Here is a 144179-nt window from a genome sequence, read left to right as displayed (position 1 = left end):
CATGTTAGGGTCTTTCCCATCTGTGCTGAAGTCCCTGTCCTCTCCTCTCCTCTCTTCTCTCCCATGTGTCTCCTGTGCTCTGCAGCTATGCCACCATCTACACCATGTTCCCAGTGTTCTCCCTGGTGCTGGACCAGGACGTGAAGCCGGAGATGGCTCTGCTCTACCCAGAGCTCTACAAGGACCTCACCAAGGTCGGCCAAGTGACCATCTGGTCATTCTTTTGGAGACGAGAGAGCATGTTAAGAGTTCTCCGTAGTTCAGCTGCCATCTTTCAAAGTCACAAATAGAATGTTTTTTCTATACTTTTAAATCACTAACCTCATGATTTAAGTTCCTTATGCACTGTCTGTCTGTTTGGTTATTTGTTTTGGGGATATTTTTACTAATATTTTTACTTTCTCTGACCAACAGGGTCGCTCCTTGTCTTTCAAGACATTCCTTATTTGGGTGTTGATAAGTGTGTACCAAGGTGAGAAATACTTCCTATGGAAACAGAGACAGCCTGTCTGTTTTAAAGCCATTAATGAGAAAGTGCACTGTTTCAATGAAGTGTTGATGGTATATCTATATTCAGATTTTTTATTTCACTGCCACTCATTTTCTCATACCACATATTTTCCAATGACCATGAAGTTTTAATAGCAATACACATTTTTACAAGTCTGTTTTAGGCAACACACTACAGATTTATTGAAATATTTCAATTATTACAAAAAGCACTGACCCAGGTGGACCGAGGTACCTGTGGCCACTACATTTGTGTTTCTCACTGTCCAGAGGCAACATAGGCAAAGCAGCAGGAACTGCCTGTCACACAGGTGTGTGCCACGCGTCCATCTGTTTTACCAGACAAAGCAACCGCACCCTCTGTCCACCTCACTCCAAACCATTATACAATGTGGTGATATTATAAATCATGACGAGGTTAGGGTATTGAGCAGAAGTTTTTCTAGATATGGTGTAAACCAAGGGTCCTAGAACCCACCTGGCTTGCACCTCTTCTACTTATGCCTGGTCTAAGCACACTTTAGTAAGGTTAGTGGCTTTTAAGCAGCTAAATAGGCCGTGCTTGGCCAATCAACAGTATAGTGTGATGAATTCCATCCAAATGGCATATGGTGTGCAGAGAGGCATCAGGAGCAGAGCAGAACATCTGATATAAGCAATACTGTCAGGACACTAGATCACATCACTCTGGTCTGCTCTAGATTATTATCAGATCTATAGTTTTCAAAGAAAGCACCCTTAAGTCTGTGTTTTATCCCAGCATGGTTGATGTTTACATTTACATTTATTAATGTAGTAGATCCTTTTAACCAAAGTGACTTACAAAATGAGAGGGGAGGGCTACAGAGGAGACCTTAGGGGACCGAGCTGCAGAGGAGACCTTGGGTGACAGTAACTACGACAACAATAAATACTACCATGCAGTTTATGCTTTATCCAGTGCATTCCCGAGCAATGGTCACTGAGAGATACCCGGAGGTACCACCACACTGGTTGACCCCTGACCCTGACCTTTTGTGCTCCTCTTCTCCAGGGGGCATCCTAATGTACGGGGCGCTGCTGCTGTTCGAGTCGGAGTTTGTGCATGTGGTGGCCATCTCGTTCACAGCGCTGGTGCTAACCGAGCTGCTGATGGTGGCGCTCACTGTGCGCACGTGGCACTGGCTCATGGTGGTGGCCGAGTTCTTCAGCCTGGGCTGCTACCTGGCCTCGCTCGCCTTCCTCAACGAGTACTTCGGTAAGGGCACCGCACCTCGACCACCTCGACCTCCGTGGAGGAAGACTCCTATTCTAGAAGTAAAAATAGGGTGCACAGTACATTTTATTGTAGTGGTAATCTTCCTAGGGTTAGTCAAGTTAGGAGAAGCTTGATGTAGGCACGTTATTCATGATTAGGGGATTCAAAGGGAGTGTATTCTCCTTTGGTAGTATTGCTCCCTCATACATGTTGAGCAGATCCATACATGTGGTTCTGCTGTGTGCACTATGCCAGGTTTCTGAGGATGCCTCAAATCTCTGCGTAGCTGTGCTCTGTACTCACAACGGCTTGCTTTTCTCTTTCTGCTTCTCTCTTCCTGCTTTTACTCCACTCCTCCTCCCCCTCTGGCCTGTGCCATCGCTTTGTTTTGGTTTTTCGTTTCATTTCTCCCTCCTTTGTTTGCTCTCTTGCTCTCACTCTCACTCACTTTTTCACTCTGTTGATTTTGCCTTTGTCTGACCTCTCTCTATCTCTCTCTCTCACATTACTTCTTCGGTTACATACACTACCCCTCCACACACTCTCTCTTGCCCTCTCTCTCTCTCTTGTCCTCTCTCTCTCTCTCTCTCTCTCTCTCTCTCTCTTTTTGGGACAGGCATAGGCAGAGTGTCTCTCGGAGCGTTTCTGGGTAGGTTTGCCACTTTGGGCGAGGGTTGTCACTCCTCCTTTCTCTCCTCCTCCTCCTCCTCTCTCTCTCCTTCATCCATCGGTCTGCTCCTCTCAAACTCCTGCCGCATCTCTATGAGCAGATCTCCAACTCCAGTGTGACCCATGCCAGTCTTTCTCCTTGGACCCACGATCAGTGCACCCTCTCGTTGCACCCTTTCCTCGCACATCCAGAGGGCAGAGATACTGATCTCAGATCATGTTTCTGTCCTCAGTCCATCCTGACTAACCCATTGTGTCAAGATTGCTCATTCTCCAGGAAACATTCCATCTGAGTGCATGTCTACATGCCCCCAAGAAACTCTTCTTCCACCTTTCGAGAATGCCGTCGTGACCCATTCCTCAAAGCATTGTGTGGACTCTGCTGTGTGTGATAGTGTGATGTATTGTGATTTTTTTATTTTGGAAAGACCAATACCAGTACTGTCCATCTGGTGTCGTATCACACCATGTACTACCTTTGGTGTTTTTCCCTTAGTGTTATAAAAAGGTGAGAACTGCACGTACTCACCTTGTCAACAGTCACCCCGACAGGTCAGCCAATGAACCAACATCAGTATCATCCTAAACACCTTAACCACTCAAAGATATGGACTGAAGGGTCTGAATTTCTTTATCCAATGTCAGACTATTCATCATTCTCCACTTTGATATCTTCTGGTCTATATGGTCCACCTTTCAATGTATATCTTCAGTGTATATTGAAACTGATCTTATAAGGTCTGTATAATAAGTGCTCTGAACTTGTGGTATGGTCGCTATCAATGAAAACGCAACCTTACCAATATAGTATATTAGCATGTTGCATCTGTATGCAAAGTGACCACCAGTCCAGTGCCTCAGCCCCTAATTACCAAGTACCAACTCATTTAAGCAAATAGAAGTATAATCAGTATCATCAATTTTAGAATATTGTAATCGTTCAGCAATGATAGGATATGTAGTCTTTATTTAGTCGTTACTAACGAGTGATATGATGGCGGAAAAGCAATGGGTGGGTGATGGTGTAAGTCCCCTAAATCATTGCTACGGGTCTCTTTCTCCGCAGCCATTGCCAATGCACTTGAGATATTTCGTTGTTGCACTGACCATTGTATGTTTAATCTCCCTCATCTTCATTATCTAACCATTTCTCTGTGCATCTCTATGTATATCTCTCTATCTCTTTATCTCTCTCTCTCTCTCCTCAGACTTGGGCTTCATCACTACCAAGGCCTTCCTGTGGAAAGTGTCGGCCATCACGGTGGTGAGCTGTCTGCCCCTGTACATCGTCAAGTATCTCAAGAGGAAATTCTCTCCCCCCAGCTACTCCAAGCTGTCTTCATGAGAGCGCCTCCTCTTTAAGCACAAGACCAGACATTTGTTATGGCACATACGTACATATATATACACTTTACTGGCACAGAACATGGGGGAATGATATTTATGGTGGCAAAAAGAAGAGTGGACATCATGATTTGATAAACTTGAAAAGACTGAAAGACTGAAGCACTTGCGGCAGAGATGGAGGGAGACATAAAGAAAAGGAAAAGACAGCTGGAAGACAATGTGAAGTGTGATGTCAATGGCCTTCGTTCATTGGAATGCCTACCTGCTAAATTTGTCCTCCTTCGCTATTAGTCATGGACACTCCAATATTTTTTTTCCCTTTTTTTGTATGTGCAACTTGAATCTGTTTTGCCGTGTGTCTGAGTTTTCGGTGTACGTTTTGATCTACCTGACGCTTTTTCTATAACCTGGAAAACTATGGCAGTATGCAGACTTAACTCTTGCCCTGTGCTGGCTCTAACAAAGAACTTCAAGCTTTGTTCCCCCCACCAGCTTTAGCGGGAGAGCGAAGCGTCTAACACCTGCAGTCTCTTTAGGACAGGATATAGCTGAGGAAATATTTTTGTTCTCCTAGCAGTGTCCTCTGCTCGCTAACTGGTCAGCTTTGCAGCCCTGCACACCAGCTGATACTTTTCCGAACTCCCAAGTACTCTGCAAGCCACCAGGAGCAGTCGTTTGATTTTTTTTTTTTTTTTTTTCACGTTTTATTTGTTCCGGGAACAATGTTATTTCTGCCTTGGATTTCCATTGGTTTTAGTTGTATACTAGAAAAGAAGACATGCTGTATAGTTTTGCCATGACTCATCACTCCTTTTTTACTTCAGTCATTCCCCTCAGACAATGACTTCTTGACCCCTTGGCAATTTTTATGAATGTGATTTAACGGACAGTCTGTACAGTTGTGCAGTTATACTGGTTTGTACCATATAAGTACAGCAATGACACGCGCCTCTTTTTTTCGATCAGTGTTTAGCCTTCTGCTTTGTAGCGATTTAATTTCAAAACAATCATCAACGAAATCACATCATTTCAAGTTGGATGGATGAGGCAAATGTCATGCCTTGGCTCAACATAAAATGGTTTATCCTCAAAACATGTGCCACTGGTGTTACATCGTATTTCTAGCTTATTTGAACTGTAGTCATCTTTGGTTGCTAACAGAACCACATAATGTAAGTCTGCCAGGCTGGGAACAGTATGCAGACATCAGTATTTTGTTAGGATGAGTTTTATCATTCACACCCTTGTCTGTCTATGCTACTGTTTGTGAGAGTGTATTAATGTGACAAAATGAACGTAAAAAATAGTTGACTCTTATTTGTATGGGTTGATTATGTGTTTTTTGTGTATGTATGTGTGCATGTGAATGTGTGTGTGTTTTATGTAGACGTGCCATTCATTTCAGTCACATTTCAGTTGCACTAAGGCTGATTGCTCTGATTTTCAAATGGAAGCACAGTAGATATGTCTGCATTTATGACATGTCAACAATGTTTTGATTTATTTTTTGTCATTTTCACATCACTGAATGATTCAATCAATCACACACAATCTGCTGGAGCAAAACAGATGTTTACCCTGGGAGTGTTCAGCTTCATATGGCAACTATGATTCTGTGCAAGATCATTGTTTTTTTTTATTATTATTATTTTTTTATGTGAGCTCGCATTCCATGTCTACTGCTTTTTTTAAAATGTCAAACATTTCTGTCCATGTTTATTAATATATGATTAATAAAAGAGCAATAACTTTATATAGCACTCAAAGTGGAGGTTATTTTAAGACATTTAATTTGTGCTCTTTTCTCCTATTGCGCAGCAGAGACAATTTATTCTCTATCTTCCCTTAGATTCACTATTTGACCACTAGGTGGAGACTTGAGGCATGCAAACGCAGTAAGTCAAAGCAGCACGCAGTTCACACTGTACTCTTCCAGTTTCTTATATTTCAGTTAATGTATTTTCTATTTCAGTATTCAAGTACAGAAAGCAACTTAAAATATGGTCAGTTCTGCAAGTAGGACACAGGTACTCCACTGCTTGGTTTGATGGTGTCTCCCAGTAGTTGAATTGTTTCCTTTTCTCAAAAATGAATATAGAGATGTATTACATGGTGATTTCTACTGTGTGTTTGTTGTAAAATGCATGCAGATTATGGAAAAAAATCTGTTATCAATTTAAAAAAAAAAAAACACACTCCGTGTGCACGAACAGGAAATGTTTATATGGTGGGTGGACCCCCGCACTGAATGTGATGGTCCGATGGCCATAAAATGCCAGTGAACAGAATAAGAAAAAACACCCTTTCATCTCATCTACGCTTCCAGGCGACAACGAGCGGAATTCCCTTCTCTGTACAGCAAGGGCCTTTCCGACCAATTGGCTGACCACCCTCCCAGTAGAATCTCTCCACATGGAATCTCAGGTATAATTAAACTCAAACATACTTTTAAGGGGGGGGGGGGGGGGAGGAGTTCACCTCACATCTGTTAATCAGCTACCAACAATTACCAATGATCAATGCCAGTTTTCTCATGGATGATATTCTATGCCTTGTACTTGATTTAATGTTTAGTATGACAGTTTAAGATCAGAGAGAAATTGCATTATAGCTGGCAGTAATGCATGACGGCAACAAAACAAGAGTTTATACAACAAACTCCACACTAGTCTTGCAACCTTTTTTGGTTTCCTACAGTCACAGCTGTCTGGATAACTAATGATGGTAATTTTGATACCATAGATTTAATAGAGACCCAGTCAGACCAATAGTATGAAAAATCAGGAACAGAGTTTATTTACAATGATGCGCATCAAGGGAGAGACAGCATGACTTCACCTAAAGATCCATCAGCTGCTCTAACTAGCATTAACTAACATTAAACCATATATTGGAATATTGGACATAATGTTCTATTTCACTTTCTTTCACTAATGAGGCAGAACTTGAATTTGATAACATCAAACACAATCAAAGCATTACCTTTGTATTGTTTTTGGCCTTGTGAAAGTCAAATGAGCTGAATTGATTATGCCTAGAGAACTGGGCAGGGAAGTCCTGTGTTCACAGGTTATTACTGAAGAAATCCCTGACTGAGTGTGAGATGATGGAGAGTAAACAAAATGAGTTGTGGAGTGGGACATCCAACAGCTGGACTAGTCAGCCATCTCAACACAGTAGAGAGTGCACCACTAACACCATGAATACTGGGTAAAGAGGAACAAATGTAAACTCTTTTTGCCTAAATGTTATTCTTCTTGCCTGATTTATTTTTTTAGGGGCAGCCGTGGCCTACTGGTTAGCGCTTCGGACTTGTAACCGGAGGGTTGCCGGTTCGAACCCCGACCAGTAGGCACGGCTGAAGTGCCCTTGAGCAAGGCACCTAACCTCACTGCTCCCCAAGCGCCGCTGTTGTTGCAGGCAGCTCACTGCGCCGGGATTAGTGTGTGCTTCACTGTGTGCTGAGTGTGTTTCACTAATTCACGGATTGGGATAAATGCAGAGACCAAATTTCCCTTACGGGATCAAAAGAGTTTATATACATACATACATACATACTTATACTAATACTTATTTTATTAAGGCAAGATCTACTATGCTGTTCCTGGTCTCTTATGAATATGGCAGATATTCTTCAAATACACAAGCACATTTCCAAACCTCCGCATTGTATCTCACGTCAACTTTACCCCCATTAACATTGCCTTTCCTCCCTCCCTCACTCTTAAGGAGGGCTGCCCATTTAAGTTGCTTAAATAAAAATTGCCAAGTGTACCAAGGGCTAGACATGACTCTCCATTCTCTCTCTCTCCCGAGACCCTTCTCTTACTTCACTCTCTCTCTCTCTCTCTCTCTCTCTCTCTCTCTCTCTCTCGCTCTCATTTGCCAGCGCAGCTCTCGCTCCACCCCACCCCTCTATCCTCAAATCCCTGCCCATGCTGGCTCCGTGCCCGTGCTGGCACCCTGCCCCCGTCGCCTGGCAACAGTCATACACAACAGGAAACAAGAGTGGCTTATTCCCTCGGTGTGCCACTGTAAAAGGAGTACATTGATGCGAGAGACAGGAAGTCCATGTGCTGTGGAGAGGTGTTTGTGTCTGTGTTTGTCGGACGCGCACGTGTTCGTGCGTTAAAGTGTGCATGAATATACATGTGTGAGGGGGGTGTTTAGGGACGTATGACTGTTCCCCAAAGAAAGGCTCGGTGTATGTGTGTGTTCATGTACTCGTGTGTGCACATGTTACTGGGCATTGGGCTGGGACATTTGGTTTGAAATACAAACATGTAAACATGTTTTATTTCAATCTCTGTTCATAGTCCATTTATGATGTATTAGCTCCTGTGAGTTATACACAGTGCGTTCTTAACTGAAAATGTGATCAGCTATGCACTCTGTCATACAGCATCCGCCTGACAGACAACAGATTTGTTTGATATAATCAGACAAAAATAATTCCAATAACAAAAGATGGCATTCACCATTCAGATCAACCTTTTTTGCTCTACCCTTCCCCCGCACCCTTTTTTTGAAACATATTCCGGAAATGTTAAAGCATTTGCTACCGTGATTTTTTTTCTTTTTCTTTCTTTCCGGTTGATCCTAAAGCGGAGTGGCAGGCCAGGGTTTGGGGTGCAGGGCCTCGGAAAGAAAAGCGAGCCAAGGTCTTTTCCACTCTCAGCACAGCGGCCTTCCGACCTGCGTCATACCAGAGAGGCTAACCCACAAACCCAACAGTTGGGTGGGATGGGGGGCGGGGGGGGCGAAAGAGCTTTCCAGCTACATGACATAAGAGACCCCCCTGACTTGTGCCTCTATCCACCCAGCCACCCACGCACACACAGATGGAGCAACTAATACTTTGTGTGTGTTGTGGAAAAGAGAGAGGCAGCTTTTGGGGGTAACGCGCACAGCATGCGTAGGCTACTAGATTGGCTACAAACATTCATTCCAGAAGTTTTTATTTTGTTTTGTTTCATTTCACACACTTAAAGGCAAAGGCACGGCCTATAATCAATGTTTTATTCCTTTGAACGCTCACAATTCTGTAATTGAAGTCTTCCATTACTATACACCGAAGAAATGTCTAGAAACCCAGTAAGCTCATGAGAAGTTACAGTGCCTTGCACAGTAAGTCACTAGAGGCTCCACTCAAACCTGGAAACTTCCATTGCCAGATGACCCCTCCACCTCTTTAACCGCTGGCACACTTACACCTGTAAAAGTATTTTTACAAAAAATACAAATGGTCAAATCCTATTTTGAATTTGGACATTTGTCTGATTACTCAATGTGTTTTATTTCAAAATAATTGGGGCAGTCACACATACATTTTTGAAGGAGTGCAGATTATTTGGCAGTTCACATTATAATTGCTTGTAGGCCCGCCCCACCCCACCCTCTATGTCCATGCAAAGCAATACATGTAAAATCTTGCTGTCACATGGTCTGTTGCAGACCATGTGACAGCAAGATTTTACAAGTATTGCTTTGCACCTGCAGTGTAGCATTGTGAGTGCTCCAGGTGATGTCTGGACCTCTGGGAGTCATCAGTATTAATCGTGTGACTATTTCAATGTGGCAGGCAAAGTTGGGTTCATACTCCAAAGTTGCTGGATATATTTTTGGTTGCAGACATTCATTAACATCATAATACTGGAAGGGCATTTTGGGGAGTTATTTGTTTCACATGATATATTCTCTGACTCTCTCGGTCTGTCTGTGTGTGTGTGTGTGTGTGTGTGTGTGTGTGTGTGTGTGTGTGTGTGTGTGTGTGTGTGTGTGTGTGTGTGTGTGTGTGTGTGTGAGAGAGAGAGCGAGAGATTGTGTGTTAGAGAGAATGTGTCTGATTTACTGCCCATAGTGAATGAGTCTGCTGTACAGAAGCCTTATACAAAACATAAGCACTTTCACTGTTTCTCACCATGCTGAGATAGACCCCTCCACGGGCATTTTAATACACTTCCAGCTTGGTCATAAAAAAGAAACTGACATGTCTGGGAGTAGGCTTAAATCACTATTATGCATCAACACTTTCTCTTAAGGCATATGGATGGTTTGGGTCACCAGGAGGACTGCTGAACGTGCAATAATACTATCCCAATAAGTGCAGCCTGAAGTCCACTATGTATTCGAACATAAGTAATTTCCCTTGTAAAGATTCTGCTGGTATGATTGGACCTTACATGGAAACTAAACACACTCAAAATACAATAATTAGCAGTTCCCTGCCTCTGAATTTACCATTGCACTGTGCAAAATATTTCTCTATTGACCAACACTCATCAGATTGGCTGACGTTTTACTCATCCTGTTGGATAATAACCTTATCACATCAAAACATTTTCTGTGGACTTAACACCAGTCTTTAGGGCAACACCCCCCAGATATTTCATTACTCTCTGTAGCCAGCCTGTCTGTCCTCTCAACCCATTTTGTGAGTTTGGTGGAACCAGCCAAGTCGTGTTTCCGGGTCTCAAAACTAAATTAGCAACCAGAAAATAAAATAGACAGCCGAGATGGACACACGTCAGTCACCAACTGGCAGCTATTTATGAACGCATGTCTGCTGGTAGTCAGGGAGAGAAGAGAGAAAGTACAACGGGACACGCGGGCTCGGTTTCACATAACGGCAGCTAGGGCACCTCCCCGTTCCCAGCTCGGCCTTTCGCCTGCGGGTGAGAGATTTCCATGAGGTCAAAAGCATAAGTGGGACTCCATTAAAACTCGCGAGTCAGGAGGGGCTGGAGGTGGGTCTGTGATGAAACGAGCAGATAGCATTACGGGAACGTCGTCACTGCCAGGTGTAATGGCAGGCATGGAATCCTCAGTATTGGAGAGAGGGTTCCTGGCACTGCTGTGGCTTTTCTGTGCTACCCAGATCATTATGTGGGAGGAAACTGAAGAATGCGGGTTATTAGACCTCAGATAGACAAGGTGAAGTTACAAACACACAGCCTGTGTCCGTAAGTGTTTGGAAACTATTCTTAAGGTTTAAACAGGTTATTAGTATTGGCTTAAGCTTCTATATTGTAGCCCAGTGTTTTATAATAGTATCTCGCACAAGGCTCGTGCCAGTGCAACAGTTGCCAGTGGATTTTATTAGAATGGATGACACACTCGCAGTTTTGAGACTACTCGTTCGCCTGTCTTAAGGACACACGTTTTCTTCGTCAAATAATGGCCAACCTCCACTGAAATAAGTTTAGACCAGGCTGCCCTTCTCCTTCGCTGTTCTGCCAGCTCCCCAACTACTGCATCTACATCTGGATTCCCTCAACAGCAATTTCTCTCCGTCTGCTGGTCAGACACGCTCCAACGTCATTGCGCGCTGGGGCGGCACGGTCTCCCGGAGGTGTTTCCCGACTTTAAAAGAGCAGGAGACTTCTCTCTGCTCTAGCAGTGCGTCATTCAGACCCGGAGCGACTGTGAGCCCAAAAATAAAACAGTAATTTTTAGAAAGAAAAAAAAACACAGTTTGCTTCTTTCGGTTAACCTATTTAGGACGCCCATAGAAGATTTATCTTTTTTTACCACGAGTATCACCATAACTTACTGGGATTGCATTATACTTTTTTTTATAGTGAATTCAGAGTGAAAGCCGTCTGTCGACATTTCTGGGTCGCTGTCATCATACGGATGTAGGATAATATCGTGTCAGGATACATTGGCGTGAGTTTTGGAGAGCGTTTCTCAGACTGGACGGGGAATCTCAAAGGTGTATCCATAACCAGCTCGTCAATATGAAATCTGCCGAAGAAGGTAACCGTTATGTTATGTCATATAACCTGCCGTTTAGACTTTGGTGTTTGAAATGATAAAAACGCATGTGATAATAGTACTTGTGCAGTAGAGATTCTTAGAGTTGCCGCTTCTGACGTGGACCAGTCCTACTTTAGGCTACTGTAGACCATAACCCCCTAGAGCTCTTTGCCAATAGTTTATCCTAAAATGAGAGGTAGGCGGGGTTCTCATTCAGAAACCAGAGCAGATTGAGCGTCACGGTCACAAGTTTTAAACAGTTGACACAAGCAATATACAGTACAGTGCGCTGTGACCATCTGTGCTTTTATTTGGAAGAACTCATCTGGAGGACAGAATTGCATGGTGCTGTAGAGTTAGCTTGTCAGAATAGTCATTGTGGATTGTAAGCTTAGCATTTGCTTACAGTTGTAATGAAGGGACCCCACCCCACGAATTCTCACATTTTAAAGGTCTAATCAATTACAGAGGCCCTTATGGTTCTGAGAATAAAGTCCATGGTTGTCAGAGTCAAAATAAATTTACTACAGAAAAAAACTGAATAATAGTGGAGTTATATGGCTCATTGTGGTGAAATGTTTATGGACAAGGTCTATTTGGGTTTGTAAAAATGCCTTTTAACTATGCATAAAAAACAACTTGTAGCATTGCTTTTAAAAAGAAACTGTCCCATGGTTTTACAATGCACTCCAAATCCAAACAGTCATTAGCCATTACAATCAGATGAGAAGTGCTTCTTGCTCTCAGGACAGGACAGGACAGTCTTTTCCCCTGATGTCCCAAGCAACAACTCTTGCAGCAGTGTCATCAAGCACAGCCTCTGTTAACAGTCTGCTAATGAGAGTGTGTTTGCAAGTGCTTGTTGCCGTAGAATCCAGTTGGCTCCATGGACCGTTGTCTTCTTTTGTGGTTGGAGGGGCGAGTATTTTTACCTCAGTTATTTTTGGCCCATCTCACCTTGGGACTGGAGGTTTAGTTTATCAGCACAAGCTCTGTTTGGGGTGGAACTGAGATTAGTGTTTCTCCAGAGGGGGTGGGCTAGGTCCAATGTCTTGAGGAGAAGTGTGTAAATGTGTGTTGGTGTGCGTGTGCGTGCGTGTGTGTGTGCGCGTGTGCGCGTGTGTGCGTGTGTGTGTGTGTGTGTGTGCGCGTGCGCGCGTCAGCGCTAACCAAGAATGGGTTTGGAAAGCTCAGCATGAGTTCAGTCACGTGCGTCTTGTGTTACAGTGGAACTGATGTGGGTTGTCTGGTATGCTAGTGGTATGATTTCAGCTTGGACTCTCCTGATTGATGTAAGTGGTGGTGGTGGTGGTGACCTCCCAAGAGATGCATCTCTCTCTCTCTCTCTTCCCCAGACGCATACGGCTACCCTGCCAGTGGCAGCCTATCGCTCCCGGTCAGCAACCCGTACCTGTCCCCACAGTACCACAGTCCTCAAGGTGGTCCAGTTCTGTCTGTGGCCATCACACCTCCGTCCAGCTACGGGCACCAGGAGGACAAAGTGTCCCTGGGGTTCTACACGTCCGCCGGTATGCGTCCCAATAGCACCCCGGCACTGGAGAGCCCGCGGATCGAGATAACGCCTTATAGCCAGTTCTCTGAGGAAGAGGAGGAAGGCGGAAGTGGCGGTGGCACGCCGGCGGGCAACCGGATCATCTCCGTGGCAACGCTGACACTCCCCAACGCCGACGGCTACCGCGACCCGAGCTGCCTGAGCCCGGCAAGCAGCGTGTCGTCGCGGAGCTGCCACTCGGAGGCGTCGTCATACGAGTCGGGCCTGTCGTGCACCTACGACATGTCGCCGCAGAACTCGCCCTGGCAGTCGCCCTGCGTCTCCCCGAAGGGGGGCGGCTCGTCGTCGATGCACTCATGTACGCTGGCTGCGTCGCCCCAGCCCTCGCCCTCCGGCTCGCCCCGCACCTCCAGCCTCGGCGACGACGCCTGGGGCACCTCCCGTCCGGCCTCCTCCCCACAGCCCAGCTCCCCCTGTGGCAGCAAGCGGAAGTACAGCTTTGGCGGCGGTGGTGGTGGTGGAGGAGGAGGTGTTGGTGGTGGTGGTGGGGGGGCCTACAAGTACCCGTACTCCCCCAACCAGTCGCCCAACCCGTCCCCCCACACCTCCCCGCGCCTCAGCGTGGCCGAAGAGACGTGGCTGAGCAACACCAACCAGTACACCAACTCGGCCATCGTGGCGGCCATCAACGCCCTCTCCACAGACGGGGCGAGCGACCTCGGGGAGAGCCTCCCGCTGAAGACCCGCCGGACTGGCCTGGACCCCTGTCCATCCCTCAGCATGAAGGTGGAACCGAGGGGAGATGAGCTGGTGTCAGGAGAGTACAGCACGAGCGACTACGGCTCCCCGTCTCACATGCCCTTCAAGAAGGAGGGCTACAGCGGAGGCTTCCTGGACGTACCCCAGCACACCTACTCATGGTCAAAGCCAAAGACATATATTAGGTAGGGAGGAAACATATACATTTAGCTGCCCAGCATCCAATCTATACATTTATATTGGCATATTTATCCTTCAAAGTGATAATTACATTCTTTTGGTATCAGAGTATAATAATGTGTGATGATGACAATGTAAGAACTTTTATTGATTAATCTGACAAAATAATCAGTTGTCATAATCACTAAGAGGCCTCAGAGTTCATACATTCACTTTGATAAGACAAAGTTGTGAGTAAAGTGTAAGCCTTGTCTAATGAAATTCCTCTCTGTGATGTTCCCGAGAAGGTATCAGAGTGTCCACATGGCCCTTTTTTTCTGTGTCCAGCATGTTCTCAGCCATCCTCTCTGTGTTCCAGCCCGTCTTTGCCCGCTCTTGACTGGCAGCTGCCATCCAGCTCCGGCCCCTACAGCCTTCAGATTGACGTGCAGCCCAAGTCTCACCACCGCGCCCACTACGAGACCGAGGGCAGCAGAGGGGCAGTGAAGGCACTCGCAGGAGGCCATCCAGTTGTGCAGGTAACCCTATTGGGACCTAATTTCATTAACATGCAACAAGCAAAGTCTGCCTCCAGTTAGCTAAAGCTAATTTAACAACTTGGAAAAATAACTGGTCTAATTGTATGCCAGTAGCAAGCTCAAACATGGATGGGTCAGCGCAGTGCCCCCAGACACCACAGGATAGCTTTGGTTCATGTGTGGTGGATCTTGCTTGTTGCCAGTTGCCGGTCAATGAAATTAGAGTATAGTGTTTATATATTGCAAATATGCATTTCCTCTATTGTAAAATGATTGTAGCTTAAAGTAACTTTGATGAGATATTCTCCACCTCCTCCTTTTTGACAGTTCTGCCAGTGGTTTGCATGACTTTGGTGTACTTTAAACCATAAACCATATCACAGTGAGCATTTAATCCCATTCAGCAACATGTAATGCATATGAAATGCTTACATATTTTAAATGGTGGCTTTACCATGGTCTTATGAAAGAGTGAAGATGATCTCAGCTGCTATTCTGCATGTTAACTCTTTGAATGTGACTCCTTAGAGTGACTAAATGTGGTGGTGTCATTTCAATACACCCGCCACTCCCATATCTTAACATACTCCCTGGAGAACCGCGTCTGTCGTGCTCTGCGTTGTTTTTTGTTGTTGTCCCTGGTGCTTCTTACGTACTTTGTGTTTTTGTCGTGACTTGTGTGTTTTTTTGTGGGGGGGGGTTTCCCTCTCCGTGATACCACGCTGGTTCTTCCCAAAAGTGTTTTTGTGTGCAGTCCATGCAGTCATCTGCTGTTTACGCACGCAACACTTCGATTTCTTATTTGTGAGGTTTGTCAGTTCTTTTGTCAATTAGCAGTCATAAAAGAAGGGCAAGTAGAGTCACGAAACACCACTTGCAGGAAACTGGTGATCCCTTGACAATGCACACCATCTCCTCCTCATCCTTACACACACATCCTCCACTTCCACGTCTGATCGAAATCCTTAATGTCAATATTCTTCCAAGAGTATCAAAACAGAAAAAGCAGCTCACCTCTGGATTTAAAGATAGAGTGTACCTCATAACTGATGTAGAATTGAAGGAATTTATATATGAAAATTCATGCAAAGGACATTTGTGTTAGAATTAAGCTAACTGGGTATCCAGTAAAACAAAAGTGTCTACCAAATACCATAGCCATAACTATAGTAGCTAGCTATCAGACAGACTCTCCTTATGAGAGTCCTTATCAGACTCTCCTTGTGTTTGTAATTTGTACCTAATTTCCCCCTAATTCCCCCTTTAAGACCAGGACATTCCTGCCTGCCAGGTGTGTGAGTGCAGCACATTAATGAGAGGTGGCTAAGTGTAGCAAGTGTTAGCCTCACAGCCACTTCACTTACTGACTTTACTTACAGCAGTTTCATTCTTTTCTGACTTTTCAACTACATGGATTCATGCCCGTGAAATCAGAGCGATTTGCTGAAATTGCAAGTGATTCACTCCTCATTTTTTCACTGTCACATCTTTTTTTTTCTTCACTGAAAGTTTGCTTGACCTCGCGCCCCTCCTTTATGTTGGCCGCCAATGTCCAGCATCACAGGTATGTCTTCAAACCACCCTGCCTCGCTGACGCCTCAGTCCACTCTGCCAGACGCCAGTGACTCAGTGGTTTCCGTTTTGAAACTGACTCATGGAAGTTTACCATTTCAATTTGGGAGCCAAACAGGAGCTTGTCTGTGAGTGCGGAGGGCATAAGTCACCCTAGCCAAAAGTGGATTTAAGACAACAAGTCAGTGTCATTTGATGTGAGTGAGGCACTAACCACACATGTGGGGGGGTAGGCCTCACACATGCTCTGACAAAATCAAAGTCACTCCCTGAATGGTTTTGAAAAAATGCTACTGTCACAAATTCATGCTAAAGGAATTGAGAGTAATGATGCTGACTTGCCCACTTTTTTTAAACAAATAAAAAACAATGGCACACATTAGCCTCTCCTAGTGCCTCTGAAGCATCTTCGCAGTCAAGCATGGACATGTGTACATGTAACTTAATGAGGTGCTTATGATCCTAAACTATGGGATCTGCACATGTGCAGCTCCCAGCTTTTACTTTTTTTACTCCTCTGGAGCTCTGGAGCCTCCCCAACACCACCGCAGCTTCCGGCCGAGCTCACAGGCAAGCTTTTGTTCCGGAAAATTCCCAGTGCTCCTCTGACATCATCTGTCGGGGCTGCTGGACGGAGGCGCTCAGCCCGACCGCACACGTTTCTGGCAGACGAAGGAGCCGCGCTCCCTTTAGCCAGGCCCCAAACGGCACCAGCTCTCCTCCTGTTAACCGACAGATTACAGAGCACTCTCCTCCTCTAATCCCTTAGAGGCTCCCCTCTGCATTCAGGCCCCAGCACCACCACACCCTTTCCCCCTCAGAGTGGTCACGCATTTGTCCTGGAACAACTGCAATCCCCAATCCTATACGAGCGAGCAGTTTGTTGGTTTCCGCCCATAATTGAATATAATTATTAATTCAAGAAGGATTTTTCTGAAGGCATGACTTGCTGTCAGGCAACCAACCGCTCGAGTCCTGAAGAGGATGGACTCATCTTGCGCGCAGAATGCCTAACTGAATGCCCGTCTGAACCACAGCTATGCACCGTGCCCGGTGCGTCTGTGCTTTTTCTTTGACTGGGAAAATAAATCCTGCTCGGAGAAAGGCTGAACGCAAGACATGGTAACTTTTGCGACTGGAAAATATGATGTAATGGCTCAGTGGAGACACTTTTGGGTTTTTCTTTCTGGGGTTCCTGAAGAATTTGTTTGACGTTCTCTGTGCAGCTTAAGAAGAATGATCTGAGAAAGTTTTCTCGATCTTAGTGGCGTTATGTAAACTTAATTCTGTAAAAGAATTTCATTTCCCCAGAGTGTGTGCCAGTCAATGAATGGAAGTTTTTCCATTCCAGTGGATGTGTTTTTGTTTTTGAGCCCACAGAACAACTACCAAATTAAAACCCTTTTTGTAGATTATGTAAATACATCTGCAATATCAACACATTTATTAGATAAAATAAATGTCCATTTCCTTTTAGATGATTTAGATGATGCAAGAGCCCACCGACATGGTGGTTTCTCACAGTGCCCATCGAACGGAGAAATTATCTGCCAGTGTAACAGCAGCTCTGTTGTAGGGGGTGGTGTTGATGGGTAACAGCAGCTCAGTTGTAGGGGGTGGTGTTGATGGGTAACAGCAGCTCAGTTGTAGGGGGTGGTGTTGATGGGTAGTCTGACTGAAGGGCACCGAGTGCAGCGGAGTCTTGACATTCCTCTGCTGGGTGATAGTAGGATAGAGAGGGAGGGGAGCTCTCGCACTCACACTCTCGCTCGCACTCTCTCCCCTCTCTGTTGGATAGTATAGGAGCAGCTATGGCAGGCAGCCACACGTTGTTCCCATGTAAATATAGACCCATGTTGTCTTCTATGTACACAATGCCTCTTGTCGGTATGTCATAGAGATACAGGCTTCCAGTTGTTTTGGAAAATCCGTCGAATCTCTTAATCCTCCAGAGAAAAAAAAAAGACTCATTTGAAGGTCAACTTGCTTTCGTTCACTTTGGTTTAGGGCATTTTTCATTCATAATGACCACCACTGGTTACTGTGTTGTGTGGCTTTGAACATGTTTGATGTCGTGTCTCGGTCCCCAGCTGCATGGCTACATGGAGAGCGAGCCACTGACCCTCCAGCTGTTCATTGGGACTGCGGACGACCGGATGCTGCGGCCGCATGCTTTCTATCAGGTCCACCGCATCACGGGCAAGACTGTGTCAACGCCCAGCCATGAGGTGCTGCAGAACAGCACCAAGCTGCTGGAGATACCTCTGCTTCCAGAGAGCAACATGAAGGCTATGTGAGTTTGTGTGTGTGTGTGTGTGTGTGTGTGTGCGTGCGCGTGTGTGCATGTGTGTCTGTCTGTCTCTCCGACTACATACATGTGGACATCCACCGTACATCATACATAACTACAGTAGTATACATAACACCTTCACATGTATACATTTTTGAAAACTAAAACAAAACAAAAAAATTAAGTTTTCTTTTCGGCATGTAACATCTCCTTATAATGCAGACATGTAGACCCATAATAAATGACACAATACTGTAAGTTGTTTTGAAAAATACACTTCTCGCCTTTTCCCAGACCAATAACAGAGACATACCATAACATGCTACCACTTAATTGAGAATGTAGGGGGTTAAAATAAGGAAAGAGAATCAGTTTCACTATTTTACTACTTGTTACCCTTCTGCCAGCTCTCACGTCATGGGCTCTGTTCATAGAACAATAGAACAATTTTAAAGAACATTGGGTCATATGACCAGTCAGAGCTGACCGCTATTGGGTTCTCTTTTGAAGACGAGGGTGGGGTGCATGGGTAGAGTCACATCATATGACTGTGCTGTCTGACGACCGTTGGTCTGTGTGGTTTTGTCAGTTGTTTTAGCCGGGTGGGTTGACTGTGCACAGGAGCTCCAGAGCTCTGGTTACAGGGGGGCCCACGGATCCCCCAGAGTTTGTGGAGAGGCCACGAGTTCTGGACTCCACTCCAGGCAGTAGCAGCCTGCTACGCTCAGCAGTTTTTCCTCTCCACTTGCTCTGCATTTTTAATGGATGTAACACTTCGCTAAATGTTATATAACCATCGAACTTCTGTATTTGGTTTCCCCCCTGTTTTGGGAGAACATTCCAGTCTGTGTGAAGACTGCTGGAAGTTACTTGCATTAGTAATATATCCCAAAAGGTCCCTATATTAAACATGTATCCATTTTGCTTGGGTTTTGGGGATTCTGTTTCACCATTTTGTCGGGCGAGACGTTTGCGTAGATTTCAGCAGCACAATTTTGCTTAGCTCTTGACAGCCTGTAATTTATTCAAAGGGGCTTAAGTTTTCATTTTCAGAGCAGTTTCACTGTTTCTGAGGTTGGTCCAACACAAGCAGTGGAGGTTTGTGGGGTTGGTCGGTTTTATGGCGCATTCCAAGTGCTATAGATCTTCAGGTTTTGCCCGTGTTCAATATGAGGGACCCACGCTGTTCTCAGGCTCGCTTCAGAAAGGCTCCACTTCAAAAGTAAAGACACAGATTTGAAGTTACCAGTGTTAAACCCTGTTTCTAGTGTAAGAGGAAACCTCCCTAAGATAGAAAAATGTACTGTATGTTTTAAAAACTACTGTATTCATTGGAACACATAACTGAAAAATGAAAATAGATCAAATTGATAGCTATGTAAAAAGTGACATTAAAATGTATGACAGATGACTAGGTAGTGAATAAGTTACTCTACAATGTGGATGAGTAAACTTTGTGTCATTTTGGCTATTGCTCATTACTAAATTAGTAAGTTACTGAAGAAGTACTCATCACATACTGTAGCATCTATTCATATCCAGACTAAATGATACGTGTGCGCGCTCATCCATAATCTCCCCCATCAGAATCGACTGCGCTGGCATTCTCAAGCTGCGCAACTCGGACATCGAGCTTCGGAAGGGCGAGACGGACATCGGGCGAAAGAACACCCGCGTGAGGATGGTGTTCCGAGTGCACATTAGCCAGCCTAATGGAAGGACCATCTCCCTGCAGGCCGCCTCCAACCCCATCGAGTGCTGTAAGCAGACCTTTCAACGTGCCTTCGCCCGTCAGCATGACACTTCCAACTTGAAAAGTTTAGAGACTAGAGAACTAGAGAAAGATAGTGAATATTCAAAACTTACTCAAAACCTAACGAGAAAGTGAGAATTTGGGAAGCATGGAGAACATGCATTAGCCATATTTGACAAATACACAAAAGTTTGGATCAGCAATACAGTATATAATGTAATGATATGCACTAAGCTGTAGGTAATTCCAATACCTGTCTTCACTTCCAGATGTAGAAATAGATTTGTTTTTCTGTGAACTCAGGAACAAATAGTCTTGGTAGTTGAAAGGGCAGCTGCTTTATGCCATATATTTACATTGCAGTATTTACACTGCAGTCTGGCTGCAGTTCTACCTTAGAAAACATTTTGATAGGAAAAGGTGTTTATGAAGTAACTTTATGCTGACAAGAGATTATGAACTAGCCCATAAATGGTATGAACAGGGCTTGTCTGACACCAGTCAGCATGGACACAGTTGCACTTTTATGATCTAGAACAAAAATATATCATTTTCTAAAAGGGGCGTGTGTCTCCCCCTTTCAGGAAATTCTCCCTGCCTTGGGACAACTTGGCCCCCGGTATATCAGGGCATTACTGGGTCACTGCTTGTGTATTTATTTCTGTGAGAATTACACTTCTGACACTCAATAGCCAGACAATGTTTTAGCAGAACACCCTGAAGAGAAGACAATAAATAAATAACAGTTGAAGTTTCCATGTTTTAAAGCAGACATAAAATTGAACAGCAAAAACATGGCTAGAAATCAGTGTGTGTGGAATGGTCACATCTGACCCTTGTTATGGGGATTTTGTTTTCGCCTGACCAAAATCACCTCACGGTTAATCTTGTGAGCTTTCAAAGACAGTCACTAAATCACAGTAGTCACTACAGTGAGATTCCACTGAGAGAATTGTTCTACCACTAAGTCAAAAGAAAACTCACTGAACTCTGTCTGTTTACAATTGTACCAAAGAAATAAAGACAATTCATTTTGGTAGCAGGAAAATAATTTATCGCAAACATGGCCAATTAAAAGAAAGAAATGGGCAGAGCGCTCACTGTGGTATGACCTATTTCAGAGAGAGAAATAAAGAAAGAGAGAGACAGAGAGAGAGAGATAGAGAGAGGGAGGGAGAGAAAGAGAAAGAGAGTGTGTGAACAGGTGATGTCATGATTGGAGCAGCAGGACTGCATGGTGAATAGGTCATCTAGTCTTGTCAAAACTCTCTCAGCAAAACTCTCTCCCCCAAATACCACACAAGCTTTACTAATCAGTCACACATATTGGCCTTGTACATTATGTCTGCTTGGATCGAGTAAATGATTCCCCCACAGCAGTCGTAAATGAATCATCCCTTTAGTGTATGTGGACGTTCCTCTGCGTGATGCCATTTGTCATTCCTCCCCACAGCCCAGCGGTCAGCGCAGGAGCTTCCCTTGGTGGACAAGCAGAGCTTGGACAGCTGTGTGGCCCCAGGGGGGGAGAAGATGCTCCTGACCGGACACAACTTCCAGCCCGACTCCAAGGTTGTGTTTGTGGAGAACGCCCAAGGTAAGGGGAGGCTCGCACTGCCAGGCGAACGAAGGCAGCCCCTGAAATCTGGAAATTGTCAGAGAGGGTAGAGAGAGAGGAGAGAGAGAGAAAGAGAGTGTGTGTATGTGTGCGCCTGTGCATGCGTGTGTGTGTGCGTGCGTGCGTGCGTGTGTGTGTGTGTGTGTGTGTGTGTTTGTATGTGTGTGTGTGTGAGCCCAGGCACTCCCAAGGTTCCACACAGTGTGCTTTACCACATGTTTATGTGAGCATATGTGTTTGCTAAGGTTTAAAAGTAGGATTACTGACTTTATGTAAGAAGGAGCTTGACAAGTGTGTGGTGTATATGCATGTGCGTGTATGCATGCACATTTATGTGTGTGTGTATTTGTGTGTGTGCGCGTGCATGTCTGTGTGTGTGTGTGTGTGTGTGCGCGTGTGTGTGTGTGTGCGTGCATATGTGCGCACTCTGTCTCCCATCCAAAAAGAGAACCCCCCCCTCCCCTCCAGAGCCACTCCCTCCTTTTCCCTCTCCCCTCTCTCCCAGCCGTCAAAATATCCCTCGATCCGCCAGCAGTCCACATGTGGTCGGCATTAACTGCAGTATTTTTAACTCCACGGATTTACATTTGCCCAAGTTTCCATTGCCTGCACGGCCCAGGAATGGCTCCCAAACACAGAATCTGCCGTCTGTTGCAGACCCTGCCACTTGAGTGTTTGTTTAGATTTCTCTTTCTGTTTTTTCATAATCCTTTTTTCTTCTCTTTCTCTCTCTTTCTCTCTCTCTCTCTCTTTCTCTCTCTCTTTCTCTCTCTCTCTCTCTCTTTCTCTCTCTCTCTGGTATGGAAACAAGGAGTGCCTCTCCTTTCCCCAGATGTTTGGAGTGGAGGTTTACAAACAGCAGTTTCCTTGATTGGCTTAGAAAAAATATCTGGGCCCCGCACAGGCCAAGGCCGAACGGCGTAAACACATTTAATAGTGTACGGCGGAACACGTGGAACCGCCACAGGAAGGTCTCACATTGTTCCACCTGTAAGGGACGGAAGGGTGCCGTTGCTTATGAGTTTTAGAACAATCCAGAATCCGTTGTTGGAAATAGCCTAGTGGGTGTGAATATTAGGATGCTGGTGTTTCCCCGCATTAGACATTTAGTGAAATACATCTAATAGATTTAAATGAAATGTCTTAATATGAATAAGAACAAAAAAGCACAACATTGTTTACTTAATGAACAGCAACTGGTTAATTGATGAGCTGTCACCCCCTCTCCCATTTTTTTTTTTTAAAATGAGATGAAGAACTCATTCAGTCTTCTGTAGTTGTGCAGCTTATTTAAGTTTATGCAACTTGTCAAGTGTCGCATTTCACTGGTGGGTTGTAGCTACTGAGAGTTTGTTTACAAATGTGTGTAGCAGGTGGGAGTTACACATTGGTGGTGGTTAGTGAGGTTTCCCCTTCACTGTAATGCACTTTGGGTGTCTTGATAAAGCACTATATAAATGCAAGTTGTTGTTGTTGTTGTTGTTGTTGCTGCTGCTGCTGCTGCTGTTGTTGTTGTTGTTGTTGTTGTTGTTACAACACACTCATTGGTCAGAAAAAAAATGTAGGGTTTACATTTGGTCATAGAAACACACCAGTTCAGCACTCAAAAAGATGAGTATGTTATACCAGTTTCAACAGAGTTACTATAGGGCTCGTACAACCTTGTACAACTGCATTACCATGACAGCAAACCACAGAGCACTGGTGGAAGGCAAACTCTCCTTGGGGAGAGCTGGAGATAAGTGGACAGGCTTTAAGGCCCTGGGCTGCCTTGGACCGGGGCATCCCTGGGTGTGTGCACTTGTTTTTGATGAGGGTTTCCCTGCGTCTGGCACTCGCCTCAAATTCTTGGGCAATCCTGCGATGGAAACTCCCCCCTCTGCCTTCTCATTGGTTTCACAGAACATACACACACACACAAACAATCCAATCGCTGCTTTATAGATTAACCACTTATGGACCACATTCTTAAAGATTATTGTATTTACCAAACTTTTGGCTTTTTGTTTTGCTGTGTCGTATTTTGACATTTCACTTTAGATGCCAGGCAAGTTGGAAAATATGAGTTCAGCACTGAGGCAATACAAATGTATTGAAAATCCAGCAATTATGTTTTATTTTGGATTTTTTTTATTGTATGGAGCCTATTAAAATAATGTAATATAAATGGCCTGAAATACCTTCACAAAAACACAGTTAATCTTATGGAGTTTTTAATCAAACAAATACGGATAAGTATAAGTATATATACTCTTTTGATCCCGTGAGGGAAATTTGGTCTCTGCATTTATCCCAATCCGTGAATTAGCGAAGCACACAGTGAAGGATTTGGATTTGGATTTTGGATTTGGTACATTTATTTTCTTGAACATGTAGACATTAACAAATAAAATATTTAAGAATCAACATAGACATAGACAACAAAAATAAAAATGAAAAGTCACATTTTGTTCAAAAAAAAGGAGTAGAGGTATTTACATATATATATTTACAAACCTTTTTCTTATACTTGCACATTTAACAGACATACCTCCGATGTTTATTTATATTCACAAATAATATATATTACATTGAAGATTAAAATCACTCTCAGGATGTACTGTAGCAGGTTGAGAGAGAACACACAGAGGCACATTCAGAAAGAGACATCTTGGCTGGACAGTGGAATGGAAATGGCTCGAGACAGCATTCGAGGGTGATCCTTCACACTCTGTGGGCGTTGAGCTGAGGGGATGTTTATGTTATGCGGGGGGAAACGTTACCCTTGGATGATGAGTCACTCTGAAGGGATTCCCTCCTTTAGCTTCCAGAGGTCACAGGGTCACTCTTACACCATCTTGTAAAAAGCGCCTCCTTTAACATGGTCCAAACTGTATCCGTACTTTGTGTCCTAGGCAATTATTTATACATGACTTTTGTTGGTCATAGGAGGATTCTGTTTCCATATTGCCACTTTGAAATACTTTTCCGTCATAATATCATAGTAGACTCAAAATGTTTTTGGTTTTTCATTCGGATTACTGTTACTATGTTATTGTTGATGGGAGATATGTACGTGACTCAGAACATTCAGAAGGGAAATTAAATATGTGTGGAGGCGAGAGGAAGGAATGGAATCAGCGAAGCGCTGTGAGCTGAGCTGTGCTGGCTGTAACAGGGAGCGAAGTGGAGAAATACAGTATCTCTTTGAAATGAGAGAAAGAGAGGGGGAGAGATGAAGAACAGGCCAGAGAGCGAGAGAGAGAGAGAGAGATTGTTATTATTCTTCAGGGCCCCACAGAGAGGTCACGTGAAGGGCGCTGACAGCTGACGGCTGCCACCATTTCAGAGCACTACAACACAGCTGGCCTGGGCAGGTACACTCCAGAGAGAGGGAGAGAGAGAGAGGGAGAGAGATGTGAACCCAGACAGGCTTGGTTATTTTTGGCCTGGGGTCATGTCTGTGAGAGAACGCAAGTCCTCTAAGTGGTGATCAGGAGACAAGAGCCGGCTCTGTGGTGAACTGAGTCATATTGCCAGGGTAACAGATGAGTGGTGATTCACTTTGTGAGAAAGCACACTTCAGGTTTGTTTTTTCTTGTTGCCTTTGTTGATCTAGTGAATGATCACAAGGATGTGGATTTTGTTTATGTATTATTCTCTGTGTTATATTGCTTTGAATAAGCAGTGCTGATTTATTTCAATATGTAGAAATACAAAAGTTCAACCCTACACTTTAAAGTAAATTGTTGATTTCGGCACTTTGTGAATGACAAAATCACACTAGCATGAGCAAGAAATTAATCTTAGCACAAAAGTCCTGCCTGATATAACCAGATATAAACTTTATTTCAGTTTATTCCAACAAAAACTGAACTCAAAGCAACAGGCGGGCAGCGCTAGGCTATCAAAAAACAACATATGTTAGCATGTTTCTTTGAAGAAAATGTGGCATGTGGTATCGGGCTTAATGTACTTCAAACATGGCCGAAATCTGATAGGGCTGCGTGATTGTGACCGTGTAAAGACATGAAAGTGCTGGGCCTGCGTTGGACCCGGGTTCCATCTGTTCAGGAGACACGCCAGTTAGAGCAAAATTATGTTGCATCAAATTTTGTCCCAAAATTCCATTGGTGATGGTGGAAAAAAGTACTCCTTATCAAGTATTGCCTGCATACCTTTCCAAACAAGGTCTTCGACTGAAACCAACCACTGGAGTCCATTTGGGCACTGCAATTACATAGTAAATAGAGGGCACTGTACAATAAAGTGAGAAATAATTTGAGAAATACTTTTGCTGTAAACCCTGTGAGTATCAGGTTTAATTCCCCAATCTTCAGGCGAAATTCACAAGGTCAGCACATTGTTTTATGCCAAAGTCACTTCAAAGATTTAATTAAGCGTTTATAGAGAAAGATGGCCACAACTTAAGATGGGTTTTGTGGCTTGGCCTCTCTCTTTGCCTTTCACAACAGCGTCCCGTTTTCATAAACAAATTACAGAAACAATAACCCAATAATGTATTTCTCCCCAGAGATGGTTTAAGCAGAAAGCTAGAAGCAAACTAAAAACAATTATCCCTCAGCCTTAATATTAGGACAAGGAGATCGCATCCCTGTCCCCATGTCTTGCTTTTTTTTTCTCCTCCAGTCCTGGAAAAGATGCTGTGCTGTGCCTGTAAATTTGTTTCTGCTGTGATTACAGTGGCTTTGGGGGCCGTCTGTGTCTGTGTCTGTGTCTGTGTGTGTGTGTGTGTCTGTGTGTCTGTGTCTGTGTGTGTTTGTATGTTCCCGTGTGTGTTTTTTGGGTAGGTGGCATTTGACAACACTGGCGTGCGTCTGCCTCATCTGCGTGGCATGGCCAAGGACAAAAGAGTCCATTCATAGCAACGGCCTCTCTGCTACTAGTCAACCAGTGGTGTGTATGACTGTGTGTGTGTATACACTATTTGTGTGCTTTTGAGGATGTGAGTGTGCATATATATAGGTGTATATGTGTGTTTACACACGTGTGTGTGTGTGTGTGTGTGTGTGTGTGTGTGTGTGTGTGTGTGTGTGTGTGTGTGTGTGTGTGTGTGTGTGTGTGTGTGTGTGTGTGTGTGTGTGTGTGTGTGTGTGTGTGTGTGTGTGTGTGTGTGTGTGTGTGTGTGTTTATGCTTGGGCTCCATCCCCCTGCTGTTTCAGGCTGCAGCGGCCGCACCAGCCGAGCTCCGCTCTCTCTCCCCCGGTCCAATTAGACAAAACAAGGGAGCGTTTCATTCCCCCCTCAAAGCCAGGCACTGCCCCCACCCCACCGCCTGCCTCTCCATCTCAGCCTCTCTGCTTCCACCCTGCTCCACCCAAGGGTCCAGGGATGACAAACAGCAGTCGCAGTAGCCCCAGTTGACTTACCCCAACCCCACCAACCAACCAACCTCCCCCACCACCCCCATCCACCCTCACTCACACACACACACACACACACACACACACTCCCTGCCCTCCGGCTGATTGCTTCAGCCCAAACCCTGTGCCTGCCTGCCTGCCTGCTTGCTTGCTTGCCTACCACAGTTGTGCACAGACTCTGTGTTGTGTCTGAACCAGGCACGGTTATTTGTGTAAGGAGGGAGGTGTGTGTGTGGGAGAGAGAGAGAGAGAGTGGGAGAGAGAAAATGAGGGATGCAAGAGTGAGGGAGGAGAGTTGCCAGCAGAGAGAGAGAGAGAGGGAGGAAGGAGGAGGAGGAGAAGGAGGAGAAAGGGCGTTGGTGAGGGGCCAAATAAAAGGAATGAGAAGGAGTGATGTGGCACGGAATAGGGAGGCCATGAAGTGTGAGAGCATTGGTTGTGCCATGGTGTTTTGCATTAAGCCAGCCATATTAAAAGCAGTTATTAAACCCAAAAGCAACAAACAAGCAGGGTTTGGGATTTATGCCTCGTCAAAAAAATTGTGAACTCTCTCTGACACTGATATCTATAACTTTTGAAGGAGTTATATAACAAAAGAAGGAAGATTCATTTCAGATTAATCATCAGTGGCAGATCAAAAATGCTTCGCATTTCGCATCGCACAGCCGCTACTTTGAAACCATCTGCTATTAAATCACAGCATGATCGCTCCGACATGAGAGAAAAACATGTTTACCCCTGGCGCGTCAACCTTACAGCTCTAAGGTTTCCCTCCTGGAGGGATTCCCAGAGCAGGACAGGGGAGGTCGGAGGAGCGAGGTTTCCTCCAGAGAGGAGGGGAAAGGCGAGAGAGAAAGAGAAGAAGAGAAAGGGTGTGGGGGGGAGAGAAAAGGGAGAGAGAGAGAGAGAGAGTTAAGTCTTAAGTCTAAGGGATCTGCCACATCACTGCCTCAGTGAACCTCAACTCCACATCTAACGTGTGGACGGCCACAAATTAAGTGGATGCACCCACAAATTACAGACTAATGTTGTGATCCTCGTCCATCACCCCCACCAGCCACACACTTAAGTGATGGAATGCCCATTACTGCACTCAACTATATGGCCCGCATGGAAGACACCATAGGGGATCCGCGAAAAGCAAAATATTTTGCACAGAACTTTATTTTTTTCCTGGAAAGGCCGAAATTGTCTTGAAGAATGGCTTAAAGAAAACAGAAAATGGCTTAAACAGTGATGAAAACAGCAAGCTCTCTTCATCTGTAAAATTAACTCAATCCCTAAGGCCTTGACTGTGGTAAGAGGTCAAGACATCTTCTAGAAGTCTTTTAAAAACCCATCCTTTAAAAATGTGTAGATTTTGCTCTGAGAGGGATGGCATTCTGTCACAGAACAACTAAAAACTCAGTAACGATCTACTTTTCATTAGTTTTTACTAATGAGCGATTTTACTAACCGCTGCAAGTGAAGGACAGTGATTACAATGGACTGCTATTGTGAGGACTACCCTCATGTGTGTCTTATAATCCTGGGAGGTATTCTTAAATGGGAATTCTAATGTTTAGTTAGCCACAAAGCAGAACACCTACAGTTTAGTTGACTCCACCAAGCATCAGCTGTCACAACAACTGGCTGCCCTGTCTTTGCATCTGGAAGGGATTTATTCAGATGTGCATGGATTTTGAGTGAAAGTCTTGGTTAGTAGGGAAGCCCTGTTAACTCATCATGTACTTCAGAGACTCTTAAGAGAATATATTGTACAACTTTCTTAGTAACAAATCAACATTTGTACTTATGTTATATATGAATACCTAGCTCTTCATAATCCTCTTATGACACAATCATAATTCACCGTGTGGTTTATAAATTAAGCGATTGAAGATGAAAAGATTTTTTCCTCAACACGTTTCACCCCTTCCTGCACGCCACCTTGGCACTACAGACACACCAAGCCCAAAGTCACTAAGGCCCACCAGTCAGCCTGGCGTTGTCTGCAGACACCCTTCCATTCACATGGAAGACATGGTTATGATGTCAGTTCTATTTAAGACGTTGCCAGCCCATCAGTGCTGCGACCCAAAAGGCGATGGTTTACGTGGTTTCATTAACCAGTTAAGGAAAAAAGCCAGCCTGCTGACGAGTGACACTAAAAATAGCAAATGAGCGTTTAGTAGCTCTTTTGTCCCTGGCTGTTGGTGTGCAGCTTTGGAAGGATAAAAGGGACAGTTATTTGGTTGCCACAATTTGTGGCTAAAAAAAGGGTTGCATTGAGGCATTTTATTGGGGATGACAAATGATTGATGTTTGGAAATGGACTCAAAGAGCAATTTATTTTACTTTTTAATTGGTTGTGCATTATTTCATGAACCCTTACGCCGGGTACTGATGTGCAGGTTTTGTTTGTCATGCAATAACATCTGGTTGATGACGTCCAGTGAGGAGGTTTGATTGAAGTTCATCTGTTCAGGATGGCTTATTCCATGACGAGACGCCATTAAGCTGTTTTTCATCCTAATATTTTCATAAATTCCATGCACTTGGCCTCTCTCTGAGTCACTTATTACAGAACATTGATAGTTGCTAACAAATAACCAGAGTCAACCATTTTGTATGTTTTTTTTTTTTTTTGCAGATGGCCATCATATATGGGAGATGGAAGCCAAAGTTGACAAGGAAGCCTCCAAATCGGTAAGCCCTTCTACCTCAGAGCAATTAATCATCTTCATGCAGATTTATGCAGATTTTTTTGAGGAGTCTAAGTGCTCTCTCAAAGCTCGAACTTGTCATACTAGCCTATCAAATCCAAATTGAGAATGAATGCGCTTATGGTGTCCAAAAATCACATTCCATATTTTCATCATGCTTTAGTCATAGCCTGTGAACTAAAGGAGCATCACATTCACCTTAAATAATGTGTCACTAGACTGCTTATCTGTTTTTAAAGTGATTCTGTACTATATTCAAGACCTGCTGATTTGACAAAGGTATATAGGACTTATAGTATAACCGAGGGAGAAAACCTGGTGTAGGATTGACAGAATCTTTGGAGAAATAATTATCATGGGAGCAGTTGGAAAAGAAATGACAGAGAGAGAGACAGAGAGAGAGAGAGGGGGGGGGGGACAAAAACATTTTTTCCCAGTTCCTGAGGGGCTGTCTGAGGGGAAGACTCAGGGTGATGTGAGACACCTGGAGGCCAGAGCTCCCTGACAGGCTGACTCATCAGCAAGCCCCTCTCTCAGACCTGAGGGGAGGGGGGGGCACAAGAGTGGATTAGACAGCGTCTGTGTGCGCTGAAGTCTTTGCACCTGCTCCAAATCCTCGATACCCCCCCCCTCGCCGCCCCAGTCTATATCTACTCTGGCTGAGCGTAAGCCGTTACAACACGTCTGGCTGCAAACTGTCGGCCATTTACACCTGGCTCAGGCATGCTGGACCGGGCCCATTTTAAACAACATTGCAGCATCTGTCTAGCCAAAGCTAATCTCCACATTGTCCTCCTGGTCGCAGGCAGATGGGAGTCTTTGTGTGAATGTAGCCTTAATGCCTTCCCCCAGGGTTCAAGTGAGGTTTTCTCCCTACATTTCAATGCTGTTTGGATTATACCTATTCACTAAAGTGTCCTAATGTGTGAAATGTTTTCATGGCTAGTGGAATGACCTGCCATTCTCTAACAGAAATGTTGGACAAGGAAAAGATAGACTCGCTAGAAAAGGCATTTTGGAGTTCACTGGGTGTCCATGTAGCTTGAAGTATAAGGGTTCAGGTTTGAAAATAGTCCTTGAATCATAAAACATGTTTAATGGACTATGTCCATCCTGTATCTATCCCCTATAGTAATTTATATGACCGCAAGCTCCTCCAGGGCCTCATTTAAACAGAAACTTTTGCCTTGACCCAGCTTAACTGGATGACCATTAAGAGGTATCTATTCTGACCAGCAGAGCAGTTATATCTGGCTCTGTTCACCTTTACTTAGTATCACATAATACATCTTTCTTCATCTGGAACTCCCTCCAACTTTGCAAAGCACCGACAGAGGATCTCTCCTGACTACCTCTGACAGATCATAGATCAGTGTTTTCACCTCGGAGAGTTAGAATGACCCGACAACACTTCTGATCTGGCTCAGTCAGGCCTCACTCAATATCTCATCATGCGTCCATCGCTCATCCGTAATGTCCTCCAGATAGCGGACTTCACTTCTCATGGCCAGCTTCTGCAGCTCTTGTATCAATCCCATCTCACTGGGTTTTTGATTCTTTTTTTGGTTTTAGCTTTTTAAGTTTAAAGATGGTTCAACTTACTTGGCCTGCGCAGCGCAGCTGTGACATTTGCTAGGGAAGTTCAGGCCTGTCTGGTCCGGTGTGGGAAAGGCTGTTAGACAGCTGGGTGAGGAGCTGGAGAAACAAACTGTCTGGATGGCGAGGAGACGCTCTTGGAGCCAGGGAACGCGGCGGTGCAGGAAACGCCAGCAGCATCTGCCGTGTGAAGCACGACTCATCCTCTCGGTCGGGGTGCATATTTGACCAGACAAGATACAGTGCAGGAATAAAAAGGGAGATAAAATACACATAATAAAAAGTTTTAAAAGCCCCGGGTAGCCTAACTGATTTATCCAGTACAACATTGTAATCGGTGGTTTGGATTTTAACTGTGGGAACTTTACAAATATTTACAAATCCGCGACACAAAAATTTCAGCAAGTTACTGAATGACTCACATGGCTCCAATTATTTAAACAATGGCTGACACAACATGAAAGGTCTGGATTTTAATTGGTTCCAGTTAATATTTGGTTCATAGATGGTGTATTTTGTATTTCGTCATGTAATCCCAACAATTAGATATCAAGTATGGGAAAATATTAAAACTGAAAAATGTCTGTTTATGATCTACACACAGTAAAAAATGTTGCTTACTTGTTTGTGTTGCAGACAAGCTTGTTGGTAGAAGTACCTACTTATAGGAACCAGAATATTGCCAGCCCGGTGTCTGTGAGCTTCTATGTGTGCAACGGCAAACGCAGGAGGAGTCAGTGCCAGCGCTTCACCTATCTGCCACCCAAAGGTAAACATGAACCTCTTCTAGTAGCTTCAAACTAGCACTTCTGTCAGGTGTCCATTTGCCTCATTTCTAGATTGTGTTTTTAAATGATTATTCACACATTGAAACCCATTAGTCACTTGAGTAATGGGTGAATTGTTGTTCCACACATTATTACCCATGATTTTATTTGGTAAATCATTTACTTTTGTTGTTCCATGCTTCCCATTACACAATTTATTTGGTGTTTTGAGATTTTTTAAGAATATCTCCATTAAGCGCTATTCTGAACTTGAGTTTTTAAGAAAAGAACAAAATAAAAAGTGGAGAATGTTTCCATTGTTATAAAAGCACCACCATTAAACTTGGTCTTTTCCATACCTGGTAGAGTGGCTATAGGAGCATTAATAGGCCATTGCTTGGGTGGGGCTCTAATATGGGAATGTGAATTGGATTGCCAGATGAAATAACACCATAGCCAAAGTTGGAAGGCCAGCGCCTAGCGGCCTCAGGGTTGAGGCTTCAGACACAGTGGAGAGGTTCATAGGCTCGTCTTAGAGCCTACTGTGGCTCTGGGTTGAACTCCCTAATGGTGTCCCCTTGTGTGTGCCTCAAGGAAGAGGAAGGAAACTTGGGAAGTCTAGTAGGAGAGATGTGTATTTTCTATAAGATTTCTGGCCTACCGTTACGCTTTACATTAGGGTTTCTGGGTTTGTAAGGCTTTACAGTCTAACAGTCCTTCAACAAACATTCAGCAACATTAAGCACTATCATTAAACCCTTTTTGATAGTATTTAGCTACAGCATTTATTTAATGAATGGATTAATAAATGGAAATTGATGGAATACAGAACCGCAACTGAGCTAATGTCCAGAACAAACAGTGCTGAATTATGTCACTAAATGTTATACCAGATTGTTTGAGTACAGTTATTGTGGTTTGATTGTACAAAACCCTTCATATTGGCACAGTAAAGTAATACACTGAAGGCTCTGACTTTGTCTTTTTTTCTTTGAGGGTGTAGTTGATATCAGCCAGTCCCTACTTCAGGGAGTTTATTTTGTACTTATACTCATTGCCAGTGTTGTGCTATGGTCAATGAAAAGGTTCATAGTTAGCCTGTGCTAATTAATCTCATGCAACCGATCTATTATTCATAGCTGTCAAAAATCGAACAACACAAACGCTCACCCCTGCGCCGCTGTTACTGCTGATAAAAGCTTTCGTAGCCGCCCGCTAGTTAGCGTGTCTCTACGTGGGTCCCGCTCAACTTCCTCTTTTCCGCCTGCTGCCACTATTAATAAGCGTCTGGTTTCTATTTTTCACCAGCCAGTTAGGGTGACTGTGAGTTCTCTCATTCTCAGGTGGTGTTGACACGATATTTCATAGAACTGGAAGCTTGTGTCCCTCTGCGTGTGGATGTGGTTTGGTCGGTGGTTCATGAAAGGGAAGCAAAAACAGCTTTGATCTAAACTAAGGAAACGTGGAGTGTTGCTTTTCTCTCTCTCTCTCTCTCTCTCTCTCGCCGAGATGTAAATATTATAGATAAGGCCATGTGAGAGATGCTTTTAAGCCGGATTGGAAGTCTTTGCCAGTAAACTTAAAACTTTGACTCAAACATTCTCCAAAACGACTGAGTATTCATACACAATCCAAATAGCTTCTGATTTGGCCACATATTCAGCATTTGACACATGTATCTGTATACAGATGTAAGAAAAGATCCAAGGGAAATAGGCTTTTTTCATTTTTGGAAGCAACTAGAAGCCTTGTGGTGATTCATCCATTTTCTTTTTTCAAATCAAATGTTTTCAATTGGGCGCGGGCGACTCACTGCTCCGGACACACAGGCCCATTGATGAGCGGCTGTTTGTTTGGCCACCGGTATCCAAGCCACCCGCCCATGTCTCTGCACATGCTCACTGAGGCCGGTCATCTCTAAACATGGGCATATTCATTAGTATTGCTTAGATTCCTAATTACTAGAGTAGAATGTGATGTTTGGTTTGAACAGGGCTCTTTTGTAGGAGTCTGTGTCTGTGACTCAACTTGACCCGCTCTGCACTAGAATTGAAGGTTTACCATATATGTCCAAAACATGGTGCGTCAGACTAGTTTTTCTTTTATCTTTTATCCCTTCATCCGACTCTACAGAGATATTGTTCTTTTCTTTCTTTTGTAGTTCCAACTATAAAAACAGAGCCGCATGATGACTATGAGCTCCCTCAGCTGTGTACCCAGCATGCACCTGGCTTCCCTTTGCATTCGAAGCCTTACTACTCCCCGCAGGTGCTGACCGCCGCGATGCCTGTTGACCCGAGGCCATTTGGCGTTGCCGGCCCCCAGCGTCTCGGAGGAAAGCCGTCCTCGTTGTCCTCCCCCGTCTCCAGCTCGTCCCTCAGTGGCAGCCCCAAGCTCCACGACCTGTCGCCCACGCACTTCCCCAAAGGGCTGCTGCTGGGCTCCCCCCAGCCGCCCGCAGGACCCACACCTCCGCCGGCCACGGCCTCCGCCGCACAAGTGTCGGCCATCCAGGCGACGGCCGCCGCCTGCTACCAGCAGTCCGCTCTCTTCCACCCGCGGGTGGTCTCCGCGCCACACCTCTCCCCCGATGTCATTGCCTCGACGCCGGATCGCCCCTTCAGCAGCCTGTCCCCGTCCCACGCCCCCGCACACGAGGTGCCTGCCTCTGTCTCTCCACAGCCACCCAAGGGGTCGCCCAGGAGAAGCCTGTCCACCTTCCTGCCCCAACAGGGGAGCCCCTCCACACTGGCCGTCAGCATCAAGCAGGAGCCTCAGGAGCTCGACCAGATGTACCTGGATGATGGTGAGTGGAACCTCGAACTCCATAACATGCATTAGACGTCATCGCTAGAAGAGGGCTCTGAAGATTATATGGCACCAATAACCTATCAGCTGCTCAACCAGCAACTAGTACAATGCTTACATGTATGATGCACACTGTCCATATGTATAACTTGCACTGTCCTTCTGTAGCTCAACAGCCATTTACCAGCAAGTATTCCTTTGCTTTTCACATCCCCCTTGTCGAAGCCTTCTCTATCTGCTCATTGTTTAGAAACCGAAGTCATTTCGTAACTACAGTGCCCAGAAGCTCTGGTGGAATTATGAGTCATTGTCATCCCATTCTGTATGATACCAATCTAATCACTCAGGGGACCAAACAGAGAATTATTTTGGAATCGCCAGCCCCTTAATACGCCCCCTCCCTTCCCCAATTACTCTCCACCAGGACCCCCTACTCCCCATACATCTGAAGATCTATGTCCACCGTTCTCTCAGAATGCCCTTCGAGAGACTCCCAAACATCCCTCCTGATGGAAATGCTTACGAATCCTGGCCGAGGGCCTCCGAGTCGAGGTCTGCTCCAGGAGCTAGCTGTGCAATGGAGAGATGGGGGTGGGGGGACGCTACCATAAAGCATATATGGACCGGGCGGCGTGGTTTTGGCCGCGGCCCCAGAGGAGAGTAAAGGGCCAGAGTGGGGATCCAGTAGAGTGGGAGCCAGAGCAGTAAAAGCCTGCGGTGAGCAGGGGGCAGATACACAGGGATTACGTTCTCAGTTTACGCACTGTTCAAGGCATGATCTAACAGTCGCTTTTCCTCTAAACCCCCTTCCTCTCTGCCTTTCTTTCTTTCTTTCCTTCATTTTGTGAAGGGTCCGCAGTGAACAGTTCCAGAGATTATTCTTGCACATTGCAGTGGAGATAGCTTTATTTTGAGCAGGGGGAAAAAGCTTACAACCAATGCATGTATTGGTGGAAAAAAACGACTTTGGTTTTTGGTCGCAAAAATATTAGGTGTCTCTCCACAAAACCTTTGGTGTTTATGGGCAAACTGCTCTCAGGAAAGGGCAGAGTGATGGCCATCGCTTTTATAGATGGTGCTGACAAAGTTACTTTCTGGTATATAGTATATTCATCTTCCAGGTGTCTTACTTTCATTGAAAGCTGTCTAATAAATACTTTCATTGAAAGCTGTCTAATAAATACTTTCATTGAAAGCTGTCTAATAAATACTTTCATTGAAAGCTGTCTAATAAAGTGCAAAAGTATGTTGGCATAATTTTCAATCAGAGAGAGAAAGCAAGGAATAGAGTAGTTACACAATGTAATCAGAATAAAAGGAATAGAGTAGTTACACAATGTAATCAGTCTTCACTATTTTCTAACTGACTTCTTCAAGCATGTTCTTGGGTTTCATTCTCCATCTTCTACTTTTTAATACATCCTTAAAATGGTTACAGTGGATGTAGGGCGGTGTGCATTTTTGTGCAGTGTGGCGTACACATTTATTATTATACAGCATGTAACAGTCCCAAAGGTGACTGGTCTGGAACAAATGAAAGAGATTAACTGCAGTAGACTTGCTTGATCAGCACATGTCAAATGAGAGCTATAGAGAGAGAGAGAGACTGTGAAGGTCCAGAGATTTTTATCACAGATGCAATAAGGTGGCCCCAAAGCTCAGATATCGACTTCAATGTAACATTAGTAGCGGTGACTTTCTTGAATGATGCCTTTGTTTATGCAGCTTTAGTTTACTGTTGATTGGATTTGCTGCAGTCTAGGAGTATTTTCAGAGCACTCATTCATGTTAACCACATGAAGTGTCTAGAGTATTTGTTTCTTAAATATACTGTTTATCTTTCACTTTCTTTTAAACATCTGCGACTCATTCAAAAATAATTTGGACTGTTTTCATTCCTTTGTGCAGACATGCATCAAACAACTCAGTTCGAGACAAATTAAGGGTGCATTTACCCTGCCAATACCTTTGCTGACGTTTGTCTGGTTCATCATAGTTTGTGTTTTTGTAGCTGTTTGACAGCAATCATTCAGAGAAGTCACAACAAGAGTTTGACCAAAACTGGTGTATGGATCCATTTATGGGTGAATTCACTGAATTGTAAGGAATCCATTCTGTGCCTAGGCACAAGTTGTCAAATGACAGACAGTCATTGTCTCTTCTTAAGTTCTGTATACGTTTCTGCTCAATTAATTTAGCCATTTCTTTGGCACCAAAGGGGTGCGGCGTGACCTTGACGGCAACAACAATTAGCGCCCGTGAGACCATAGTCACAGTGGAGTGCCTAACGAGGTTAACAGCACTCCGCGGGTGATTGTTTAGAAGTTCCTCATCTCGCCACTGCTTCCTGTGTGCCGAGATCAGACGAGTCCGTCCGCTCGGCCGCTATCGGACACAAACACCTGTTGCTTACACCAGCCCTGCGCCGGAAAACGCATTCCTGGATTACTTCACATCCACATCCGGCTGGGAGGCGCCCGCTTTTCCAACACAAAGTGCTGCTGCTGCTGCTGCTGCTGCCGCTGCCACCTCAACGCTGTTGGTCCACTCTGTAGATCTGCATATGGTGGAATGCTTGACGTCAGGCTGCCGGGGGTTCTAGGGTTCATGGCTGCAGGGACTGCTGGAATTTTGCTCACATTTGCACCATAATTCAAAACACATACACTGTATCCACTGATAATTGATGAACTATTTAATAGCTATTATTCAAGAGGAAATTTCAGACATATTGAGCAGATTAATGTTTGGTGCCCCGCTCCACTCGAGACAGTGGCTAGAATAGAACTTCCAACTGAAATAAATGCGCTGGACAAAATAAACAACTGCAGTGATTGGTGTTTGTGTACCATGTATTTGTTTCTCTACTAGAGAAGCAGTCGCTTAGCAACTCCCCTCTTTGGGCATTTTTGCATACACTTGCGAAATTTTCATGGACTCTGGCCTAACTGATAACTAATACTTGCTTGCCATTAAGCGCCATCACCAAGTCCAGATACAAATACCATGCAGGTCAAACTAACATGCTAGAGAAAGGGGAATATATTGGGTTCTGTCTCTTTAACCGTGAGTAACATTAATTGTGACCCTATGTGCTTACAAAAATACAAAGCTTTCTAATTAGAACTCTAATATGAAATGTTGCAGTGGCATAAAATGTTTCCCATGGCAACACATATCAACAGATGGTTGCCCGAACAGGAAGCCCAGTGGCTCTCTGCTCTCATTCAGCTGGTTTGGGATCTGCCGTCATCCCTGGTGTCAGGACTTTTTACAATTATAAATGGAACGAGAAAGCTGGCCGAGGATCTGTACTGTGTGTCGCTGAAACGCCAAGTGCAGTTGGGCTGTTTTTGAGATCACTGATCAGACAGCAGTGGAGACAGTTGGTAATAAAGACAGCACCCAAGATCAATCCAGCAGACACATGCAAGCACTCATACACACTCACATTGTGCTCTTCAGTGTCGAGAGAAGATTATTGTTCTATGACAGTGATTTGTGGCACATATGCTGATGGCTGAACAAGACAGTTTAACAGTAGATCATCTGTTTAGCATAACAAATGGAATGTGATGCTCCAAAAGGCCTAAGTAGTGTCTCCTATAACACCACATCATGATATTTAATCACCAAAGTGATTAGCTGAACTTGGCCAATTGAAAGACTCAACTACCACATCTTCCTTCCAAAATATATCCTGTGTATGATTCTATGGGGCAGTTAGTGGGTTGACTAAGAGAGGCTACCTCACCTACACAGGGCTGAAGGTTAAAGGAGATAATCCCTACCTCTCATTTGAACCACGCTGGTACAGTGGTTTTCTCTGGACCTTAATGCACTGTGAATTTGCATCTCATTTTCACTGAAAGCTCGAGCTGATCACACACACACACACAGACACACACACACACACATTTTGCAAAGTGGCTGGTTAGAGGCAGTGTCAGGCGGAGGTCACCAAGGGTGCGGCCAAGATCATGACGGCCAACGAAAAAAAAAAAAAATCCGGGTGGCTATTGTTTCAGCGGCCCACTGGAAGGGAATTCCTGCTTTTCTAATTCCCCTTCCCCACCCCACCCCATCCCACCCACGCCACCACGTGTTACTTTTTCTCCCTGGGATACAGTTCACTCAGAGGGAATTCCGCTGCGGGAGCGCCGAGACGAAGGTTCCAGCCAGGGGCCGAGTCGAAAGAGACCAGCTCCTGTTTTTACATCTTCTGGTGGTCAGATGATCCAAAGGCCATCGGTGCTTCAAGGTCACCCAGCCCTTTCGTTTTAGTTCCCAGAGCATTTGCCACGTCTTTTTTGTGAAGCCCTGATGCTGTTAGGTCACCAGGAAATTTAATTGGTTTGAGTGGTGGAACTAGGAATTGGCCTTGATAATAATGTTGAAATAATGTTGACCAGAAAGATGTTGACCAGACATGGGTTTCCATAAAGACTTGAATAGGAAAAGCACTCCTTTAAGTTCTGGGGAACATATTGATTTAAATTCAGTCGCAGTGGTCATAGCAATGCCAATGTTTTATGCCATGAAACCTGATCGGATAACATTTGTGGTCGATTGCCTGAGAATATCCTGATGCATGGTATGGCACTGCATGTCCTATTTTTATTATGAGTCACTAAGGAAGAGATTGGTGAAGCTTCATCCTTCAATCAGCAGTTCACCTACGCAGAATTCCTGTTCATCTGGAGTTGTGGAAGACGGGGGCAAATGTCTCACAATACTGAGCATCCTGTCAGTAATTGACATCAACGTTTAAGAATGTGACCCGCTTACCCGTTGCTTTAAGAGCAGAGGAATGCTCTGTTTTGACATGGATATGGAGTCGAGGAGCCTGATAATGTACAACAGTAGTTGCACTACTAGGTTCGAGGAACAGTGTATCAGTGATTTTACGTCTAATTGAATTCCACTGGCAAATAGGGCAGTGCCCAGGTTTATCTGTCAAGGCCTCTGAAAGACACTTGTTTTACTTCAAAACATGTTTAAAGTTAAATGAACAAATCACCCCTCAACCGTATATCTTCTAACTTGCTTTAATGAAACCTGTCAAGCAGATCGACATGTTTCAGCACTAGGCTATCTTTAATGTCTACAGACAAATGACTGTGAAATTACTTACTTTATGAGGAGACTTAACATTGCTTAACATCGACTTAACATCTCTTAGCCGCTTATCCATCTTTCTTTTATCAAACAAGTGTGGAACTGAAATGCACTAATGCCCCCCACCGCTAACGGTACACCCTGTCGCTACAGTGTATGCAGAGCCTTTGCCCCATCTCCAGTGCTTGTCCGGCGCCATGTGTGGAGGAGGACTGTTTGTGTAGCACTGGGTTCCCGCTCGGGCTTCTCGATCCACTCCTTGGGTCATTTCCTCTCCAAGGCAAGCCAAAGAACACAGCAGATAGGGACGCATGCGGTCACCGCAGCAGTGTGTGAGAACCCGAGCAGTGGCAGAGGGCAGGAAGAAGCAGAAGGGAAGGAGAGAGTGAGAAGGAGGAGTGTGGGGGTAGATATAGACGATTAGTGTCTGAAAAACAAGTGGACATCAGTTCACACTCCTCATTTGGCTACAAGGGAAGATGGATGGACAAATTGTTGAACGAATGTTGAAATGATGCACAGGTTTAATGGTTTAACAGGTTTAATGCTCATAAAATGCACTACAGTATATTGCTGAGATTATGGTTTATTGACGAGAGAGCAGTTCTTCAATTTGACTATTTATATTTAAATATGTGTTGTTGTTGTTGATTGATTAAAGTTTAAATTATATGCCAGTATCAAATGTCAGCACACTCTGGACTTACAAATATGTTGTTATCTGTGTTTCATCCACAGTCAATGAAATCATTCGGAATGATCTATCGAGTATCACTGTCCACAGCCATGCATAGTGTTGGAGAGGCATCAAGGGACACAGGGGCTAACATGGACCCAGATGAACTTGAAAGAAAATTCCATACTCATCAACCTGCCCTGCATTGCTACCCAAGCACAAACAAGTCCAAATGGAGCCCTTTACAACCAAATTCAGACCTCCTATACAAGAAAAATTAAGCAATACTGGAAATTATTGCCTAAAAGGACAACTGGACCAAGAACTGACTTTTATTTCTTTCTTTTCTATCTTTTCTGTCATCGCAGAATTTAAATTATTCTCAATCCTAAATGTTTTTTATGGCTGAATGTATGATCAATTATCCAAAAAAAATATTTTATTTCTGAAAAAAGCTGAAGTGCTTTTAAAAGATGCCCATTAGAGCATCCATTCAGGCGGGAGAAACAAGATATAATTGACTTGTGGAAACAACTCACCTTGATGATATTGTGGCCATAATCTCAGCAATATTTTGGCAGAAGCTTTTGCTAGAGATGATATCATCTCAGTGTGTCTTTGTGATATTAGCCATTCCATCATTAATGTTTATGTTTGAACTCTTTTCCTCTAGCTATTCATACACAGCTGAAGAATAAACTGGATTTTTTTTCCCTTTTCTACTTTTTCTGGAAATTTCACATTTACTTAAAATGTAACTTCTTTTGAGGTATTAATTTATTATTTCATTTAATCTTTTTCTTATTAAGAAACTGACAAAGTGTTATGAGATCCATTTGCAGGTGCCCTTGACCTGCTAATTTCTTATGTACCAGCAGAGGATGATGTTGGGAGATGTTGAGATTGCAATGACATGGCTACTAGTAAGAGTAGTGTTAGAAATGTTTAGTAAGTAACTGGAATTGTCAAGTGTGATATACATTCACAGCACATGTTTGAGACACATTGAAGAAATCTGTAGATCCATAAGTGTCTTTTTAAACATTTGAAGGTTTTCAGTGAAAATGTTCTACCAATAACATCAAAACAATTTTTTAAACATTTCATCAATTGTGCCTTAACTTCTGGGCCTCGGACCAGAACCATTGATCGTGACTCTTAAGTGTGTATATCGCAATATGTATCTAAAAGGGAACGCTTGCTTGAACTATACAGGAGGGCACAGGCCACACAATATGGTGCACTGCATAACATGAGAGAGGGAAGACATAGTTGTGGTGGTTGTCACTGAGCGTCCTCTTGTGACTTGCACTGGTAGTGCAAAAAAATCAGAAGGCTTATGACTGGAAGTAATGTCTCAGACATGACTAACGCATGCTTTAGCTCTTATTTGTAGTCGAATTCTTTCTTTTCTAAGACTGAGACTGAGCATATTTTCAAGGAGAGGGCCATTTGTGTCCTCTGCTGTGCTAATATAAACTTCTGCATTTTTTCTACATCTTTTAATCCATATATGAAGCTACAAATATATGAATATTTGTAATGTGTATGACATTTATGTCTTTTTTATGTCATTTTTACACAATTTTGTACTACACTATTCTTAAGTGGATAATTCAAAGACATACAATTACTCAATTATTATTTACCAGCAAATAGTCTTTGGCAATTATGCTGTTGCAAATAATGCACCCAAGAATGTATAAAGTCACATCAGTGCTCTCTGTGATTGCAAACACTCTATACATGTTTGGTTAGTTCAAAGTACTGCAAGAGATTATATTCAGTTAAGATTGATTTCAGTAGTTGTCATCAACAAGAAAAAAATGTCCATATCAGTTTTGTTTTTCTTCATTACCAAACAATGCAGCTGACTTATACAACTGATGCCAAAGATTTCACAGGTGGACATCTTTGAAAAGACTGTTTGCACTTTACATTGTAAAAAACAAGAATCTGTCCTCTCACGCCTTGTAAAATAGCAACATTTTATCATGATGTTAATTCAAATAAAATCAATATACTCTAATGAAGAGAAATGTGTACATTTTGTACCGTGTTTTGAACGTCATCCATCTGTGTATACAGTAATGTCCTGTGTATTAGCCGCATTGTGTATAAGCCGCAGGGTAGTGTTTTATGCAAGTTAAAAAAAACAAAACCATATTTAGACCATATTAACTGCTCCCATGTATTAACCTCATAGCTGAATAAATTTGGCAAAATCTATGTATAAACCGCGGCTAGTTGGGAAATTACGGTAGTGTTAATCGAAGGAATTCTCATCAAGCCTGCATAAATCCTGTCCTAGCAACAAAGGTTGGGTTCTAGAGAAGCATTTTATGACTCTGTCTCAATTTTGCTCTCCAACTGACTTTGTTCTGGAAGTTTTGATGCTCGTCTAGGTACTGTTTTGCGGAACTAGCACAGTACTGGCTTGTTTCTGGCAACCTGACTGAAGCAGTCACATCACTTTCTTGCAGTGAAGCCTGTATTTCATCTGAAGAAGCTTGAGGTTTTTTCTTTCCATCCCGAGGCTGAAATCTTTGTTGGTCTGCCTGCCCATGACTTGGTATCAACCACTAATTATCCACTTCTTTATCAGACTTTGAACACTTCTGACTGGCATTTTCAAATCTTTGGATGTCTTTGTATATCCTTTTCCTGATTTATACAGTTCAACTACCTTTTCCTGCAAATGTGCAGAGGTCCATAAGTGCTATGAAACTCATTGACTATTTATACTGTAGGCTACACAACTACAATCAATGCCATAGATGAGGAAACTTACCCTTAATAGTCATTTCAATTGTCATTATTATTTAAAAAGGGCACACACAGTTATGTGATAATAAATGGCTTCACCTGACCACTATCCCTAAATAAAAGGTTTTCTTTGTGATCAGTCATATTTTCAAAAAACTAGCCAATATTTCACATATTCTGCCAGGGTATGTAAACTTATGAGCATGACTACCAACATTTCAAAGATAAATCAACGTTCTCCATAGTTATCCTAAAACCCATCAAATAATATTTAGTTGTATTCACAAGACAGATACATCAATCTTAATGATTTTGTTTCTCACACTGTTGCGTGCCATGTAGAGAGCATGCAAAATAATCCAAACCAAAATGTTTCAGCACCATAAATCAATTCGCTCCATTCAAATCATTCAGGCAACTATGATTAATGGGACCGAGTCAAACCAGGATCTCTTGAGGTTATCTGATGTTCTAGTTTGCATTATTTGTTTGTATTATTTCATTTTGTGAACAGGGATTCATTTCTTTTGAGAGATATTCAGCTTCAATGGCAAATGGATTACTTTCTGAACTCAAGTGATCCAGCAAATTCAACACATTTCCGATGCCCATATCCACTTGGACATCAAATCTTCATGTGCATTTTTGACATAACTGCGAGTGTTCTGGGACTGCCAATTGTCATACGCCACCTTTGGATCATACTGTCCAACGTACCTATCGACATCCTCAACCTCAACGTCTCCATCTTAAACATGATTCAGTGCTTCTTTCACATTTTCGACATATTCATGACTACTTTGCTCACACAGTATTTGGGACAGGCAAGAGACATTATGATGTGGTTTAGTATCACTGGAGGCCCTCTGTTCATGTGCATCATCTGTGTGGAACGCTACATTGCTGTGGTGTGGCCAACGCATTACCCAATGCTGAAAACGTATCGGTTCAGGGAGGTTTGCAGTGCAGTAAGCTGGGCAGTGAGTCTTTTGCTTTTCCTTACGGTGATTTGCACCAAGCAATTCAACCTCAACTCTATTACAAACACCATCTTAAACACAATGATTGCCATATTTGGGTTCAGTTTCTGCACTATAGTCACATGTAACATTAAAATTCTTCGTACACTGAAGAAGTCAGGTCCGGGTAGAGATGAGATGCACCCCATCAAGATGAAAGCTTTTCAAACAGTCCGCCGAATCTCAGTCATCCTTCTGAGTTGTTACGTTCCTGCGTCATTTCTAGCAAAAGTTTTAGTTCAGGACATCACTAAGGCCACTCAATGTATCATGATTTCATATTGTCTCAGTTTAATCCTGATGGCTGGCGTCCTTTACTCGTTCCTTACTCTCCACAGCAAAGGGAAGCTTTGCAGTTGCCTCAAGAAAACACCCACAGGAACATCACTGTAAGTGAAAGAGTCTCGGGTCTCCATGTCTACCTTACATGCAGCATCCTTAATAAGCTATAATTAGTATTAACGCATGCTTTCACTTTCTTTCAGTCCTTGACCATATTCCTGCAACATTCCCTCAACAATGTCCACAAGTGTACAACAGGACTGCATGACCATGTTCAGTGCTTAGACCTGTCAATCACTCCTTATTTAATTGTTGGGACTGGTGTTTATGGTGTGACTATTTATGTGTTAGTCTGTGTATGTAATTTTGCTTCAGGTTTAGTTGTGGTCCATCAAATAAGTAGTAGTACTTGCTCCAAGCTCCAATAGCATTTATGTCATATGAAAGGTTGTAAAAGGGAACACTTGCTTGAACTATACAGGAGGGCACAGGCCACGCAGTGGTGCATTGCACAGCATGAGAGAGGGAACCAGTTGTGGTGGTTGTCACTGAACGTCCTCTTGTAACTTGCACTGGTAGTGCAAAAAAAACAGAAGGCTTATGACTGGAAGTAATGTCTCAGACATGACTAACACATGTTTTATGTATAGCTCTTATTTGTAGTCTGATCATGTCTTTCTTAGACTGAGCTACATATGTTTTCAAGGAGAAGGTGATTTGTTTTCTCATCTGTTCAGTCCTTGACCATTCTGCAGCAGTCTCTACATGTGCACAAGAGGACTGCATGACCACGTTCAGTGCTTGAGCCTGTCAATCATGTGGTTTAGACAAGTGGTTGATTTATGTCTGTGTTTAATCTCTGTGATGTAATCTTCAGTTGTGGCCCATCAAATGAATAACAGCCCTTGCTCCAATAAGAGCTTTTATTTCTCGTCTCTCCTCCAAATAACAAGCTGTCATAAGCTTCAGTGTTGCAAACAAGTGTGACAAAAATGGAAGTAGCTGAGGACAAACTGAATTTTATGTTAAAAAGATTATCTGATTTTGAAGTGTGAATGAGCTAAATGAGTAGAAATTGTAGTCTAAAGTATTTTACATACACATAGAAATAAGGCACACTATATTTTGACATATAATACTAAAGTGAATATTTTGTTTTGCTGTTTGCAGTCTGTTTGATTTTTTTACCCAGCCTATACACAGGGGTTTTCATTTACTTTATGGACATAAAAAGATACCTTTCCATTTACCTATTAATTTCTCTCCTGATTTAATGCTCACTGTGCTCAATGATAATGTGACTGAAGTCATTTGTCCAGATGATCACCACATAAAGCCAGATTTTCACAAATATTCAGTGTTGTTGTTTTTATTTTTATATATATATATATATATATCATTATTCTCAATTTTAAAATCGGTCTGTTTTACATCTATTCTAATACATACATGTGTGTTTGTCATCAGGATACATAATGGTTATTTAGTCTATGTCGTCTTTCTACTCCTGCAATGTAATCTACAGCACAATGTAAAGCAAATGTACTGTTACAGTTCCATGTTTACATAGCAAAGAATTACACGTATATACTTAAAAGTGGCAAAGATCATTTACAGCTTTGAAAAGGCTGTTTGCACTTGACTTCACATTGTAAAACTTCACTATGTTCTTGTTGGACAAGACATTAAAACAATGAAATCAATTTAATATTAATTTCTGTCCATTAATTTCTCTCAATGTCTCAGTTGTGGACTCTGTAGCCTAATGATGTAGGCTAATGGATTTAATTGTGCATGGTTGTTTTGCTTTAGTTCAGTAAGTACATTTCAGTAATTTCAGTAAGAGCGCTGAACATAAAACTTAAACTGTGCACTCTAAAAACCATTTTATTTGAACATTTTATTTGAACCTGACATTTCACATAGCTTGAGTCGATAAACAGTTTTGTGCCCTGGTATCAAATCAAAAATTATATTTTCAAAATGCAAATTCCCAGTCTTCACAGCAAGACATTTGCATAGCCTTCATGTTTATATCTTGATTACAGTAGTGACAATTAGCCTGTCTACAAATGTGTTGCATTTGCCTGGTTTTGCGAATGGCCTTTTGAAAGCCTCTCTACAGTGTTGTGTGATCTGTCAGGGGAAACCATGAAAATGAATCCATAATAAAATTTGTCACAATTGTTCACACTGAATCTCTCAGACAATATAATAACATTTATTTATATAGCACTTTTCAAGCACATAGCACAAAGTGCTTTACAGACAAACAAACAAACAAAACAAAACAAAAAAAACAATAGTAATGATAACAATAATGATGATAATAATAGTAATAATAATAATAATAGTAATAATGATAACATAGTAATACATAAAAGGACAATCTACCAAACACAAACTTAACTCAATATAAGAAACAAAAGGAAAAATATACAGTACAGTACCCAAGACAAAATAAACAAACAGAAATTATAATAATGATAATAAATTAGCAGAGACATCTAACCAGTGGTGGAATCTTTCACTAATTAAGGAAGGCAATTGTATATAAGTGGGTCTTTAGACTAGATTTGAAAACAGCAACTGATGGTGCAGATTTGATGTTATAAGGGAGGCTGTTCCAAAGCTTGGGTGCTCTAGCTGCAAACGATCGGTCACCCTAGTTGACAGTTTACTTTCTGGAACAAAAAAGTCCCAGGCTGGAGGATCTGAGTGGCCGAGCCGGACAGTAAGGGGTTAAATAGTCAGGTGCCAAACCATATAACGCAGGTTATGAGGATTTTAAAATCAATCCTATAACTCACTGGCAACCAGTGAAGATTGGCCAGATAAAATGAATATAGATGTATCTAGCCTCCATATCCTACCATATTAAACATGTGCCTTCCCTTCAGGTGACTTTACTGCAGGTGTTCTAAATAGGAAACTATGCAAATCAGTTTTAATGAAACATACATGACATATAATAACACTCAGACAGTGTAGGCTATGATTTTTGACATCCTCAATCAAATGAGGGTCTACTGTGAGGGAGTGTTGTTATTTTACGTTAGTGATGGCCCTCCCAGCTTCTATCGGCTGCAAACTGAGTGAAGACATAAGCTAAGCTAGGCCTATAGTTTTACCATAGGCTTACACCAGACAACTGCCTTCGTGTCAGCACATTACTTCATCTGTTTGGTGAGTGTAAACCAAATCACTTAATTGCTGATTCAACCTGTCTTAGAGCATCTATCCATTAAATTGCATTTAGCCTGAATACAACAACCAAACTGCCAAATCAGTACAAAAATTGATATTGAATTGTTGATAAATTAATTAATTGCCAGTGGTAATTAATGCCCAGTTGCATTTCACAGATCTGCAAAATGTTGGATCCATCCTTGATGAATTCGACCACAAATGCCTCAAATTACTGTTTTTTGGATCCAGTTCCTGATGTTCTCTTTTCAAGCCTCTTTGACATGGTTATATGTATGGCTGGACTGCCGTTAAACGCTCGACTCCTGTGGATCTCAGGCTCAGTCCACACTTTCAGCCTCCACCTTGCAATCATTGACATAGTCCAATGTTTCCTCCACCTTGTTGACATTGTTATTGTGTGTGTTTTCCCGAGCTATTTGATGATGACGAGGACGGCAACAATTGTGTTTTACTCTGTAGGTTGTCCCCAGATATTGGGTTCTATGTGCATCGAGCGTTATGTCGCCGTGGTGTGGCCAACACGTTACTTTTTGCTGAAAACATACCGTGTTAGGGAAGCATGTTGTGCTGTAGCGTGGGCCAGTACCCTTTTACTCACCGCCGCTACTTTTCTGTCAATCAACGTTGCCCTTCTTCAGGATATAATCAGTCTTTTCCTGCTTGTCTGGGTAAGCAGTATGATGTTCAGCAATTTCAAAATTCTCCGAACACTGAGAAAATCCGGTCCAGGCAAAGATGAGATGCACCCGGTAAAACAGAAAGCTTTCTGGACAGTGCGTCGCATTATGGTTGTTGTTGCCATTTATTACCTTCCCTCGGCAATCATGCTTAAAATAGTAACTTCACCGACCATCGGAGCTTGCTATTTGATACCGGTGCCTTTAGTATTATTGACTTTAGCCAGCATTTGTAATCCACTCATTATCCTTTACTCTAAAGATAAAATCATGCAATGTCTTCGGAGAGCACGTGCGTCATAACGCATGAGCAAACCATTTTAGGGATCTCAGAAAAGAAGAAAGTTAAGCCTAGAATTAAATGTTTTGATTGGTCCTCACATACACCTGAATTCAGAAGCTTTGGACTATATCTTTAATTTTAAAACGATTTACATATTAGTGACAGTAGCAAAGAGTAGGCCATGCCCAGTGTGTGTAAAACTCGTACAAATAACACTAAGCATGCCATCAGCCTCAGGTTTCTTCCTACCAATGGGAACCATTCATGCTTCTAACTTTGTTTGAGTATTTTGAGCCACATACGTTTTTATATTAGCTGTTATTAAAGTTAAAGCACACTATATAGTAGCCTTGACAAAATGTGGTACATGTGCATTTACAGTAATAATATATAAGGTAGGCTAAGTCTATATAACCATACTAACATGAAAAAACAATAACATAATATTTACATATTCCAAATACACTTGTTTAGCCTACATATTCTAAATACACTTGCAATGTTTAATCCTAATTTTTACCCAGGTGAAGGACAAGAACATTTGGTCCCTTCCCTCTGACCATCAGATAGCCTACTGCTTTCCTGTCTATAACACCTATGTTTGCCTGTGTACCTGACATTTTGGATAACAGCTGTTGCATGGATGTTAATGATGATTATTTGGATACTGTATATATTGTATATATGTATATATATAAATGTAATTTATATAATATTTTGACCCTAGTGGCTTAAAAAAGCAATTTTCTTTGACATAGCGACATGTTATGTGCTATTTCGTTGTAAATGTACAGTATATTCTGGTTTACTCAAAACTACTCCCTCATAATTTTGGTCCCCAATGAAAATGTACACTCATTATAATCCTAAATAGACCTTGAGTTGTTACTGGATTTTTTCATGATGCTAAAAATGTATTATAGAGGGTACATTCAAATAGGCAGGATGATAAATCAGAGGTAAATGTAATCTGCCATATGCCATAGATATACTAGCTGCAAGACTAGACAGAGGTGATGAGACTGTGATGTAAAAAGATCACTGATCATACAGTGATTTGACTATAGTTAATTTACAGACACCAGGTATTACATGGGTCACCAGATTTGAAGAGACTATATACGTTTACCAGTGGGAACATTGTAAGAGCCCCAACCATGGAGCCAAACTGCACCACTGCTCCACACCACACGAGGGCGCTGTGACCCTCATCACGCAGGATCAGTCCAATGATCACCTTCACATAGGACAGGATGAGCACAAAGAGGACCCAGGCTCCCACCTACAGCAACAGAAAGCACTTTTCAAACATTTCTTTTTTTTTTTTTTTTTTACCACCCTTCTCTTTCTTTTACTTTAACCCATCTATCTGCATATAATGTTTCACCCATCTCATGTGCCATTATACATTCTGTTTCACAGTAATATCTAATATAATTTTTAAATCTTATGTTCAGAAGTACTGTGGACAGATCTAGGTGTAAGTTTATATCACATTGCGTAGCCAGCTTTGAACTTCAAGCCAAAATAAAGCAGTTGGAGAACAATACCAAAATAAATGATCAGTAGTTTCCTCTTCTTCTAAACAAAAATGGCAATATGGATTTGTCTCTATACCCCAAATATGTAACATCTTTTTAATGTTTAGATATGTATAAATTAGCTTATACTGAAAAAAACATACTTTTATGTCTAATGAAGAGTCATACAAAATTTTAAAGATACATTTCCATGGAATTGGACAATCTATCATTTTTTCCCAGCTATCAAAAATGTTGTATGGAATTTCCACCAGTTTATCTGTTTGTAAGTAAAATCTATATATATCTTTATTAATTGTTATTCCATTAAGCCATTTATACTGCTTTATGTTTGGTCTACATACTAAATTACTTTTACAGTTGGCTTTGATTTTTTTTTCCAATCTAAAGGCACTGATGCAAGTAATTGATTGTACTGTTGTATGGTACCTATATTTCCATATCTAAGTGTTATTTGTTTATATGACAGGATTGCACTCTTTTCATGAACTATATCTTTAATAAAAATAATTCCTTTTCTAAACATCTGCTTAAAAAAGATTACATTTCCTCCCATTTGTATATTTGAATTAAACCATAACATTTGTTGTAATATCTCTTCATTATTTTCCGGTGGGTAATACTGAAAATGTAGCCAGCTTCGTAATGCTTCCAGTAAGAAGGCAGAAATATTAATAATGCTTTCTATCTTAACAAAGTGTGTTGGGTGTATCTGTAAAAATGGGTATAGTTGTTTTTTCAAATAATGGATGAATCCTTTCTAGCAGCTTACTTGAAAACCAGTCTGGATTCAGATATAATTTTTGTATGAGAGACGCTTTTAATGATTTATTCATAGATTTCAAATTCAAGAGTTTTATACCACCTAACTCATAATCATTATAAAGGTATGCTCGCTTAATTTTATCTTTTTTGCAATTCCAAATAAACGTAAATATTTGTTGTTCATATTCTTTAAAGAAAGCTTCAGTTGGTGAAGGAAGTGCTAACATTAAATAAGTAAATTGGGACACTATTAAAGAATTTATTAGTGTTACTTTACCATAAAGAGTCAGATTCTTTCCTTGCCAAGGTTGTAAAATGGCACAAATCTTATTTAGTTTAATTCTATAATTGATTGTAGATGTTTCTCCAGTGTTCTGTGGTATATGGATACCAAGTACATTTATGGCTCCGTCTACCCATTCCACTGGTAGATCACAAGGAAGTTTAAAGTTAGTACCCTTCAAAGAACCAAGTCTCAATATATGACATTTGTCATAATTGGGCTTCAGTCCTGATATTTTTGAAAAGTTATTTAAATCTATAATAAGGTTTTCCAGGGATATATTGTCTGGTTCAAGCATAAAGCTAGAATCATCAGCGTACATAGAAACTTTAATGTTAATACCATTTAATTCCAAACCTCTTATCTTCACATTAGACCGTATTCTCATTGCCAAGATCTCAATTGCAATGATGAAAAGATAAGGGGATAGAGGGCAGCCTTGTTTGACTCCTCTTCCCAAGGGTATTGGTTTTGATAGATAACCATTATTTAAAACTTTACAAATGCAATCTCTGTACATTGTTTTGACCCACTGTATTAAAGAGTCCCCAAAATTGAAAAACTTTAAGCATCTAATAAATCCCCAATCTATTTTATCAAAAGCTTTCTCGAAATCAGCAATGAATATTAAACCAGCTTTATTTTTTTGATCATAGTTTTCAATTACCTCTAAAACTTGTCTAATGCTATTTGATATATTACGTCCTTGTATAAAACCTGTTTGGTCATTATGTATTATTAGTGGTAATACTTTTTTAATTCTTGTAGCGATGCATTTTGTCAATATTTTTGAGTCATATCCCTGTAAAGTGATTGGTCTCCAATTTTTAAGTTGGGTAGGGTCTTTATATTTACCATTTGAGTCTTGTTTTAATAATAGGGATTACACTTTGTTTTTGTGAATCTGCAAGCATGCCTTTCTTTTAAGAGTAATTAAAACAATTAAGCAGTGGTTTTCTTATATATTCATAAAAAACTTGATAGACTTCTATCGGGATCCCATCCAGACCTGGTGTTTTTCCTTTTTTAAATGATAATATTGCCTGCTGTAGTTCTTCTTCTGTGATGAGACCCTCACATGACTGTTTTCAATTTTAACATGTTTTTGAAAGAATATACAATTTTCACATTCTTCCAAAGGTTCTGGTGAGAAAATGTCAACAAAATATCTTTCTATTTCCTCCATGATTTCCTCTGATGTAGTTTTTATATTATTTCTATTATCTATTAGTCTATGAATATTCTTTTTAGAATTATTACTTCGTTGTAAGTTCAAAAAGAATTTGTTACATCTTTCCCCCTTTTCCATCCATTCTGCTTTATTCTTATAATATATATTATTTGCATTTTCATTCATTAATTGTTCATATTCTTGTTGTTTTTGTTCAAGTCCATCCAATACATCCTGTGAGGCTTCTGATTTGTCACAAGTGCTACTAAAATATAAATTTATTTTTGAATATTCCGTTCTTTTGATTTATTTTGTTTTTGTCTATAGGAGGCCATTTGTATTGCGTGCCCTCTAAAAGCACATTTGAAAGCTTCCCAAACCATTTGTGGGTTTGCTGATCCTTCATTATTCAAGAAAAAGTCTATTATACATTTTTTAGTTTTCTCTACAAATATCGGATCATCCAGAAGTTTCTGATTAAAAGCACATTTCTTTCAGTGATATCAAAGGAGACCATGTATGAGCACTCTCGGAGAGTAGTAATGAATAGAGGTTAATGCATAGTCTACACAAAAAATCTACTCTGCATGTACCAAGCTAAAAAAGTCACGAGGGATGTACAGTACACTCTGAGTCTATACTTACAATGATGACACTTCCAGCTATATTATCAACCAGGAGAGGACAGGGACTCAGCACAGCCATGCCCATGATGTAAGCACCAATGGCTGTCCCAGTGGCTGTGAGTATGCCCATGAGGAAGAGAGACCTAGTTGAGAAAAACACAATCATTTTGTAAAATATGCAGCAAGATATTCCAAATAAATATCAATCAACTTGCTCCTACAGACTTAAGTAGCCAGATGTTCAGTTTAGTGGGACTATAACAGAAGATCACTATAACAAATGAGGATACAGTGTTTTGAAAAAGAACTCTGTTGACAATTAAACTAATTATTAACTAAATATGCAGTTTGGTAAAATGCTTGATAACTACATCTATGAGATGGACATTGCTGCTTAATAGTATAACATTTTACAACAAAAATATACATAAATGGCAGCCAACAAGTGGGAGAGTGTGATTTTGAAGCTAGTTAAAACTGACCTTCTTGGAAAGACCATGGCAATGAAACAAGCGACAGGGTTGGCCACAGCAGCCATGGTGGCAGACCAGTGATAGGCCACATTGCCATAAGGCAGGCAGGAGTAGGACTGCACCGACGGAAGCACAGAGTTGGTTAAGGCGTTCGCCCAAGCCAAGACGCAGAAGATGTAGATGACCTCTGGCCAGCTGTAGCGACCCGTCCCAAAGCGGCTGCGGAGCTTGGAGCCGGCCGATGCGATCATGTACTTCTCCTCGGCTCTGTTGCCTTTAGGCTTCCTGTTTACCTTTCTGACAGAGGCTGGGTGCTCGCAGGGCACGCAGGGCAGGCAGTTGAGGAGCAGGAAGGAGCCCAGGCACACCAGCATCATGGCTGTGAGGAAAAAGAAGAAGACCTGGGCCGAGAAGTTCGCCAACTGGTAGTGTGGCACCAGACCCGCACCCGCAGCATCGATTGTCACACTGCCATTCAAAAACCTGGAAGAGTCTAATTGTGTAGTAACATTCATAGAGTGGAGTGTGACCCCCGCTTGGGTGTCGAACTCCCAGCTGGCGTTCCCTGCTGGCACGCTGGCATGTCTCACCGTCGTGGTGGCATTCACACAGCGCATGACTCCCACTCCCTGTGACAGTGCCACCAGGGCGGGCAGAAGGCCACTCAGGCCCTCGCCCACGAAGTAGCTGGTGAGGTAGGCGGGCGGCAGGCGGTTCATGAAGGGCAGGAAGGTGACCGAAGAGGTGCAGTCGACCGCCGACACCAGGAAGGTGAGCGTGAACAGTGCCACGCTGCGCTGCGCCCCGGCCACTTCAACCGTCTCCCGCCAGAAGAAGGCCAGCAGGAAGGTGGCCACCGTGCCCAGGCTCACGACGGCGTAGATGAGGGCGGACTCGTTCAGCCGGCCGGGGCAGAGGCGGTGGGCCAGGGTCACACAGAGTGGGCCCACGTTGGCCAGCTGGATCAGTGCCGACAGGTAGGAGGGCAGGTACCAGCCCTCGGGGATCTGGGGCACAATGAGGGGCAACTCCACCCACAGTCCACATATGGTCACCCAGGAGCCCAGGCCAAACAGGCAGGCCAGCACATGTGTTAGAACAGACATGGTGGTCTTAGGCCACAGACACAAACAAGGTCTGTAAATCAGATATGTTACGTATTAGAATTCCATCATGGCAGCAGAAAATATTTGATCTGATATATGGCAAAATATGAATATTATTTACGTAAAAATATGACCAGTATTGAAAGCAGTGCCCTAGACCATAGTAAAATTTGGTAAAGGTAGCGAGTAAATGATATGCTACAGCATGGTACTAGACTCTCTTAGTCACTTTCACCAGTCCCTAAACCACATAAAATCAAAGATACCACGCCCCGGTCATTAACCTCACAGGGACATCAAACACACTGACATGTGCTAGCTCAGGGTCCCAGGGGGCAATTTACTGAATGTTGCTGCAGACACTCAGATGTTGGAAAGCCTGGTAAATTATTCCTTTGCTAAGTTAATATTTTCTGTTCATGGCATAGTTATGTTTTTTTTCTGTTGCTAAGGGAACAGTGTCTTCTATAAAATGTTATAGTGTGTTCTATAGGCACCACACCACAAGAACTGCAATCCACATCATACAACACGGTTTACAATGAACTTTGCTTAACGTAATTGTGCTCGATTTCAATATGTTTTTAGATAGATAGATAGATAGATAGATAGATAGATATTTTATTGATCCCCAAGGGGAAATTCAAGGTCCCAGTAGCTTATGACACCTCACACAACATAAACATAAGCAGAATGATAATATCCACATGACTAAAATGAACAGTAAAAGACACTAAAGATACTAAAACAAGGATCCACATGAATGTACTAAGGATGTATAAGCATGACATGCAATACCCTCAATAAAGGAGGAAAAGAAATATCAAGAAAAAGCAGTATAGTCATCAGGGATGAGTTATGCAAAGTAAAACATCATTGGTAAGTCTGAAAGAAAAACAGAGGTCAGGAACTTTCTAATTTTGAAAGGCTAACCTAGTTGTTATGCAAAACAGACTTATTCAGGTGTGCTAACATCAAACTTTTGAAACATTCCCAAAAATAACACCCAGGACAATGCACGGAAACCCCAAACACACTTTAAGCCAACCCCCATTAGCCGTTATCTAACCTTGTTGCACAACCATGTTACATATGGATATTTAAGCAACTTCAGTCAGTATTGATTACAATGTATTTAATATATTGAGTTTATTTATAGTTAATTTATTACAATTTTGAACTAAATGAAATGACACTATAAACACAGGTATGTACATATCTTATGACTATTGAATGCATATGTCCAATTAATAAATCGTTAATCAAAACATTGCATACCATTTAATTAAACAAAAACAAAAAACAAAACAAAGGCAAAAACTGGCTGCACTCACATTTCAGATGCAAAAACGACCAGAGTCTCCTTCTAGATGAGTCTTCTAAAGCGCTATGCAGTGATTTGTCTAGAGGGGGACAACAGGGGCTTTTATTTTCAGGGTCAGGTGGGTGTATTTCCCCCGGCCACCCATGAAAACAGCCCATGTGTTATCTAAGAGAAGGGTGGCCCGTCTACAACTCCCTGGGTGTGTGTGTGTGTGTCAAACGTGACCAGGTAGGGTGAAGACAGAGGCATGGATAACACCTGGTGAATCATTAGAAGATACCGAATCCTCCCTCATTATTTGTGGTTGTTGAGGTCTGGGCATTTTGCACGCCCTCACTGCAGAAGACTATACCCAAAATAACAATACTTAACTTATGGGTAAATATCAACTGAGCTGAAGCAATCAGCATTTATTATTTATTATAAGCAGAGCATATATCAGAGCATTTAAATCATATTATAAGCAATAGTGTTTCTGTAAAATGTAAATAACAGTCTGGCTTCAGAAATGTTTTCTTGGAACAAAATCTCCATTGAAAAAGGCCTTCCTCATGTCCACAGGGTCAGTTAGAAAACTACAGCGAGCAGCCTGGATGACTGACCTTTGCCTCCGTTTCTTCCCCTCAGGTTAAGAACTAAGCCATATGATCATAGTTCCTGTTTAAGGGTTTGTTTCCTACACATTGTTCTACCGTATAGTGTCCAAGATCACAAGGCTAAGTCTCGCATGTGACCTTGAATACAACATCTGTTACGGCCCTTAAGAGTGAAGGCTCTCACAAGCTAAGAGTGGTGCCCAAGACAAGCTAAGAGTGGTGCCCAAGACAAGCTAAGAGTGGTGCCCAAGACAAGAGGAGACAAGGAAACAGAAGATCAAACAAACAAAACTATACAAGTTTACAGTTATCTTCATTTATTTCAATAGTAGCTTACAGTACATAAAAGGATACATTCTTGTGACACCACATAAGTGACCAGGCCTGCTTAAATCCCATTTAAAGAAACAAAAGATAATGAAATAAAGAGAGATAATCATTTAAAACATGAAAGACAAAAATGATAGATTGGATAAAGGAATACATGGTGTAATGATGGCTTATGGTCTCAGTGCCATAGTAAACACAATTAGAATTTTATTAGAGTTAGAGTATTTAGAGTTGGCTCAGATTAAATTATCTAATTTCTCAGATGAACAAAGTTACATGTTCTTTCTTAAATATCCGTTGGATGAAATATCAACATCACAATTACTTTCTGCAGAATTACTTTCCTATCAGGCACTACAATAAAAGGAAAAAAAATGATTAAAATGACAATAAAGTTGGTGCGTACAAGACGGTAATGAATGATGCAAGTCAGCATGTTTGTTTAACTGTTTTCCATTGTGTGGTTTGTTTAATGTATATATACAAGACAAAGTAATCTGATGTAAATGGAATGACCATACAAAACAAAATGCGCTCCACTTCAACTGAAAGGTCCCTTTAGATACAATACTACTTTTGGCACAATATATACAGTAAGTCCACAATAAAATGCTTAGATTTGGAATTCCCTGAGCTACAATTAATATTGTTAACTGTTCATATAATTTCAGAATACAAATCACACTACTCAGGAATTCAATTGGTAATTAATCTCACTGGCTTCACTTCACAACAGTTTTCTTGGAACAGTCCTTCAGATCCATATTAATACACCGTTACTTGATGTGAGAAAACAACCAGTAGTCTCTTAACATTTCAGTAGTAAGCAATATAACCCCATAGCCATGATATAACATATTGCTGCTGTCGGGTGGAAACCTCGTAACTCCATATTGCTTTTTTTTTTTTTTGATGACAATGTTGATGACAATATTTTCACAATGCAAAAACTAATGGATTTGGACATACAAAGTTTCTACCCGACAACAGCAATATCACTATCTGAATGGCCCCTGATGCACTACACTACATCAACTAAAGGTTGTTCATAATTGGACATTGAACAAACCACAACTTCCCTGGTATATTCATGGCCAGGATGTTTTTGAAAAAAAAAAAAGGCACTTTTAGGCAACTACTAAAAATATGCACTTTCATAGATTAACATAAAATAAGAGGTCATCTTCAAACCAAGAAACAATAACAAACACTACCTCATCAAAATAAAAAATAAACATCAAATATCAACAATGGCAACATCATTCTGAGCTGAAAAATCAGTTATTCATACTAACTCCGTTTGTGCTATAATAGTATTCTAATTCAATAGTCTTCCGTCCCTCAAATAATGATTAAGAGCTCAATGAAATGAACTTTCCCAGATACCATTATATGCAAATACAATTTGTGCATTTGAGATAAAATAATAAAGAAAACTCTGTTACACTTTACTTGACAGCGTCGACATAAGAGTGACATGACACTGTCATGAACGTGTCTTAAACAAGTCATAAACGTTTACGACATAACGCTTCTGTTATTAGGTGACATTCGGATAACAAGTTAAGGTTAGGGTCATGTCACTCTTATGTCGATAACTGTCGATAAGTGTTACCGAAAACTCAAAGATATGAGACATAATTTCTTCCCATGATTATACCGACTTCCTTGTTACAGAAAATAATAATGGTAACATACAGCATCACTGAGATGTTTTCCACAGTCTGGAGCTTCAATTGTTTCTAAGATGGTGTCTACCATAAATGTTTGTATTCTTTATCACCTAGGGAGCCTTTTTCTCTGTAGAATCTGCCAACAACATTGTCAGACATGTCACAGTATACAATGGTCTAACGAAATCTACTAGATGGTCCACTCCTTTGTTTATGTTCTTTCTGTGATTAAAATTACATTGTCTTGGCCTTGTCATCCAATCAAACAAAGCATTGTTTTTCAGCCATTAAAATACTGTCACTGTTTCTGTAAGGCTGCAAATAACACTTGTGATCTTGCCGTTAGAGGCAATTGAGAAAGTTACAGTAAAAAGGCATTAACTGTTCTATTATTACTAACATAATATTTCAACAGCATCACTATAAATGAGAGTAACTTACAAAACATACGACTGACTCATTAAAATATTCCAGTTCCCTGATACAACATTTGAGTCTAACAAACGCTTCATATGCATGAAAAGTGGGAGCAGCAAGTGAGTGCAAGGAGGAGACACTGAAAATACCCAGGCAGGAGGCCATAAACCAACCAGTGACCTTACAGCATCAAGGCACTTTGTTTAGCTTACAGAACATGTGAAATGGCATTCCTGCCCTATGATTTCTTTGTTTACATGTTCATTACACTTCAGTTACACACCAGTTTGGGATGCTCCCAAAACACTTCTGGAGATCGGGAGATTGTCAGCTGCAGTTGTCCACACATTCCTTGCCACTGGAGAAGACCTCATAGATGTTGACCAAGGGGAATATGGAGAGTGCCCCAAGCAGGGAGCCTGCCTGGATGAACACCCCACACCATAGCAGTGCCGCGTGGCCCGCCTCATGAAGCAGCGTCCCGATCGCAACCTTCAGGTAGGAGAACAGCCCAGTGAAAATTATCCACGAGATCACCTGTGTGGAAGAGAAGTGTTCACAGAGATGTAGACGTTCTATTGCCAAGATCAAAGTGCCATTTTTTCCACTTCAAAAAGATCATTTCTAACCCATCGCCCACTTGAAACCACTTTGAACAATGTATTTCAAACACAGGTGACCATCACAACCAATCCCTCCATTTTTCGGAGAGATATTAAGATTTTGGTCTTTCATGCCTCTGTGGGTCTCACTTACAACAAGGGAGATGCCACTTGCACTGCCCAGGAGGGGTGGACAGGGGCTGAGGGCAGCCAGAGCCATCAGGTAGGCAGCAAACACACCTCCAGCGCAGGCCATTATGCCCAGTCCCACACTAGACCTGCAGCACCAGGACAGACAAACAGAAGGGGCAGTCAGTGAGTTTGCAGATAAGAGTTAGCTGACAATCAATAAATGGCACATGCGATGTTTGCATATATAATACAGGGATCTTAACTGTCCTCAAGGAAAATTTAATGATAAGCAGGGGATGCATATTTTGCTTGAAATGATGCTATGGACTGAATACAACAATAACGCAATGTTTTACATAATTTGTGCGCATACACTGAGCTATATATGTATTCAAACAGTAACATGTAGAAAGGGTACACTGGTTGATCAACTACATGAGTGTGAGAACAAGGCTCCCCTACACACTGACCTCAGGAGAACAAACATGGCCACAAAGCAGGCCAGAGGGTTGGCAATGTTGCCAAGGACGACAGATAGGTGATAGGTCATGGTCCCATAGGGCAGGCAAGTGAAAGTCTGAACAGATGGCAGCACCCCATTGGTCAACGCATTCGAGAGGCCCAGCAGCACCAGCAAGTAGATGTTCCTTGACGTCCAGAAGGTCGCTGGTTCAGGAGCCGCCGCAGGCTTTTCCAACTCCGCCTCCTCCTTGCACACGACTACATCCCCGTTCTGCAGCGGGTGTGTCTCCCCGCCCACTGCCTCGCCGTTTTGCGGCTCGGGGTCAGGAACGGCAACCTCCTGCTGCGCTTCTCCATCCCCAGAGATCCTCTGACTCAGTGCGGCGAAGCAGAGGCCCGACACGATCAGCATGACTACCAGGAACCAGAAAAAGTTCTGGGGCGGGAAGTTGGCATCCAGGTAGTCGGGCTTAACGGTACCATTGACGTCTGTCCTGCACTCAAGTTTCCCCACACCCTGACCTAGAGCCACCATGCACGGGAACAGCGCACTCAGGCCCTGGCCGATGAAGAAGGTGCGGATGTACTGCGGCGGGAGGCGGTACATGAAGGGCAGGAACGAGACGTTGGAAGTGCAGCAGACGAAGGCCAGGACGAAGGTGAGCAGCAGGAAGGCCAGTGAGTGCTTGCGCCCGGCCACATCTATCTTGTAGTCCCAGAGCAGCGCCAGTAGGGCAGCGGCCACCACTGCCAGGGCCTGGATACTGTGGATCAGCAGCTGCTCATTCAGGCGACGGGGGGCAAAGTGATGTGTGAGCGTCACCACCACTGGACCGAGGTTCCCAAAGGCGATCAGCACCGACAGGTAAGCAGGGAGAGTCCATTCTGATTGAGATAAAATCATTTTAAATATAAAAAACATTTATTATATTTGTATTTAATGTAACTGTGTTTGGGTCAATCATTAATGTTAATCTAATGTTGACACTAATGTTTCTAAATATGACTGCAAACAGCGATTAATGGGAAATGGGACCTTGTGAATTGGAATTCATGAATTCAGTGATACCCAGCGCTGATGGTTGAATGACTAAAAAGTCAAATCTCTCAGGAACTAATGACGTGTGCAGCAAATAAAAATGTATCCAAATGCTTTTTTGGAGCGCTTTGGGTTGCACTCTGTGCACGTTAAATGCGCTATACAAATAAAACTGACTTGACTTGACTTTTATACACATACAAAGCATGTCATTGGTTAACAAGAAAACAGAAAATATTTAACCTTCTGGCAAGAATCTCACAATGACTGGCAGCTCCACCCAGAGGGAGTTAACTGAAATCCAGGAGCCCATTCCAAACAGGGCCACCAATGAGTGGGTGACTGCCGCATGCTTCCACCATGTGTCTGCCATTTAGACTACTGTGTGGGACACAAATTTGCAAATCTTTAAATAGATACAAAAAAACAATCCAAGGCTTCTCCATCCATAGGCAACATATGCAACTGTAAGACATCGAATTTGTGGATTTAAGCTAGCCTGGGAAAACCTCTCTCCCTGGTTACACTGCATTGTACACATTTGTATTTTGTGTATTGTTTCAGTATTGTGTATAGGTCCTTTAGATTAGCGCCATCTAAAAATGAAATTCAGTAGTGGATCAGTTATCACATACAGTAGTCCTTAGTCTGTCACATTGTTCATATGTACTTGATATGTACTGTACTTCATATGTTCATACAACTTAATATTCACAATGTAAATATGCTTACACCATTTTCTGGGTGACATGGATTTATATGGGTTTACATGGTTTCAGAGATTGAACCCTTTGACTGATATACCAGTAGGTTTCATCTTCGGACTAGTAAGTCTCAAGCCTGTATGTTGCAATATCTTCATTTACTCATATAGGGAATGTGATTCCTTTTTATTACTCTCCTGATTCCAAACAATTTTTGTGAAATGCTTTCAAATTCAACCAGCTCCCCTTTAATAATTGTAATATGTGCAGTTTCACTTGCACAGCATATAGTTTCATCAATAAATGCCTTCACATGAATAGCTTATCCATGTGTAAATGTACGAACTGATATACTGCAGGCAAATATTTTTAAGTTCAAGTCTTTATAAGGATAAAAAAAAACAGGATATGAAAATCCTTTTTATCATTTTATTGATTGTTTAGATCAACTCGTACAAAAATATACTGGAACAAAATGTGGTTAACACTTAACATACTCAGTTTCAAGAGAGAAACAAAGACAATGCTTAACAGATAACTCTTTCCACAAAGAGGATATCACAAAGAGGTAATAGGCAAATGTTCAGCCACTAAACAATCATTGTTACACTGATTATAATTTCACAGATTAACATCTCAATAACATAATTCTACAAAGTCTACACTACCGTGTGGCTCTGTACATGCAACTTCTAACTCAAATTCTCTCTAGTGTTATCATGCTAGTTGATTAAGTCAACAGCTAAGTAAAAGAAAATTCATTTTGGAAGTCATTCATCTCCCTATAATTCTGGTAAGGGGGCATTCCTTCTCGTCCCAAGTTTATCTCTCGATCGTTATCGTTTCCAGGACCTTTGTCCAGAGTATCTGCATGTGTGTCTCCAATAACTGGGACAGAACCTGTATCCATGCCTTCTGCGTCATCCTCCACCTCCTCTTCGTCTTCATCCTCAACATCTTCGTTTGGACTTGCATAGCCCATTTCATTTGGCAGCACAACCTTTAACTTGGCCACCATATCAGTGAGCGAGAAGCCAACGTGAGCGAGGTTCGGGTTTCGTGAGCCAAGGACCACTTTTTGGTATCCCAGCTCACACCGGATGGCCTCTCGTTTTTGTGCATGTGTTGCACCTTCTAGACGCAGTAAAAGTTTATCTACATCTTGCTTCGTCCGACAAGGTCCTCCATTTTTTTCAATGGACATCAGTATGGTTTCTCGAGTGGCCTCACTTTGGTCTTCACTTTGCTCCATTGCAACTGGCAACAGCAGCTTCCTCTGCTTTTTGATGAGTGGCTTGCTGAACACTGGTGGTGGACTTTGCTGCATTGTTTTCGACTGTGGCTTTCCAGGAGGAGGGAAACGATTCTTCTGCCCTAAAGGCATCCTGGACGAGTCGGATGATGAGGCGAGGTCAGGTCTTTGACTCTTATATGGGAAGGCCTGTCCAAAAGGGTATTCCCCCATTAAGTGGGAGAAAGTACAGTTCATTAACTGATTTGACACCTCAGCAGAGGGTTCCTGACAATAGACCCCTCCAGGAAGGAAATCCTTTAAGTTCTCCTCTGTGACTGCAGCAATGACTTTCATGACCTTTTCCAGACAAGTTCTGATGAGTATGCCGAACTGATTCTCTGCATTGGTACTGCAAAATGAGAAAACCTTGCTGAAGGTACTCTCCTGCAGGGGAACCTGAAGGAAAACATTTGTAGCCATCTCAGGCTCCATGAGAGTTGTGGCATCTTTTGACCACTGCAGGAGCTTCTGGTAAAGACAGTAGATGTATCTGCTGTATAGAGCGTACTGTGCCTTGCTCTTAAGAAGCTGCCAGTATGGTCCAAGAACCTTGCAGTACACAATAGCCAAGACACACACCAAGGCTTGAATTGCATCATCGTTGGCATCCTCATTTATACTGTCAAGTATTATATTGGGTTCGTCATTCAGCGCTTGTAGATCAGAGAAGAAAAGAACCACATCTGTCCGGTGGTGGAGAAGGGCAGCAGCCGCTTCAAAGTAGTTGTTGAAGCGATTGGACACATTCGCTGGGAGTTTGGAGGGATTGCCTCTCTCGACACAAAAGGCCAGCCAGTGTCTCCTGCAATTGTTCTTTGTATTTTCATGAGGGCTTAACATGTCTGACGCCATGCGGATGTAACGGCATGTGGCACTTTCATCAAAATTCACAAAATACTTAAAGGTGGAATTGTTGTCCCGCCCTAGTTTCTCCCCAGTTGTGCTCTTAATTTCTTGCTCAAAGGACATTATCTGTTGCTCAATTGCATCATAAATGTCCAAAAGATAATGTGTGTTGTAATGTAGAAAATCTAATGGAGACACTAAGGAGTGTGTATCACTGAGCGCATTAATCTGCTCGGTCATGAAACTCATGCCGTCATCCTCTGCAAGCATTAGTGTGTATTGATTCTTCAGAAGATCCAAGGAGACCTGCTTAGACACCTCAGTTTTACCTCCATACACATTTGACAGCTTCTGAACAGAGATTATAGAGACATCAAGCAGAGTGAGAGATTCTCCATCATTGATGTGAGGATTTCCTCTAGACCCAGGAACTGGTTCTGACTGACTGTTATACCCATCTGAATCATACTCCTCTTTCACAGTAACAAGCTTGTGCCGATTTGCTGTCTGTTTCTGTGTTACTGCCATAGGCTCGTCTTCCTCCTTAAGCCGAGGTCTCCCAGGACGCCGCTTTTGACCTCTTTTCTTAAAGTTGCCCCTGCGAGATGGTTTGTCCACAGCGTCAGTATCGTCAGAGTAAAGATCAAAAGGAGTTTGAAGGAACTGATCCATCAGACCATTTGACCTGTATCTAGTCCTTTGGAAATTACGGTAATGCACCATGAACTTTTTCAGCTTTGCTTTGAGCCATCTGTTAGCCTTCTGAATTTTTCCATCACTGCAGAACTGGGGATCAAAGTTTTTGAGCCATGACACTAAAACAAGGGTGTCAATTTTTTCTCGCATCACAAAATTACTCAACTCCAACATGAGACCATTAGTAATTTCAGTGCACTGGGCTTGCTCAGAGAAGTCAGACATTTCCAACAAATCTGTTCTTCCAATTCCAATGCTATCACATATGGGTCCAACAAACTCAAAATTAACATCTGACTCAAGAAACTTTTTTCGCGCATCACCAGTTAAGCTTAAAGTTGTCTCAATGTTTCTCTCAATCAAACACTGGAAATCGGCCGACTGGAACATAGAAAAAATCTTCTGGAGCCATTTCAGGACAGGCCCCCATTGGACTTCGTTGTCCTCTCGCATCAGTCCAACTTGAACCAAAAGCCGGTTTTTGCATGGCCTCTCATCCAACTGCAGTCCCTCACCAGTCTGAGATCCCAGGAAGTCACCAACCAGCTTATCATATGTGTCATCCCCTACAAAAGACATGCATACAAATACAGTGTTGAACTCAAATTCACCTAAAGCACACAATTATGTATATTTGACAGATGATGAGTAAATGAAAAGAATAAAAAAGCACCGCAGTGACTCCTGACTACGTTAAGCTTTCTCAGGATGGATATTCATAATGACAACAAAGAGCACACCGTCTCGAGGTGACTGGGATGCGGGGTTGTGCAAAACTCCAGATCTGAATTGAAACTGGCTCTCAAATTCCAATTCAATTCTTGAATTTCCCTTGCATTTCAATTGAGGAAGCAGAATTACAATTCGAATTTTGCACAACCCTGCTGGGATGGTCTTCATTTGGAATATCAACAGCACAGTTAGATTTGGTTACAGTAAATTAGTATTTGTTGAACCATAGTATCAGTATTATGAAAAGAGATGACAAATGGCCATGGGGGACATTTTCACTGCAACAGTAACAAGTTTCGACCTAGCTGCACAAAGACTACTGTTTACTAAAGCACTAGACACTTGTAGTGCTATATTTTGCTAAAATGTTGTATGCACACATTTGACTTCATGTTGTTTTTGATGTCGGACAAAAAGTCTGATTAACATTTTGGGGCCTTCCACAAAAGATAAACCAAACTGTGAAGTAAACTATGCAATGAGGGTGGAATTAATACTCACTCAATTCATCAGCAAGACTGAGAATGCTTGGGCCTGCCAGTCCAGAGTCTTGATCCGTGTCCATGATTGAGGGTCCAGGGGAATTTGCTTGAGGAGGATGTATTTAAAACATCTGGGGAGCACCGGCTTCCAAATAAAGGCCAGATAAATGTTTTAGATTGTATGGTCACAAAAAAACAAATTGTTACTGTACAATATAACAAGACGTGATGGCAAATCTCTGGAGGGGAAAAGGTGCAGTAGCCCATGAGGCTTTTTTCTTTTGACCTACTTCAACAATGAGTCTCCATAAACTGCACCCACCCCAAACCCATACAGGTTATAGATCATGTCTATAGGGAGGAAACATAGCATGTATGGCTGTTTTCATTCTTTGTGCAAGGATTGCAGATTTTTGACAAGAATAAGCTGATCTCAGGAATATTTCAGGAAAAACGTATTTCCGCATCACTAGCAACTCTCAAGAGAGAAACAGCAGAACGCGAAAAGTGGCTGCTGATTACATGGATTGCAAAAGAACCATGGCAAACTGGGCTAAAGGTTAGATTAGGTAATTACGTCCACTTTCTACTTTTAAAATTCTGATTGAAAATAATTTAACAGGGGTCAAAATAATGCAAAAATAATAATGCAAAATAATGCAAAACGATGCATAACTAATTCATTATTAAAATACCTTTAGGACATGAATACTTAGTGAATAGTCGTAAAACGCTGGGGGAACTTTTGGCAGTTACCCCATTACCTCAAACCAGACAACACTACAAAATATACCCGGTTGTACTCATGATACAAAGAAATTCTCTGCTTAGCACTGAACTCAGCCCCATGTGCAAAGCGCAAAAAGAGGAAGCTAATTTAGCAAGCTACCGTACAAGATAGCTAAGTTACATCATGGCGATTGCCCTTGCCTTCAACCGCGCGAAAAGTAGTGTTTGCCTGAAGATGGGTGGGTAGCTACCGGGCTAGTGCAGTTTACCTGTAGCTCATAAACATGCAACTGATTTAATGTTAACGATGTCATCTATGAGTATATGATAACGAGTCTAGTGTTTACCCAAAAAACGTTAATGTTGACATTGAACATTGAACGCGTGAGAAACCAGGTTGTTACGAGATTGAGACACAACGCATGCTATTGGATCTTGGTTGGTAACGTTAGCAAGTCAGTGCGATGATCATTCATGTTCTCACGTTCTTTGAAAAAAATAACGTTGCCTTCGAGTCGAAGCAAAGTGACTTTAAATCCAACGTATTGAAGTTACTGCTTACCGTTAGTGTAGTTATAGCGTTATGTCTGATTAGGAACAAACAGGAGAAGTCGACGTAGTACTCTATTGTCCAAATGCTTTTGAAATGGTGATGTTGGCCTTCGATATTATCAACTTCCTCCTAATTGCATCCCCTTGGATCCAGACGAATACATATTAAAGTCAGAGCCCGTCTACGGATTAGACATTCTCTGGTTAAGTATTTCTGTTTACGTCCTTCTAGCAGCCCAACACTGAATGTGTGCACTATTGCAGCATGCATGGGTAAAATATGTAAGTACTTTGCAAAGCACGATGGGATTTTCGCATTGAAGTTACCCAAGTGACATGCCCCCAACTCCACCAGTTGAGAGCAGTAATGACAATACGCTTGACACACTGCATACAAATCTACAAGAGAAGAAATGTATCCGTGAAGACAGCATCAATAATGTTGATGGGATAATTATCTGTGATCATGTTACTTAAAAGTCTGCCATGCTTGTCAGCTTTTGTTGAAATAGGATTCTAGATCATAGGTCACACTTTCACCCACCCAACCACACAATACTGCTTTAAGTTCTCATCACGTATTCGGCCATATGACTCTTGACGTCCAATTTGTTTGACTAGTGTGATCGCAGTATACGGTACCCTATCCGGGCACAGTGATGTCAGAGAATGTCTAATAAGACGGGCTCTGGTGATGTCTACCAGAGCCCGTCTACGGACATTCTCTGTGTCTACCAAAGACGTGACTTGCATGAGTAGACTATTATTTTGACAGCAACAGTCCCCCCCGGAAGTTATCAGTATCTTGTTGGGCGATTGTCACCAACTTCCTAATGGTTTTGACCAGTGTACCTCAATCTTTTGTTGTCAATAGTCGATTCTGCATTAATGGGAACACAAACAGACATGTATAATGCATGTTTACAGACAATATTTGGTGTTAATAAGTAGTCCATTCAAAGTACGGGTATCTAATGCCATAGTATTTTTTAAAGATAGAACGAAGACGCAGTCATCCGATGATACTCGGTGAAAACATGAGTAGCTAGCTAGCTAGCTAGGCTAGGTTTTTAGTTTTGATTTTAATTGGACACTGTTACTTAATAAATGAGCGTCTCTTGTCAATGAAAAGTCGTTGTCGGACTTTCTCGACAGAATCAAAACAGAGGATAACCATAGGCAGACATGGAAGGAGCCGACCACCACAATCCTTCGTTAGGTCCTCAGTCAGTTGTTGGGTTTGGAGACGGAAGGCAGGAGGAGGTGGAATCCACTTCAAGTGAGTTGCTTGTACCGACTGATGGCTTGGCAAATGGCAATTCAACTAGTGATGCGGCATCTAAAGGGCCTTCCAATAGAACTAACAAACGGAGTGCTCTTAAGAGAAAGAGTGGCCCCTCTACGGACTCAAAAGCCAAACTCAAAGCTAAGAGGAAGAAGTCTAAAAGTACCCGGACGCCCAGACCTAACTATACAATTGAGCAGGGAGAAGACATGCTCCTGATCATATCCAATGTCAGTCAGAGTGACAGTGTGTGGAGGCCCAAACAGAAGGGCCGCAAAAAGAAAATTAAGACACTGGTCAAGAAAAAAGGCCAAGAGAAAATTGCCAAAAACAAGAACAAAATAAAACGTGTCAAACCTGTCAGACGGAATGTCATAGTGAACACTCAAGCAGAGGGCAGTGACCCTGATCATCAGATTGAACAGGCAACTGTCACCCCCTCAGACGATGGCACTGACCGCTGGGGTCAGAGACTCCCAGTAGAGGTGCTGGTTAATATATTTCAGTATGTTGTTCATCGAGATGGGGCAGTGCCATTCCTGTGTAGGTGTGTTAACATATTAATTATTATATGAATCATGTATTATATATTCCTGTGTGTGTGTGTGATATTCAGACTGCTCAATGGCTTTGTTACATTTTATTTCATTTTATTTTATAACTATTGCATTGTTTTATAAGATGAGAGCAGAAAAAGTAATTTAGATATTTCCTTACATAGAATCGCTCAGTGGATGAACACCTTTCACATAACAGGTTGTGTTTTCAGAGAATCAGTTGCATGTTCTTGATCTGTTATTCTGTTGTACTGTGTGATTGTGAAGGGTGTCGAGGGTATGTCGGTTGTGGAATGATGCCGCATCCAGTCCCAGCCTGTGGCGAAGTGTTACCATGGGATACTGCTGGATAGAACCTGGCAAGAGTCAGCTCCCCAAAACAGAGATGAGGATCAAGGACACTGTAAGCTGGATAGCACAGAACAGGTCAGATCTTTTAGCATGGACTGTGTGCTCCCCCTCTTATCAGTGGGGTATACTACGAATCTCGATTAGTGGGTTAGCGAGGTATGTTGCACTCAAAGCCAGGGTATGCTGTGACACGAAAGTGGATCTGTTTTAGCGTCGCTATATCACCATGGTATCTTATGCTCGCAACTAAACCTGGTCGGGAGGAGGTTATGTGCTAAGTTATAGCTCAGATCGTGTAATCTGCTGCCACTGACCAATCAATTGTCTTGAAAAACTAAGTTATCTCACGTGTAGAATTCTGTCATATATCTTACAGGTGGAGCTCCGCCTCTACAAACATTTTGGATCTTGAATGTGCTTTAATACTGTTGTGCGTGCAAATATGCCACTATGGACCTGCATACCATACAAAATCTGATGACAATCGATTTATTTGATGTTATAGGCTAGACACTAAAAATGACCACAGTGTAGATTACACTATCGCTCATAAATGCGGAAGTAATTGAGTTTTAATATAGGCGGTCTTGTGCGTCTCCCCGTTTCACGATTGGCCAACGTCATCCCAACAACGAGAACGCACACATATCTGAGCTGAAAGCCTAGTTTGACAAATATATCACATAACTGCTATCGTAGTATCACTTAACGTATACCCCTGAGTCAAGGCTTTAGCCTAGATATGTCTAACGTGCTTCGGAGTATACCCCACTGGGATGGGTAACTGTTGTATGTTTGTTTATATTGTTGAGTTGAGCCTATTGAAGTTCAATTCAATATAGGTTTCTGCTGCTGAATTCTTCATCATTGTACACCTGCTTTGATATCCAGTGTGGATAAGCATGTTCAAATACATGCTTTGATTTCAAACTTTACACTTTCAGACTTTCTCAGCTCAGGGAATTTTCACTTTGTCACTGGAAAAAGAATGTGGACTATGTTGTTCAGGTAAGTACTTGTTAATGCATACGATGCATTGTACCATCTGTGCTTTTTCCCTTCATCGGCCAATGTACTGCATCTCTTTTGTCATTAAATAGTGATCTTATCAAAAAAGATTAGCCTTTTTTATTCATTTTTCATTGGTGATTTTCTTAAATATTTTTCAGGTTCTATCTGAGTCCTGCCCTCAGCTGAGCTCCCTGAAGCTGTCCCATTGTACAGGCGTGACAGACAGATCCTTCCAGAGTCTGGCCAGCCACTGCAAGCAGCTGGATAGCATAGATGTACAGAACAGTGATGTAAGTTCTGCCAGCATCATTCACATAAATGACATTGTTATATGTAATACGTACATTAATACATAATCACACATGTAGCAGGCATACAATTACATGACAACATAAGGGCTAGGACAGAATATGTTTTTAGAGTATCTCGTATGGTATGCACACCTGTATATCATTGGTGTGCTGCCTAGACATTATAGCAATAATGCATAAATTGGCCCACAACATACATTGCTGTCTGAAGCACATATTGTGATGGAAGTAATAATTGGCTCATACAAAAATGTAATTTATACAATTGATTGTTGGGATCCTTGATAAGGGTCCTTGATTATGATTCATGGGAGTGGTGTTCGAAGCTATAGCACACGACACAAAAAAAAACTATTGTAAATGCTCAGTAACCTGTAATTGCAAAATAGTGTTACTGTGCCAAATAAAACTATTGTTGCATCTGTGTTATGTTTGGGAACCATTCTGTTATGCGGCTGAAGAACTATATTGCTTGGCAGAAGAACAATCCTTTGTTATTGATAGATTGTTATGTTTTTATCTGTGTGTTTATTTTTTGAAAGGTGTTTAGAACATTTTTATAACAGCAACACAGCTGAAAGTCGCTTTAATCCACAGCCTCTTAAAGGTTATGTGAATCAGGGCTAAACCAGAAGTGTGATGTAGGTGTTCATTTTTCATGGGAACCTTTTTTAAAAGTGTGTGCCCCCCCTCTCATCCCTCTTTAGGTCCAGGGTGAAGGCCTTGTCACATTCTTCGAAACCTCTGGTCATCAGATCCGGAGGATACTATTTAGTCATGGTTCAAAGAGCGAGAAACTGCTCACCGTCATATCAGTAAGCTGTCTACTTTTCTAGGTTTTGATTAGCACATAATATTTACTCAGTAACCTAGTCAGTTACTTTCAGTCAGTGAAATTAGCTGTTGCATTCTAGACAATGAACTTTGTGTTGAACCAGGTGCTGTTCAGACAGAATATAGTCAGCAATAAATGGGTCGTATGGGCTGACGGACATACCCATTCTAGACAATGAGCTTTGTGTTGAACCAGGTCACGACTCTAGAGGGTGCTAGAGAGCTGGCGTATCACATCTTCTATGGGGTTAAGATCAATTTTTTATGGCAGGGATACCATGGTCCTTAAACCAGGTACTGGTAGCTTTGGCACTGTGTGCAGGTGCAAAGTCCTGTTGAAAATAAATGAAATCTGCATCTCTATAAAGTTGGTCAGCAGCAGTAAGCATGAAGTGCTCTAAAACTTCCTGGTAGACGGCTGCGTTGACCCTGGACCTCAGAAAACACAGTGGACTAACACCAGCAGATGATATGGCACCACAAACCATCACTGACTGTGGAAACTTTACACTGGTCTTCAAGCAACGTGGGTCCTGTGCCTCTCCTCTCTTCCTCCAGACTCTGGGACTTTGATTTCCAAAGAACATAACTTTGGTCCACTCAGCAGCAGTCCAGTCCTTTTTGTCTTTAGCCCAAGTGAGACGCTTCTGACGCTGTCTCTTGTTCAAGAGTGGCTACATACGTGGCCTGCCACACGTCAATCAATGCCCTGGACGACCTGTCAGATATCCTAGAGGAGGAATTTGGAGAATTTAAAATGCACCGCACCAAGTGCACGTCCATCATAAAATCAGTGCTGGCCCCTCACTTCAGATCTGAGTTAAAGGATGAAATTGGTGAGTCCCCATTCTCCCTTTACTTGGATGAGACCACCGATATATCTGTCAATAAACCGCTGTGCATATGCATTAAATACCGGTCACTAAAACATGGCAAATTTATCAGCTCTTACCTGGGGTTAGTTGAAGTGACATGCACAAATGCCAGGGGCATCACAGAAGCGATCCTCACCTTCATGCAAGAGAATGGCCTATGGTGGGGATCGCCACAGATGTAGCGAGTGTTATGGTAGGAAAAAATCACTCCGTGTACACTTTACTCAAAGAAAAACAGCCCGATCTAAACCTTATAAGGTGCGTCTGTCATTCATTGGATATAGTAGCAAACAAGGCCATTGCTCAACTCCCTAGCAATCTAGACTATACGATAAGAGAAACCTACAACTGGTTTTCTCACTCATCAATCTGACTACAAAATTCTCTACAAAATTCTAAATGATGGAGCGTGCCCACTAAAAGTACTGTCACCGTCCACTACGCGTTGGTTAGGTGTAGCTGACTGCATCGACCGAATTTTGCAATAGCGAGATGCACTGAAGCTGCACTTCAGTCTCGCAGCCAGTGCAGAACACTGCTACTCGGCAAGGCTGTTGAGTGAAATGTACAGTAATCAAGCAAACATACTATACATGAACTTCCTTCGGCCAATCTTGGTGGAAATAAAAACAGTGAACAAGTTCTTTCAATTGGAGACAGGGGACTCACTGGGTGTCTTTCGGGATCTTGAGAGACTTTACTTGTCCACTCTAAAGAGAGTCGCAAAGCCCAGTGTTTTTTGAGTTAATAGCGACTGTCATCTCAGAGAACTAGATCTAAAATCAACTAGCATATACCTCTCCGCCCAAGACGCAGACTTGGGCACCACATTTCAAGAGGAGCTCAAAGCACTGAAGTGAAGGAAATTATCTCTCTGCGGTGCTTCGCTTTTATCAAAGAACTGTTGGTGCAATATCAAATGCGCTTACCCGAATCGCTGGCCATGCTGCGGAAACTGGAGCTGCACTCCCCTAAGTCAGTGATGTCCACCAAACAGACCAAGGGTCAGAGAGGTGCTATGAACTTTTTTATATGCTCCGCCAATACTTTGGACTGTCAGTGGAGAAATATCGCATCAGCTGGCTTCTCAAGTGACCAGGCCATTGACACGTTTTGGATGGAGATTGAGGCCTTCAAAGACGCTGGGGGGAATAAGTGTTTTGAAGAACTAGCACTGGGTGCAATTCAATTGCTGTCTCTGCCAATATCCAATGCCCACGTAGAGAGAGCATTTTCCCAAGTGGCTCTCTTGAAAGATGACAGGAGGAACCGTATGGGACTGCCAGTCCTGTCCAGTCTAATGGAGGTGCGCTCCGGCCTGCGCAGAAATGAATGGACGTCCCAAATTTCAGACCTCCCCGGCAGTTGTTGCAGAGGTTTGATTCTTCAATGTATTAGGCCTAGGCTACATGTTTTGGCAACTGTTCTTGCGGTATGGATGATGTTCATTTTTATGCATGATGAAAATGTTGTTCTACATTTTACATAACATGCTTTCTCAATACTGGCAATGTTTTTTTAAAAGCCTAACAATGTATTAGGCTACATTATGTTTACCCGGCAGTTGTTGCGGAGGTTTGATTCTTCAATGTAGGCTATTAGGCCTGGGCTACGTGTTTTGGCAGCTGTTCTTATTGATGAGCGGTATTGATATGATGTTCATTTTTATGCATGATGAAAATGTTGTTCTACATTTTTTAAAAGCCTAACAATGTATTACATTATGTTTATTCAAAGATGTCAGAAATGTTTTTTTCTGTGACATCGTTGTTGGGCGGTTTTTTGCTGAAGTGGGCGGGTTTTCCAACATGATTGGGCGGAAATCACTCAATCTAATCTGGCAACACTGAAAGTGGGATATAGTGCAACTGCTTCCCCAAAACAATTCCTCCATAACTGTGTATTTAATCGTTTGATATGTGGATAACTTTCAGTGGACTAAAGCATATAGCCAACTTTGTTTGCAGCAGTGAAGCTAAGTTTGTTGTTAACATTGTTGGTAACTGTCAGGGAATTTAACCCCAACTAGTGGTGCACGATATATCGGCCACCGATAAAATATCGGCCGATATGGTCATTTTTTTACACATCGGTATCGTTCCGATGTCAAAATAGGGCCGATGTGAACAGGCCGATAATCATTCCTGTGTATTTGACGTGTGTGTAGATCCAAGCGTGTTATCTGTCTACACTGAATCCGTTAAATATGCCCTTCTATTGCATCATATTTCTTATTTAAAATAGCAGAGCAACAAGACTGACAGAAAGAAGACGATATGCGATTCGAAACTGAAATCGCAACACTCATATCCACAAACCTGTGTCGCGGTGTGAAAAGGCAGAACCGACACACCCTTTCTAGTGTCTAGCAGTGCTTTGCAGCTTACGCGGCCACATAAACAACACACATCTCCCGCTTTACTTGGCGTAGCCTAGGTTGCTTTCATTGTAGACTTTAACAGTATAAACCCTCTCTCTTTGCCCCGCTCTCTCTCTCTCTCTCTCGCTCACTCAATGGACACGCGCGACTCGGCCAACGCAATCCAAATAAAACATTACAATCGTGAAAGCAAGGACTCATAGAAGACGACTAGCTAAATTACTATTAAATCTGCTTAGCAACATTAGCATGCTGCACATATTTGTTTAAAACTCTGACTGACTATGATGACTGATCATCTCAATACCAATGTTTCCCAAAAGTGCCTGTACCAAGGAGAACAAGTATTACCTTGAAACTTAAACACACATGGGGAAACTGAACAGTCCAATCAGTAGACTATGATAAGCTAGCCAACTATGCTACTTTGTTTACAATATTTCCAGGCTTCAACCATCACTGAGCGTTGTTTAGGTACATTGAATCGCGTTAAGCTTTTTCCTTTCAATAGGCCTCAATGAAGCAGAAACGCTTAATGTTAGATAACGTCCATAATAATTGGACTTTGGGTTTGACATTTTGACAGGGACTTACTATTGCAAGCAGAGTACTGTATGTATGATGAATGTGAGTGATGACAGTGAAGATGTGTGTGTGGGCGGGAGGGGAGTGGAGCAGTGTGTGTGTGTGTGTGTGTGTAGTGTGTGTGTGGGTAGGTGGGGGCAGTGTGCTGTAAGTATGTAGAGGATGTGTGTTGGAGAAGATCCTGAAGACAATGTGCTGTGTATGTAAAAAAATGTAAAAAGTTCTATGGAGATGTGCAAAAGTTGGAGAAAGTCAGATGTGTGTGTGTGTTGACGTGTGATGAAATAAGAAAATAAATAAAAGGTCTGTAGCATAGGGAGAGGGATGTAAAAGTGCTAAAAGTCTTGTAGGTGTGTGTGTGTGTGTGGGGGGGGGGGGTCATGAGTGCTGAGTAGTGAATGAGGGCAAAGTCAGTATAGTGTGAGTTCAGAGTTGGGAAATGTTTGAGAGTGCTGAGGAGTGAATGTGTGCAAAGTCAGTATAGTGTGAGTTCAGAGTTCGGATGGCCTGGGGATAAAAACTTCTCCTGAGTCTCTCAGTGGCTTTGTGACTACATAGGCATCTTCTTGATTTCAGCGGTAGGAATAATCCATTGTTAGGATGAGAAGAGTCCTTCAGAATCTTTTGGGCTCTTAGGAGTACTCTTCTGGAATAGATATCTTGTAGAGCAGGGAGTTGAGTTCTTATAGTACGTTCAGCTGAGCGCACTACTCTCTGCAGAGTACTACAATCTCTAACTGTGGAGTTCCCATACCAGGTGATGATGCTACCAGTTAGAACACTCTCAACCGCTGAAGTGTAGAAGGCCTTCATGATGGATGTAGAAACTTTGTGTTTTCTATACAGATATATCGACATCGGTAAATATCGGTATCGGCCATAACAGCAATATTAATATCGGTTATCCGTATCGGCCACAATTTTCACATCGGTGCATCATTAACCCCAACATATAGATACCACACGTAGTATGGCTTTGCCCACAAACTCTGGTACCAAGAGGAGAGCCTGCTAATGTAAGGAAGAATTCCTCACACCATCAGTCTCTGACTCTGCAGCCCAAAAGCTGTGTCTTTTATTGTACAGATGCACACAGAAAATATGAAGCAAGACATAGCGACTTCATTGTGACATACTCTTATCTCACCCACACACAGACAGGGTGCAGTTCCTGTCTGTCTGGGTGCACACTTAACTTGTACTCTCTGTTCTTAGAACTCAGCACAACAACATTTAACTTGAACTCTCTGTTCTTAGAACTCAGCACAATAATATTTCTGCTTACACAAATGGTTATACAATGATAATAATAATTTCCTTACAGTAACGTAAACGTTTCTTCAGTTAGGAGCAGTAGCCTACTGTTTTTTTTTTATGTTGCATTCATTTTCACCGTGAGACACACGCAATTCAACAAGTTCACACGCTCACACGCCACACCTTGCATTTCTCACGCAGAAATATTACTAGGGATGTCAAGGTATCTGCATAGTTATTAGAGGCGCAAGGATACCAGAGGATTTTTCGCAAGGTTCAGACCTAGGTTCGCACCACTGGAGCTAAGTTTCACATGCGCACATGAAACTTTCACGTGAGCACATGAAAGTTTCAGGTGAGTTTCAGGTGAAAGTTTCAGACCTAGGTTCGCACCACTGGAGCTAAGTTTCACATGCGCACATTAAACTTTCACGTGAGCACATGAAAGTTTCAGGTGAGCACATGAAAGTTTAACGTAAGCACATGACACTAAACTTTACATTTTTTTTTGCTCATGTCCTCTTAGAGGCTCCGTAGGTTACCACTCACCAGCCAAATAATAATTAAAAAAATATCCACCGACATCCAATCAAAAAATAGTGTTCGTTGTATCGGGTAAAATTCCAAAATAGGACATCCCCTCCCTGCAAGTGCAACCACGTTATGCTTGTGCGCTTATGTGGGGTTACACGTTTAAGATTTCAAAACTGCACCAAAATTCTTTTTATTCAGAAATTCAACTGTCTGTCATTTAGTAAACCAGCCTACTTATGGCACTTTAACAGTGTATTTTATTTGCACCAAAATTCTTTTTATTCAGAAATTCAACTGTCTGTCATTTAGTAAACCAGCCTACTTATGGCACTTTAACAGTGTATTTTATTTATAAACTAAACTAAACTGTCGGTCATTAAGAAAACATAATGATTGTGTCGTTGTAGCTTTGTGTATCCCAGACAACGTTCATTTTATACGACCAATCACTCTCGTGGCTGCCTGTCGTCACTGCTGCAACTTTCGCACTCGTTTGTGCTTTTTAGCGGCGTGTTCATCAGACACCCGTCTGAGCCTCCATGGACCATGTCAACAATGAATGAAAATTAGCTTATTATCAATGAGTGTTATCAATTTGAGCGAGTATGCTACACAAATTTTTTTCTAAAGATACAGGACTGCTGCAAACAATGAGATGCCAACCATCATAATTTAATAGCAACCCAAAATAATGAACTTGCTGTCCTTATAAAAATAGAAAATAAAAAGTTGGTCTCAGCATGCACATTCTTGGTCCAATGCTTCAGTGACAATAGGCTACTCAAGTGAATAAAGCAATTAACTTAATAAATAAAAATGTCTCACTCAGTACATATATCTCGTAAATTGGTGAGCCATAGAATATCCCACCGTCAAGATTATTCAAGATTCCAATCTATCCCACCGTCAAGATTATTCAAGATTCCAATCCATCCCACCTAAATATAAAAGTTATTTCTACTGACATGCTTCCTGGTGACATAAAAACACAAATGGTTTCCCTTTGATATAAAGGCTGACATAAGAGACATAGCTATGCAAGATGGGTACAAATCCCAGACTGTCCTGAAAAATAAACAAAAATGTATGTATGGATAGATGTGTACTGTAGAGGTGTAGATACAATGACAAATTCAAGGTCTCAAAGGGTTAATGCTTCTTTCCAAAAAACTCACCAGAAGTCTTTATTAAATTCTACCTTCATTGAAACAGCACACGATTTAGCACACAAGCCAAACATTTTAGTGAGTGAGTGCCCCCCCCAAAAAATAAATAAATAAATAAATAAATAAAAAATCCAATCCAAGCTGAGCTCAAAACTTGAGAACCCTGATATACTGTAGTTTTTTTCGGAGCTGTGGTGTAGCTGTTCCAGTCAAAACGACTGGGAACAGCTCCAGTATTTAGCCTAGCACTCCTGTCTTTATAATCAGCCACTGAGAAATGGCAACTACAGACAAGTGTACTCCCCTTACGAATGACAAAATTAACTCCATAATCCCGTTTAATCGCCCTTACCAAAGTCCTTTTAGGCAAGTCCCTCCACTTGGCGGGCATATTGCAACGCGTTTCTAATTATATAAACAGCACCTGTAGTCAGCAATAAATGGGTCGTATGGGCTGACAACAGACATAGCCTTTCATTGTACATCTGCTCTAAACATGCAACATTTAAAAACAATGCTGGAGAACAAATATTACATAATGTGCACAGATGAAGTTTAGTTAGTATTACCAAGTGCATTCAAAGTTAGCATATGGCTGCTTACATCCTCTTAGCTGCTTTATAAAATGCTCACTAATGAATTTGTGACGTGAGAATGTTAAGTGAACTATTAGAAAGCCAACAGTCGTTTGTCATCCACAGAAAGGCTGCTGTCCTGAGCTTCGCTCACTGGCAATCAACACCAATCTCAACACTGGATTCTCTCAGCTTCCCATCTGCATTCCAGCTTTGCAGATGGGTTGTCCCAAGCTTCAGGTGCATGTTTATTTTTGTTTTGTCTGTATCCCAGGTACAGGTACAGGATGTACAGGTAAATTAAATATGTTGCCAATTTCTTCTTGTCCTTTTCGATGTTGTTTTTTAATTAAATGCTTGTCCAGGATCATTATAGTCTAATTGCTCAAGTATTTTTCTTGGCAGCACACATTACAATACAGTCAGAACTACATTGATACTGCTCTGATTTTGACTAAAGACACTATTCTATTTACACTATGGGTCTGTGTCTGTCCCTGTATCTCAGAGCACAATGTTAGCATCATACATGTGATTCCTACTGAGAGTTTACAGAATTAAGCGATGTATGCATTCTCTGCACTGTAAGTTACTTTGGGTAAAGCCACTAAATTGCACTTTTGACTAATCTGCTCATGTGACTTGAATTTTTTGTAATTTCCCATTGTCAGGTTTTCAGCATGATGAACGTGATGCCAAGGGCCAAGACGACTCGGAACGTTCCGACCTCCACTCTTGGCTTTCCTATGTTGGAGGAGCTGTGCATCGCAACCTCATCTGTGTCCTTCTTCACCGATCAGGACCTAAACAGTCTGCTCCACGGTTCCCCCCGGCTGCGAGTGCTGGACCTGCGAGGCTGCTCGCGTGTGACCCCTACTGCCCTTTCTGCCCTGCCTTGTGAAGGTGAGCCAAAGTTTAGCCTGCACTGCTGTATGTCTGAGTTCAGAGTGTTGACATTAACAAAACAAACTCTCAACTATGCTGAATGTTATGGGTGTTTAATGTTTGGACAGTAATTGCTTGTTTTTGACGTAGTGGAAATGTAAATAATCTGTCCATAATTATAAAATATACTTTTTATTGTTTAAACGAGTAAATGTTGGAGGTGTGTATCAGATACAGTGGATAGTGTACTTGTTTTTGACGTGGTGGAAATGTAAATAATCTGTCCATAATTATAAAATATACTTTTTGTCGTTTATATGAGTAAATGTTGGAGGTGTGTATCAGATGCAGTGGACAGTGTAAATAACAATGCAAATGTGTTAGACTGTGTATGAGTACACTAACTATTGCCGTCTATCATGCATTTATTGATATTTCTTGTTATTGTTTGTGAGCCATTGACTCTATGTTGAGTACTGTTTTCTTACTTTCTCCACCTCTCCTCCCACCTCCAGATTTAGAGTGTCTGTTCTGGGGCCTCTACTTTAACAGCACATCAGTGGCATCTTCTAAAAAGGGGCTGCACCTGCTGACACAAAAGTGGAGCCGCACGCTCCGTGAGCTGGACATCACCAACCATGCCTTCTCTGAGGAGGACCTGGAGATCACCATTGGTAACCTGGCCCTTGGTGAGGGTGTGGAAGGCCTGCGTTCACTGAACCTCAGTGGGACCAAAGTCACTTCACAGGCCCTCAGGTACACCACAGCCACACACAGAAACCTCTAATCCTCTAATGGGTTTTTTTTTTTGTTATTGTTCCACAGAAACCTCTCAGTGGAACAAAATAGCAGGAAGGAAGCGTGGGTGATGATACGCCAAAACATTCCAGTTACTCAGTATCAAATGTGTTGCCGCTTGTCCCCATCACATTGCAAGTTTTTATAGACATGCTTGCTCATGAGTACAGTAAGATAGCTGTTGCTTTTGAAGCGGAAGAAGAGCACGTAGACATATATAAATCCAACAGCTTGTCTTACTCTAATCAGGTGATGCTGAGATTTGTTATCTGTGTCATAAAGTTTTATACCACAAGTTGTAACTTACTCTCCATTTTTCCTTACCTTAAACCATGTCTGTTCTCAGGTTACTGATTGGCCATGCTGTTGCTCTGGACTACCTAAACCTGTCATCATGCCGCTACCTTTTGAGGGGAATGAAGAAATTGTACCGTGGCCAGGAGAATATACGCCAACTCCTGGACAAACTAGAATAGAGTTTTAGGTAACACGTTTCAGTCACCAACTAATTATACATCCAGTGCTCCTGTAAATGGGTTTATTGGATGTTCTGGATATTGTGGTAAATAATAGGCTAGATCATCAGTATTTGTCATTAAATTGTAATTTAATTGAAAGTGATAAGATGCTACTGATCACTGGTGTTCTCCCATACATCACCTGTCACCTAAACATTAAGTTTTTGTGCTGTACTCTGTCAGTCTTTTTGTACATTATTATTGTTTTTATACTACAGTTTATACTTATGAAATAAACATTCTCAATGCTCAATACATGACGTGACATCCTAGGCTACTGCACCCTTATTTCAAATGTATAATGTAAAGACCGTAAAGATGAGAAAAATGAAAATGAAATTCGCCGTTTACAAAATGGGGGACTTACGTGGTTCGCGCAGATCCAAGGAGAAAATATTTGGGGAGGTATGGGGTTACTGAGTTTACAAATCACGCGCAGAGGCGAACGCATCTTGATGCGTTGTCAGAGCCCCATTAAAAACTTGTGTGATCCAACAACAAATGTGAATGCAGCCCCTATGCCGCGGACGCAACGCGAACATAATGCTTGCGCTGGAATATAGCCCCTGTGTGACTCACTGCAGATAGATGCGTCTGAAATGTCCTCTAAACCTCTAAAATCCCTGACATAATTTCAAATGTGATACAAACATTCACTCTGGCCCTTTCTGAAACCAATCCCTACCCACTCCCCTCAGTTACGGTGTGCACTCAGGTGGGAATCACCCTTACAGCTAAAACGAGTTCTCCATGTAAATGGGAAAATGTTGAAGTTCTTTTATCACTTTTGGGTGCTATAGGCTAGTTGGAACTGCTCACCTCAATGAACTATGATAAGCTATGCTAACAGTAAGTGCTTCAGACTGAGGTACTACACGCACAGAGATGAGAAGGGCATGTATCATCTTATCTAACTCTGGCAGAGACAGTAACATAATTTCCCAAAATGTTGGCGTGTTCCTTTAACACTTGGTTAGGAGTGCAAGTGGCTAGGGAAAGAGTGTAGCTAGTTTCGGAAAGGGCCTTTCACTCACAGATAACAAATTAATTTGAATTTTATGGTCAAAGGTCATAGGTCAAGATTATTGTGACCATACATACTTATGAGGAATGCCTATAGGAAGTTTTTTTTTTTCTTTCAAATTCGGCACACACAGTCACTTACACTCAAAGATGAACAGATTAGATTTGAGTGGTCAATGTTACTGTGACCTCTCAAAAAAACAGCATGGGTCTACTGTATTTTTACACCTTGAACACAATATCCTAGAAACACCTTGAGGGAGTTATTTCAAATTTAGCACAACTTAGGCCCTGTACACACATACCAAGATATTTTATGTTTGGGTCTTTCGTCCACACGTAAACAGTGTTTTAGAATAACAGATATTTTTTAAAAACCTTCAAAAGAGAATGCTGGTTTACTTGGATCTGTGGACATCCAAAATGGAGATTTTTACAAACAAGTATATACGTAAGTATATACTGTATACTCTTTTGATCCCGTAAGGGAAATTTGGTCTCTGCATTTATCCCAATCCGCGAATTAGTGAAACACACACAGCACACAGTGAACACACAGTGAGGTGAAGCACACACTAATCCCGACGCAGTGAGCTGCATGCCACAGCGGCGCTCGGGGAGCAGTGAGGGGTTAGGTGCGTTGCTCAAGGGCACTTCAGCCGTGCCTACTGGTCGCGGTTCGAACCGGCAACCCTTCGGTTACAAGGTCGAAGCACTAACCAGTAGGCCACGGCTGCCCCCGTGGACAAGGACATGATGGTTACTTTGGGTATTGAGTATTCGTATATATAGCAAGTCAGTCAGTGCTCTCCTGGGCTTTACTTGTTTTGTAGCCTACTGTACCTCGATGTCCATCCATCGTAAAAACATGTCTGTAGACCCTGCTTATTAGTACAAGTTGTTTTAAAGCAGAGACTCTGAAATGGTATAACCACCTACAGTAGCTTCATGTTAGGGTCCCACAAGGAAACGTGTCTGAAACATTGAAAACATGATAATGTACATTACTTGTTAATCTGTTTCCATTGCATGCCATATGACCAGTGGTTAAAGTGGGATTTGGCAGGTGGGGGAACCCTAAAATCCAGTGCAACGGGGAAAAATTACTCACCATTGGACAACATATTGAGTATCGTGGTGTAGCAATACTTTTTGGACAAGAATTGATAGCTTCTTGGTCACCTCTGTACACTCGTAAATTAATTCCCATTTATTTTAACAATATCATCATGGTGTATCATTGGTATGAAAGAATATATTTATTATTCAATTATCCGAGGTGGCGAATCTGTGTTCCTCCCACTTTAACTCCTGTCTGCTGCGTTGGGCTAATGGAACAGTGCTAATGGAGTAATGCCAAGATAGATTAACATTTTTCCATGTTAAAACCATTTATCACATAAAAAATAACAAGGTTATTATCATGTCATAATAACAATAATAACAATACTCTGTGTTTCCAGGATATCATGTTCAAGTTGTAAAAATATTTTTTAGTGAATAGTGAAATAGTTTTTTTTTGTAAGGTCACAGTAATATTGACCTTTCACCACCCAAATATAATCAGCCACAAAACTTCTGTTAGACTTTTTTTGAGGACGGTCACTGAAAGGAGCTCTAATAAATATCGGAGGCTGCTGAAAAGGCAAGCCAATGGCTATGGCACTCACATGCTATTTGGGGTCATGTTGTAACCTGAATTGACTGAGACGCTGCTGCTGTGTTTCTAGAATGGTAGTTGTTGGGCTTGCGTGTCGGCTGTGTATGTTGTTGATCAGGTCATAAGTGTCCACAGTAATGAAGAGGAATGACTGGAGAATTTATGATATTGCTTGGTATGTTGTTGGTATGTTGCTGATCGGATCATAAATGACCATAGCAACAAACAGGAATGACTGAAGAATTTGTGACATTGGTTGGTAGTTGGTATGTAAATATTTGTTGGTATTTGTTGGTGTCTGCATCAAAGGCTTGCAGTTTGACTGGGTATGTTAATGACCAGATAATAAACCACCACAGCAATGAAGAGGATTGACTGAAGAATGTGTAGGTATTTGTGGGTGCCCACATCAAGGGCTTACAGTTGGTCTGTTTATGTTGCTGATTGGTTTAGAAACTGTGGGAGCAAAGAAGAGGAATGACCAAAGACTTTGGTGGTACTTCTTGGTGCCCTCATCAAGGGTTGGTGTTTTGTTTGTTGTATAGTTGCTGATGGGATCATAAATGGCCACAGCAAAAAAGATGATTAACTGAAGAATTTGTTGGTATTTGTGGGTGCCCGTATCAAGGGATTGCAGTTTGCTCGGCCATAGCAAAGAAGACAAATTACCAAAAAATGTGGTTGGTAGACAACCTATCATGAGTGTGGAGGGAGCTGGGTCTGAGATGCCAGATACCACTGTTGAGTCTTCTGGAGGTCACCGATGAATGATGAAGACAAAAGTGCAAGTGAATATTTGTACCAAATTTGAAAAAAATCCCTACAGGCATTTATGATATATAATTTTCTCAAGAATGCAAGGTCCTTGACCTCGACCTTTGACCATCAGATTCAAATATTCGTTATCTGTGAGTCAAAGTGAATATTTGTATCACATGAAATTGTGTCAGGGATTTTTTGAGATTTATCCACCACAAAGGGATATACATAAGGTCACAGTGACCTTTGGCTACCAAAATGTTACAAGTTATTATTTAAATCCAAGTGACTGTTTCTAGCCCTGAGATATGTTGGAGATATCACATTTGCACGGGTATACTGGTGTATGTCACCCAATGATGTCATTTTGAGCTACCTTAAGGCAGTGTTTTTCAACCACTGTGCCGGGGCACACTAGTGTGCCGTGAGATCATCAGGTGTGCCGCAGAAAATTACCCAAATGTCACTCACTGGTCCAGAAAAGCAACTGTTGCATCAAAGAATTTATAACCACATGCTCTCATTGATTGTTTGATTGCACTATTTGTGGTAGGCAGGCATTGCACAACGGGGGGCCCATATCCAGTATTCACAGAATCATCACATATCCAGTTCATAACAACAATTAAATTAGATATAGTCACCTACTGTACATGAAATAGAGGGCGCTTGTTTTATTGAGCAGGTCTTGCATAGAAGCCATAATAAGGCCATATCTGTGTATTATTTGAAATTTTAGGCTATGGTATGTTTATTTTTTCTTCACACAGGATGTTAGTGTGCCGTGGGACATTTAAAGTGTCAAAAGTGTGCCGTGGCACAAAAAAGGTTGAAAAACACTGCCTTAAGGAATATATTGCACTCAGGACATTAAATCTAGCTTGGATTTGATCAGTAGACATGATTGATGATAATATATCTCCATTTGTCCACCAGAAATGACCTAAACATTATGTTTCAACCAATCATTGAAATAGATATGTATTTGAAATCACTGGCTGGATCCCACTATTTCGGCGGTTACAGCGACAAAAATAATAAAAAGGACGAGCATTTTTCTTTTGATTTATAAAGTCCACAGATGGCCCTTTCATGTGAAGAAAGAATTTTGAAAAAAGGAGGTTGCTCATCGGAGATATTCAGGTCTGAATATTTCTATTTTTTGGGTATTCGCCAAAAGGCATGTGACATAGTGCAGTGTTTTTCAACCACTGTGCCGGGGCACACTAGTGTGCTGTGAGAGATCATCAGGTGTGCCGCAGAAAATTACCCAAATGTCACTCACTGGTCCAAAAAAGCAACTGTTGCATCAAAGAATTTATAACCACATGCTCTCATTGATTGTATGATTGCACTATTTGTGGTATGCAGGCATTGTACAATGGGAGCCCCATATCCAGTATTCACAGAGTCATCACATATCCAGTTCATAACAACAATTAAATTAGATATAGTCACCTACAAATGAAACAGAGGGCGCTTGTTTTATTGAGCAGGTCTTGCATAGAAGCCATAATAAGGCCATATCTGTGTATTATTTGAAGTTTTAGGTAATGGTATGTTTATTTTTTCTTCACACAGGATGTTAGTGTGCCGTGGGACATTTTAAGTGTCAAAAGTGTGCCGTGGCACAAATAAGGTTGAAAAACACTGACATAGTGGATACGTGCAGTCCTGGACTGACACCAGTCACACCTTACGCCTTGTAACTCCAGTTTTAAACTAACCTTGGATGCACCTTTGATGGCATGGATTGTTACTTTGCTGTGTTTAAATCTGATAGCAGGAGGGATGTCAACATTGTATGCAATTTTGAGCCTAACTCCCCGTGGGTTGTTTCAAATTTTGTACTATTTTGGCTTTTTGAGTTTTTAAGTGGGCCCTTTAAACTGTCCAAGTTTTATCAAAATCGGTGACGTAGCATGTATCACCCCCGCCTGGTCCTCTCATGGACACACTCTTAAATACTCCTAAACTGGGCTGGTGTGTTTTGTCGAGTTCAAAGACAAAAGCAGTGTTTGACATGTGATGCTGTCTTTTAAGAAACGTTCAGTGGCCTGATCAGTAGGCTATTCTGTGTCTACAGGGTAGGCCTACAGTTTAACACGTAGCCTAATGTGAACACTGTTCACACAACTTTATTGGTTGGTTAAACACACTAGCACAATGCCACAATCTAAGTATCCTAGGCTGCAGGTTAAAACATTTCAAACCAATTTTACAAATTAAAGCCTAGTCTACCCTATTACAGGTATGTTAGTCTGAAATAGCTCAAGTGTGTCTCAAGCGAGTTTATTACCTGGTTTGGTCCAACAAATATTCAGACTTCCTGGAATCTTTCAGATTAAGGGTCTGGCCATGAGTAATGAAAATGGCCCAATTCGAGGGGCGGCACCAAGCATGCATTTGAAACTCTCACTCCACGCAGTTGGATAACGCTACGACCAATCACAACAATTCACGGTGTGACGTATCCAGTTCTTGCAAAGGAACGATTTGAGGGCGATTTTCTGCTCCTCTTTTAGTTGAAAAGCCAAATCTAAATCCTTTATTGTAGCGGCCAAAGCCGTTTCAAACAACTGGTGTTCATCGGTAGCTATCTTGCAATGTTTTCTAGATGATTCCGGACGTCGCAGCACCGTCATCAGTGCAGCTCGCCTTTGTCCCGCCTACACCGATTTGATTGGTCCCTCTCGCTCGAGAGGTAGAAGAAATTTGGATCATTGCCACAGACAGTAAAAGAAATGGACGAACAGACTCCGTCGTTTTCAATGGGAGGGCACTGAGTCAAATAGAACGATTTTTCAGTTGGTCCCCCCAGTACTGCGCAGACTCGCACTTAACTTCGTGACGTTAGCCATCGAACTGAATCTTGTAACTCATATGATAGATACACAGAAATTCTTCTCACACTTCCTTCGCCTTCAAAATCATCAAAGTTAAACATTTATTTATGTATTATTATTAATATCATCCTCACCAAGTCGTGTTAATGTTGAAGCTACCACACATGATCATCTTCAAAAACAGTCATGCTAAAACAAAACAAAAAAGTTATAGCCTTGAAGCTAATCTTCTTTCCACTTTTCCGACCTACGGTCAATCCATCTAAAACCTCTGAAATTATTAGTGCCGTTTTTTTAAAAAAAAAAAGGTTTACTTTTTTAGTATTATTAGGTTGCCTCTGTGTAATGCTTTACCTTAACATACGGTCGTGTATGTTAGGTTTTGTTTATGAGTTACCGTCATAGACAGTAAGGTGGACTGAGCCTCTTATCCAAACAATACGGTTATCTCCCTATGGCGCGAAAGAGAGATTACGTCAAAGCTAGCTTCCCTCCAACCGAACAAGCTAACCATTCTTCTTACGGGTAACCAACGTTACGGACGAGGTAGTGGAGTCTGTTTTGCCTTTGTAGTGTTTATGTAGATAACACAGAAGCTACAATGTCGGCACAGGATATATGTTATATGAAGTTATGGTATTTCAAAAAAATCATAGAATGAATGTACTTCTATGGGAGTTAGCAGAGAGGTGGTCCCTCCAGCCTACGTCGATTCTTCTACTTCCGGGAATTCGCCTGCCCCCTTGATCATTGCTCGTGGCCAGAGTATCTTGCGGGCACAATTCAAATTGTGCTCTCGCGAGAACTCTGGATTTCCAGGGTAGCACATCAGTGGCATCTTCTAAAAAGGGGCTGCACCTGCTGACACAAAAGTGGAGCCACCAAGGGGGCAGGCGAATTCCCGGAAGTAGAAGCATCGATGTAGCGGTGGTTATCAACTCTCTGCTAACCCCATAGAACGCCCATCCATTTAGGATTTTTTTGAACTCCCATAACTTCATATAACATATATCATGTGCCGATATTTTAGCTTCTGTGTTATCTACATAAACAATAAAAGGCAAAACAAGACTCGACTACCTCGTACGTAACGTTAGGTTCCCGTAAGAAGAATGTTTAGCATGTCCGGTTGAAGGGAAGCTAACGCACTGAAGGGAGATAACCGTATTGTTTAGATAAGAAGCGTAGTCCAGCCAGCACGGAAACTCGTGAACAAAGCTATGTAGCCTACAATAGCATTGTAGCCTATGTTAAGGTAAAACATAGAGGCAAGTAAACCTAATGGAAAAAACGGTAGTTTTACCGTTAGGTAGTCTAACGTTAATCATTTCAGAGGTTTTCGATGGATTGACGTAGGTCAGAAAAATGGAAAGAAGATTAGCCTCAAGGCTATAACTTTTTTGTTTTGTTTTACCATGACTGTTTTTGAAGATGATCATGTGTGGTAGTTTCAACATTAACACGACTTGATATCACTTGTGAGGATGATATTAATAATAATACATAAATAAATGTTTAACTTTGATGACTTTGAAGGCGAAGGAAGTGTGAGAAGAATTTCTGTGTAGCCTATCTATCATATGAGTTACAAGATTCAGTTCGATGGCTAACGTCACGAAGTTAAGTGCGAGTCTGCGCAGTACTGGGGGGACCAACTGAAAAATGACTCAGTACCCTCCCATTGAGAACGACGGAGTCTGTTCGTCCATTTCTTTTACTGTCTATGGGAGCCGCACGCTCCGTGAGCTGGACATCACCAACCATGCTTTCTCTGAGGAGGACCTGGAGATCGCCATTGGTAACCTGGCCCTTGGTGAGGGTGTGGAAGGCCTGCGTTCACTGAACCTCAGTGGGACCAAAGTCACTTCACAGGCCCTCAGGTACACCACAGCCACACACAGAAACCTGTAATCCTCTAAGGGACCGTTCGTTATTTATAAACGGGGTCACCGGAGGAAAATAGGGGAGGGTCATGTCTTTTTATTCTTTGTTGAGGGGAGGGTCACCTAACTTTTTTTTGTCTAGGAGGGAGGGTCACCCATCTTTTGTATTAATGAAAACAGCAAAAAATCAAAGTGGCTTGTTTGATTGTTGATTTCTGTCGCCATATAACGTTCTCTTTCGTTCCATAGCTCTGTCAACATTGAACAATGAAAATAAGGGAGATTTCCCGGGTTTCTCACGCAAAATACGGAAAATGTCAACATTCGTCCCCATTAACGTTGGAAGGGTTGGAGCAACAAAGTACCCTACTTTATTCACGCCTAACAGCCTATGTCCATTTGGTCAACTTTATCCAGCCCTAAAAAAGCTAAATTTAACTTTGGTTTACTTGTAATTTACCGTGTAGCCTAACTTTAAACAGTGTGCATGCTTAACATAAAGCATACTTGTGCTTCATTCATCCACACATCCAGCTCTAACGTTTTGACAAGCATTTCTACCAATTGACCTTGTTCCTGCCCATCTCTAGCTTTGCTGTCTCCATCCTTTCTGTTTTTGTTGTTTGCAAAAAAATATATAGTATTTATTGGTAACCAGCAACAAGTGCAATTTGTTAATTGCTGTCATTCTCTCTCCTGCCAACATGTTACGTTCCAAGTAGCAGTGCGTAATTCTGCTTCATAATACATTTAGTCATATAAATAGCCAGTTTATGGTCTACATTGTAGTAAGTTATGGTAGGCCAACTTGGAGTAAATATACAGGGGGAATTCTTTGTCTAGCTGAGTAGCCTGGCAGGTAGGCATAGGTAGGCATAGCCTACGGCCGAACACTGCAAGCGCTAATGAATCGTGCTCTCACGACAACCACGTCGTTAACTTAAATAGGCCTAGGTTAACATCACTCTGAGTTCGCATTCAAGCAAGCAAAACAATTATTTGAATACATCTGTTTCACTGGAAGGGCAAGGGGTAACAAGACAACACAGAGACAGGCCAGAATGCAGGACTAATGTAATGAGAGCAGGGCTCGAATTATCTTTTTGTCTTTAAGGGGGTCTCTCTACCTCATAAAAAGTTGGCACACCCCGCGCATAGCCTAACAAGGCGATACAATGAAATAGCCTAAGCGCAAGTGGCGCTTTTGCGCAGTACAGTATATGCGCAGTAGGCCTAGGCGACACACGCACACAACAGACATAGATTTTTCATAGAAATTGATTACTTTTAATTAATTTCAACATATTATTGATTGTAATAGTCCATATCTCATTTCAATTTCACAATACAAAGAAATAGACTAAACGATTTAGTCTGTGCCATTCTCAATTTTTACAACGTAACTCATTTAGGAAACCAGACCACCGTCTCAGATAGGCTATCCTCAGTGTCAAACACAATAATGCATGTAGTGTAACTTATACACAGGGGAAAAAGCACTAACTGGCAGAAATGAATAAAGCCAGCCAAACTATGTTCTAGTAGGCTAATGCAGTGTTTTTCAACCTTTTTTGTGCCACGGCACACTTTTGATACTTAAAATGTCCCACGGCACACTAACATCCTGTGTGAAGAAAAAAAAAACATACCATAGCCTAATATTTCAAATAATACACAGATATGGCCTTATTATGGCTTATGCAAGACCTGCTCAATAAAACAAGCGCCCTCTGTTTCATTTGTAGGTGACTATATCTAATTTAATTGTTGTTATGAACTGGATATGTGATGATTCTGTGAGTACTGGATATGGGGCCCCCGTTGTACAATGCCTGCATACCACAAATAGTGCAATCATACAATCAATGAGAGCATGTGGTTATAAATTCTTTGATGCAACAGTTGCGTTTCTGGACCAGTGAGTGACATTTGGGTAATTTTCTGCGGCACACCTGATGATCTCTCACGGCACACTAGTGTGCCCCGGCACAGTGGTTGAAAAACACTGGGCTAATGCATTGAACCGTGGAAAATTAATAGACGAACAATTTTGGAGTTTGCACTGAGATATTGTCGGGTAGCCTAGCCATTGAATATTCCGACATCAGAGATTGCTAACAGGTGTTTCAAAATAGCTGGGAACTTTCCGGAGCTCTGAATGGCAGAGGATAGATCATCAGACAACACAATCATTGTAGGCTGCATTATGGGCCATAATTTATGGCTTTGTCAATCAACATAGAATAGGTGAAGCGCAAGTTCAACAGCAAACAGGACTTTTCAGCACGTATCAAACCACGTAGGCTAGCCCAATGAACGCCCATGCAAATAGACAAAACACTCACATCAAAACAGGGTGACTTCTTCAGATTTGCGAGTGCTGTCAAATCGATACGGTTTGCTCATATAGTCTAGTGGTGTGGTGGTGAAGTGTCATGCTGCGTTCAAGAGCGTAGTGTAGGTCTAGCCTATATTTTAATTTAACGTCTTTAATGGTAAGAGATCGCACAGGGATGGATAATGAGCGGTTGTTTAAGATTAAATTACAATGCCAGACACCTTCAGATATGAGAGACCCCCTCAGGTTTTTGACTTTGTTGCTTTCATGGGAGCTCGGCTCCCTCTGGCTCCCACGTAATTCGAGCCCTGAATGAGAGTAGCTATTACAGTAATATGGGATATTCTACGGGAAAATATTAAAACGGCAAAACAGCGGGGAAACGTTAAAATGATAAACCCGGAAAAAGTTGGCATGTTAGGTATTTTTCGGTCCCTGTGATTATTTGTGAAATTGTGCAAACGGACTTTTCAAGTCATTTGAGAAGGAAGGAGTGTAGCAAGCTCCCAAATTGACGCTCGTCTAAGAAATTGAGTTTTGGATAATGTTCAGCTTCGGCAGCTTTACAATGACTGAGGAAGCCTAGAGACGAGTCCATAGCAACAAGTTCATGTGTTGAATTTGTTATTACCCAGTGTGCTTTGTTGAATGGTCTCAATGCTTTATTGTTTTATTTCATGTGAATACTTACTAGAGGAGTAACTTTTCAAGTAGGCTAATGCAGTTGCAAGAAGTGTGCATTTAGTTTCTATAGCTGCTCCCAAACTTATTCTTCCGGTCAGATTAAAACGTACGCTTCAACTGATGTTTGGCGTTTCTTTTATTGCATTTCTTCGCAACTTAAGCTCATTCAATCACCATCAAACACCTTCAAACACCGTGAAAAACTGAAATAAAATACATAATACATTCTCACATGAGCATATTGTACATAAGCATGTTCTTAAGAGTCCATGAGTAAACATTCATCTTGCTCACGTATTAAACTAGTATTAATGGCCTTAGAAAACATTGCACTATTATATTACAATACACTCATGAAACAACATCACAAACAAACATACCGTGTGTGCTTTCTGAGTTGCTCTCACGATAACTGTTTACTCTTCCACTCTTTCTTTGGCACACCTAACTCCGTGTGCAGCGTGACACCAAAAGGACTTCATGCTCATTTCGCACTGCTATTAGTTAGGCTGATCACATGACCACAGTAACTTAAAGGAGAATTCCGGTGTGATTTTGACCTAAAGTGTTTTGAAACATGATACCGAGTGTGAACGTATGTCTCATAGCCCATCTCGGCTTGTCCCCTGCACTCCGAAATCTGGCGCTAGTTAGCCGATGCTACCAACAAGGCGGTCAATGGTGGTGCCTCGGCATCGGCATAGCCATGCAAATAAATCACTGTTTTACACCATTTACGAGGCTCAATGTATCTCCACACTTCATTGGTAGACTTCTGAGGGCCCTGACATTTAAAGCGAGACATTGAGAACTTTGAAAAAGCACTGGTAGTTTACTTACAAGACGATTTATACAGACAGTACCTTCACGAAGTTTAGCGTTTGCAGCCATCTTGAATTTAGTCACGATAAGTCGAGCTATGAGTAAGAATGAACAGGTATGATAAGGGATCAGATTCCAAAAATAATTCTGTGGAAATGCATGGATTACAGTTTCTTCCAGTAGCAGCAACTGGAATCCATGCATTTCCACGGAATTATTTTTGGAATCTGATCCCTTATCATACCTGTTCATTCTTACTCGTCGCTCGACTTATCGTGACTAAATTCAAGATGGCTGCAAACGCTAAACTTCGAGAAGATACTGTCTGTATAAATCGTCTTGTAAGTAAACTACCAGTGCTTTTTCGAAGTTCTCAATGTCTCGTTTTAAATGTCAGGGCCCTTGGAAGTCTACCGATGAAGTGTGGAGATACATTGAGCCTCGTAAATGGTGTAAAACAGTGATTTATTTGCATGGCTATGCCGATGCCGAGGCACCACCATTGACCGCCTTGTTGGTAGCATCGGCTAACTAGCACCAGATTTCGGAGTGCAGGGGACAAGCCGAGATGGGCTATGAGACATACGTTCACACTTGGTATCATGTTTCAAAACACTTTAGGTCAAAATCACACCGGAATTCTCCTTTAAATGAAATGCAGCTAACTAGTTTGACCTGTAGGTGCCACTATTTTGCAACTCTTGTAAACCAAACTCACATAGGCAAATTATTATTAATATTTACATTACATTATTGTAAAAACAAATAACATAACAAACAAGTATTTTAAAGAGTTTAAGAAAGAAAAAGAAATGTGTTCTCAGCGACAGCTACACCGCCACCAAAATTACAAAGATTTATGTTGACAAATTCTAAATAAACTGAATAAATCATGTAATTTTCCTAAACATTTAGCAACTAATTTTTGACTCTTGTTTTTGAACAGGTTAGTCTAAAAGTTTAATATTTCACTGTTTTAATATTTTAGGATACTAGTCTATGAATTCTGCTCAACTAGCACCACTAATTTTTGAACTGGACGCTCAAGCAAAGAAGGCTGCGTTAAGAGCTCACCTTTCTTTCCTAAATAACTTTGTCCTATTTTAATTTTTACCTTACGCACAAGACCATCACCATCTGCCCTTGCCTCAACAACCCTGGCAAGCTTCCACTCATTTCTGGGAATATTGTCATCCTTGACAATAACAACATCCCCAACTTGCACATTTCTTCTGGGCACATGCCACTGTTGTCTGAGGCTAATGCTGACCAGGTATTCCTTGCGCCACCTGCTCCAGAATTGTTCCGAGAGGTACTGCACTCTACGCCACCTCTTCTTGGCATACAAATCTTCTTGGACAAATTTGCCTGGAGGCGGGAGGGGCACAATGGACTTCATCGTGAGCAAATGGTTAGGTGTCAAAGGTTCAACACTTTTAGGATCATTGATTGAGTTTGTTGTGAGAGGACGACTGTTAACAATTGACATAGCTTCATAAAAGAATGTCCTCAAAGAGGTGTCATCCAGTCTCCCTTTAGCCTGTAACAGAACAGAACTCATCACGCTCCTAACTGTCCGTATTTGGCGTTCCCAAATGCCTCCCATGTGGCTTGCTTCAGGAACATTCATCAGAAAGTCACATTGCTTCCTTGCAAGGTAAGTAGAAATCCTTTCTTTGTCAAGTTCCATTAGACCTCTCTCCAACTCATTCTTTGCTCCAAGGAAATTGGTACCTTGGTCAGATCGGATTTGTCTTACTGCTCCTCTAATTGCTATGAAGCATCTGAAAGCATTCAAAAATGCATCTGTTGTGAGATCCTCCAACAATTCTAAGTGGATGGCCCTGCAGCTTAGACATGTGAACAACAGACCATACCGCTTGTATTCTTTTCGACCTTGTTTTGTATAGAAGGGGCCGAAACAGTCAATTCCGGTGTACAAGAATGGAGGAGATGGATCTACTCGGTCAACAGGTAAGTCTGCCATACGCTGTTCTTCAGTCCGTCCACGCAGTGACAGTTTGTGACAGTGGTCAAGTATAAGCTGTGTGACAATGCCTTCCTTAGGAAGGATCACTGGATGTTTCAACTCAACTGATGCAGAGGACATTCTCAACCTGCCACCAACCCTGAGCAATCCATTCTCAATGATAGGGTCAAGTTGATACATGTTGTAGGTTTTTGGTAGCTTTGTGGATTTCTGACTAAACAATTTCAGCTCCTTTTCAAAGGCTTCTCTTTGTGCTGCTCTGATGAGCACAAGAGCGGCTTCTCTTCGTTCCTCTACACTAATGGGTCCAGACCTGTCTTTATGCGCCAGTCTCTGAATCCGAGCAATAACATTAAGGGCTGTATTCCAATCTGAGAGTCTTGACAGCCTGTGGAGGAAGCTCTCTCTTTCGACAGCATCTGTCTTCATGACTTTGACCTCTGGGTCACCTACAAGAAGCTCTGGGGATCTTTGGTTGAAAACTATTTCTTGTTCCCATAAGAACTTTGGTCCTCTGAGCCAATTTGATTCTATTAGGTCTGCCACCTTGAGACCCCTAGATGCGTGGTCTGCGGGATTCTGGCTTGTTTCAATGTAGAACCACTGACTAGGATCAGTAGTGTCTCTTATTTTCTGGACGCGATTTGCTACAAAAACATGAAAGCGTCGGGCATCATTCTTGATGTACCCGAGCACCACCTGTGAATCTGTCCAGAAAAACTCCTGATCTATTTTTAGCTCCAGCTCATCTCTAAGGATGTTACTCACGGCAGCAGAGACTGTAGCTGCAGAGAGCGTGGAATGCTGACCACCCTTGTGGGTGCCACTCTGGCCTTACCCATGACTAATGCACAATGCACTTGCTCATCAGCAATAATCCTGATATATGAACATTGCCCATAGCCATTGTTGCTGGCATCTGAAAAATGATGCAGCTCAATTTTTTGTATTGTGCTGAGGTGATCAGGAATGAAGCATCTTGGTATTTGAATTTTCTTAAGATTCTCTAGATCATGGAGCCATGTTTCCCACTTTGGCTTTAGTTCAAGGGGAACAGGTTCATCCCATCCTACACCTCGTTTGCACATCTCTTGCAGCACTCTTTTCCCAATCAAGATGTAGGGAGAGAGAAATCCTAACGGGTCGTAAACACTAGCTACCGTTGATAGAATTCCTCGCCGGGTGGCTGCCTTTTCATTGAGGACGACATTGAATGAAAATGCATCCGTCTCTATGTTCCACTTCACTCCAAGCACACTCTGCATTGGAAGCTCACTGTAGTTCAGGTCCATATCTTTCACTCCACTTGCACGTTCACTCTCTGGAATTGCATCCAAGACCTTCCTGTTGTTAGAGACAAATTTGTGTAAGCGCAGCTGTCCCTTACTACAGACTTTTCGTGCTTCATTCACAAGCTGGTTGGCTCTTTGAACCGAATCGACACTGATAAGCCCATCATCCACATAGAAATTTTTCCGAATGAAGACTGCAGCCAATGGGTAATCATTCTCATATTTGCTGGCGAGGTATTTCATGCCATAGTTAGCACATCCAGGCGATGATGCTGCTCCAAATATGTGAACTCGCATTCGGTATTCTTTGGGCTCTCTTGCTGTGTTCCCATTTTCCCACCACAGGAACCTCAAGAAATCCCGATCTTCTGGGGTTACGTGGAAGCGGTGAAACATCTTCTCAACATCGCAATTAATCGCGATCTGATGCTGGCGAAATCTACACAGCACTCCAGTCAGAGTATTTGTTAGATCAGGTCCTGTGAGGAGGTGGTCATTCAGAGAGGTGCCTTCACATTTGGCAGAGCAGTCAAATACGACCCTAATCTTCTCAGGCTTCCTAGGATGATACACCCCATGGTGTGGAATGTACCATGTGTTGTCTTCCTTTGGGGTAGCATTTGTTTCCTCTGCATCACCATCTCTAAAGACACTGTCCATGAATTTAATGTAATCTTCCTTGTACTTGGGACTCTTTTCCATTTTTCTTTTTAAATGTTTCAATCTGACTGTAGCCAGCTGCTTGTTGTTAGGAAGCTGAGGACGCTCTCTAAATGGTAGAGGCATCTACAGATGTCCCTCTTCATTATGTTGGATTTTCCCATTTAAAAGATGCAGAAATTGAATGTCATCTTGGGATATTGTCTTTTCTCTAGGATTTGTGTCAAGAAAATCTCTCTCTAGTGCTTTGATCACAGAGGCAGGTGTGATAGGTGGCAGTTCTTTCACAGAGATGCGATGGCAGAACCCTTGGTCATCCCTTGTGTCAGTGCAAGGCATTTTGGCTCCAAATATACTCCAGCCTAAATCTGTCTTGACTGCATAAGGTTCATACTCTTCCCCTGATATCACTGCTTTTGGTTTCAAAGCCCTTGCACAGTCATAGCCAATCAGAAGTCCTACGGGACAATTCAACAGATCTGGCATCTCTTCAGCTATGCTGAGAAGGTGAGTCCACCCTGCTGCTGTTTCACGAGTGGGAATGCTGTTCTTCTCTAGTGGGATGTATTCTTGAGTGTATGCTGGTGGTAGCTCAATGTACTCTTGTAAATTTTACCCTCTCACCTTCAGTCCAACAACTCTGTGACAATTCACTATTGAACTCTTGTCAGTCATTGTTGACAACTTCAGTTTGACAGGTTCTGTGTGTGCTTGAATTTTTCCACAGACATCTTGGTCAATGAAGGTACTGCTACTCTGTGTGTCCAGTAATGCATACACTAAGGCCTCTGGACTATTCTTTGCCACACTAGAAAGCCACACCGGAACAATCATTGAAGTGCGATCACCACTGTCCATTCTCGCGGTGCATAAGGCAATGGAGGAATTGTCCTTTTGTGGTAATGCTTCTAGCTTTTGTCCTACAGGGCGTTCTTCATGAAGTGGAGATGGATGACCGTCTGCATATATTGCAAGTAGGGTTATTTCTGCAATTTTTTGCAACATGTCCTACTCTGAGGCACCCGAAGCACATATTGTTGCTAATGACAAATCTTTTCTTTTCCTCTAGAGGCATAGCTGCAAACTTTTCACATTTATAAATAAAGTGATTTTGTTGACAGCACACACAATCTATTTGTCTTTTGGTTTGAGTGACAGGAGAGTTGGCTGAAAAACTTTCTGATGCACTTGAGTCCTTTGAAGTGAAGCTTGGTCTTTGAGACACCTTTGTTGATGTTGCTAGAGTGCTGGCTTTAAGACGCTTCGGTTCCTTTCCAGTTTTCTCATCTGCTTGTTTTAATGCAAAAAGAGAAGAAACTGGATTGCAAGCAACGCGTGCCTCTTCGGCTACAAAGTCTGAGAACTCCTTAAAGGCAGGATACGGCTTCCCTTCATCTAGTGATTTAGTGACGTACCGGTTCCAACGGGTTGTTGCCCAGTCAGGAAGTTTTTGTAGCAACTTTTGATTTTCTTGACAATCATCTAAAACTTTTAGACCATGTGAACGTAAGGCATTGCATTCTTGCAGGAGATGAGGAAATCGCTAAATTCTCTTAATTTCAGTGATTCCTTTGGTCCAATCTTGGGCCAGCTACTCAGCTTTCCTCTGAATGCTCTTTGAACTATGAATGGGTGGCCATAATGTTTGTTAAGGGCATCCCAAGCCTGTGTGTAGGCCTCCTCATCACTTCTATAAAATGTTCCTTCTAACACAGAAAGTGCTTCTCCACTGATGTATTTTTTCAAGTAATATAGCCTATGAGCTGGGTTTGTGCAACTTGTTTCAATTAAGGCTTTGAAGCAGGTACGCCATTCAGTGAATTTCAGTGGATCTCCTGTAAACATGAATGGCTCTGGTGCTGGAAGTCTAGTCATTGCCAGGGATTCTTTTAACGCTTGAACTAGCGAGGCTTCATTTGATTTTGGTTCCATTTTGCTTTCAGAACAAAAGGGGATTGAAAGGTCTTTGGGATTCTGGGCGCATGGAGTGCTGTTATGCTGCACTGGAAGCTGACTTGAGACTTCATTTTGCACTGCTATTAGTTAGGCTGATCACATGACCACAGTAACTTAAATGAAATGCAGCTAACTAGTTTGACCTGTAGGTGCCACTATTTTGCAACCCTTGTAAACCAAACTCACATAGGCAAATTATTATTAATATTTACATTACATTATTGTAAAAACAAATAACATAACAAACAAGTATTTTAAAGAGTTTAAGAAAGAAAAAGAAATGTGTTCTCAGCGACAGCTACAGTTTCCATGCTTATTGTGTTTCCACAACAATGTTAGTGAGTAAATCTACTGAAATGGCCACCATCTTGGTGAAGTGTGTAAGATCAGAAAGCAGAGGTTGGTTGTAGGACGGTAGCATATGTTGATGTGTTTTCATAGCGCGCAAGAGCGTGGGCGGAAGACATCGACAATTGGCCGGGGAGGGTCATGTCATTATTGAAAATGCTGCTGGAGGGTCGTTGAAAATTATATAACAGGCAGGTGAGGGTCATGCAACTTTTGATCGGAGCACTCAAAATCCCTCCGGTGATCCCGTTTATAAATAACGAACGGTCCCTAATGGGTTTTTTTTGTTATTGTTCCACAGAAACCTCTCAGTGGAACAAAATAGCAGGAAGGAAGCGTGGGTGATGATACGCCAAAACATTCCAGTTAGGCTACTCAGTATCAAATGTGTTGCCGCTTGTCCCCATCACATTGCAAGTTTTTGACGTAGTGGAAATGTAAATAATCTGTCCATAATTATAAAATATACTTTTTATTGTTTAAACGAGTAAATGTTGGAGGTGTGTATCAGATACAGTGGATAGTGTACTTGTTTTTGACGTGGTGGAAATGTAAATAATCTGTCCATAATTATAAAATATACTTTTTGTCGTTTATATGAGTAAATGTTGGAGGTGTGTATCAGATGCAGTGGACAGTGTAAATAACAATGCAAATGTGTTAGACTGTGTATGAGTACACTAACTATTGCCGTCTATCATGCATTTATTGATATTTCTTGTTATTGTTTGTGAGCCATTGACTCTATGTTGAGTACTGTTTTCTTACTTTCTCCACCTCTCCTCCCACCTCCAGATTTAGAGTGTCTGTTCTGGGGCCTCTACTTTAACAGCACATCAGTGGCATCTTCTAAAAAGGGGCTGCACCTGCTGACACAAAAGTGGAGCCGCACGCTCCGTGAGCTGGACATCACCAACCATGCCTTCTCTGAGGAGGACCTGGAGATCACCATTGGTAACCTGGCCCTTGGTGAGGGTGTGGAAGGCCTGCGTTCACTGAACCTCAGTGGGACCAAAGTCACTTCACAGGCCCTCAGGTACACCACAGCCACACACAGAAACCTCTAATCCTCTAATGGGTTTTTTTTTTTGTTATTGTTCCACAGAAACCTCTCAGTGGAACAAAATAGCAGGAAGGAAGCGTGGGTGATGATACGCCAAAACATTCCAGTTACTCAGTATCAAATGTGTTGCCGCTTGTCCCCATCACATTGCAAGTTTTTATAGACATGCTTGCTCATGAGTACAGTAAGATAGCTGTTGCTTTTGAAGCGGAAGAAGAGCACGTAGACATATATAAATCCAACAGCTTGTCTTACTCTAATCAGGTGATGCTGAGATTTGTTATCTGTGTCATAAAGTTTTATACCACAAGTTGTAACTTACTCTCCATTTTTCCTTACCTTAAACCATGTCTGTTCTCAGGTTACTGATTGGCCATGCTGTTGCTCTGGACTACCTAAACCTGTCATCATGCCGCTACCTTTTGAGGGGAATGAAGAAATTGTACCGTGGCCAGGAGAATATACGCCAACTCCTGGACAAACTAGAATAGAGTTTTAGGTAACACGTTTCAGTCACCAACTAATTATACATCCAGTGCTCCTGTAAATGGGTTTATTGGATGTTCTGGATATTGTGGTAAATAATAGGCTAGATCATCAGTATTTGTCATTAAATTGTAATTTAATTGAAAGTGATAAGATGCTACTGATCACTGGTGTTCTCCCATACATCACCTGTCACCTAAACATTAAGTTTTTGTGCTGTACTCTGTCAGTCTTTTTGTACATTATTATTGTTTTTATACTACAGTTTATACTTATGAAATAAACATTCTCAATGCTCAATACATGACGTGACATCCTAGGCTACTGCACCCTTATTTCAAATGTATAATGTAAAGACCGTAAAGATGACAAAAATGAAAATGAAATTCGCCGTTTACAAAATGGGGGACTTACGTGGTTCGCGCAGATCCGATGAGAAAATATTTGTGGGGGTATGGGGTTACTGAGTTTACAAATCACGCGCAGAGGCGAACGCATCTTGATGCGTTCAGAGCCCCAATTAAAACTTGTGTGATCCAACAACAAATGTGAATGCAGCCCCTATGCCGCGGACGCAACGCGAAGCGTCTGAAATGTCAGCTGGAATGTGAGCCCGGCGAGGAGATGCTTATGGATAGGGGCGTGCAGAGACTTTTGAAGGGGCAGGGGCTCAAATTTAAAAAAAGGGCACATGGAACAAAATTTTCAGAAAACGTGTTAACTTTATTTAAAACTTGTCTTTAGTGGGCATCTTTGCACTGCAGAATATCAGGGGCGCAGGAGGCACGGGGGACGTGGGGGATATGTCCCACGCAGTGCTGAAGAGACGGCCGTCGTCCCCCTCACTTTTGAGAAGGGAAAAAAGCCTTATATAGGCCTACGCTAAATAAATAATAGCCTATAGGGTTTGCGCTAACTATGTAAAACTCCCTATTAACAGCATCACATCACTAACCACAGCCAAGACTGCACAATCTCATATTCACTCTATTGGATATCTGAAGCCAGTTTGTCTACTAACAACCATCATTAGATTTGGAGCGGCATACTGGTAGCCTAGGTCATCAAAAGCATAACATTTTCGGTTTGGTTTGGGATCTAATTTACTTTTGGACTGTTTGATTATATTGCTAAAAGTTGGGACTGATGGGCACTGAACTCTGGGAGATATTTGATGGTTCACTGTTATGTTTCATGCAGTTAAAAAAGTGTCAGGATTTCCACCGCTGTTTATTGTGAGACAAGGCAGCCATTCATTGAATAGGGGTTGTGCTGTAATAGAAACCTTTTTGCGTAGCCAAGTAGCCTAAATTGAGTTATTGTTTAATTATGCATGATTTAGTAGGCTACTTTTTATTAAATTCGTAGGCTGGAATGCCTTGAGTCATGCAACAATTGCGTTAAATGTAGTAGGCTTCAGCCTCTGGCAATTAGCTCGAAAGGGGCGGCAAGACAATGAGCTTGAGAACGTGTGTTGGAGACCCATGGTAGGAAAACGACTTTATTAATCCAACCAACAATATAATAAAATATTAAGAAGAGGTGTTATTTCATTGACTTAAATCGAAGCAATGTCTTCTAGTGCTGGTGGACTGATGGCAATTGTTGGTATAGGCAAATATGGGAACCTGCCTTTATTTGTCCGGCTATAAATGGAATCAATCCCGGGCATAATTTGAGGATTTATGGTAGCCTCTCCCCTGCTCAACATGACATTAGCTGTTATGTTTATTGATAACAAACTCAACTAGCCTACTGATCAACTCGTTTTCACTAGCCTAACTATAAAATACAAGTATATAGGCCTACCCAAAGTTTTTGTTCTAAGACATTTATTTCAAACAGAATTTCAAGACACAAATTGGATACTTCAGTTACCTTGGTGCATAAATCCCAGAGAGTAGGCTACCACACCCCAGAGTGATGGGCCTTTCTTACGCGTTCAGTGTGGGGTATAAACAAGCTGTAGCGGTGTCACGTCTGGCTGTCACAGACATGGGGAGCTCTTTGAAGCTTGGGATAATGTGGTACAGTTACTACAGTAACAGTATTTTATTTTACTTCTTATGTAATATATATATTTTTTTTCAATTTTATAAATGCTTTGTTTAATTTCATACCAGCAAACTCAGAAGGGCTGAAAAAGGTGACATATTTCCGAAAGACGCCCCCCTTTATAAAAATCACTGGTGTTGATAGAAAGGGACTGTGGATGTCCATTTTCTGGTCTCTATTCTAGCATGTCTGGTTTATTAGTACCTATTTTCAATCCATTATTATTTGATTTTTTTTGTGAAGAAATACATCTATCCCTCATGTTTATGTTGGTGTCTTTCTGCTCCTCTCGTGTCTACTGAGGCTGCAATGATCACATTCCAACTAAAGGGGCGGGTCTCAGCAATAGGTGCGTTATCAGTCTACTATAGCCTAGGTCTTGCTTGTTTGCGCGCTAATTATCAAGAATTATGATCTATATGCTACACAGAAAACAAACAAATTAAACACCTATCACTGAGCAAGTCAAAATATTTTGCTAGGTCCACTTTCAGATTTGTTGCAAATAGGCCTAACTTTGGAAAGGTCTGCGCTTCCTGAGAACGTCATGTCTAACCATCATCGACACATGGAAAATATAATGCTAAATGAAATAACTCGTGAACTAGCAATAACTTTCCAAGACAATATTAAACTATTAAGCCGAGCTAAATTCACAATCGCACTCAGTGCAGAGTCGTTTTGTTTCGCAAAGCAATTCAAAACGGCCAGCTGCGGGAACGTAAATTTGCGAGTAAACACTTGTTAACCTCACCTCAGCAAGTCTTTCATTTAACCCACCGAGGGCAAGAGAAGTAGCCTAACAATATGATGTTTTACCTTGAGTTTATAGTCAGAGAGAGTGTAGCATGTGGCCCGTGTTTTTTCTTTTTTTCCTTGGTCTTATCGCTGCTGCAGGCCATAGCAGGCAGGCTATGCGTAACAGAAAGTGAGGGAGATAAAGCCCGCCCTCAGAAACAACTTCAAAAATAGCACAAAGAGAGGCCAATCACTTGTCTATAAATCTCGCATGAAATCGACGATAGTCTCACTCCAGACTAATTTGCCCCCACCCCCTTCCCCCTTGTGCATGTGTGTGTGTGTGTGTGTGCTTGCCTGTCTGTATGTGTGCGACTGTGCGCGCGTGCGTGTGTGTGCATGTGCGTGTGTGCACGTGCGCGTGCATGTACTTTATGTGTGCAAATCACAAATGAGTGGGTATGGGTTAGGTTGATGCGGGCTCTTGAGACTAACATACCATAAATATTTTGTCATCTTGGGTGCCACGGTTCAGGTAGGGCTAGTTATTTAGGGGAGTGGCCACCAAGTTTCATGTTCCCTGGTGTTTCAGTAACCCGGGATCACTGACCAAAATCGATGACGGTAAAAGAAAAAAACTAATTTCTTTTTTATATTTTAAATTATGTGTTTTATGTAGTTTGTCGAGGACTGGTTCAGACACGTCACATCCATAACGTGAAACCATCACATCCATAATGCCAGTTTTTCCTACATAATGCATTACGAAAATGACGCATAGTTTCAAAAACACACTTTTTGTGTTCATTCAAGTCTCCTTCATGGTACATATATCATAGTTTCGGCAGTTTCCTTTAAAATTCACAGAGTTTGTAGAAAACCTGTAATCTCTCACAAAAGTGTGTCCATTTCATGTCACATCCATAACGCTGATAAAATGCCTTGTATTCTTAGGATGAAATTGATTATATGAAATTTGAGGATTTCTCAGTATTCAGAGGACAGAGGTTGCAATAAAAGTTATGCAAATTAATTCACTGATACTAATTTTGCCCCCACTCTAAGGCATTTTGTGTACCAATATGAGTCCAATTGTCACATCCATAACGCTGGAACTGCCCTCTAAAGTCCTATGAAATCTTCAAAATGTCTGATAACTTCAGGCACAAAGAAAGAAAGAAAGAAAAAAACTCATCTAGATTAGGCTACTGAGAGGAGAGGAGGGCCAGGCTGAAGCATGTTGCCAAATAGCGCAAGCGGGCCCTTCACACTTTGGCCCAAGCCAAAAAGAAGAAATAAAGGTATTTTTTGTAAAAATTAGTCATTTTGTAGTTTGTTTTCTTTATAAATCTCTGGTTTTAGGGAACTTTATACTCCAAGGAAGCTATGCACTATTGGCAACAATGTCACTCGCTTTGTTTTGCTATGAAACGGCCATTTCCCTCTTCGCGCACCCGTCTCACCTTTTTCAACCCTGACCCGTTTTCATGCCTGTAATATAAATACCTGGCAAAGTTTCATAAAGTAAAGGCACAGCAACGAGAAATGTAACAATTTATTTATAGATAATTATTCTTCCAACAAGAAATATATGTCCTTTATCTGAATGGTTGCCAAGCAACGTCGAGACACAGCTACTTTAACTTTTTAAGTTATAGAACGAAATGCGGTCAAGGTGTATGTTTATCAAAGATTCTATAGTTAACTTTATCAACCGTCTCTGTGTTTATGCATTTTACAACGGCATCGAACGTGATTCAGCCAAGATCACAATCAAGGACCGGAACTATACGTTTTAGAAAATGTAGGCTGAATAAGCAATAAAGGAGGTACAGTCAGCTGGTTAGTTTTAGTTATGAGGACACAGAGGATTTTATTTTCTCTTTTATTGCCCTGTGCAAAGCAGTATGCCATAAAGCATGAAGAAAGTCAGCATTAAAGTTATATACATTTTCATTCAATTCCAGATTAAAACCTTTTTATTTATCTCATGAATAATCTTATGCAGTTATGTTACTCAGAATTTAACAGGTGTATCAAACACAAATAAAAAAACATTATTAGAAAGAACAGATTTTGTAAACACATCATAAAGTAGTTGCAATATTTTTTACCTTCACCATCATAGACATTCTTTTTTTATTATTAATGACTTATCTGAGGTCCTTTTGGACCTGATATATGGCACATATAATAAATATAATTAGTACATTACTACTGCTTGTATCTAGTGAAATGGCAAATAGCAAATGTTTAGTAAATAATAGACCTTCTCACAATTTGCAGTAGAGTATTTAAGAAAAAAGCACATGGTAAATGTTCCTGACTGAAAAGACCCCGTCAAAAGAACATTCCTGGCTCTCATTTATTTCTTCAGACTAAGTAAACTCAGACCTGTGTTAGGATCTCTCACACATCTCTCTACCAGCTGTAGATACGTGAGGTTCTCCTTGGTGTTGGGATCAAAGAAGCCCTTGGTGTCATCATCTGGATCTAAGAGGATCTGGTTCATTTCTTCATCAAAGTAGCCCCTCTGGTAGGCCACTTCTACTGGCACTCGATGGCTGTATACTGGATCGATGATCCCACCTGTAGCAATTTGAGCCTCCAGTAAACGTATGCCGTGATCCTTTACAATAAGGTCTTTCTTCAAGGCCTGGAACAGAGAGATTGTGCCGCCAGTGTAAGGGTCTGTGTAGCCAGTGACGGCCCTCTCTGCTGATAGCAGTTTGCTCTTCCATTCCAAACCGATCACGCCTGCAGCAGCGGCTTCCTCCACCGACGACTTACTGTTGTTGACTGGGTCAATGATAAAACCAGTTGCAGCTTGAGCTTCCAGCAGAACAAGAGATGTTCCAGGTGTCAGCAGTCCTTTGGTTTTGGCCTGAGAAATGCTTAGAGTTTCTTTAGTGGATTGAACATACACTCCAGCAATGCTGTTAGTGCCTTGCAGGTACCTGCGCACAGAGTCCATTTCACTCACATGGTCCACAGTGACTTTGCCAGCACTGAGGTCATCATAAAGGTCCTTGCCAATGATTTTGGACTGCAACAGCTCATCAGCTGTCACATCCTTCCTAATTCCACGGAATGATTTAGTTGTTGTTGTAGTGATAGTTGTTGTCGTTGTGCTTTGAGACGTAGACTTTTGTTTTTTTTGTTCAGTTTTTGTCGAGGAGGTTTTCTTTTGAATGATTGTCAGTACCTGTTCCATAAAGTATTCAATTGTAATTGCTCCATTTTTGTACTGCTGCACAAGATCTCTCCGTTTCTCCTCAGTGATGTACATGGAGTAAAGGAGCTCCCACAGCGAAGCTGTCTGTCCAGAGAACTTGCCTCCTGCCTTTGTTGTGGTGGTGGACTTGAGAATGGTCTTTGTGTATTCATCAACGAAAAAGTAAAACTCTCCTTTTTTTACAATTACAAGCAGGCTGAGTCCTGTGACAGGATCTCTCACACACCTCTCTACCAGCTGCAGATACGTGAGGTTCTCCTTGGTGTTGGGATCAAAGAAGCCCTTGGTGTCATCATCTGGATCTAAGAGGATCTGGTTCATTTCTTCATCAAAGTAGCCCCTCTGGTAGGCCACTTCTACTGGCACTCGATGGCTGTATACTGGATCGATGATCCCACCTGTAGCAATTTGAGCCTCCAGTAGACGTATGCCGTGATCCTTTACAATAAGGTCTTTCTTCAAGGCCTGGAACAGAGAGATTGTGCCGCCAGTGTAAGGGTCTGTGTAGCCAGTGACGGCCCTCTCTGCTGATAGCAGTTTGCTCTTCCATTCCAAACCGATCACGCCTGCAGCAGCGGCTTCCTCCACCGACGACTTACTGTTGTTGACTGGGTCAATGATAAAACCAGTTGCAGCTTGAGCTTCCAGCAGAACAAGAGATGTTCCAGGTGTCAGCAGTCCTTTGGTTTTGGCCTGAGAAATGCTTAGAGTTTCTTTAGTGGATTGAACATACACTCCAGCAATGCTGTTAGTGCCTTGCAGGTACCTGCGCACAGAGTCCATTTCACTCACATGGTCCACAGTGACTTTGCCAGCACTGAGGTCATCATAAAGGTCCTTGCCAATGATTTTGGACTGCAACAGCTCATCAGCTGTCACATCCTTCCTAATTCCACGGAATGATTTAGTTGTTGTTGTAGTGATAGTTGTTGTCGTTGTGCTTTGAGACGTAGACTTTTGTTTTTTTTGTTCAGTTTTTGTCGAGGAGGTTTTCTTTTGAATGATTGTCAGTACCTGTTCCATAAAGTATTCAATTGTAATTGCTCCATTTTTGTACTGCTGCACAAGATCTCTCCGTTTCTCCTCAGTGATGTACATGGAGTAAAGGAGCTCCCACAGCGAAGCTGTCTGTCCAGAGAACTTGCCTCCTGCCTTTGTTGTGGTGGTGGACTTGAGAATGGTCTTTGTGTATTCATCAACGAAAAAGTAAAACTCTCCTTTTTTTACAATTACAAGCAGGCTGAGTCCTGTGACAGGATCTCTCACACACCTCTCTACCAGCTGCAGATACGTGAGGTTCTCCTTGGTGTTGGGATCAAAGAAGCCCTTGGTGTCATCATCTGGATCTAAGAGGATCTGGTTCATTTCTTCATCAAAGTAGCCCCTCTGGTAGGCCACTTCTACTGGCACTCGATGGCTGTATACTGGATCGATGATCCCACCTGTAGCAATTTGAGCCTCCAGTAGACGTATGCCGTGATCCTTTACAATAAGGTCTTTCTTCAAGGCCTGGAACAGAGAGATTGTGCCGCCAGTGTAAGGGTCTGTGTAGCCAGTGACGGCCCTCTCTGCTGATAGCAGTTTGCTCTTCCATTCCAAACCGATCACGCCTGCAGCAGCGGCTTCCTCCACCGACGACTTACTGTTGTTGACTGGGTCAATGATAAAACCAGTTGCAGCTTGAGCTTCCAGCAGAACAAGAGATGTTCCAGGTGTCAGCAGTCCTTTGGTTTTGGCCTGAGAAATGCTTAGAGTTTCTTTAGTGGATTGAACATACACTCCAGCAATGCTGTTAGTGCCTTGCAGGTACCTGCGCACAGAGTCCATTTCACTCACATGGTCCACAGTGACTTTGCCAGCACTGAGGTCATCATAAAGGTCCTTGCCAATGATTTTGGACTGCAACAGCTCATCAGCTGTCACATCCTTCCTAATTCCACGGAATGATTTAGTTGTTGTTGTAGTGATAGTTGTTGTCGTTGTGCTTTGAGACGTAGACTTTTGTTTTTTTTGTTCAGTTTTTGTCGAGGAGGTTTTCTTTTGAATGATTGTCAGTACCTGTTCCATAAAGTATTCAATTGTAATTGCTCCATTTTTGTACTGCTGCACAAGATCTCTCCGTTTCTCCTCAGTGATGTACATGGAGTAAAGGAGCTCCCACAGCGAAGCTGTCTGTCCAGAGAACTTGCCTCCTGCCTTTGTTGTGGTGGTGGACTTGAGAATGGTCTTTGTGTATTCATCAACGAAAAAGTAAAACTCTCCTTTTTTTACAATTACAAGCAGGCTGAGTCCTGTGACAGGATCTCTCACACACCTCTCTACCAGCTGCAGATACGTGAGGTTCTCCTTGGTGTTGGGATCAAAGAAGCCCTTGGTGTCATCATCTGGATCTAAGAGGATCTGGTTCATTTCTTCATCAAAGTAGCCCCTCTGGTAGGCCACTTCTACTGGCACTCGATGGCTGTATACTGGATCGATGATCCCACCTGTAGCAATTTGAGCCTCCAGTAGACGTATGCCGTGATCCTTTACAATAAGGTCTTTCTTCAAGGCCTGGAACAGAGAGATTGTGCCGCCAGTGTAAGGGTCTGTGTAGCCAGTGACGGCCCTCTCTGCTGATAGCAGTTTGCTCTTCCATTCCAAACCGATCACGCCTGCAGCAGCGGCTTCCTCCACCGACGACTTACTGTTGTTGACTGGGTCAATGATAAAACCAGTTGCAGCTTGAGCTTCCAGCAGAACAAGAGATGTTCCAGGTGTCAGCAGTCCTTTGGTTTTGGCCTGAGAAATGCTTAGAGTTTCTTTAGTGGATTGAACATACACTCCAGCAATGCTGTTAGTGCCTTGCAGGTACCTGCGCACAGAGTCCATTTCACTCACATGGTCCACAGTGACTTTGCCAGCACTGAGGTCATCATAAAGGTCCTTGCCAATGATTTTGGACTGCAACAGCTCATCAGCTGTCACATCCTTCCTAATTCCACGGAATGATTTAGTTGTTGTTGTAGTGATAGTTGTTGTCGTTGTGCTTTGAGACGTAGACTTTTGTTTTTTTTGTTCAGTTTTTGTCGAGGAGGTTTTCTTTTGAATGATTGTCAGTACCTGTTCCATAAAGTATTCAATTGTAATTGCTCCATTTTTGTACTGCTGCACAAGATCTCTCCGTTTCTCCTCAGTGATGTACATGGAGTAAAGGAGCTCCCACAGCGAAGCTGTCTGTCCAGAGAACTTGCCTCCTGCCTTTGTTGTGGTGGTGGACTTGAGAATGGTCTTTGTGTATTCATCAACGAAAAAGTAAAACTCTCCTTTTTTTACAATTACAAGCAGGCTGAGTCCTGTGACAGGATCTCTCACACACCTCTCTACCAGCTGCAGATACGTGAGGTTCTCCTTGGTGTTGGGATCAAAGAAGCCCTTGGTGTCATCATCTGGATCTAAGAGGATCTGGTTCATTTCTTCATCAAAGTAGCCCCTCTGGTAGGCCACTTCTACTGGCACTCGATGGCTGTATACTGGATCGATGATCCCACCTGTAGCAATTTGAGCCTCCAGTAGACGTATGCCGTGATCCTTTACAATAAGGTCTTTCTTCAAGGCCTGGAACAGAGAGATTGTGCCGCCAGTGTAAGGGTCTGTGTAGCCAGTGACGGCCCTCTCTGCTGATAGCAGTTTGCTCTTCCATTCCAAACCGATCACGCCTGCAGCAGCGGCTTCCTCCACCGACGACTTACTGTTGTTGACTGGGTCAATGATAAAACCAGTTGCAGCTTGAGCTTCCAGCAGAACAAGAGATGTTCCAGGTGTCAGCAGTCCTTTGGTTTTGGCCTGAGAAATGCTTAGAGTTTCTTTAGTGGATTGAACATACACTCCAGCAATGCTGTTAGTGCCTTGCAGGTACCTGCGCACAGAGTCCATTTCACTCACATGGTCCACAGTGACTTTGCCAGCACTGAGGTCATCATAAAGGTCCTTGCCAATGATTTTGGACTGCAACAGCTCATCAGCTGTCACATCCTTCCTAATTCCACGGAATGATTTAGTTGTTGTTGTAGTGATAGTTGTTGTCGTTGTGCTTTGAGACGTAGACTTTTGTTTTTTTTGTTCAGTTTTTGTCGAGGAGGTTTTCTTTTGAATGATTGTCAGTACCTGTTCCATAAAGTATTCAATTGTAATTGCTCCATTTTTGTACTGCTGCACAAGATCTCTCCGTTTCTCCTCAGTGATGTACATGGAGTAAAGGAGCTCCCACAGCGAAGCTGTCTGTCCAGAGAACTTGCCTCCTGCCTTTGTTGTGGTGGTGGACTTGAGAATGGTCTTTGTGTATTCATCAACGAAAAAGTAAAACTCTCCTTTTTTTACAATTACAAGCAGGCTGAGTCCTGTGACAGGATCTCTCACACACCTCTCTACCAGCTGCAGATACGTGAGGTTCTCCTTGGTGTTGGGATCAAAGAAGCCCTTGGTGTCATCATCTGGATCTAAGAGGATCTGGTTCATTTCTTCATCAAAGTAGCCCCTCTGGTAGGCCACTTCTACTGGCACTCGATGGCTGTATACTGGATCGATGATCCCACCTGTAGCAATTTGAGCCTCCAGTAGACGTATGCCGTGATCCTTTACAATAAGGTCTTTCTTCAAGGCCTGGAACAGAGAGATTGTGCCGCCAGTGTAAGGGTCTGTGTAGCCAGTGACGGCCCTCTCTGCTGATAGCAGTTTGCTCTTCCATTCCAAACCGATCACGCCTGCAGCAGCGGCTTCCTCCACCGACGACTTACTGTTGTTGACTGGGTCAATGATAAAACCAGTTGCAGCTTGAGCTTCCAGCAGAACAAGAGATGTTCCAGGTGTCAGCAGTCCTTTGGTTTTGGCCTGAGAAATGCTTAGAGTTTCTTTAGTGGATTGAACATACACTCCAGCAATGCTGTTAGTGCCTTGCAGGTACCTGCGCACAGAGTCCATTTCACTCACATGGTCCACAGTGACTTTGCCAGCACTGAGGTCATCATAAAGGTCCTTGCCAATGATTTTGGACTGCAACAGCTCATCAGCTGTCACATCCTTCCTAATTCCACGGAATGATTTAGTTGTTGTTGTAGTGATAGTTGTTGTCGTTGTGCTTTGAGACGTAGACTTTTGTTTTTTTTGTTCAGTTTTTGTCGAGGAGGTTTTCTTTTGAATGATTGTCAGTACCTGTTCCATAAAGTATTCAATTGTAATTGCTCCATTTTTGTACTGCTGCACAAGATCTCTCCGTTTCTCCTCAGTGATGTACATGGAGTAAAGGAGCTCCCACAGCGAAGCTGTCTGTCCAGAGAACTTGCCTCCTGCCTTTGTTGTGGTGGTGGACTTGAGAATGGTCTTTGTGTATTCATCAACGAAAAAGTAAAACTCTCCTTTTTTTACAATTACAAGCAGGCTGAGTCCTGTGACAGGATCTCTCACACACCTCTCTACCAGCTGCAGATACGTGAGGTTCTCCTTGGTGTTGGGATCAAAGAAGCCCTTGGTGTCATCATCTGGATCTAAGAGGATCTGGTTCATTTCTTCATCAAAGTAGCCCCTCTGGTAGGCCACTTCTACTGGCACTCGATGGCTGTATACTGGATCGATGATCCCACCTGTAGCAATTTGAGCCTCCAGTAGACGTATGCCGTGATCCTTTACAATAAGGTCTTTCTTCAAGGCCTGGAACAGAGAGATTGTGCCGCCAGTGTAAGGGTCTGTGTAGCCAGTGACGGCCCTCTCTGCTGATAGCAGTTTGCTCTTCCATTCCAAACCGATCACGCCTGCAGCAGCGGCTTCCTCCACCGACGACTTACTGTTGTTGACTGGGTCAATGATAAAACCAGTTGCAGCTTGAGCTTCCAGCAGAACAAGAGATGTTCCAGGTGTCAGCAGTCCTTTGGTTTTGGCCTGAGAAATGCTTAGAGTTTCTTTAGTGGATTGAACATACACTCCAGCAATGCTGTTAGTGCCTTGCAGGTACCTGCGCACAGAGTCCATTTCACTCACATGGTCCACAGTGACTTTGCCAGCACTGAGGTCATCATAAAGGTCCTTGCCAATGATTTTGGACTGCAACAGCTCATCAGCTGTCACATCCTTCCTAATTCCACGGAATGATTTAGTTGTTGTTGTAGTGATAGTTGTTGTCGTTGTGCTTTGAGACGTAGACTTTTGTTTTTTTTGTTCAGTTTTTGTCGAGGAGGTTTTCTTTTGAATGATTGTCAGTACCTGTTCCATAAAGTATTCAATTGTAATTGCTCCATTTTTGTACTGCTGCACAAGATCTCTCCGTTTCTCCTCAGTGATGTACATGGAGTAAAGGAGCTCCCACAGCGAAGCTGTCTGTCCAGAGAACTTGCCTCCTGCCTTTGTTGTGGTGGTGGACTTGAGAATGGTCTTTGTGTATTCATCAACGAAAAAGTAAAACTCTCCTTTTTTTACAATTACAAGCAGGCTGAGTCCTGTGACAGGATCTCTCACACACCTCTCTACCAGCTGCAGATACGTGAGGTTCTCCTTGGTGTTGGGATCAAAGAAGCCCTTGGTGTCATCATCTGGATCTAAGAGGATCTGGTTCATTTCTTCATCAAAGTAGCCCCTCTGGTAGGCCACTTCTACTGGCACTCGATGGCTGTATACTGGATCGATGATCCCACCTGTAGCAATTTGAGCCTCCAGTAGACGTATGCCGTGATCCTTTACAATAAGGTCTTTCTTCAAGGCCTGGAACAGAGAGATTGTGCCGCCAGTGTAAGGGTCTCTGTAGCCAGTGACGGCCCTCTCTGCTGATAGCAGTTTGCTCTTCCATTCCAAACCGATCACGCCTGCAGCAGCGGCTTCCTCCACCGACGACTTACTGTTGTTGACTGGGTCAATGATAAAACCAGTTGCAGCTTGAGCTTCCAGCAGAACAAGAGATGTTCCAGGTGTCAGCAGTCCTTTGGTTTTGGCCTGAGAAATGCTTAGAGTTTCTTTAGTGGATTGAACATACACTCCAGCAATGCTGTTAGTGCCTTGCAGGTACCTGCGCACAGAGTCCATTTCACTCACATGGTCCACAGTGACTTTGCCAGCACTGAGGTCATCATAAAGGTCCTTGCCAATGATTTTGGACTGCAACAGCTCATCAGCTGTCACATCCTTCCTAATTCCACGGAATGATTTAGTTGTTGTTGTAGTGATAGTTGTTGTCGTTGTGCTTTGAGACGTAGACTTTTGTTTTTTTTGTTCAGTTTTTGTCGAGGAGGTTTTCTTTTGAATGATTGTCAGTACCTGTTCCATAAAGTATTCAATTGTAATTGCTCCATTTTTGTACTGCTGCACAAGATCTCTCCGTTTCTCCTCAGTGATGTACATGGAGTAAAGGAGCTCCCACAGCGAAGCTGTCTGTCCAGAGAACTTGCCTCCTGCCTTTGTTGTGGTGGTGGACTTGAGAATGGTCTTTGTGTATTCATCAACGAAAAAGTAAAACTCTCCTTTTTTTACAATTACAAGCAGGCTGAGTCCTGTGACAGGATCTCTCACACACCTCTCTACCAGCTGCAGATACGTGAGGTTCTCCTTGGTGTTGGGATCAAAGAAGCCCTTGGTGTCATCATCTGGATCTAAGAGGATCTGGTTCATTTCTTCATCAAAGTAGCCCCTCTGGTAGGCCACTTCTACTGGCACTCGATGGCTGTATACTGGATCGATGATCCCACCTGTAGCAATTTGAGCCTCCAGTAGACGTATGCCGTGATCCTTTACAATAAGGTCTTTCTTCAAGGCCTGGAACAGAGAGATTGTGCCGCCAGTGTAAGGGTCTGTGTAGCCAGTGACGGCCCTCTCTGCTGATAGCAGTTTGCTCTTCCATTCCAAACCGATCACGCCTGCAGCAGCGGCTTCCTCCACCGACGACTTACTGTTGTTGACTGGGTCAATGATAAAACCAGTTGCAGCTTGAGCTTCCAGCAGAACAAGAGATGTTCCAGGTGTCAGCAGTCCTTTGGTTTTGGCCTGAGAAATGCTTAGAGTTTCTTTAGTGGATTGAACATACACTCCAGCAATGCTGTTAGTGCCTTGCAGGTACCTGCGCACAGAGTCCATTTCACTCACATGGTCCACAGTGACTTTGCCAGCACTGAGGTCATCATAAAGGTCCTTGCCAATGATTTTGGACTGCAACAGCTCATCAGCTGTCACATCCTTCCTAATTCCACGGAATGATTTAGTTGTTGTTGTAGTGATAGTTGTTGTCGTTGTGCTTTGAGACGTAGACTTTTGTTTTTTTTGTTCAGTTTTTGTCGAGGAGGTTTTCTTTTGAATGATTGTCAGTACCTGTTCCATAAAGTATTCAATTGTAATTGCTCCATTTTTGTACTGCTGCACAAGATCTCTCCGTTTCTCCTCAGTGATGTACATGGAGTAAAGGAGCTCCCACAGCGAAGCTGTCTGTCCAGAGAACTTGCCTCCTGCCTTTGTTGTGGTGGTGGACTTGAGAATGGTCTTTGTGTATTCATCAACGAAAAAGTAAAACTCTCCTTTTTTTACAATTACAAGCAGGCTGAGTCCTGTGACAGGATCTCTCACACACCTCTCTACCAGCTGCAGATACGTGAGGTTCTCCTTGGTGTTGGGATCAAAGAAGCCCTTGGTGTCATCATTTGGATCTAAGAGGATCTGGTTCATTTCTTCATCAAAGTAGCCCCTCTGGTAGGCCACTTCTACTGGCACTCGATGGCTGTATACTGGATCGATGATCCCACCTGTAGCAATTTGAGCCTCCAGTAGACGTATGCCGTGATCCTTTACAATAAGGTCTTTCTTCAAGGCCTGGAACAGAGAGATTGTGCCGCCAGTGTAAGGGTCTGTGTAGCCAGTGACGGCCCTCTCTGCTGATAGCAGTTTGCTCTTCCATTCCAAACCGATCACGCCTGCAGCAGCGGCTTCCTCCACCGACGACTTACTGTTGTTGACTGGGTCAATGATAAAACCAGTTGCAGCTTGAGCTTCCAGCAGAACAAGAGATGTTCCAGGTGTCAGCAGTCCTTTGGTTTTGGCCTGAGAAATGCTTAGAGTTTCTTTAGTGGATTGAACATACACTCCAGCAATGCTGTTAGTGCCTTGCAGGTACCTGCGCACAGAGTCCATTTCACTCACATGGTCCACAGTGACTTTGCCAGCACTGAGGTCATCATAAAGGTCCTTGCCAATGATTTTGGACTGCAACAGCTCATCAGCTGTCACATCCTTCCTAATTCCACGGAATGATTTAGTTGTTGTTGTAGTGATAGTTGTTGTCGTTGTGCTTTGAGACGTAGACTTTTGTTTTTTTTGTTCAGTTTTTGTCGAGGAGGTTTTCTTTTGAATGATTGTCAGTACCTGTTCCATAAAGTATTCAATTGTAATTGCTCCATTTTTGTACTGCTGCACAAGATCTCTCCGTTTCTCCTCAGTGATGTACATGGAGTAAAGGAGCTCCCACAGCGAAGCTGTCTGTCCAGAGAACTTGCCTCCTGCCTTTGTTGTGGTGGTGGACTTGAGAATGGTCTTTGTGTATTCATCAACGAAAAAGTAAAACTCTCCTTTTTTTACAATTACAAGCAGGCTGAGTCCTGTGACAGGATCTCTCACACACCTCTCTACCAGCTGCAGATACGTGAGGTTCTCCTTGGTGTTGGGATCAAAGAAGCCCTTGGTGTCATCATCTGGATCTAAGAGGATCTGGTTCATTTCTTCATCAAAGTAGCCCCTCTGGTAGGCCACTTCTACTGGCACTCGATGGCTGTATACTGGATCGATGATCCCACCTGTAGCAATTTGAGCCTCCAGTAGACGTATGCCGTGATCCTTTACAATAAGGTCTTTCTTCAAGGCCTGGAACAGAGAGATTGTGCCGCCAGTGTAAGGGTCTGTGTAGCCAGTGACGGCCCTCTCTGCTGATAGCAGTTTGCTCTTCCATTCCAAACCGATCACGCCTGCAGCAGCGGCTTCCTCCACCGACGACTTACTGTTGTTGACTGGGTCAATGATAAAACCAGTTGCAGCTTGAGCTTCCAGCAGAACAAGAGATGTTCCAGGTGTCAGCAGTCCTTTGGTTTTGGCCTGAGAAATGCTTAGAGTTTCTTTAGTGGATTGAACATACACTCCAGCAATGCTGTTAGTGCCTTGCAGGTACCTGCGCACAGAGTCCATTTCACTCACATGGTCCACAGTGACTTTGCCAGCACTGAGGTCATCATAAAGGTCCTTGCCAATGATTTTGGACTGCAACAGCTCATCAGCTGTCACATCCTTCCTAATTCCACGGAATGATTTAGTTGTTGTTGTAGTGATAGTTGTTGTCGTTGTGCTTTGAGACGTAGACTTTTGTTTTTTTTGTTCAGTTTTTGTCGAGGAGGTTTTCTTTTGAATGATTGTCAGTACCTGTTCCATAAAGTATTCAATTGTAATTGCTCCATTTTTGTACTGCTGCACAAGATCTCTCCGTTTCTCCTCAGTGATGTACATGGAGTAAAGGAGCTCCCACAGCGAAGCTGTCTGTCCAGAGAACTTGCCTCCTGCCTTTGTTGTGGTGGTGGACTTGAGAATGGTCTTTGTGTATTCATCAACGAAAAAGTAAAACTCTCCTTTTTTTGCAATTACAAGCAGGCTGAGTCCTGTGACAGGATCTCTCACACACCTCTCTACCAGCTGCAGATACGTGAGGTTCTCCTTGGTGTTGGGATCAAAGAAGCCCTTGGTGTCATCATCTGGATCTAAGAGGATCTGGTTCATTTCTTCATCAAAGTAGCCCCTCTGGTAGGCCACTTCTACTGGCACTCGATGGCTGTATACTGGATCGATGATCCCACCTGTAGCAATTTGAGCCTCCAGTAGACGAATGCCGTGATCCTTTACAATAAGGTCTTTCTTCAAGGCCTGGAACAGAGAGATTGTGCCGCCAGTGTAAGGGTCTGTGTAGCCAGTGACGGCCCTCTCTGCTGATAGCAGTTTGCTCTTCCATTCCAAACCGATCACGCCTGCAGCAGCGGCTTCCTCCACCGACAACTTCCTGTTGTTGACTGGGTTAATGATAAAACCAGTTGCAGCTTGAGCTTCCAGCAGAACAAGAGATGTTCCAGGTGTCAGCAGTCCTTTGGTTTTGGCCTCAGAAATGCTTAGAGTTTCTTTAGTGGATTGAACATACACTCCAGCAATGCTGTTAGTGCCTTGCAGGTACCTGCGCACAGAGTCCATTTCACTCACATGGTCCACAGTGACTTTGCCAGCACTGAGGTCATCATAAAGGTCCTTGCCAATGATTTTGGTCTGCAACAGCTCATCAGCTGTCACATCCTTCCTAATTCCACGGAATGATTTAGTTGTTGTTGTAGTGATAGTTGTTGTCGTTGTGCTTTGAGACGTAGACTTTTGTTTTTTTTGTTCAGTTTTTGTCGAGGAGGTTTTCTTTTGAATGATTGTCAGTACCTGTTCCAAAAAGTATTCAATTGTAATTGCTCCATTTTTGTACTGCTGCACAAGATCTCTCCGTTTCTCCTCAGTGATGTACATGGAGTAAAGGAGCTCCCACAGCGAAGCTGTCTGTCCAGAGAACTTGCCTCCTGCCTTTGTTGTGGTGGTGGACTTGAGAATGGTCTTTGTGTATTCATCAACGAAAAAGTAAAACTCTCCTTTTTTTGCAATTACAAGCAGGCTGAGTCCTGTGACAGGATCTCTCACACACCTCTCTACCAGCTGCAGATACGTGAGGTTCTCCTTGGTGTTGGGATCAAAGAAGCCCTTGGTGTCATCATCTGGATCTAAGAGGATCTGGTTCATTTCTTCATCAAAGTAGCCCCTCTGGTAGGCCACTTCTACTGGCACTCGATGGCTGTATACTGGATCGATGATCCCACCTGTAGCAATTTGAGCCTCCAGTAGACGTATGCCGTGATCCTTTACAATAAGGTCTTTCTTCAAGGCCTGGAACAGAGAGATTGTGCCGCCAGTGTAAGGGTCTGTGTAGCCAGTGACGGCCCTCTCTGCTGATAGCAGTTTGCTCTTCCATTCCAAACCGATCACGCCTGCAGCAGCGGCTTCCTCCACCGACAACTTCCTGTTGTTGACTGGGTTAATGATAAAACCAGTTGCAGCTTGAGCTTCCAGCAGAACAAGAGATGTTCCAGGTGTCAGCAGTCCTTTGGTTTTGGCCTCAGAAATGCTTAGAGTTTCTTTAGTGGATTGAACATACACTCCAGCAATGCTGTTAGTGCCTTGCAGGTACCTGCGCACAGAGTCCATTTCACTCACATGGTCCACAGTGACTTTGCCAGCACTGAGGTCATCATAAAGGTCCTTGCCAATGATTTTGGACTGCAACAGCTCATCAGCTGTCACATCCTTCCTAATTCCACGGAATGATTTAGTTGTTGTTGTAGTGATAGTTGTTGTCGTTGTGCTTTGAGACGTAGACTTTTGTTTTTTTTGTTCAGTTTTTGTCGAGGAGGTTTTCTGTTGAATGATTGTCAGTACCTGTTCCATAAAGTATTCAATTGTAATTGCTCCATTATTGTACTGCTGCACAAGATCTCTCCGTTTCTCCTCAGTGATGTACATGGAGTAAAGGAGCTCCCACAGCGAAGCTGTCTGTCCAGAGAACTTGCCTCCTGCCTTTGTTGTGGTGGTGGACTTGAGAATGGTCTTTGTGTATTCATCAACGAAAAAGTAAAACTCTCCTTTTTTTACAATTACAAGCAGGCTGAGTCCTGTGGTTGGGTCAATCACACACCTCTCTATTAGTTGCAAATAAGTAAGGTTTTCCTTAGTGTTTGGATCAAAGAAACCCTTTGTGTCATCATCTGGATCTAACAGGATCTGGTTCATTTCCTCATCAAAGTAGCCCCTCTGGTAGGCGACCTCTATGGGCACTCGATGGCTGTGAACTGGGTCAATAATTCCACCAGTGGCTATCTGTGCCTCAAGAAGTCGAATTCCATGATCTTTGACTATAAGATCTTTTTTCAAGGCCTGGAACAGGGAGATGGTTCCGCCAGTGTAAGGATCATTGTAGCCAGTGACAGCCCTTTCTGCTGACAGCAGTTTTGCCTTCCATTCTGCACCCACCACACCTGCAGTAACTGCCTCCTCTACAGACAGTTTTATGTTGTTGACTGGGTCAATGACAAAGCCAGTGGCAGCCTGAGCTTCCAACAGGACCAGAGATGTTCCAGGTGTCAGCAGTCCTTTGGCTTTGGCCTCATAGATGCTCATGATCTGTTTTGTTGACTCAATTCTTACCCCTGCAATGCTGTTTGTTACAGTGAGATATTTTTTAATTGAGTCCATTTCAATCAGATCTTCATTGTTGATTTCACCTTTTATGATCTGATCTAAGACATCTTTTGATATAATTTTTGATTCAAACAGTTGGCTTGCAGGAACTTGTTTTCTTAATCCTTTAAACTTATGTTTCTCTGTAGTCGCCTCTTCTACAATTGCAGTCACTAGAACAACTATTTCCTCAATTGTGAGTCGTCTCTCTTTGATGTCAAGTATTAATTGAGTTCTCTTTTTGACAGATATGTATTCTGAGTGCAGAAGTTCCCACACTGTCACTTGCTTCCCTGCCAATTTCCCAGCCTTGAGATGTATGGACTTTAGTTTGAATATGTTCTCAATTTCCTCATCTGTATGCAGATTTGTGTTGCTCCGTTCAGTAGTTTCAATTGTTGTTGTGACCTGTGTAACAATCTGCTGAATAGTTATCGAAGACATTCCATACTTTTCCAGAATCTTCTGCCTTTCGTAGTCGTTGAAGTATTCTGAGTGAAGCAACTCCCACAGTGAAATGCATTTGTCAGAGTATTGGCCAATAGAGATATTTACCAGGTGCTTCTCAAAATCTCTTTTCATTTTTTCCATGGATTTCACCTTTTGTGTTTGTTCTTCAGCTTCTCCTTTTTTCTTCAGTGGCAAGAGAAGGAACCCCGTCTGTGGGTCTGTGGTGCACTGCTGCAACAACTCCATGTAGGTCATGTTCTTGTGTGTGTTTGGGTCAAAAAACCCTTTCGTGTCATCAGTGGGGTCTGTCAGAGTCTTATTCATATCAGCATCAAAATAACCCCTTTTGTACGCCACCTCAATGGGTAAATGTATACAATTTATTGGGTCAATTATACCGCCTGTTGCTATCTGGGCTTCAAGGAGACGAATACCATGCTGTTTCAGAATCAGATCTTTCTGGATTGCTTGGAAGAGTGAAATTTTCTTGCCACTATAGGGATCTGTGTACCCCGTCACTGCTTGCTCTGCTGATAGGAGTTTCTCATAAAGCTCTGGTCCGATCACTCGCTGCTTTGTAGCCTGGTCCACAGTAAGTTTTTCATTTTTCACCGGATCAATGATGTAGCCTGTTGCAGCCTGAGCTTCCAGAAGGCACAAAGCTGTCCCAGGAGTCAAGAGACCTTTTCTCTTGGCATCGTAGATGCCTATTTTCTGATTGGATGGCTGCAGAATTACTCCAGCAATAGAGCTTGTCCCTCTCAGGTATTTGGCCACTGTGCCAGTCTGTAGAATGTCTTCTTGAGTTAGCCTCCCCTCAATTAGAGCTTCATATGTTTCATCTCCAAGAACTCCTGCATCTTTGAGTGCTGAAACACTGATGGTGCTCCTCAGAGTTGCAAAATGTAAACTTGGCTCCTTCTTACCCTCTTTGGTCTTGATCATTTCCACAATCAAAGTGATTATTTTCTCAATGGTAATCTGTCTTGACTTGTAAAGTTTGAGCAGGTCCTGTCTTTTGTCCTCTGACAAATACTCAGAGTTCAGAAGTTCCCAAAGTGTGACCTGTTTATTTTTGAACCGGCCATATTTTACACTAACATATGTCTCTTTGAATGTCTTTGTATGTTCCTGTATATTCACCCTGTGATCCTTCCCTTTCAGAGGCAAGAGGCAGAGGCCTGTGTTAAAGTCAATAACACACCTGTCCATGAGCTCCAGGTAGGTCAGATTCTCTTGAGTGTTTGGGTCAAAGAACCCTTTTGTGTCATCTGTAGGATCACTGAGTATCTGATTCATCTCCACATTAAAGTATCCCCTTTTATATGCCACATGGACTGGAATGCGATGACTATTTATGGGGTCAATGATCCCCCCTGTTGCAATCTGTGCCTCCAGCAGGCGAATACCATGATCTTTTACGATGAGATCTTTCTGCATGGCCTGAAATAAAGAGATTGTCTTGCCATCGTGTGGATTTTTGTAGCCTGTCACTGCACTTTCTGCTGAGAGTAGCTTTGCTTGAAGCTCTGGTCCCACTACTTTATTTTTTACAGCATCTTTCACTGAGAATTTTTTGTTTGAGACTGGATCAATTACAAAACCTGTAGCTGCCTGAGCTTCAAGCAGAATGAGACTGGTTCCAGGTCTTAGTTTACCTTTTGTTTGGGCTTGATATATGGACATTATCTGTGAGTCTGGTAGCAAAATTCCAGCAATGCTTGATTTTCCTTGTAGGTATGTCTTCACCTCCTCCTCCTTCATAATGTCGGTGGTAGTTTTTTTCCCTGTGCTTAGTTGTTGAAGGACATTTTTGGTAATAATGTCAGCCTCTACCAGTTGTTCTGCTGTGACGGTTTCTCTTATTCCTTCAAATGTAATCTTGGCTGACTTCACTGAATGTTCAATGATCTCCAGCACCTTTGTAATGACAACCTGAATTGTGAGTGTCCGCTCACGGTACTGTTGAATGATATCTCTCCGTTGTTTTTCACTGAGGTACTCTGACATCATTAGTTCCCAAAGTGAGGTCTTCATTCCCATATATTTGCCATAGGTAACTGTCACCATGACTTCCTTAAAAGTCAGTTTGGTTTCATAGTCAATGAATGTGTAGTTTAAGCCACCAGACTCTGATTTGATTGGCAGAAGACAGAGTCCAGTGGCTGGGTCAATGACACTGCGTTCCATCAGCTGCAAATAGGTCAGATTTTCCTTTGTGTTTGGGTCAAAGAACCCCTTGGTGTCGTCGCCAGGGTCCTCTAGAATGGCATTCATTTCCTCATTAAACAGACCTCTCTCATAGGCAACATCCACTGGCAGTCGATGACTGTTTATTGGGTCAATTAGTCCTCCTGTAGCAATCTGAGCTTCCAGCAGTCTGATTCCATGCTCCTTTATGATGAGCTCCTTTGATAGCGCCTGAAATAAGGATATTATATTACCAGTGTAGGGGTCTTTATAGCCAGTGACAGCCCGTTCAGCAGAAAGCAATTTGGTGTGATACTCTGGACCAACAATCCTATCTCGGACAGCATCATCCACACTGTACTTTTTATTTTTGACAGGATCAATCAAGAATCCAGTTGCAGCTTGCGCCTCCAAAAGAATCAGTGCTGTTCCAGGCATGAGGATGCCCTCTTTCATGGCTTGGTAGATGCTCATCCTTTTGCCAGATGACATCAGTGCAAGACCAGCAATGCTTCCTTTTCCTTCCAAGTATTCTTTCACGGTCTCCATGAGCATCACATCTTGGGTGGTAGTTTGGCCTTTTTGAAGGTTGTCATACGTCTCCTTGTCAATGATTTTTGATGCCAGGAGCTCTGTAGAAGATACTGCTCTGCGCAGTCCTTTAAAGGTAATGCAAATGGGTAGGAGATGCAATCCACTTCCAGTGTCTACCGTACACTTTTTCAGTAGTTGCTTGTAGTTAAGTTGTTCTTGTGAGATTGGATCGTTGAACACTTTCAGGGCTTCTTCTTGACTGTCTAGAAGATCTTTGTCGTAGTACCCCTTCTTACTCGCTGACTCTACTGAAATAAAGGTCTTCTCAACAGGGTCATAAATACCTGCTGTTGCTGCTTGAGCCTCCAGCAGCCTCGCTCCAACATCACAGGGAATGACATTCTTCTGAATTGCTTGAAAGACCGAGATGGCTTCATTGGTGTATGGATCTGTATAGCCTACAAGGGCTTTCTCAGCAAACAGAAGTTTCTCTTTCATCTCTGGCCCAACTATGCCATTGTTCACAGCTTCCTCCACCGAAAACTTCTTGTTATTAATGGCATCCACTATGCCGACTGTAGCAGCCTGAGCCTCTAGGAGAGCTTGACATGCCCCTGGTTTCAGCAGACGTTTCTTCATTGCTTGGTATATGGTGAGTGTTTCTTTGGTCTTCTCAAGAAACACACCAGCCACAACACTGCTGGATTGGCCATTTTCTGCCACATTTGACTCCATCTTTAGTTCTGTGAATAAAAAGAGTTTTAGATTAAAAAAATATCCTCACATTAATATTTGTAATGCCTGCTAAGATAAACCAACTAGGCCTACTGAAAATTACATAATGCATTGCATAATTGTTACTACCAGTGCTTCACCAGTAATTCAAACTACCAGTGCTTTTTCAAAGTTCTCAATGTCTCGTTTTAAATGTCAGGGCCCTCGGAAGTCTACCAATGAAGTGTGGAGATACATTGAGCCTCGTAAATGGTGTAAAACAGTGATTTATTTGCATGGCTATGCCAATGCCGAGGCACCACCATTGACCGCCTTGTTGGTAGCATCGGCTAACTAGCGCCAGATTTTGGAGTGCAGGGGACAAGCCGAGATGGGCTATGAGACATACGTTCACACTCGGTATCATGTTTCAAAACACTTTAGGTCAAAATCACACCGGAATTCTCCTTTAAAATGGTTGGCCCTCACCCTTCAATATTGCTACTAAATGCAAACCAGAGGCTTAATTGTTCTCAAAAAAAGAGGACAAAAACACTGTCCATCTAAGGCAAGAACTGACACTGCCTTGCCCGAGCTGTATGTGATTTTTCATTCAGCTGCCCTCGACAGCATGTGTTTGCCATGACCATTATTTTAAACAAATATGTATTCTTTAACTTTATGAGGTCAGCAAGTTTCTGTTTGGATTACATCCAGATACACTTGGCACATCTCCAAAAACACATATCCCGCAGTAAAATTTGTCTGGTTAAATTATCTTATGTAACTAAGTGTCCTCCCTATGTTGACATAAAACATTACTTTTTCTACTAGAAGCATGCAGGCAAGGCTGTCATGGAAACCAGTTCATGAGCTAACAGAGGAATGTGAATATCCCTTGTGTATCATGATGAACAGTTGTACTGCATTTATCAACACCAATTATATGGGAGATAGAGTTCATCCATCCTATGGGCAACAGGCAGTGTTCCAAACCTCACCATGTACACAATGCAAACAAATGCCCCTTTACTTTGTGTAAGCTCTGTCAAATTGTTTTAAATGTTAAGCATTCTAAGAGGTATAAAATGCAAAACAACTTTCTGAGCAGCAGTCAGAATTGAGTTAGTGGGAATATAAATGATTATTGCATTAATTAATACATGAGCCAGCTCATCATGATTAGTGAGGTTACACTGTGTTCTGTGTAAGGTACGTTTAGGATCTTAGACACTGATACATCATTATGACATTGCTGCATTAATGAATATATTTTTTTCTTGACAAGATATGCCCAGGTTTCATAAAATTAAAGGAATTATGTGTTCAAGACATGCATTGACATGGAACTGTTTCGACAGCTGGTTTGAGCAAACCAGAAAAGCCGGAAGCTCAAGAAACCCTTGGAGAATGGAATTCAAAGTAAAAGTAACAGAAACTTGTCCTTACTGGACCTATTGTCAGGGAACTATTGTCAATATATTTCCATTGTCATGGAAAGGCATGTAAGGCATTCCCTAACTGAGGCTCAGCCAACTGAGCCTGACCATCACTGTGTAAAGAAGAAACTGATAAAGAAGCTGATAATGAATAGCTAAACATTGCTATATTTACTATAGAAAGTATATGCGATGTCAATTCATGCCAGGGTCGGACTGGGAACAAAATTCGGCCCTGGCAATTTTCTCCTGGACCGGCCCACCACTGGACCGACGACACCCCCCCCCCAAAATTTAACAAAAAAAAAACTCCCCCCCTGATTACCCCCATAAATAACAAACACCCAGTAGGCATATTATGCTGTAGCAACAACACTTCATAAACTGAACCCAAACATTAAACATTTAGATTTTAGATAGCCTATAATCACAATAACACGGGGGTCCGGGGGTGTCTCTCCAGGATTTTTTTTAATTCTGGTTGCTAATCACACCATTTTAAAGTGATTTAGGAGGACAGGAATCAGGGATAGCCAAGACAGTCTCATATTCTGTCTGTCTCACGTCATGTTACCCCATGCATTAAACCATGTCACTGCTTGACTAAAAAATATAGGCTAGGCCTAATGAACATGGACATCGTCATAGTTGACAGAAATTACGTTTTGTGCCAACATGTTGTAGAAACACCACAGCCTTAATTTGGTGCAAATCCGCGATTCACATTAACTGTAGGCTATCACCACAAGTGTATAGCCTACTAAACGTTTTTGCCCAAGTTTGTGTGCCGTTTTCACATTTTGCAAAATTAAGCTACCTTCATTACTAAACTGCCAGTTGATGGCCTACTTTTTACCTGCATCGACTCGCGAATCGCGATTGATTGTGCATTTAATGTAACACTCGGTGGAGAGATTTCCACTTTCTAAGTTTCACTTTCACTGTCATTGTGAGCTAAAAGGCTAGGCCTACTATATGGGAAATACTTTGAAGTTCCTTTTGAGTAGGGTCAGCTCCAAAAATGAATGGATTTTCTTTAACCTGTGCTACACTTTTCCACCAAGTTATGCGAAAATTGTAGACTACCCGCAGTTTTTTTATGTTGACAGAACCGCACTGCAGTAGCCTACATTGTGCAGTAAATGGAAGATCTTGGTAACGCGTGCAACTAACGTCTATAAAAACAATATATTTATGGAATAAAACTAGACCTCTGGTTGCTGTTTACGGTTAAACTGTAATGATGTGAACACCAGCCAGCGGAGGGCACCTATACTAGGCTGCATGCACTCGTAGGCTATATTTCGCCACAAACCTAGCGGCTGCTTGGACAAATCCACTTGAGGGGTGGGGCAGGGGGGCGCGATCGTAACACACACTGAATCTGTCATGAAGAGGCCAAAATGATTGACCTGTCACCCCCCAAGCCAAATGGATGCAACTGCATTTACAGGCTAGGCCTATGCCTACATGACGGGCCGCAAATAGGCCTAGTCTAAATAACTTTAAAAAAAAAAAAAAAAAAAAATCCCGGAGGTCACCGGCCCACATGTGGACCGGCCCACCGGGCATTTGCCCGGTTGTACAGATTACCAGTCCGAGCCTGATTCATGCATAACATTTTTAACTTTTCAAATGTATGGTAGATATGTCTATACTGAACAATTAGCCTCTGGACTAAGTTATACATTCTCACGGGTGAGGGGATGAGCAGGCGTGGCATTTTGGAAGAATTCTTGATAACAGTAGGCCTACTGCCACAGGCACAAAGCTGAAGAAACACAGGAGTGACGTAATAACATTGAAGCGAATACCATAGAGTGGTTCAGTCAAATCTCTGATCAAAATCCTACTGAGAATCTATGCCACTCCAGTTCAAGACGGCCATTCCATCAACGGGGGGGGGGGGGGGGGGGTTATTGCAAGCTTCTTCTTAAAAACAGGACAGACAAGCTCTCCTCAGTTCACAGTACACAATCTCCCTGCTAACACAACAGACATGCTATTTGGTAAGGGAAATTCCTTGGACACTCGCATCTACTTTAATTGATGAGTTTTCCATTCTGACTACTGTTTCGGTGGTGAGCTGCGCAGACACAGGAGACGACTGAAAAAGGTTCACAATGGCATTGATCCAATGGCATAGCCACTGTGCCAAGTGGACGCAGAAGCATAAACCAAACTTAATTGCATCCACCCTAGGAAGGCAGAATGTTAGTTAATTTTGTAATGTCACTCTTTGGGTCCTAATTTAAATGGCGGGCAAACTGCAAGGTCTTGTCTAACTAAAGCTAATTTAATAATGAGGCCAAATCCATTTGCTAATTTATCATGAGTAAGGTCCTAAGCACAGACATCAGTGGCTCAGCTCAGTCCTCCCATGTGCCACAAGCAGGGGCGTAGCCAGGATTATTTTATAGGGGGGGCCAGCTGGGTCCAGACTTTTTATTGGGGTGGCACTTGGGAATCAAAACTACTATTTGAAAACTACTCAAAAAGTTTTGAAGATTAGGATAGCCTATTTTAATAATGGCAATACATTTTGTAAAGCCAACACTGATACACAGGTCAGTTTGTTGTCCACTCCAAATCGTTTTCCATAAATAGGCCAATGCTATAAAAAAGTACATTATGATAATGCACCTTACTTAATCAGTCTTATTATGTGTGTACACTCATAATGATTCTAAAACAACTTTACTGTCATGAACATATGAAGGCAAAAAGGTGTTTCTTTGTCGAATAAATTAAGATGCAATGTGTGTCTCGAATTGGATGCCATGCAGGAATTTGCTGGGATCTCAAAACCGCATTATGAACTTTGCCATAGAGAAACACATGATAGCGTTGGATTATGTAGGCTACATGCCTTGCCACCACAACACACAAAAACGTGGGGTAAGTCGAGTAGTGCTGCCACTAACGACTAATTTTCTAACGACTAATCTTTCGACTAATTTTTCGATTAGTCGACTAATCTAAACGACTTTTTTTTTTTAAATCAAGTGTTTGTTATTTTGTTGTGTACGTTTTATTTTGAACTCAACTAAAGGGAAAACTTAAAATATATATCACCCTACTTTTGTTAGAAGCTGTATTACTGTAAGTAAACTGTTCAAAAACATTATGTATTAAAAAAAAACACCCATTTAAAATGCTACCTTCAGATCTACAGTAATGTCAGACCTTTGATAGACTTTATTTGTATGCCAGTGTTGCCATCGACATACACAACTTCTTTGACCTGAGGCCCGGTCATGGCATACTTTGGGGTCATAGGGCCCACCTACATGAACCCACCCCCCATCAAATCATCATTATATCACATCACAATTATTATTGTTATGCTATATTGTTATACATGCACTTCAAAGCAGCCAGTGTTTAAAGTGCTAACATTGTTCACAAAAAGTTTGAAAACATGCACATCAGAGGACTGCTTTACTAATGTAAAATATAATTAGAATAGTTCCATTGCTTTTGCATGGTTGCATGATAAATACTTCTCAAAACAACAGCAATTATATGGGTGTCATCGTTTTGGGATGTTTCCCTCATGCAAGCATCATATACTGGTAGGCAAATGGAAAGAATATTTACATATTTAATTATGCCACAAGCTTTTGGCCACGTTATTCAAATTTGACTATACAATACCGTAGATAGTGTATTATAGTCTGTGCTCTGTTTTTATGGAAGTTGCATAAATCCACATTGTTCTATTAAATGTAGTTTCATAATTAAATAGCTTTCCAATAGGTTGAATTGGAGATTTGCTACCAACGTTATCAAGTGCTTTCAGTTTCTCTCGAGCATTGAATGAACGCTCATACCACCATTTAATTGTATGCCTCTATGTTTGATGACACCAAATTAGCAATTAATTCATACTGATTGCAGAAAAGTTTGTTTTCTTTTTCTGTCGGTCCGCGGTTCCCTGATCAATTGCGCAGCAAATTATCAGACGAAGCCCCGGGAATAATTTCACTCCGCGGCTCCGGACCAGCAATGTCTACGTTACGGCCGGTGCTGGTCCGCGCGGCCCATAGTTTGAGAAACGCTGGACTTTGAAAGGCGACAGGAGTTGAGGACTTTGCAAATGAGCCTAACATCAGCATGTTCAAAACAAGTAGGCTACAGGCACTTTGCGCGTCTTACCACATAGGTTACTTCACTTTATCAGTTGGCTTGAACGCTAAAAAAATATGCGTTGTGACTTATTGACCATGGGAAATGACGCACCTTGATTGTTGATATCACGGGCGGCGGCATGTTCGGTTTAACGTTTTTTTGTATGAATGAATTACAGTAATGACACGCCGTTGCATTGTCAACGTGAGACACTTCACTTCATTTATTTCAATTTCCACAATAGGCTACTATATTAGTCAGAGTCTGGACTAGCGTAACCCCACTTAGCTCTGCCTAATAATTAATTGCGCTGAAAGCAGGCAGGCACGCAGCTTTGCTGCTGGCATTAACACTTGCGTGCATAGTGGGGTTTAAAACATGCCAAAGTCTTAGTAGCCTGTTTAACATCCAAAGACAGTCATTGTACTTTTCAAGAGTTAATAACATAGAGTTAATATAACATTACAGCCGTGTGAGACCAAAAATAAATAGGCGGTCAATAGTAAAACGACTCTTCGACCTAAAAAATTCTCAGTTTTATAACCCAGAAGGATGTACTTGGTATCAAATGGTAGCTCTCTATCTCCTCTTTCATCTGACATGCGTGGCATAGCCTATCTATCCGATCACGGGTTCGTGAGTAGCCTAAAAACGAGTTGGTTTTTGTACATGATGTTATTTTGCAGTCACGTTGTCTGTTTTTATAGCGCAGAAGCATCGATGTACCAATAGATAGCCCTGTGTCTCCTCTTTCTTCTGATATGCTTGCCATATCTATGCGATCACGGGTTCGCGAGTAATTCAAACGAGAGTAGTAATGGGCGCAGGTAAACTATAAATATGAATCAATTTGATTTAATTTCATGATTTTTTTTTATTTTCATACTTGATCGCACAGGCAAGAGTTTAGTCTCCTTGGAAAGCCCCACTTCTGCCCTGTCACGCAATTAAGGTTTCATCTCGCTGCGATGAACAGTTCTGGAGTAATGTAACAAAGAACTCAGGCAAAGCAGCCTGCCTCTGCCTGACCAGCTGCTATGGCAAGAACCACACACAGTCAGCAAATTATGTTTTTTATAAAGTAGCCTAGCCTAGGCCCTATTAGCCTATTGGAGCCATCCGGAGATATGTGCCTAATATGCTTGCATTTCACCCGAATTTTATCGAAATATTTTTGTAAAGCGTTACCGCGGGCATCCGATTATTTCTGATCAGCCCCACACGTCAATGTCAGAGCCTAAGGACAGCCCAACGCAGCTCACTTGGCTATGATTCGTGACACATTCTAACATCTTATTAGCATTAATGTTCCAACTCATCAGTTGTTACTGAGGTTAAGTAATAGGCTAGTCTACTAAGTGTTCAGATGACTTGAATTGTCCCGCTGCTGCTGCACTAGCCTACTCACGATTTCATTTGATCACAACCGTGGGCTACACTTCCTGACTGGGCCAATGGTAGTAGATAGAGTGCAGTAATTGGTTCAGTCGCTGCTTTGCAAAGTGTTGGCAAAGTGCCGTCGAAAACGGCAGCATTTTTTTTTTTTTACTTTTCACTGAACGGAGCTGGGGGGGCCAGCAGGGTGGCCAAGCTTTGACCAGTGGTGGCCGTGGCCCCCCCTGGCCACCACGTAGCTCCGCCCCTGGCCACAAGACAGCTTTAGTTAATGCAAGAGACACTTTGCTCATTGAATGACTTTGCATTTGCCTGCCATTTAAATTTAGTGCCCTGTGCCTCTTTGGAATAATCTGCACTGAAAACTTGAGTGACACTTTGACCCCCTCCCCATCCTCTGGTTTTGACAAGTGCGTACCCTGTCATTGTCCATTCATACAGCAGGGTACTAGGATACAGTGGACACCTGTCAACTATTTAATTTGTACATAGTTGACAATGCTCTTCTGACTGGCTGGTTATCTATACCAGTTCGGGTTCTAGAGTCTACTCTGACATTTGGCTAAGTAAACAGCAGTTTAAATAAGAATAAACTATTCATCACATCCATCAGACCTTCTGTAATACACAGCCTTGTGTAGTGACACTATAACAGATGTGAGTGTGCAAGGATTTCCCCTCACTGAATAGCATTTCTTTTGTTATCCTCTCATGAAACTGAATGACTTCACTGAGAAAACTCGCTTGCCCACCTGCTGTTACTATTAAAAAAACCAAAACAATAATGGATACAGTATACTGACTTAGTGTAAATTCAAAAACAGTTATTGACATTATAGAGCACATTGATAGAACATTTTAATATGAAAGACTAAATAGTTTGAATCTAGTTTGTGGTTTCAGCATTTCACACTTTTGCAGATGATGGATGACATCTTTGAGCAGTACTGGTCTCTGTTAGTGTTGGACATAAGCCAGCATTCAGGGAGTGGGTTATATGGAGAAACAATCTGATATGTGTTTTACCTAAACTGGAAAAGCATGCTCAGAGGTGAGCCAATGCATGATAACATTAAGTAGCTTTGTTGAAAACACCAGAACACTTGCTCTCAACTATAATAGAATCACATTAATGCAATTCACTGCATAATGAAACTGAACTCTCAGTCCAAAGATTTGTCTACAGCCAAGCATATGTTTTGCAATACCCCCTCTTTGTCAGTGCATGCCTGTGTTTGTTTTGGCACAGCAACACATTTTGAGCCATATTGGTACAGAGATACCAAATGGACATAAACTCGCATAGCTCAGCCTGCAGGGAGGATTGGTCAAAGGTGCAAGTATCTGTGTGAGTTAACACTCCCAGCATCCATGCCAAGCGAGGTGAAAAGCTCTGCACCACACACACTCCTTTCCTGTTTGTACTGGTGAAGCATGGCTCACATTATAATGCTAAACAACGCACTCTGACAAGAATTTTGAGAATACATACAAGTGGAATTAATGACTTCACAAAGAAAAGCATTGTGCTCACTTGCACACTTGAGAGTTTTTATGGCCCCGACACACCTCAGTGCTTGCAACAATAAAAAAGCACAAAAAAAACCTAGCACTAAAAACCACTTAACTGTGTCATTCATGGCATAGATACATTTCTAGAAAAGTTTGTTGACCTCTTTGCTCAAGTTAGATGTGTCTTAGGCCTACTTTTCATACTGACATACACAACAAAAACTGACCAACAAGTAAACCCTACATACTAAAAGCATTCCACAACTAAGTGAGGCACTCAAGTGTTAGTCAGGAAAGGGAAAGCTTGTTCATTAGACAGAAGGTGACATACCTATAAGCCCTCCAGATGCAAAGGTTGGGGGACCGGGACTGTCTGCTACAGGAGATCTCCTTCTCTTAACCCCAGTACAGAACAGACAGTGCAGCTCTGCTGTTTAAAATGAGTCGGTCAGGCAGGCCCCTCCTCACACGCCCACACTCCAACCCTGCCCCCTCCCCTCCTTTACACACACACACACACACACACACACACACAAAACCCAGACACTCCCTTCAGCAAAACTGAAAGTTGTTGAAGGGTTCCTGTGAAAGTATGCTGTCCTCATTATTTAATAGCAGAATATTTAACAAAGCATCCGTTTTTTCCATGCGTGTTTCAGTAGGTGTATACATTTTTGTATTTATTGTAGTTTTTATAATTATTGTCATTGGCAGTTTTGTAGAGTGGTACAATGAAACTACAATCATAAGCAATGCCAATAGACATTGTTATCCTACTGGCCCATGCTGATTCATATCTGTAAACAGAGTCTTTCACTTCTCTATAATGAGGTAGGCCAACAAGTTGCATTGCTTTCCCCAGTGTGCCCAGTGAAATAAAGTTGCATTGGTGAGTTGCTAAATGGGCATACTTTCTTCAAAAAACTTGAACTGTGATATCAACATTGAAGATATGTAATTGTGGGGATAATATACGTCTATATTTAACAAGGTCCTTTAAAACATATAAGCTAAAGGAATTCAGCAGTGATCAGCAGACGTGGTAGCAATAAAAGCCTAAAAATCTGATTTTCCTGCATTTGCAATCCAATCTGGTCCCCTTTACAATTTTTACTGTTTGGCAGAATTGCTCTTGGAGTTTAATAGGCAGGCCGGGGGCTTTTTCTAAATAGTGGTGTAACAACATTTTTGAGGGTCCTGATATTTGACACATGCCTGTTTAAACAACGGGTGTTTCAAGCTCTTATCTTTACAAGTAAGTTATGCACTGACTGTCTAATCCCCCATTGTTGTTAATGCAGATGAAGGGGTTGAAAGGTCTTCTCTTTGTCTTTTCAAATTCTTACCCTCAACCTTTTGCAACCACTACCATCACCACACCCAGTGGCTCATAGCCAAGAGATGAGATACGGTCACCTTCTGTTTTAATCTCATCTCAGGGAAGTCACACACCTTTTTCTGCTTGTTACTCATCTACAGAAACAGCCCACCTCTGATGACGTGCTGATGAGCAACATGCCTTAAAGGAACACGCCACCCAAAATCAGTAGTAATATATGTTCTTACCTTAACTTTCACGAGTTGAGTCATACCTCTCCCGCGCCGGTAGGTGCACTCAAACGCTCTGTCGCGCGGCGCGAATGTGTTAGCATGTTGCTATGCTAGCGGGCTCTGCCGTGGCCGTAGAGAGAGGAACATAGCAGTAATCAAACACCTCCACATTTTCCCTACTTAAATACAGTTGCACGAGTAGTTGATAAAAATGTGTACGTCACACAACATGAAACGTGGCGATTTTCCAAGCGAATAAACAGGAGAACTACAATGTGTGGCGCAATAGCACTTGGGAGTACTTCAACCTAGCGTGGTAATATTATTAACACCTAATTGTAGATCCTATCCACCACAAAGTTTAGAATCCATGCTGGATCGACCCTCAGCCTCTCCCTCCCCTCTGAGCGAGAGAGAGGCACACACACTAGAGATGCGCTGATGGGCTATTATTTCAACCATAACTGCATAGCAAAACTTATCATCCATCAGCACCAAAGTTTGTTGACCAATTTTCAAAACCGCACCTGCCCACCATCCGTTGGTTGTTTTATATGGGTGATGCAGCGCTGCTGATGTGAGGCTAGAAAGCCCTTGCCTGTTCTAGAAAGACTGATCTAATGCAGCAAATATAATAAAAGGCTAAAGTCGAACATTGGCTAGGCCTATCCCCAGAATATCAGCAGCAAACTCTCTGTCACGCAAAACAGTCTCCAAATAAAACGCACATCGGCCTGTTGCCTATTCTGCAAGCTTGTGACAATATATCGTCCAAAATGCTTGATTGCATTGCATTCTCCACATTTTTAGCTACATTTTCATGTACCACATCAGGGTTTTTGTTCAGTGAATCTTTTGTAAATTGCTTTACAATTACCGTCGGGCCCTTGTCAGCAGACTTCGGCTTGCCTCTTGCCACTATTCACTCCTTGTCTTCCGATGTCATTTCTGAGTCATCTACAGATGTTTACACACATTCACCTCCCTAAATAGAACCAACTTGACGTTGACTTCAACCTGTGTTATATCCTAGATGAGACTGCCTGGGGAATTTTGTTTAGATATTAGCCTATATATAAAACACATAATTGTAGCCTACCATTCAGAGAATAGGCATTTAAAAGAGAGACAGAGAGTGATATGACTCAGAAATGACATCGGGCGATGGCAGTGCGAGATGTTCAGAACGTAAGAGCTAAAACTTCTACAAACTCAATAACATCTACAGCGGAAAAAGAAGGTAAGAAAAATAGTCGGAAAACTTTGTGTAAGGCAAGCAAGCAAGTTTGGCGGTTGTTACTAAAAATGTGAACATGCACGTTGCACTGTTGTGCGGTGGACTTTCAGAATGAATGGAGTCGGAGTTTCTTTAATATCGAGGCGTCATATTTGTCCGATGGCCTGCTATAAAATGAATTGCGATGTCTGTCTGAAAAAGACGCGCTCGTGCAGTCAAAATGAATGGGAGTCTTCAGAACAGGCTTGTCAGTCAACCTGACATAACAGTGTGTAAAGTAGCCTATAATGTGAATGACTTTTTATCAAGGATTTCTTTCTTTTTGCAAAAAATAAAGTACAATAGGCCTTAATTAGTAGGCCAGGAGCATGCTGAAATTATGTGGCAAAGTGCGTTTTTTATTACAATGATAAAATTGTAAAAGGACGTGACCGAAGCTGAGGCAAGCCAGGCAATAGGCCTATAGGCCCGACGGTAATTGTAAAGCAATTTACAAAAGATTCACTGAACAAAAATGCTGATGTGGTACATGAAAATTTAGCTAAAAATGTGGAGAATGCAATACAATCAAGCATTTTGGACGATATATTGTCACAAGCTGGCAGAATAGGCAACAGCCCGATGTGCGTTTTATTTGGAGACTGTTTTGCGCGACAGAGACTGAGTTTGCTGCTGATATTCTGGGGATAGGCCTAGCCAATGTACGACTTTAGCCTTTTAATATATTTGCTGCATTAGATCAGTCTTTCTAGAACAGGCAAGGGCTTTCTAGCCTCACGTCAGCAGCGCTGCATCACCCATATAGCCTACATTAAAACAACCAACGGATGGTGGGCGGGTGCGGTTTTGAAAATTGGTCAACAAACTTTGGTGCTGATGGATGGCTGATGGATGATAAGTTTTGCTATGCAGTTATGGTTGAAATAATAGCCCATCAGCGCATCTCTAGTGTGTGTGCCTCTCTCTCGCTCAGAGGGGAGGGAGAGGCTGAGGGTCGATCCAGCATGGATTCTAAACTCTGTGGTGGATAGGATCTACAATTAGGTGTTAATAATATTACCACGCTAGGTCGAAGTACTCCCAAGTGCTATTGCGCCACACATTGTAGTTCTCCTGTTTATTCGCTTGGAAAATCGCCACGTTTCATGTTGTGTGACGTACACATTTTTATCAACTACTCATGCAACTGTATTTAAGTAGGGAAAATGTGGAGGTGTTTGATTACTGCTATGTTCCTCTCTCTACGGCCACGGCAGAGCCCGCTAGCATAGCAACATGCTAACACATTCGCGCCGCGCGACAGAGCGTTTGAGTGCACCTACCGGCGCGGGAGAGGTATGACTCAACTCGTGAAAGTTAAGGTAAGAACATATATTACTACTGATTTTGGGTGGCGTGTTCCTTTAAGCTGCAGACTGTCAACATGTAGACCATTAAAATAGGACCAACAAATTAATATAGAGTAAAACAATTACAGAAATTAAAAACAATGAAGTTGGCTTACGTATCAAATTATTCTTTTGGCTGTGCATTGAGCTGCTTGACTTCAGTGCTACTTAGTCCAGCCACTGTGGGTGGTGGATTCCAGCGAATCTGCTCAGGGGCATGAGGGGGGGACAGGTTCTGTCTGCAGGCATAGAATACACACCCTAACTTTCATTCCCACAGCGTTCCCAAACTCTCCTTCTGCCTCTTTCCTGTGTATGCTGCTGCCACATCCCGTCCGCACCCTCACACATCTTTAGACACACCCTCACTCCAACCCTGCCCCCCTCCCCTCCTTTACACACACACACACACACACACACACACACACACACAACCCCTCCCCTGGCAAGACACTCCCCTCAGCAATACTGAAAGTTGTTGAAGGGTTCCTGCATGTGAAAGTATGGTGTCCTCATTATTTTCTTATCATAAGATAGTGATGCAACGACCACAGCGATGTGTTATTGTTATCATAGAGTGCCCCCATGTGTAAGTTGAAAGAAAACTTGATCAATAGAGCAGAATATTTAACAAAGCATCCGTAAAGACTCTTTTCCCTGCGTGGGTCAATTGCTCTTGGAGTTTAATAGGCAGGCCGGGGGCTTTTTCTTAATAGTGGTGTAACAACACCACTATTGGGAAGTGAAATTTGCAGGATATTTGTCACTTAAGAATCAGAAGCTGTGTTTTTTAGTGCCTTTTCTGTTCTATTTGTGTATGAGTAACGTGTGGGTTATGGATACCTCATGCTAAGATATTTAGGTTACTTTAGCCTGAGACCAGGCACTACATAATCATATGTTAATCATTTTTGAGGATCCTGACATTTTACACATGCCTGTTTAAACAACAGGTGTTTCAAGCTCTTATCTTTACAAGTAAGTTATGCACTGACTGTCTAATCCCCCATTGTTATTAATGCAGATGAAGGGGTTGAAAGGTCTTCTCTTTGTCTTTTCAAATTCTTACCCTCAACCTTTTGCCACCACTACCATGACCACACCCAGTGGCTCATAGCCAAGAGATGAGATACGGTCACCTTCTGTTTTAGTCTCATCTCAGGGAAGTCACACACCATTTTCTGCTTGTTACTCATCTACAGACACAGCCCACCTCTGATGACGCGCTGATGAGCAACATGCCTTAAGCATGTCTATTAAAATAGGACCAGCAAATGAATATAGAGCAAATTACAGAAATTAAAAACGAAGTTGGCTTGTGTAACAATTTAACAAATGATTCCTTCATGTGCATTGAGCTTCTTGACTTCAGCGTTCAGTGCTACTTAGTTCAGCCACTGTGGGTGGTGGATTCCAGCGATGAGGGGAAGACAGGTTCTGTCTGCAGGCATAGAATAAACACATGCCCTAACTTTCCTTCCCTCTATTGTTCAGCATTCCCAAACTCTCCTTCAGCTTTTTTTTTTGTGTATGCTGCTGACACATCCCCCCAGCACCCTCCCACATCTTAGACAAGTTCCATCCAGTTACTCTGACACATATTTGCCCTCAATATTACATACACCTGTTTTAGATTCATCATGATCAGATTTGAATGATTGCGTCATTTTTTTTTTTTTAAACATTTAAAACCAACATGGCAGAAAAATGTTATAATACGTAATCGTTCAATCAACGGCAGACAAACTAGCTCGTTAAACCCAGCCTTGCCCTTTGTGCATGCATGAAAGTGTAGTTATCGTTCAGAACATGTCAGTGGAATATAGAAAAAATAAATACGGTTATCTGGGTCCAAAGTTAAAGCCTAATGAAAATGAGAGAAAACTTTACCAAAGCTGTTATTGTTAGTTCATGTGTTTGGCATATGTTCAAAGCCACTTACAAAACATTTGTTTCAAAGAATGTATAATCCCAATAATTATGCACACCGGTAATGAAACAAAATGGATAACAATATGAAATATCAGATCATAGTTAAAAGAACTGAGTGATTGTTATGTGGGGGAGTAGTAGCGTGCGAGTCATGTGTTGAAAACAGTAGATATGGACCTGTGCCCAAGGTTAACTTGTTCATTAGAGTTAGAGCGGTTAGAAAATACAGCAGGAAGAATGACCTAAAATAACAATGAGTAAAACGCATAAGACAGGATAAAATGAGAAATCTCCTTTATTGTATCTGCTCTGTACCCGTCAAAACAGCATCAGCCATCTCTAGTGTCAGTCTAGGGACTTGCTTAGGCCTTAGCACAGCAACACAGACCATGCTCTCAGACCCCAATCTGTCTAGTCCTGTCTTTGACAGTCTTTGACTGATTCCCTACTCCAGCAAGAATTTTTCCAATTGCTGGGTCCTCATGACTCCCCATGTCTATTTCTCCTTATTAAGTTGTGTAATATTATGCCCTTTTTGTGTATATCCCTAATATATAGGCCTACCCTGTCTTACCCTATCTTCTGCATCCATCTCACAAGGGGGGCTGTGAATTGAAATCAGAAATAGCAAAATTTGGAAACGCATGGCCTCCAAAATTAACCATAATATACCAGAAAAGGACACAAAGGATACAAAATCTGTAGTCATAGAAATTATTGTAACCGAAATTCAGTGGAAAAGGTACTACAGCATTTTAAATGTAAATATGAACATAAATATATATGTAAAGAATGTAAGTTGAATATGTATGTATCATTCAATATAAAACAATGACAAAACTGTCCATGCATAAAGAAAGGTCTTTGGGATCCACATCTTCCAAACCAGGTTGTGAACAGGGCAGGCTTGAACATGATAAGGGGGAAACTGCAAACTAAAATACGTAATCCTTCACATGAATCTACACTTTGAAGGCAGATGAACTAGCACTTTTATCCCAGCATTGCCCTTTGTGCATGCATAAAAGTTTAGTTATCATTTAGAACACATCAGTGGAATAGGACAGAATAAATTGATATGGTTGTCTGGGTCAGAAGTTAATGTTAATGAAAAGTAAACTTTACCAAAGCTGTTATACAGTCCATGTGTTTCGAATATGCTTTTGTTCAAAGCCACTTACAAAACATTTGTTTCAAAGAATAATCTCAATAATTACCCTTACAGAAATTTCAGGTTTCTGGCGAACAGTTGCCACAAATTTTCAGCAAGGTCATATCTTCACATGCTCACTATCCATTGGCACTGCTCAATGCGAGAGGCGAGATAAGCGGTTGTCTTTCAAATTTCCTCTGCACGCAATAGGATAGCGATACAACTTATGAGTCCCATGCATTTTCCCAACAGCGGAGCTAGTTCACTAGTTGATCAAACTTTTGGCAATTTAAAAAAAGCTTAACTCGAGTCGCGATTCAAAGACCGTTGTTCGTCAGCAACAGCATCCATCTTCTTTGTTTTCAAATAGCAGGGAATTCACGTGGAACCGTCGCTGACTCTATACTAGGGGTGTGAATCTCTCATGTGAAAGACCATACGATTTGCATCTAGATACATGGGCTCGATTCGATACAAGAAAAGATACATGTTTATAAAAAACGATTCAGTACGATTCGATCCGATGCAATTCGATGCAGTTCAAGAATGGAAAGCATTCTGAAAGATTTTTTATAATTTGCTGAAGGTGCACATTGATTTTATATTATCAATTATCATGGTCATGGTTGTCAATTAGGCAACAAAATGTGTGAATATGATTATCTAAACTGAGGTTTGTTTCATATACTGTATTGAAATGAAAAAAGAATAGTCTACATTTCAGTCAAGCCAGCCAAATACAACATAAAAATACATTTTTATAGACTTTACAGATTTTATAGAGTTATATCTGATTGTTTTCATGGAGCTGTAGCTTTGTTGAGGTAAGACAATACCGAAATAAAATAAAACAGTGCTTAAGACACTCTTGGCATTTTCTCATATAGGCCTAGCCTACCCTACAAGAATAAAAAAGGCCTACAAATCAATGAACTCTCTGGGCTTATTTTGTTCCAACAGTAGACCTAATGCAGAAACCTAAAATGCCACAAGTCTGAGTGAATATGAACAAAATCATTGGCTAATAATTTATGCATCGTTTTAGCAGCAAGGGCCAAATTATTATTTAACATTAAGGAAATCCCTTCATCAAAGGTAAGGCTACTCTACAGACTATCGTTGCTGTTTAGGAATGCTATAAGTGCTTAATTTCGCGCTGGATTTCGAAAAACAAAAGCCGACCGAGTGCAAGTTGTCACATGGTTAAGTTGCAATAGATGTATGCAGGCTCGGACTGGTAATCTGTACAACCGAGCAAATGCCCGGTGGGCCTGTCCACATGTGGGCCGGTGACCTCCGGGATTTATTTATTTTTTTATTTTTTTAAAGTTATTTAGCCTATTTGCGGCCCGTCATGTAAGACCTAGGCCAGGCCAGACCTGACCCTTATGCTCCAGCACTAAACATCTATATTAGGCTGTATCTAAAACACACACCAATCAACCCTAGTTATGAACAATGTGAACAGGTGCAAACATAAACACAACAGACAGAACATACAACATTGTCAACCCACCTGGTTTAGAACATAAACATTACACACATACACACACTGCACAGCATCATGGGAGCACAGTCCTGAACAGCTAGGCTCAGATCATTACACAGCCCCCCGAGACTTAGTCCATGTCCCCTTGACTCAAGTCTTACCCTACGTCAGTCCATGAGCCTGGCTGGGACGCGACGCTGGCGTTGTGGGCGCCCCGCTGTCGCGGCGGTGACTTCCGGTGAAGGCTGCACGGTGATCGGTGTTAGAGCCACAGCTCCATTGTCACCAAGTTCCACAGAGTCAGTGTCAAAGTCTCCATGACCCTCAGCTGAGGCCAGGGGTCGATACAGGGCCAGTCGATCACGGTGGAGAGCCACAACTCTCCGACGCTTAATCAGTCTCACACGATAGACCACATCAGACAGCTTCTCTAAGACATCGCACGGCCCGACCCACTGGCTAGTGAGTTTCGGGGAAATGCCTTTCTTTCTCTCCGGGCAGTACACCCACACTTTATCGCCGGTCTGGAACTCCTGGCCGCAACAGCGCGTGTCGTAAGCTCGCTTTTGACGTATTCCAGCTTCACTCATAGCCTGCCTGGCCAACTCATGTACTCCTTTCAGTCTCTCGCGCAGCTGCTTGTAGTATTCCAGCCCTGGCTTACCTCCAATCTCCGCTTCCGGAGGCGAACCGAACACCAAGTCTACCGGCGTGCGTAGCTCTCGCCCGAACATCAGAGCTGCCGGTGTGCATTTCGTTGACTCTTGCACCGCTGTGCGATATGCCCAGAGCACCAGGGGCAAGTGTAAGTCCCAGTCCTTTTGTCGGCGGTCGGCCAATATGGCCAGCTGCACTGCTAGCGTCCGGTTAAACCGTTCCACCAGCCTGTCGCTTTGTGGATGCAGAGGTGTTGTTCTCGTTTTCCGGATGCCCATGCGCTGGCAAACCTCAGCAAACACCTCCGCCTCGAAATTCCGCCCTTGGTCGCTGTGGAGCTCTTCTGGTGCCCCGAACCGGCAGAACATCTCAGTGACCAGTCTGTCCGCTGTCGTGTGGGCGCTCTGATCTGGCACCGCATACGCCTCCGGCCACTTAGTGAAATAGTCCATGGCCACGAGCACGTAGCGATTTCCCCGCTCTGTGACTGGCAGTGGGCCCATGACATCGACGGCTACCCGCTCCATGGGAGCCCCGACTGCGTATTGCTGCAGCGGAGCGTGCGAGCGTCGCGTGGGGCCCTTCTTCGATGTGCAGGCGTCACAGCAGTGAACATGCAGTTCAACGTCCAGCCTGCATCCCGGCCAATAGAAGTGGCCTCTCAGCCGACGAAGAGTCTTTGCAATGCCGAATTGAGCCGCCCCCACTGCCCCATGCACATGTTCCAGTACACAGGCTCGTAATCCAGCAGGAACCAGCAACTGGAAAATGTCAGATTGTCTATCGGGAGCTCGCCAGTGTCTATACAACAGTCCTTGACATGCTACTATTCCCGGCCACTGTGAATAAATCGCTTTGGTCTCTGGATCGAGTGCTGATACGTCAGTCCATGGCGGTCGCTGACCGGCTTCGATCCATGACCACACTCGACCGAGCGTGGCGTCTTCTGATTGCGTCTTCCGGATCTCCTCCCTCGACATCACGTCCACCGGCGACTGTGCGTCCGTGACCCCAGCTGCCGCTCTGCAGTGCTGCGTTGTGGTGTTGGGCTGCGGTGCGTTGTCTCTGGTCTCTCGATCACTGTAGCTGGTAGCGGAAGGCGGCGAGACGACCTCGGGGTGCTGCTGGCGAGCGTTGACTCTCTCGCTGGCGTGAAGCTGGCGAGCGGTGGCTCTCTTGATGGCGCGGCGCTGGCGAGCGTTGAGTCTCTCGCTGGCGTGATGCTGACGAGCGTTGGCTCCCTCACTGGCGTGCTGTTGGCGAGCGTTGACCCTCTCGTTGGCGCGACACTGGCTAGCATTGAAAACAGCGACTCTCTCTCTCTCTGCCAGCGGTGATGCAGCCTGTAGCCGACGAGCGGGCTCCGGTTGAGCCGCGGCCAGGCTCCTCTCCTCCCTCCGGTGGCAGTGTTGGCACTGGTCTGCTGCACACGGACGCCTGGACAGGGCGTCCGCGTTGCCGTGAAGGCGACCCGCCCGGTGTCGAATCTCCATGTCGTAGTACTGGAGCGCCTCCGACCAGCGAGCCAGCTGGTCCTCTGGTTCTTTGAAGTTTAGCAGCCAGTTGAGCAATGCATGGTCCGTTCTCAGCAGGAACCGTTTGCCGTAGAGGTAGGTTCGGAAATGCCGCACTGCCACCACCACAGCCAACAGTTCTCTGCGGGTCACGCAGTAATTATTCTCCGCTCGGTCCAATGGCCGACCAGCCATTCAGCTCGGCTGCCAGCCGGACCTGCACCAGGTATGTCGCCAGCGGCCTTTCACCATTGTAGCGGGGCAATTTGGC

At 42.4% G+C, this 144179-nt stretch overlaps 7 protein-coding genes across 12 annotated transcripts in view; 4 read left to right on the top strand and 3 right to left on the bottom strand.

Annotated features, from left to right (window-relative positions):
* Nucleotides 1-5509, top strand: part of atp9b (ATPase phospholipid transporting 9B) — a 33518-nt gene extending 28009 nt beyond the window's left edge. Inside the window, exons 26-29 of the mRNA XM_076301941.1 lie at nt 86-194; nt 415-472; nt 1544-1747; nt 3625-5509. Of these exons, the coding sequence (XP_076158056.1) occupies nt 86-194; nt 415-472; nt 1544-1747; nt 3625-3761 (508 nt within the window). The 3' untranslated portion in view covers nt 3762-5509. The remainder of the gene's footprint in view (nt 1-85; nt 195-414; nt 473-1543; nt 1748-3624) is intronic.
* A 5664-nt stretch (nt 5510-11173) lies between these two features.
* On the top strand, nt 11174-42793 carry nfatc1 (nuclear factor of activated T cells 1). 3 transcript variants are annotated; one of them, XM_076301937.1, is made up of 10 exons: nt 11174-11521; nt 12877-13978; nt 14332-14491; nt 18154-18356; nt 19941-20113; nt 21560-21700; nt 29717-29772; nt 32022-32154; nt 34314-34958; nt 40817-42793. In XM_076301937.1, the coding sequence occupies exons 1-10, from the start codon at nt 11503-11505 to the stop codon at nt 40870-40872; spliced, it is 2688 nt and encodes an 895-aa protein (XP_076158052.1). In that variant the 5' UTR covers nt 11174-11502; the 3' UTR covers nt 40873-42793. The 3 variants fall into 3 exon arrangements, with proteins under 3 accessions (XP_076158052.1, XP_076158053.1, XP_076158054.1); XM_076301938.1 differs by lacking the exon at nt 34314-34958; XM_076301939.1 differs by lacking the exon at nt 40817-42793 and having other exon boundaries at nt 34421-34579.
* A 7270-nt stretch (nt 42794-50063) lies between these two features.
* Nucleotides 50064-54956, bottom strand: LOC143140156 (riboflavin transporter 2-like). Its single transcript, XM_076300976.1, has 4 exons — nt 54428-54956; nt 53860-54343; nt 53397-53520; nt 50064-50273 (listed from the first exon to the last, which is right to left on the bottom strand). The coding sequence occupies exons 1-4, from the start codon at nt 54954-54956 to the stop codon at nt 50064-50066; spliced, it is 1347 nt and encodes a 448-aa protein (XP_076157091.1).
* A 2235-nt stretch (nt 54957-57191) lies between these two features.
* Nucleotides 57192-68094, bottom strand: slc52a2 (solute carrier family 52 member 2). Of its 3 annotated transcripts, XM_076301932.1 has the most exons (5): nt 67577-68094; nt 61775-61912; nt 60501-61377; nt 60053-60176; nt 57192-59833 (listed from the first exon to the last, which is right to left on the bottom strand). In XM_076301932.1, exons 2-5 carry the CDS (start codon nt 61902-61904, stop codon nt 59624-59626), a joined length of 1341 nt encoding a protein of 446 aa, XP_076158047.1. In that variant the 5' UTR covers nt 61905-61912; nt 67577-68094; the 3' UTR covers nt 57192-59623. The 3 variants fall into 3 exon arrangements, with proteins under 3 accessions (XP_076158047.1, XP_076158045.1, XP_076158046.1); XM_076301930.1 differs by lacking the exons at nt 57192-59833; nt 60053-60176; nt 60501-61377; nt 61775-61912 and adding exons at nt 62651-65637; nt 66305-66430 and having other exon boundaries at nt 67577-68067; XM_076301931.1 differs by lacking the exons at nt 57192-59833; nt 60053-60176; nt 60501-61377; nt 61775-61912 and adding exons at nt 62651-65637; nt 66305-66416 and having other exon boundaries at nt 67577-68067.
* Nucleotides 68095-68382: 288 nt separating this feature from the next.
* LOC143140817 (F-box/LRR-repeat protein 6-like) lies at nt 68383-81753 on the top strand. 2 transcript variants are annotated; one of them, XR_012990686.1, is made up of 9 exons: nt 68383-69398; nt 69676-69834; nt 70704-70767; nt 70929-71060; nt 71789-71896; nt 79414-79527; nt 79959-80190; nt 80688-81219; nt 81317-81405. XR_012990686.1 is itself a non-coding variant. In XM_076301933.1 (9 exons), the coding sequence occupies exons 1-9, from the start codon at nt 68752-68754 to the stop codon at nt 81444-81446; spliced, it is 1827 nt and encodes a 608-aa protein (XP_076158048.1). In that variant the 5' UTR covers nt 68383-68751; the 3' UTR covers nt 81447-81753. The 2 variants fall into 2 exon arrangements, 1 of the variants encoding a protein (XP_076158048.1); XM_076301933.1 differs by having other exon boundaries at nt 80688-80928; nt 81317-81753.
* An 18585-nt stretch (nt 81754-100338) lies between these two features.
* LOC143140155 (F-box/LRR-repeat protein 6-like) lies at nt 100339-101610 on the top strand. The gene is made up of 2 exons (XM_076300975.1): nt 100339-100785; nt 101174-101610. Exons 1-2 carry the CDS (start codon nt 100496-100498, stop codon nt 101301-101303), a joined length of 420 nt encoding a protein of 139 aa, XP_076157090.1. The 5' UTR covers nt 100339-100495; the 3' UTR covers nt 101304-101610.
* Nucleotides 101611-105934: 4324 nt separating this feature from the next.
* On the bottom strand, nt 105935-133395 carry eppk1 (epiplakin 1). The gene is made up of 2 exons (XM_076301926.1): nt 133319-133395; nt 105935-124539 (listed from the first exon to the last, which is right to left on the bottom strand). The coding sequence occupies exon 2, from the start codon at nt 124529-124531 to the stop codon at nt 106457-106459; it is 18075 nt and encodes a 6024-aa protein (XP_076158041.1). The 5' UTR covers nt 124532-124539; nt 133319-133395; the 3' UTR covers nt 105935-106456.
* Nucleotides 133396-144179: the final 10784 nt, after the last annotated feature.

Source organism: Alosa pseudoharengus, unplaced genomic scaffold, assembly GCF_046254945.1.
Source record: "Alosa pseudoharengus isolate Yale_2024_CS ecotype anadromous, Long Island Sound unplaced genomic scaffold, YU_APseudo_1.1 YU_APseudo_1.1_scf_23, whole genome shotgun sequence".
NCBI classification, from domain to species: Eukaryota; Metazoa; Chordata; class Actinopteri; order Clupeiformes; family Clupeidae; genus Alosa; species Alosa pseudoharengus.
This window is presented reverse-complemented; position numbering and strand designations above follow the sequence as displayed.

Excerpts from the sequence above, each read along its gene's own strand:
- nfatc1 (XM_076301937.1), top strand. Across the intron at positions 18,357-19,940 it reads GAGAGCAACATGAAGGCTAT|AATCGACTGCGCTGGCATTC; the intron begins GTGAGTTTGTGT and ends CTCCCCCATCAG. Across the intron at positions 20,114-21,559 it reads CTCCAACCCCATCGAGTGCT|CCCAGCGGTCAGCGCAGGAG; the intron begins GTAAGCAGACCT and ends TCCTCCCCACAG.
- LOC143140156 (XM_076300976.1), bottom strand. The coding sequence starts at position 54,956 with ATGTCTGTTCTAACACATGTGCTGGCCTGCCTGTTTGGCCTGGGCTCC. Across the intron at positions 54,344-54,427 it reads CACGACGGTGAGACATGCCA|ACTCTTCCAGGTTTTTGAAT; the intron begins GCGTGCCAGCAG and ends CTACACAATTAG. Across the intron at positions 50,274-53,396 it reads TAGCTGGAAGTGTCATCATT|GTGGGAGCCTGGGTCCTCTT; the intron begins GTAAGTATAGAC and ends CTGTTGCTGTAG.
- slc52a2 (XM_076301930.1), bottom strand. The coding sequence starts at position 66,368 with ATGGACACGGATCAAGACTCTGGACTGGCAGGCCCAAGCATTCTCAGT. Across the intron at positions 65,638-66,304 it reads CAGTCTTGCTGATGAATTGA|GGGATGACACATATGATAAG; the intron begins GTGAGTATTAAT and ends TGTCTTTTGTAG.
- LOC143140817 (XM_076301933.1), top strand. The coding sequence starts at position 68,752 with ATGGAAGGAGCCGACCACCACAATCCTTCGTTAGGTCCTCAGTCAGTT. Across the intron at positions 69,835-70,703 it reads AGCTGGATAGCACAGAACAG|ACTTTCTCAGCTCAGGGAAT; the intron begins GTCAGATCTTTT and ends TTACACTTTCAG. Across the intron at positions 80,191-80,687 it reads TTCTGCCCTGCCTTGTGAAG|ATTTAGAGTGTCTGTTCTGG; the intron begins GTGAGCCAAAGT and ends TCCCACCTCCAG.
- LOC143140155 (XM_076300975.1), top strand. The coding sequence starts at position 100,496 with ATGTTGAGTACTGTTTTCTTACTTTCTCCACCTCTCCTCCCACCTCCA. Across the intron at positions 100,786-101,173 it reads GTCACTTCACAGGCCCTCAG|GTTACTGATTGGCCATGCTG; the intron begins GTACACCACAGC and ends GTCTGTTCTCAG.
- eppk1 (XM_076301926.1), bottom strand. The coding sequence starts at position 124,531 with ATGGAGTCAAATGTGGCAGAAAATGGCCAATCCAGCAGTGTTGTGGCT.